Source organism: Plasmodium gonderi (genome assembly GCF_002157705.1).
Source record: "Plasmodium gonderi DNA, contig: Chr11, whole genome shotgun sequence".
NCBI lineage: Eukaryota > Apicomplexa > Aconoidasida > Haemosporida > Plasmodiidae > Plasmodium > Plasmodium gonderi.
In genome coordinates this window covers 519,110-640,472 of record NW_021628936.1, presented here as the reverse complement: position 1 = coordinate 640,472, position 121,363 = coordinate 519,110, and the positions used below count along the sequence as shown (strand labels likewise).

Genomic DNA, 121,363 nt, shown 5'->3' with positions numbered 1-121,363 from the left:
TTGTTCATTAGGTTAATTTTTAATACCAGACACCTTACTATTGCTTGACATCTTTGTGTTTCATTTTGTATGGTTTGTGTATAGTTTTAATTAAGGTAATTGCAGCTCTGTAAAAAGACCAGATATCTGTAACTCAGTATTTATAGTATTACAGATTTTTATCAGTGTTCATACATGTACCTCATTTTGTGGATGATTTGGACTTCATTATATTAGAAGCTAATATATATTACATTTATTACCACACATTTTATTATGTATTTGCTTTATGCTATATTGTTTAGCTTGCTTATAAATATGTTTTTTACAAAATTTTTTTATATTATAGCTTGAATCAGACAAAATAATTATGTTATGCTATACTATTCTTAATATAGTATACACTTTTCTTAAGTACACACTGTTACTCTACAACACTTTTTTCACAATGCATACTCGTTTTTACCTATTTGATTTATTTACAAATACGAAAATATGTTCAAATATATTGCAAATGTAGTGAGAACAAATGGCTCCATAGGTATATTAAGAAGTACTCGTCATGCATATATATTAAACACTCTAATTATGTACTAATATACAAAAAAATCATTGATTACTCCTTTTTACGAGATTAATCAGGAATTGCGTTATAATTTTCACCTCCTTTTTTTGTTTTTTGTGTGTGCATTTTTGTATGAACTTTATGTAACATCTAAATTTAATAATAAAATGTAACATTTAATTGTTTATTCGTTTTTTTTTTTTTTTTTTTCTTGTTTTTCTTCTTTTTTTCTGTTGTTGCTGCTGTTGTTTTTTTTTTTTGAATAAATGTTTAAACATTTTAATATGATTTCTATTTAGTATCAATGAAGAAAGAAGTTATGTTTCCTGCATCATATTGAACTTTTTGTGAAATTTTCACGTAACACGTACAAACATCGATTTGCCTGTTTTTATATATGCTTTTGATGCCGTAATTTACGTAATTATTCCTGTACAGTTTTTTAAAAAAAAAATATATAGTTCAGAACAAGAACGATGAAATACGTGTTGACTCAAACACATACACACACACGCACCTTAAAAGTGTTTTTTCTGTTATTGACAATTTTGTTACCAAAAAATGGATGTTTATACAAATAAACAATAAAAACAGAAATCTTGAAGAGAGCATTGTTGTAAAAAAATATAAAGGAGAAAGACAGATATACTTATTATCTGCTAAATTATGATGCGAAAAGAAAGGAAAAATATATTTATAACAACGCTTAATGTAGAATTAAATTTTACATGTATAGCAAGTTTTCTATTAATTCGTATGACAAAGAAATGGAATTGTAACATATACAACTTAAACGATTACACCTGAATGACAGATATCGATTAATAAAAAGTGTGGACAACTAATTATGTGCACATATCTGCACATTAACGCATGTGAAAAAAATAAAATAAAAAGAGGATGACGCGGTATATACATTCATGTTAGCACATATATTCTCATATACATAAGTACATGCGAATTTCATCAGTACAAGAGGTTTTGAGAAGGTTAAAACAGTAGAGAACGTGAGAGAATTTTCCTACTTTCTTTTCTGCAAACATTTTTTTCGTACTGATTCAAATACTTTCTTTAAATTTTATGACCAGTTATAAGGATGTGAAAAAATTATGAACGCTTTTCTTTTTTTTTTTTTTTTTTTTTTTTTTTTTTTTTTTTTCTTATAAATAATATTTTATAGCTTGTGTGCGAGAACATTTAAACACCTTTAAAATGGGCAAAAAAAAAAAAAAAAATAAAATAAAAAACTTAAAATTGTCTATTTACCTGATCAATGTTTAATATTTACAACAGTGGAAAAGTAAAAAAAAAAAAAAAATAAAATAAAGTAAATAATTAAATAAATAGTAAAATGAGAAAGCAATTTTTCAATGATAATACATGGACACATAAATATTTGCAGCAGTGTAAGGAAAATGATTTTCCCACTGTTTTTTTTTTTTTTTTTTTTTTCCTTTTCACTAAATATTTTCCTTTTGTAGAACAATCCACAAATCATGTTTGTTATAAAAATGTTGATTTAATGTTAAAATAATAAGAAGCAATTTTTGATAAAATTTTTTACAATTAAATAAAATTAAAGAAATATTGTTTGAATATTATATTTTCATTTTTTTTTTTTTTTTTTTTTTTTTTTTTTTTGTGCACATGTGTAGACCATTTGTGTGTATGTTTTTTCTACAAAAACAAAACTGTTGTTTCATCGCACAACAGAGCTAACAATTGAAATAAAAAAAAAAAAAATGATGTTTCTGATCTTCAAAATCGTTTAACTATTTATCTGCTTATTAAAAAAAAAAGACTTAGACATACATTTATCAATAACTTCAAATGTAGTATGTGTAGACTACAAAATGTAAGATGCATATGTGGACAATGTCATATATACCTACATAAGCATGAGTGTGTACACATACCTGATCACAAAAATGCTTGTACACTCATGTATACACAAACATTATCACATATGTAAATTCACGCGAAATGTATGAGCATATCATGGTGAATATTTAGGAATAAATTTTATACAAGCATTTCGCTTTTTTGTTTATAAACATACTCTTATCCTTTATTAATCACTTCCGAAATTAATTTGTATTTATGCCTATTCACGCGTATTCTGGTATATTCACTTTTTCCATTTTGTCTATCTTAATTATGAATTGTTCAATAATTTTATTTGTTTAACTCTTGTCTGAAAAGTAATTGGTAACTTTTACGTATCATACTTTTCCTTTTTTTTTTTCTTTTTTTTTTTTTTTCTAAACATTTATTAATATTTTTATCATATAATACTTGTTGTGTCTCTATAATGTTACCTAGTATGGTTAACATATAACCGATGTAATTGGACATTCCATTGTGCCATTCATTTATTTATATCTTTGTTTATTCTTTTATTTTTTTTTATTTTTTCATTCTTTTTTGTATTCAATTCCAATTATGTAAAATCAAAAGTGCACACTTTCTCCTATCCCATGCATTATTAAGCTTCTTGTTTAATTAAATGATTATTTCTCAAAGAATATTAACTCACACAATCATATGATTACGCACAGACGTACACGAATTGGTTGATTGATTACAAAAATACAGAGAACATAAATATGGATGAAGAGCGCATGCAACAGTACTACTTGGATAAAATTAAACAAAATATAAATCAAATTAAGAAATCGAAGAATATAAAATTGGCACCAATTGCCAATGAAAGCAATATCAGCACAAATAAGAAATACATTACAAATAATATAGATGGGCATGAATATAAGTCTAATGATACCAATGAATCATTTTTGAAAAATAAGATTAACAATGTCAGGATTGGTTTTGCTGACGATATAAGAAGGGAAAAAAAATTACCACGGAAACAAAATATAATTTACAATAACCATGATATTATAAAAGACAATTATTACGAAAATTATGTCAATATATATAAGAGTGAACTTCCAAAAAATGAAAATGTTTATCATTCATATGCATCAAATAGTGATAGACAAAATGATGCTATTAATGAAAACAATTTAAAGAGAGAAAATTTAAAATATTGTAAGGGAAAAGCTATTTTGCTTAATAATATAAATGCTTCAAATAAAGTTTTCATAGAAAAAAATGTTGACATCCAAGGTGGGGAAAACAATACACACTTTTCCTATAACTCCAGCCTTAATAACGCGAAACTGATAAATTATATAGAAAAAAACAAAATGGAAAATATTGTACATCCTGGAGAATCAAAAGACATGAACAAACTAAATATGCACGTAATTAATAACCAACATGGTGGAAACAAAAATAATTTTATTGGTTTTTCCAATGAAAGGATAAATAGGACTAATGGAATTTCTTTTTCAAACTGTATAAGTAGTATTAATAGTAAATCCTTGTGTGATAAAAATGAAAGTTCAAATTTTGTGAATCCACAAATGGTTTATGATTTGTGGGGGATGAACGAATCATGTGGACAGCGCCATCCCAGTGAACACGTTATTCGTACAAATTGTATTAAAAATAATTTAGTTCAAAAAATCAGAAATTACACAGGAAATATAACCAAATATGTTGTTATGAATGTAAATAATTCTTGGGACAGTTCCACCTGTAAAGGTATATTCCGCAAAATATCCCCAAAGAATAATATACAAAAGGAAGGAATTAACAGATATAATTCAAAAAATAAAGAATTTAAGAACACTATATGTTGTTTAGCTGGAATTAACAGTACGAATAACAGGAATATAACTGTATCAAATACTGGAGAAGCATTAAAAGGTGTTATGAACATTCATAAAAATAAAATAGATTTCAATTTACAAAAAAATGGTGTTATAGAAAAAAAAGAAAGATCAAAAAATTTCATGCAAGTCGTGTATAAGGAACCGATGGGAAGTTCACAAAGAAGATATTGTCACGAACATAGTAAAGCAAAATATGCGATACCTTCACATGACAGAGCCATTGCATTAAAGCAACAAATTTCAAATAATTATGGCAATATTAATGATACGATTCTTCATGAGACTGAACCCTTTCGATGTGCAGATAGATGCCTACCAAAGAATGGACATCGTTCCATCTCAAGCAAAACAAGCAGCTTCGCCACAGCACTTCAAGATCCACACTTATTTAATTCTAAAAAAGTTAAATCTCTTAGCGCAAATACAGTTTTTAAAAATAATTCATGCAGGGTTTATGAAAAAGAAAAGGTTGTAACATCAAATAGTTTGTTCGAAAAGAAGGACAGTTATAGTGCGAATATGTTTGTATCAGGAGGTAAGGTGGAAAAAAAAAACACATTAGAAAATAATAAATGTTTTTTAAATTCTTTTCAAGAAGTGAAGAAGAATAAAAACGATTTTATGACTCAAAAATGTAATGACGGAAGGACCAACCATGAAATGTACAATAATATAGGTCCAACAGAATGTGTTAATTTTCCACTTCAAGGATTAAGCATATATAAGAAAAAAAATGATGATAGTCAAAATGAACATTACGAAAGTGATAAAACAAGGATAAATAACTTAAACATAACCAAGAAACTGCATAATGAAAATGAAATTTCGAATGAAGAATTAGGAAGATATGGTATAAAAGATGAAAATCTGAACTTGGTACAAATTGATCGAAAAATTCACAAAATAAAAGATGACAATTGTGTAGAAAAAATAAATGTTAGAAAAGATTTTTCTTTTAACGATTTAGAAGAAAATTGGGGCTATAAGAAAAAGTTAAAACTGAATGAAATAGATATATTTCCCACACATGCTAATATTGTTAATGAGAACAAAACAAAATATGAAAAGGGTGAAAGACAGGACAAGCAGACAATTAAAAGTGGTGAATATGGAAATGTAACAAATCAAAGTACGTGTCTTTATAATGAATCGAACGAGAAATCCTCAGAAAATATGTGCAATCATTTGATTAATAAAAGAAAGATAGGTTGTGTAGTGAAGGGGGGGAATAATGTTACTATGGTAGAAGATACAAGGATGAATAAGAAGGATATAAAGGAGGATTCAGAAAATGTAATTACTGAAACTATGAAAAACCAAGGATTATATACAGACTATGAAGAAGAATTTTGTAGAAACAAGAGTAAAACCATGTCTGATGAAAAAGTGACAAGTGAGCCGGATTCTACCTTGTTAGAAAATTCTAAACATGAAGAAGTGTATGTTAAAGAATGCCATGAGGAATATAATTCAGAGGGTAAATTTAAGTACATTAAAGATGATAACATAAGTATGGAAGAAAAAAAAAAATTAGAAAAGGAATTAGATTTGTATTTTAAAAAAGAGGGATTGTTAAGAACATTGTCTAATTCGTTGAGTCGAGATTCTGAAAGTAACGAAAAAGATATTCTTTATTTTAGTAAAGGAATGAAAAACAATTTGGATACATATCCTAATAACAGAAAATCATCTAATACAGAATATTCCCAATTGGAGAATTATGAAATGTCTTCCAGTAGTGTAGACATATTTGACGATAAGAAGATAAAAGAAGTTTTTGATGAGGTGTCTATAAATAGAAGCAGAAAAAGTAGTTTTTGCATAGGTAGGGATCAATATGATGGTATAAAAAATGAAAATATGGATCTAAGAAGAGCCTTCCTGGAAGGATACGTAAATGATTTTGCTAGTGCACACAGTGGAAGCGACTCAAACATTATTTGTGCAAGTGGTACAGATGGATTTAGTATGAACAACAATGATATTCCTATTGAAAAAAGGAAAAAAAGAGGGGAAAAGAACCCCAGTAGTTTAGAGAACCTTTTATGTAAAAATAAAAATTTATTATTTATGGATATGTTAAAAATCATGAAGGAGAAAGGAATGAAAAGAAGAGAGAATGATTTGAAGGATAATTTAGAAAACAAATTAAATTTTATAATGCTTCCTAGTTCGGAAAAGGAGAGAAATTTAATAGATAAAATTATTTATTGTTTAGATCCATCTTATGTGAACAATACGATTGATGAAAATGATAAATGGAGACAAAAGCTGAAATATATGCAAGAGAAATTTTTTGAATGTATATTATGCGTATCTTACCCCACACACTTATGGAATGATCAAATATTTGATATTTATTTGAAATCTTTAAATTTAAATTCCTTGTTTGATGATACTTTTATAAAATATGAAAATGATCTACATATAAATTTATTTCATCCTGAAGAGAAAATTTTTTCAGATGGAGGAAACATTGGAGAGGGAGGATTTGGAGTTGTTACAAAAATGAGATTTTTAAACTATCCTCAATATTATGCTATAAAAAAAATATCAAAAGATCATATATTAAAATCGCAAGCATCTGGGCAAGCTTATTTAGAAGCAAAATATCATTCTGTTTTAAGTCATGTAAATATAATTAAAATGTATGGATGTATGCAAGATGATGATTTTATTTATCATGTATTGGAATTTTGTTCTAAAGGGAGTATTTATTCTATATCAAAAAATTATAGAAAAAGAATAATTCCTGATGAATTAGCATATAAATATTTCTGTCATGTAGTTAATGGATTATATTATTTAAATCAAATGGGGATATTTCATCGGGACATCAAAATGGAAAATGTTTTGGTAGATCACAAAGACAATGCAAAATTATCAGACTTTGGTTTATCTGCAATGATTTTAGGAACGAAAAGTCATTCATCCTTATGTGGAACTCTGGTATATTTCTCTCCAGAAATAGCTAGTGGATCTGGATATGACTGGAGATCAGACATTTGGTCTTTAGGCGTTTTATTATATGAAATGTTAGTTGGAGATGTTCCTTTTGATGGTACAAAAACACAAATTATGGAATCTATATTTTCATGTAATTTGAAATTTCCGGATTTTGTGAATCCATTAGCAATAAATTTGATAAAGAAAGCATTAGTGGTAGATGTAAATAAGCGGATAAAATTATGTGATATATCATCGGATCCATGGATGCAAGAAATGTGGAAATTGATGTTTCAAAAAGGGTTAGATAGAAATGTAGATTCCTGTTACAGTAAGGACCAAAGCAAGGATTTTAATTTTATAGATTCTATGATAAAGACTCAGTGTTTTTTAAAAAGTAGCCTAAATGCGTCAATGAATTATAATATGAGAGGGGAGGGAAATAAATTGGATAAACAAGACAAAAGAAAAGAAACGGAAAAAGACGATGCATTGGTTTTAGAAACGCAGAAAAAATTAGCAGAATATTTAAATGTTGAGAATTTTTATTTGAACGAAGAAAATATGTCAAGTTATGATGATCTCAGTTGTCCACAATCTGAGGATTCATTTTCCGAATTAAGTGTTTCCGCCTCTGCTACAAAGAATGAACCATTTGACAAGATTGACATTAAGGATGATATGTCTTCTATGAATGAACAAAAGTTTGAAATTGATCTTGTAGAAGGATCTTACCAAAGTGAACCATCACCCTTGCGTGAAGAAGAAGAGGTGGGAGTAAATTCACCAAAATTTTATAAAGAGGATGACCATGTAAGAAATCATCAAATGGGATATGAATCCGGCATCTTAACAGGAAAGTGTGGTCAGAATCGATTAGAATACTCTGATAGTTCTATAAGCAATGAGACATCAAGTGCCTATTTTGATGCTGAAAATGTGTTAGAGAATACGAACGATACTGTTGCGGAAATTAATTCAGAAAAGACATATTTTAAAACAAACATCAGTTCTTACGGTTCCATCATGGGCAATAACAAAAGTAATAAGAATGAAGAAAATTTGGAGACATACAAATGGAAGATAAGAGGTGATGAGCCAATCGATTCAGAAGTTGATAAAATAGTTTTCTCAAAAGAAAAACTGTGTGAAGCAATTAATCAGAATGATGACATCTGTGTTGTACCGCAGGATGATGAAGAAAACGGAGAAATGGAATCAGAAAGAGACTGTTCCAAAGAAGAAACTTATATTGAAAAAAATTTAAATGAAGGAAATAACTCTGAATCAAAGCATAAACAGACATTTAAAGAAAAATATGCAGTAAAATCTGAAGCAAAATCTGAAGCGAAATATGAAGCGAAATATGAAGCAAAATATGCGGCAAAATCTGAAGCAAAATATGCAGCAAAATCTGAAGCAAAATCTGAAGCAAAAACACAGAGGGGGGAAGGCAAAATCGAGGAGAAAGTAACAAAAAGGTTGTGCGACATGGAATCGGAAAATATGACCTCAAAAGGTTCTTACAATAACGGGAATTTGTATAGAAGCAATTCGACAATACAAATGCAATCGTTTTCTGACAATTTGATAAATGATAATGAAATATCATCAGAATTGGAAAACATAAGAAGTAGCAAGGAATATTTTGAAAGGCTTGAGACGGCAGCAGATAGAAAGGAAGAAAAAGGGGAGATATGTCATAGAAGTGTAGAGAAAATTTCTAAGAAACTGAATTGTAAAGAGGAAAATAATCCAATAATGAACGATTGCTTGAGCATGAAAAATAGCCAAGTTAGAAAGGTTCCTTTTATTAATGAGAAAAAGAAGAAAAGCGAAGTAGAAGATATTAACGCACCCACATATAGAAATGTTAGGTCGAGTTATAAATCCGAGAAAACTAGCAAACTAGACCAAATGTATATACCAATTTGTGTAGTTAAAAAAAACATAAATGAATCAGCAAATGAAGATAAGTGTACGAAAATAAATCTGCAAGTGAAGGATATCTGCGTGGCGAATAATAACAAGGAATATGTAAACGTAAAAGAATCAAATGCTGATATGGAAGAAATTGATGTCGAGAAGAAACAGAACACAGATTTGTCCACAAAAACAGTGGAATATGAAAAGAGATGGAAAAGTGAAAATATGGAGAGGAATAACAGTGATGATGTTCTACATATTAGTGATACTAAAGCTAAATCTAAAATAAGCAGCAATAAGAAAGAAGATGAAAAGAAGTTTCAAATAAAAAATAATCCATGTGAAGAAGTACCCATGGGAGAGCCAGGAAAGAAAAATTTAGTAAAACCTAAGAATAGTTTAGAAAAGACGTTACAAAATGTTAAGGAAAAAAGGAAGATTTATGAAAAGAAAAAAGAGGAATCATTTATTGGAAAGAGAGTAGAAAAACTTTTAGAAAAAACATCTATAGGAAAATTATGTAAAAAAGAGCCTTTGATTAAAGGAAGTGCTTCATTAAATGGAAAGAAATACCCAACCCGTAGTATAGAAAGAATGAATAATAAAAAGCGATGCTCTAAGGATAACAGACATAATAACATTATCGATTTAGAAGGTGGTAGCTTGTACGATAAGTATATAGAAAAAATAAACAAATTGTATCTCAGTATAAAAAATAAAAAATATATATATAATTCTGAATATATGAAAAATGTAACAAATGATGAAGATACTGTGTTGAGTACAAAAGATAAGGAAGAAGAAAAAGAACAAAAAGATAACGAGGATGATAAAATGTTAGGAAGAGGTTCTAAAATTGACAATGATAATTTTATTGATATTGAGCACAAATTTAATCGAATGAATGAAATGAAAAAAAATACGACTTTTCATCTGAATGAGTACGCGGGGACAAAAATGGATGATAGAATGGTTATGACAAAGTCTTCTCATTTAAGCAGTTCTTCTAACGAATCTTGGAATAACAAATTGACAACAAACAAGAAAACATTGAACAGCAGAAATATATTCAATGTAGGAAAAACTGATTATGCAAATTTGTATGATGAAAATATGCTAGATGAAAAATCGTTGGATGATAAATTGGCTAACATAGAAAAGGATGTGTTAAGTGAAGAGAAAATTTCCCTTTCTTCACATAAGGAAAAGGAGGGGAAATCATTTGTGGAATTGAAGAAAGAAATCATAAAGGACAATGTATCGAATGTCAAAACGAGGTTTACACCTGATTTTGTAACGCCTGATAAGAAAATATTTAATTCCAGTGATACAGAGTGTGAAAGTAACGAAAGTAGTGACAGCAATAAGGAAATTATCCATGATAGTGATAATAGTGGTATTGAAAGTAATAATGGACATCGCAGTTTTGATAATCAAGGGAACGCTTTCATGAATAAAAATAAGAAATGTATTTGGAATTGCAACAGACAAGATGCATTTAGTTCGTCTAACTCAGATTGTGAACGTGATAGTGGCTTTTACAGGAGGTACAAAAAAATCAGGACGATTAATTTGGACAACTCCAACTTGTTAAAACGAACAGGAGAAATTTTTAAGGATATACAGGATAGACAAGATAGTTTGATTAGTAGATATACAGATGATGATTACTCTGAGGACAAGGAACAAGATAAGGAATATACAGCTATCACTCAAGATGCTGATGAGGGAAGAAGGTATGTGTATGATAATAATAGGAAAAACCTAGGAATGATACAGAAAAATAGAAAAAATGAAGAAGTTGTTGGTAAATCAATTTCTTTTAATAATAAAGTAACCTTCATGGCTTTGCAAAATTATAACGATAATGAAAACACTCCCATAGTAAATTTATCTAGTGAGGAGTGGAAAGAAAATCGAGAAGATACCAATTTTGTTGAATCGCAAAGAAGAAGAGTACCAGATGAAATACCTGATTTAGAGTTAATATCAAAGATTCGAAATAAAAAAAATAATATAAACATTTTAAGGCAAGAGAAAAAAGAAAAATATGCATCTAATTTATGCAACAAAAGGGTTGATAAAATATCCAACGAGGGAAATTTGAGCAAAAGGTGTATGAACAGAAGTTTATCAGAAATTGGTTTTGTCTCAAAATCAAGTGGAAAAGGACATATTGTGGAACAAAATGATTTTTTAAAAAAAAACACATTCAAAGTGGATAATATGAGAGAAGTATCACATAACAGTAAAAGTACCATAAGAAGGGTTAGTAGTAACCAGTTTAAATGCAAGAGTGGATCGACTTTTATAAGCAAGAGAAGTAACTCCTTAAAAAATAACTCCGCTATAAAGCGATATTCACTTGAAAAGGAAATTATTCATCATGCGAGCAGGAGTAATGTCCATACGGAAATATCTAAAAGGTGCTTAGAAAGGAGTAGCAGTAGTAAGGAACGTATGCTGCATAAATTAGACACTTCCAATAGGGTTTCTTCAAATAGTGCTGCTTCAAATAGGGGTACTCCAAGCAGGGCTGCTTCAAATAGTGCTGCTTCAAATAATGGGAAAGATAAGGAAACGAAAAAATTGATCTCAGTTGATGGTCAAGAGGGAATAATACATCACATGGAAAAAATGAAGAAACAAAAATTGCTTAATTTGCAAAAAGATAGAAATAAAAAAGAACTAAATGTAATTTCAAATAAGAGGATGATGAATACTAGTCGTTTTTTATTAAATAATCTCAAGGAAGGAGAAGAATCTTCTGTAGAAAAGAGGGGAAAAGCATATAATGGCGTGAAAACTGAAAAAAAAAAAAACGGAATTGATCGATTGAGAAATATGAACAAATCCTGTGTGAATGAAAGAGTTAATAGGAGCGTTGAAAGATTATGTAGCTCATATTTAAGCAAAAAAGGGAAGTGTGACAAGAGAAATGGTTTAGAAAGTTGTATTACTGAAAAGAAGTTTAAAGAGAAGGTGGGAATGACAAATGTATTTGATGCGACGAATAAAAATGGTAGAGTCAAAGAGGACATTAATTCAACAAATAAAGATTTATTAAATACATTAACCATCTCAATGGAAACGATAGATGATCAAACAAATCTCCCCTTGCAAGATAAGACGAGAAACAATGCTTACTCTTTGCAAAGTAATAAAAAAATGATAATCGGAACTAATTTAAAAAACTCAAAGGTAAAACTATACCTTAAAAATAAAATAGAAAAGGTAAAAAAAGAAAATGAATACACATCATTAATTGCAGCATATAATGATGAGAACCATGAACAACTGGCTATATCTAATTCTACTAGAAAGGAGCATGATTCCATCGTGGGGACTAAAAATGAGCAAATTAATGAAAGAAAAAAAAAAAAAATTTCAGGAATTAGAAATGAAGCAAGAAGATCAATAAGTGAAATCCCATTCAGCTCTTTTGTTAATCATTCTTTCGAGCATGATCAAGGTAAGGAATTAATACTGCATAAAAGTGCCCTTAAGGATTGTCATATAACAAATGGTGAAAAGGACAAAAGTTATAGACTTAGTAAAAATTGTCAAAATAACCAATCAAGTGGTTTATTTAGATGTAGAAGCGAAACTTTACGAAATTACAACTCCAGGAACATTGCTGATAGTCATTTATTGCACTCTGATAGGATAATTAAAAAATCATTCGATGATAAAGCGAAAACGGAGTCGCAAACAGAGGAAAATGCAAAGGAAAGAACATCGAAAAGTGGTATCATGAAATGCAACACACATGTGAGAAAAAGTAGCAACATTGACAAAACTAATGATGGTAGCAAGAAAAATAAAATTAACAAAAATATTTATTCACACAGAAATATGAACTTCTCGAATGTTAAGAGCAAGATAAACACAAATATTTGTAAGAAACCCTCAAATGGTACAGAATATGTTTCAAGTTATGAGAAAACATGTGGAAATGTGGAGTCTACTAAAAATGACAAAAGAGTAAAAAATGAAAAGTGGTGTAAAAAATCAAACCCTACTTTAGAAAAAGAGAGAAAAAACAAGTATATTAGCTCTTCTCCACTAGCATGTGAGAGAATAAAGAAGAAGAGTAGTTTGACTAGCTCTTTCGATTTGGACCAAAAATATATGCGTACAAGCAAGAGACACAATTCTGTGCAGGTAGATGTAAGTTGTTCTAACTCTAGACACATTAGTAATATGAAAGAAAACAACATCCTTCAGAAAGACCAATGTAAACCTATTAAAAGATCAGAAAGTACATTATTTAACACAAATTATGAAGAAGAATTACAAAATAAGTTGATAATTTTAAATAAGAAAAGTCTTTATGTAGATGATATTCATCAAACGAAGGATTATGAGAAGGATACAGTAAGGAAATGTATCAGGAAGTGTTCTAACAACCTCTCTAACATGTCTTGTAGGAATAGTAAAAAACATGACAAAGGAGGATCCGGATTCAATGAAGAATACACGAACTATGTGGATATCACGAACAGGATTGTCCCTTTCAATAATACAAGAAATAACAAAGGAAAAAAGTGCAATATAGGTGCTTTTATGAACATATGTAAGAATGATTCAAATTATGTTAATGAAAAAGATACCATAGAAGAGGAGCGTAAGAAGCGGGGTGGTTTACTACAACACTTTGAATTAGCCAAAAATGGTGAGAAAATTGTAAAAGAACCCATGAACAAGTATTGTATGATGATGGAGAAAAAAGTGAAAAGAATGAATGGCAAATGTTCAGAATCATTTGATGATGATATTGATGTTATTGAGGATCACATTATGAATAACACCTCTTTCAATAAATTAGGTTCTGCTATCTTTAGTTCAGACAAGGAAGAAACGATGTATAACAAAACTGATATTCCAAATATGATGCATATGACAAGGGGTGATGATAAGATTAACTTAAAGGATAGATACCTTCCAATAGGATGTGTACCCCAAGTCAGAAATATATCAAGATTTGGAAGAATAGCAAAAACATGCGGTTTAAACTCAAATAGTAGCGTAAACCAAGCAAAGGATTCTTTTAAACGAAATATTACATGTGGAAATTGGGCAGTTATGCAATGTATAAAATCAGGAGTAACAAATGCAAAATTTATAAATACAACAAAAGCTAATGGATCTATGACTTATGAGAAAAACAGAAACGAGATGCCTAATGTGACCAAAGGTAAAGCACATATAAATGTTTATGTATGTGGCCAGAAAAGCAGCAATAGTAAGAACCTTGAGAAGAAGAGCCAGAGTATGTGCCTACAGGGAATTCAGAAAAGTGCACAAGTGAGTTCCAGTTGTAGTGTCAGCCCCAGTAGTGGAGTAAATTCAACAAACTTTGCTCTATGCCTCCCACGTACTCTTAGTTCTGGACTAAAAAAAGAAATACAAAAGAAGAACAAATGGAATTATACTTCTGCATGCACCATCTCGAATCGAAATGAAAGTAATCTGCAAGGAGCAAATTGTACACAAGAGGGAAAAGTAGGAAAAAATAATAATAAGGAAGGTGAAGAGGAGAGGGGAAAGAAGGCTAAAAAACTCATAATCATGAATAAGAACATGTTATTAAGAGATAATAATATAAAGAAGAGAAGTACATCTAACTGTAATTCTCCAGAATTGAGAACAAACACGTATAATACAAATGATGAAAAAAAATTAATTTCAAAAATAAGTCCTAGTAGTATAGAAAAAAATTATAACTATTTCAATGAAACAATAGTAGATGATGACAAGTTAAGAATACCACATAATGAATACTATGAGAAAAGTATGCTTTTTAGTAAATCCAATGTGGACATATCAGATAATGAACGGATGTTTGTCAAAGGTGCATCTAATTGTGTTCATATGGATGCAATAAAAAGAAAGAATAATATATACTTATTACCTAACACAGAAAATTTTTGTGATAATCATCAGACCGGTTGCTTCTTATACAACAATTTTTTGGAAAAAAAGGAATTAAAAAGTGGAAATAATGGTAGTCCTTCTAATTATAGAAATGTTAATTCAAGTAGTGAAATTAAAAATAAGCCATTGCATATACATCAACAAAGAAAAGGAAAAAGTAAGTCCACGAAAATGATGCTACGTAAAAATAGTCCTGACAAGACATTGTTCCAATGTAATAATAATGGAATAAATGTAGTTATTAAAAAAGCTAAAAAGGTAGATGCCATGGATTATAGTAATATGGATCTCAATGAAATACAGATGACTGTTAATGAACATAGGAGGAACTTGCTGCAGTCTGCTTCTGCTCCGGTCAAACGGAACAGTACCGTGAAAATGCACTTAGACGTGAAGACAAATTAAGTGTTAGTTGTTCCTCTTCAAGCCAAATTGTACGCATGCATGTGCATTTACTTTTGAATGTGTCTATGCTTGTGTATACGTATGTGTTTACTTTTGTATGTATACCTTTTTCTTCTCTTTTATTTTTCTCTTTTTTTCTTCTCTTTTTTTCTTCTCTTTTTTTCTGCCCTTTCTTTCTTCCCCCTTTTTGTTCCCCCTTTTTTTTGGTAACACTCTTAATTTTCACACAGCTTCACTGAAAAATAACCCACAGAAAACAGCTGTTTGTGTACATCTTGTGACAACACATCAAAGTTCAGCCATATAACTCTGTTTTTGGAAGCCCTAGATATAGGCTTGGAAAATTATGATGTCAACCCAATTTGCATTACATAGTGTATCTACTAAACTATTTATTTGTTTTATTTTTATTTCTTACATTTTTGTTATTTTTTCATGAATTGTCGATTCAGGTACCTTTCCTATGAAAAGTACCATTTTGCAAAAATGCACAATGATTCATAAATTGCTTAAAATATGTATACGATGATGTTGTGAGATATCTTTTGAAATATTTGACACATAAGAGAATGAAACTTTTTAATAATTGTAAATTAAAAAATATAAAAAAAAAAAAAAGCAGTGTGCAAATTCAGCTACGAATGAATTGCCATTAACGAATGTATTTAAGGGGTAAAAATAAAATGGTAGCAACGATTTTCTGTTTTAACTTTTTATTATTACCTTACATGTAGTCTACGGAGATTTGCATAATGAGAAATAATTAATTTGCATTGAACATTCGATTAACTTGAATTAGTTGTCATTCTTTGTTTTCTTCTTTGACCCCAACCCTACCATGTGTCTCCAAGTATTTTGCTTACATTACCACTGCTTTTGTTTGCTTCATATTAGACACATTAATTTTAAGAAAGTGAAATCACAATAAGTTAACACTTTGTTGTTAAAGATAGTTTGCAAGAATGGAAAAAGAAACATGGAACGGGGGGTTTACATGTATGCTATACAGCATGGTATAACGAATACCGTACACATGGTGTAGGATATATATACATACATGTGTGTGTATAAATATATAAAGCTTTATAACTAATTCATGATGGAGAGCATTATTTACGATAATGGAAAAAGTCTTGTTCACATTTATTGCGAGTCAAACTTGTTCAAATGTGATAAAGTCGGGTTTGTCATATTTAAAAATTCATAAGATGGTTGGAATATGCAATATCGAGCACGAAAAGACTAAACACGCGTAGTAGCATATGAGTACGAATATTATTATATGCACATTTGCAATCAATCAGTTTTATACACATAAAAAAACTTACACACAAAGTGAGTATGTGTATCATGGGTGTGTAGTATCCAAACACGCGCACGCATGCATGCATACATACATACATACATCCATACATTCATAATTATATATACACAGACATGCGCTTACACATGGAAACACATGCTGTAGGGCCATTTACAATCTGATTATTAACAAATATATTTAGCAAGAATCTCCCATTCCATTAAGTGGAAAAAAATAGCTGCCCCATTAATTTTATTTTTTAATTTTTTTTATTTATTTTTTTTTTTCAATTACTGTCTTTGAAGTAGGCATGTTCAAGGGCCTGTTTTGCAGTGATTCTCTGATTTGGATCAAGTTTCAGCATTTTCGAAAGCAAATCAATTCCAGTATCATCTAATCCTTTTAACTAGAAAGAAAAACAAAGGGGGTAATTATTATTTTGTCGTATGAAATGTACATTATGTAACAATATATGTGCAATATATAAGGGATGCAAATGGAAAAGCAACAAGTTCTAATGTGTTGCGTAACAACAGCGTAGTGAATCCAAATTGACATATAAGGAGAGAAAATGAAGGAGAGAAAAATATTCATTCGTAAGGGTATATAATTGATATGTGCTATTTTCCATGTGCGCTTATCCATATGGACATCTCTCTATAAATGTTGGTATTACAAATGTTTCCCATGGCAATGGCTCATAAACCATAAAATTCGGGTCATATTTTGGCAGTTCAGTTACATTTGGCCAAGTCTGCGAATTGGGGGTTCCCAGAATTTTGAATATTCTCATTAGCTGATCTGTTTCAGACACCCCTGGGAATAATGGTCTGCCATTTACCATTTCGGCAAATATACATCCGACGCTCCACATATCAATTGGAGTGGAATATTTCTTTGAACCCATTAAAACGTCCGGTGCTCTATACCACAATGTTACAACTTCATGAGTATATTTTCTCACTGGTATTCCAAAGGCTCTGAGGTGACAGATGCAAATTAGTGGTACGCGCACAGGTATATATAAGTGTAGGCAAAAAAGCATATTATGTGTGTGGCAGATACAGCATGCACATGTGAATACGTATCACATACAAGTGTGCTTGTGTGGGAAAGAGCAAGAAGATGAGAACAGAAATGACGAAAAAGACTAAAAGGATGTAAAAAAAAAAAAAAAAAAATGCGTGGGAATTACCTGGCTAATCCAAAATCTGCGATTTTCAATTCTCCTTCTCTATTTATTAATAAATTTTGCGGTTTTAAGTCACGGTGTAAAACTCTATGTTCATGACAATAGGCTATTCCATTTAGCAATTGAAGTAAAAATGACTTTGCCGTTACTGATTCGAGTCCTCCTGGGAATAAAATTTTTCCAAGGTTAAGAAGAAACTCTTTTTTCTCGACAAGGGTATATTAATATACAAAAATACACATTTACACACATGACTATTTACATGTCTCATAATTGTATGGTATGAGCCATTTTGGGTGTTCCATTAACACATGTGAATAATACCACCATAATACATATATCCACACATAACACTCAAATATATACATGCCAAAAAAAAATAGATATGTAAATAGAATGTAAAACATGAACAAACAAGAGATTTTGCAATATGCTTTCTATCATTTTTCACCATCGCATACGTCTAGAAGTTTTTTAAGGTCTTGATCAAGATGCTCGAAAACTAGTATTAATCTTTTTTTTGTGTGTATTACATCATATAACTTTACTATGTTTGAATGTTTTAATTCCTTTAAAATGCTAATTTCTCGAATCGCTGCATGGAAAATGGAAAAGTGCAACGCTTAAACATGTATATGTTTAAATTAAATAAAAATGTGGGCAATTATTAATATATGCTTACATATATATACACATATTACTTAAAGCGAAATTGTCCTTGAATACAACAATAGTATTAAAACTCAGGCATTTTTGACAACGTCTTTTTGCACATTAATTATATACATTACATACACATGTGTTTAATTTGAAATAAATCCCCAATGGGGGCCACATATTTGTGATCATGAGTTTGCTAACCAGTTGACGGAATACCTTCATCCTCTTTTTCTAGTCTTATTTTTTTTAAAGCAAATGTTTCACCATAATTGTTTTGTGCTTTGTAAACTACACCATATGTACCTTCTCCAATTTTTTCTAATCCATGGTATTTTTCCATTTTTTTTTTTTTTTTCTTTTTTTTTCAAGTAAAAATCACAAATAATGTGCTTTTACTTTTTTAAACCCAGTACTCACACCTTATCATCACAATAAATATTGGTGAACAAGTACATTTTTGGAAAAAAAAAAATATGCCCTTAATATAGCCTAATGTAAAATATCTACAGCGAAAATGCAAAAAAATTAAAACAAGCCAAATATTTTCCTAAAATTTTTTTATTTTAAGCCATTGTAATTTTATTTTTATTTTTTTTTTTTTTTCTACATTAGGCAATAATTTTTTCCCAGAACATGAAATAAAAAAAAAAAAAAAAAAAAAATGTAAAGCTATTTGCACACATTGCATAAGTAGGAAGAAGATTCATCTGTATAATATACACATGAAAATATATAATGGGCATAAGGGTTATATATATTTTTTCTTTGTTAATTGCCTTTTTTTGATTCGTATTGCCTAGATATCTTAAAATTCGTTTATTTTTAAGGATATATTTGCTAGCCATATAAGGTGTGCTCTTAAACTTGTCAATAAAAATTATGAACAGTTCATACAAGTAATTTTCCTTTTACAAGTTTTTACTAGCGCTGTTTAACAATAGTTATTGTTATTTATTCATGATACGTTAAATGTATATGCATATATGTAATTTTATAAGGATGTTTCTCATGACAACGAGATGTTATAAATTTTTTCTGAATGTATGTATATTAACATAGGCGAAAACCGAAAAAGGAAAATATAATATATGTAAAGCGTAATATATAATATATAGTGTGTAATGTATAATGCACAATACGTAACATGAAATTGTCTGAAAACCTCTTATTATGGTATAAAATCTCAAAAATAAAAAAGCTTAATATGCGTAAAATGTTTATTTCTTTGCTGGGTTTTTAGCAGATACAGCTCCAGGTTCTTTCTTCTCTACTGCTTTGATAATACCAACAGCAATTGTTTGTCTCATATCTCTAATAGCAAATCTTCCCAAAGGTGGATATTCTGTAAATGTTTCAACAACCATAGGCTTCTTTGGTTCTAAGCTAACTAAGGCAGAATCTCCAGATTTGATAGATTTGGGATTTTCTTCAACAACCTTTCCGGAACGTTTATCAATTTTCGAATCGATATTTAAAAATTTGCAAGATATGTGAGCAGTGTGACAATCTAAAACAGGACTGTATCCGTTTTTGATTTCACCTGGGTGGTTCAGTATAATAACCTGTGCTGTAAATTTGGAACATCCTTTTGCTGGCTCATTCTTTGTATCTGATGCAACATATCCTCTTTTAATTTCCTTCACTGAAACGTTCTTCACATTGAAACCGATATTGTCACCTGGTCTGGCTTCTTCCAACACTTCCTTGTGCATTTCAACAGATTTACATTCAGAAACAACAGCTGATGGTGCAAAATTCAAAACCATACCTGCTTTCAAAATACCTGTTTCAACTCTTCCTACTGGGACAGTACCGATACCTCCAATTTTGTACACACCTTGAAGAGGTATTCTTAATGGCTTGTCATATGGCCTCTTGGGAGGTTCCATAGTATCCAAAGCTTCAATCAGCGTTCTTCCCTTATACCATGGGGTTTTGTCAGATTTCTCAATGAGGTTATCTCCTTCAAAACCGGATATGGGTATAAAATCAACCTTATCAGCTTGGTACCCAACCTTCTTCAAGTAATCTCTAACTTCCTTTTTAATTTCTTCATATCTATCTTCTGAGTACTTAACTGTGTCCATCTTATTAACACCAACAACAATTTGTTTAACTCCTAAGGTAAAGGCTAGTAAGGCATGTTCCTTCGTTTGACCTTCCTTTGAGAACGCACCTTCAAAACCACCAACTTCTGCTGGTACAACCAACAAGGCTACATCAGCTTGTGATGTACCCGTAATCATATTTTTTATAAAATCTTTATGACCTGGTGCATCAATAACTGTGAAGAAGTATCTTGGGGTTTCAAATTTCCATAAGGCAATATCAATAGTGATACCTCTTTCTCTTTCTGCCTTAAGTTTATCCAAAACCCATGCGTACTTAAAACTACCTTTACCCATTTCAGCTGATTCCTTTTCAAACTTTTCAATGGTTCTCCTATCAATTCCTCCTAATTTGTAAATAATGTGACCAGTTGTTGTCGACTTGCCACTATCGACATGGCCAATAACCACCAAGTTAATATGAGTTTTCTCCTTTCCCATTTTAAATATACTTTACTTTTTCTTAAAAAGATTGTATCTATGTGCAATTAGTATATATGCACGTGGATATAATAAAACACTTGTGGTGTATAATAAATATGAAATGAATTTAAAAAAATATTAAAATGTTGCTAACGCGAAGCGTGAAAAAAGGTACTTTTTTTTTTTCTTTTTTTTTTTGTTTTAAAGTTTTTATTCTTTTGTACGTAGCTCGTTCCATGCGATATAAAAAAATAAAGAAAAAAAAAAATGTTGTTACGAATAAAATAATTTTAACACTGTAATAAAAATTATGACCAAGTCAAATAAAAGGTGATTAAAAAAAATAATTAAATAAAAATAAAACAAAAGGGAACACCAGCAAATAGTGACCAATAGATATGTGAAATATTTTTTTCGTTTATTTTTTTTTATTTAAAGCAGCATATTGTATACATTTAATATTATATTATCTTGAAATGATATATGTTCATGGTGATTTGAATTATGCAGTTAACTCGGAACCATGTGGCAATTTCTCCCCATAAATCTTTTTTGTAATAAAAGAAATATCCACTGGTGTTAAGAGGGGTGGGGATTAAGAAATTAGTGCTCATCTTATAAGCCTGTAAAAAATGGCATTTGTTATGTTTGCACTTATGGAAATGTTCAAAATGGTTTAGTTAGAGAAAAAATGGGCCTCAATGGAGAGATATTTCATCTATACAAGATAATAAAACAAATTGTTTTTTGTCGTTTTTTGCTAGTTACCAAATGTTTTGTTTATTCTTTGACATTCGTGCACATGTACCCCCAAACGTATGTATTCCTTTGAGAAGTTTAAAGATGCCTATGTAATTATATACTCATGTGGTGACAGCATTTTTTACACCCCACATTCATAATTTCATAAATAGAATTTTCGCACGAACATGTGGATGTATAGTGATGCAGCACACTTGTTATTTTTTTTTGGTGCTTAATAATTTTTCCACATTTTATTTTATTGTACACAAATAACAATTAGCACATTTTGAATAAAATAAGAAAATTTTAAATTGCTTTTTATTTTGATGCTCAAAAAGTACAGAAAATTTTTTTTTATTAACATGTACGCATTAAAAAATAAAATGAAAAAAACATGAACACACAAATTAGCACAATAGTTACAAATATAACAAAACACATAAATAAATTACCCCTTTTTTGACTGTTTTGAAAAAGAAAAAAACACTTTTTAAATACATATTTTGTAAATTTTTATAAAGTATTAATCAAATTAAAAGTATATATACATAATAATACAATACATACATTTTTTTTTTTTTTTCTTCACTTAAATATTATTTAAAATGGGAAAGGAGAAAACTCATATTAACTTGGTGGTTATTGGCCATGTCGATAGTGGCAAGTCGACAACAACTGGTCACATTATTTACAAATTAGGAGGAATTGATAGGAGAACCATTGAAAAGTTTGAAAAGGAATCAGCTGAAATGGGTAAAGGTAGTTTTAAGTACGCATGGGTTTTGGATAAACTTAAGGCAGAAAGAGAAAGAGGTATCACTATTGATATTGCCTTATGGAAATTTGAAACCCCAAGATACTTCTTCACAGTTATTGATGCACCAGGTCATAAAGATTTTATAAAAAATATGATTACGGGTACATCACAAGCTGATGTAGCCTTGTTGGTTGTACCAGCAGAAGTTGGTGGTTTTGAAGGTGCGTTCTCAAAGGAAGGTCAAACGAAGGAACATGCCTTACTAGCCTTTACCTTAGGAGTTAAACAAATTGTTGTTGGTGTTAATAAGATGGACACAGTTAAGTACTCAGAAGATAGATATGAAGAAATTAAAAAGGAAGTTAGAGATTACTTGAAGAAGGTTGGGTACCAAGCTGATAAGGTTGATTTTATACCCATATCCGGTTTTGAAGGAGATAACCTCATTGAGAAATCTGACAAAACCCCATGGTATAAGGGAAGAACGCTGATTGAAGCTTTGGATACTATGGAACCTCCCAAGAGGCCATATGACAAGCCATTAAGAATACCTCTTCAAGGTGTGTACAAAATTGGAGGTATCGGTACTGTCCCAGTAGGAAGAGTTGAAACAGGTATTTTGAAAGCAGGTATGGTTTTGAATTTTGCACCATCAGCTGTTGTTTCTGAATGTAAATCTGTTGAAATGCACAAGGAAGTGTTGGAAGAAGCCAGACCAGGTGACAATATCGGTTTCAATGTGAAGAACGTTTCAGTGAAGGAAATTAAAAGAGGATATGTTGCATCAGATACAAAGAATGAGCCAGCAAAAGGATGTTCCAAATTTACAGCACAGGTTATTATACTGAACCACCCAGGTGAAATCAAAAACGGATACAGTCCTGTTTTAGATTGTCACACTGCTCACATATCTTGCAAATTTTTAAATATCGATTCGAAAATTGATAAACGTTCCGGAAAGGTTGTTGAAGAAAATCCCAAATCTATCAAATCTGGAGATTCTGCCTTAGTTAGCTTAGAACCAAAGAAGCCTATGGTTGTTGAAACATTTACAGAATATCCACCTTTGGGAAGATTTGCTATTAGAGATATGAGACAAACAATTGCTGTTGGTATTATCAAAGCAGTAGAGAAGAAAGAACCTGGAGCTGTATCTGCTAAAAACCCAGCAAAGAAATAAGTCTTATGCTCTTTGTAACATATTCTGTATATACATGTTACATACATATATGCTTATTTACATATATTTTACATGGAATTTTTTTATATTTGTTCTGTTTATACGTTTGTACAAATAGATAAAATATTAGAGTTACAGGAATTATATGTAAAATATTAAAAAAAAAAGGAAAAGAAAAAGAAAAAAACCAAATTACATAAAATTGGCTTTTTTTTTTACATTATTTATATTTTTATATTGGATATATAATAGAAAAATATTAAATGAAATCAAAGATATTAATAAGCAGTGTTAATTTTACTTTTTCTTTAATAAAGGAATTTTACATATATATATGCATATATATACGAACTTAAAATTAATATATAGAGATAATAAATAAATTGAGGTTAATAAAGTGTGTACCACATGAAAAAATTTGAGAAAGCCATACACTAGCATATTTTATTACCCTTTTAAATGTGCAAAGGATTGTAATGCTATTGTGCGAAAAGTATAAAATTTGGTTGTTTCTATATATTCCCTATGGGTTGATATATGTGCGTAAAAAATTATTAAGTAAAAAAAAAAAAAAAAAAAAAAAAATTTATTAAAAATGGAAAAGGCATAGTTTCAACAGTAAGAACTTATGTATGGATGTGTGAAAATCACTGTTTGAACAACTCTAACTCCTTTTGTTTCTTACAAATTGTGTATGGGATAAATAATAATTTACATAAACTATACATTATAAGTGTGCAGTAGAATGTGTCATATCTCTCTTTTGTTATGTGTACTTATGGAAAAACAAAATTTGGTGTAGTCAAATTTTAAGAATTTATCTGGAACATTTGAAAATTCTTCTACATATTTATTTTTTTTATCAAAACTTCTGTTGGTAAAATTGTGTGAGCGTTGAATCGCAAGCACAAAAAATATGTAAGGGTTAAAAGGATAAAAAAAGATTAAATAAAAAGATCCCTAACAGCTCTTGTGAAAACACTCCTAGGATTTTTGTGACTCCATGAAAAAAAATGAGCCTTCAGAAGTTTTAACAGATTAAAGCAATTGTGAACAAATTCAGATGATGCATTTACATTTTGTGTAAAACCTTGCCAGTTCATGTATTGTACACCTTTTTTTTTTTTTTTTTTTTTTTTTTCTTTTTTTTACTTTTTTGATCACACAAAATTTGAAACATATCTGTAATAGCGAAATAAAACACAAGATATCAAAATATGAAATTAACATTTTCACTTTTGAACCTTGTTATAATAAATGCAAATGTGATTGTAGAATCTAAGGGTTCCATTCAGTCTTTCTTAATAAAAAAGATAAATCATCAAATAGTTTTATTATATCATAAAAGAAATAAACTATGTTTTATTTTAAAAAATAAAAAAGGAAAATTTTGTAAATATAAGGGTAAAAAATGTAAAGCAAAAAAAAACAAAATTCTCAAGGGGGAGGATGTTAATAATCCTTGTGTTCATCCCAGATTAAGGTTTGCCCCAAGTCCAACTGGATTTTTACATATAGGAGGATGTAGAACTTTTTTATATAATTACATTTTAGCTAAACAATTAAACGGATCACTAATTCTCCGAATGGAAGACACAGATGCGAGCAGAAACACACAGAGTTCATTCTATGAAATAATTAAAGACTTAAGGTAGTATATATAAAAACGTTGTTTTCTCTACTATCTTCATATTGTGTAGAAGACTAACACCTGCTGCATGTGCTGCTCAACAGTTACGTGCTCCTACATATACATATGTATATATATCTATATGTTTTTCAAAATAGTATCCACATTAGAGAGAGACACAGAGAGAAATAGATGGGGGAGGAGGGGCCCATATATCAACTCTCGTTCTATGACAGACAAGACTTACCTGATTATTTTATATGCCTAAACTGATTTAGACCCACACAAAGCCTCATACGCCCAAAATAAAACACATAATACCTCATTTTGATTTTTGCACTTTCGACATGATAACACAGATGGCTAAATTTAAGCTGGGATGAAGGCCCAGATATTGGAGGGGCATACGGACCGTACAAGCAGTCGGAGAAAATTGAACTTTACAAGTATGGATTGTGATAAAAAAAAAAAAAAAAAAAAAAGGAAATAAATAAGTACGTGTGTATATAGTTATATATACATGCAGATATAGATATATTTTTAAATCCATACATATGCTGGGGTATTATGTAGCCCATGTTTGCATGCAGGAAACTGTTCTATTCCTGACTGAAGAATTTTCTATGGATACTCGAATTTTACGCTTGAATTTGTTTTACAGAAAAATAGCCCATGATTTGATTGAAGAAGGAAAAGCCTATTTTTGCTTTTGTTCGAAAGAAGAACTAAATGAAAAGAAGGAGATGGTACAGCAGGAGACACAGCAGAGAAGCAACATTCAGTCCCCCAATGCATAATTGATTGAAAAAAAAAAAAAAATAAAAAATAAAAAAGAGCAACAGAAACAGATGTAGCAACATTCCATTTTTGCTTTCCTTTTCTTGCACTGCTTCAGGCCAAAAGGACAAGAACAAAGTATGCGTATGATAGAACATGCCGAAACTTGATTAATCAGAAGGTTCAGGAATTTATCTTAGAAAAAAAGTCATACACTATACGATTCAAATCTCCAATTGGCAGAAAAATTATATTGAAGGACATATTAAAAAATGAAATTGTGGATACAGTGAACGAGGATTTTATTATACTTAGAAGTGATTATTCACCCACATATAATTTTGCAGCATCAGTGGATGATTATTTAATGAAGATATCTCATGTTATAAGGGGTGTAGAGCACATCTCAAACACATTTAAGTGAGATGGAGGAACATTATATATGCATGTGCAGAAGGTGTGTGTTATGTGCATGATCAGCATTTGACCTTTGCACAATCGTGTACATACCAACAGTACATGAAAAAAAAAAAAAAAAAAAAAAGGGGCAGCTTCGAATGTTACACGTGCTGAGCGATAAAGATGATTTCACATGTAGCATGTACATGTATTATCTGCACCTCTACCCACAAACGATAAAACTGAGCACCTAAATAATCCCTTCATTTAAACGCTGTTTTAACCACTATAGACAAATTTTAGTTCTGGAGGCTCTGAATGCTCAAATCCCCATGTATGCTCACGTCCCTGTGTTAACAACTGTGGAAAAAAAAAAAATTAGTAAACGGAACAATGAGTGTTTAATACGGAATTTAAGGTACTTAAACATGTAAATATGTGCATATATATGTATGTCTACATATGTATATATATACGCAAACATACATGTAATTTTTTTTTTTTTTGTTTGTTTCATTTTTTTAGAGATGAAGGTTTTAATCCAGATTGCATAATTAATTATATAGGAACCCTTGGATGGGGTAGTGCCTCTAGAAGGTTAGACATTTAGCAGTAAGGATTAGGGACGAGCACACACAGGTTGACATACACACTCACTCGCGTTCGTACTTATGCATATGTGCTGTTCACACATGTAGGAAAGCATACAACCTGTTTACATATTGTGTGTTTCTCGTCCTGAACACATCGATACTGCACAACTGAAGCACACATTTTCCACTCCCCCTAACACGCTTCACCCATGTAGGGAATTTTACACCCTGGATGAACTAATAGGCACGTTTGATTTACACGCACTTAACAAATCTGCACTTGTATTTGACATAAAAAAGTTAAAATGGATGAATAAAAAATACATGTTGAATCAAGACTTGGAAACTTATGTAAAACGAGCACAGGAGTTTTTAATTGGCAAACAAGTGTTAATAAAAGGGGGAATGGAATTTATAAAACTTTGTATTAGTTCCTTTAAAGACGATGTACATAATTATGAGGAGCTGAAAGAGTATATAATAGGAGTGATTTCATATGACCATTTGAATCATCAGTTAGATAAAAATAATGAACTTTTAAAAAAGATAACTGTATTTTTATGTAATTTATGGGATGAAAATAAGAATAGTAAGAAATGCTTTGAAACTTTCATGGCAGAAAATTTCGATGAATTAATACAAGGTCTTATGAAAGATATCAACATAAGGAAAAATGAAATTTTATTAAAAGTCCGTTATTTATTAACCTTTCAAAATAAGGGTGTTCCATTTGTACATCTGTTTAAATTATGGGCATTAGCAACAAAAAATAAAGTTCCAAATTATGTTCCTTTAAAGGATAGGATTCAATACTTGAGAGGTGTATTTGGTGTATGAATGTATTTTTCGTGCTTACTACCTTTTCTCTCAGTCTCTTTCTTTTTTTCTTCATCGAAATTGGCATAATCAACATTGTGATTATATTCTCCTTATGTAATCGTTTCTCATTTTATATGAACATTATTTTTTTTTTATGTTTTTCTATTTTTATATTCTTATCCATTCTTTTGGCATGTACCATACATGGAGGATGATTATATATTGCTGCCCCCCCTTGTTTCATAAAAAAGAGGAGAAAAACTGACAACATGAAGTATGTTGATTTGAATGCATATATGAATAAGTGTATGAACAAATGCACTTATGTGTTTATGTATACGTTTGCATATAGAAAAGTAGTATACTATTCTAACACCGTGCTGTCCACACGGTCTCTCTTTTTACCAAATTTGAAAGATAATTTTTCATTCTTAGAAAAAACTGTGATATGAAAGGAAGTAGGTTACCTTTTTTTTTTTTTTTTCTTTTTATGATAAAATTTGTGAAATTGTGAATGTAGTATGCCAACGTCGCACATATACACACTTCTCCTATTTTTTTTTTTTTTTTTTTTTTTTTTTTTTTCTCCACTTTGATGCCTAATTTTAGAATTTTTTTTTTTTTTTTTTTTTTTGTTTTAATTAAAAGAGGGAGACATTTTATTATGGTGTGTTTTTTTCCCCCTTTAGCATTATAGACATAGTTATGCTATTTACTTATCTACTCATTCATTTTTCTTCTTTTTAAATTGTTAATACATTGAAAATAGGTGCTGAGAAAATGTTTTCTCTACTTTATGCTTTGAAACCTTCAAAGAAATGCTTCTTTTTCTTTTTTTCAATACGTGTCTCTAAAATTGCATGAAGGCAGTGTTTGTGTAAAATCTTTGAAAAGGGAGTTTTTTTTTTCTCTCTCAGATTTCTACTACTTTTGATTCCCTTTCTTGTTCTTTATTTTACCTTCTATGTGTTTTTTCCTCGTTTCTACCTCTACCCTATGTTCGTTTATTCATGTTCTAAATCAATTGTAATCTACAATATTATTCAAATTAGTGCAGAATACATCAATTACTTGGTCCCTCCCATCACTTTCAATCACTTTCAATCGCTTACAATCACTGTCATTCACTTGGACTCATTTGCACTCACTACTCATATAGTGAAAGCGTAAAATGGAAGAGGGGGAGGGGAAGAAATACTCGTCCAAATTTGAGATAAAGGGGATTTGTATGACAAGCGAGAATTGTGAAAAAATTTGCAAGATATGCTTAAAAGCAATTCGAGAAAATAAACTTGAAAAAGATATAGCAAGTCAAATAAAAACCAAGTGTGAAAATGATGAAATGTTAAATAAGGAAAATTTAACTGATGAAACAAGTTATTTAAACCTGATAGACAATTTAAAGAATGAAAACATTGGATCGTGGCAATGCATTGTTGGGAAAAATTTTGCATTTTCTATAAATTACCAATTTAACTGTATGATATATTTTCAGCATAAAACCACGAAATTGACCATTTTAATATACAAATCGGTGTGAACTCCTAAAGTCTATGTGTATATGTACATATGGGGAATTTTATATATATTTTTATGTATGCATAAGTCCATATAGTTGCAAGTACGTGCCTTTTTTTTTTTTTTTTTTTTTTTTTTGTGTTTCAACTTCTTTTACTATTTTTCACCATATTTCACCATTTTTCATTACATTTTACTATTTTCACCTTATTTCACCATTTTTCATTACATTTTACTATTTTCACCTTATTTCACCATTTTTCATTACATTTTACCATTTTCACCTTATTTCACAATTTTTCATTACATTTTACCATTTTCACCTTATTTCACAATTTTTCATTACATTTTACCATTTTCACCTTATTTCACAATTTTTCATTACATTTTACCATTTTCACCTTATTTCACAATTTTTCATTACATTTTACCATTTTCACCCTATTTCACCATTTTTGATTATTTTTTTCCACCCCCTTTTATGCATACACGAATGTATGCATTAGTGCAACACAAAAGGTGTTGACATTTCGACCCATAAAAATTAGGGGATCAGATTTAATTTCCCCTGCCTGAACCGGAATTACTTTTTCGAAAAATTTATCTGAACATGATCCCATATGGCAGGACACATGAGGTTTGAATCCTCCATTACTTAGTGTATAACGCACACGTATCGGCCAAGTTCACGAATGTACGTGTGTGTATGTACTGAGTAGAAATTAATTTGTTTTAAGAACTTTGCATAAAAATATATATAAATTTTGCATGTGTTCAAATAAACATGCGTATATTTTGGGAATACACGAATATGAACCCAAATACACTCAGGTATGGAAGAGATGCATGCATTAGCCACTATGCGAAGGGGGATGCAAAATTAGGTTTCAAATTTTAGTTATAGCATTTAGAATGAATATAATAAAAATTTTGCACAAAAAGAGGTTTTTCCGACACAGGGACGGGATTTGTTGACTGATGACGCAAATTTAACCAAATAAAAACTTTTCGTTTTCTTGAAAAAGAAAAAATCAGAAAATCATAAAGGGGTAAAGAAAACGTGCACTGTGGAAGATGCAAAGAAGGATAGGAGTGAAAAAAAAAAAAAAAAAAAAAAAAAATAGCAATACAAAATAAACCTAATAAACCAATAAACACATATAAAAAGTATCAAATATAACGAATGTTCTATACCTTATCAACACAGCACTTTTTCATCTTGCGTCGGGTCCTTTAGAACATGTATATATACATATATATATATATATATATATGTACGCATATGAATTAACCTGTTCCTGAAGCTCTGAAATATGCTTTTAGCCAATGCATAACAATAGGCTGTTAATCTTTAATTCTATTCTACACCGCTCTTCATCAAACTTCATATACAGTTACAATCAACACGCACATAAGTCTATTTCATCCAATTGGGAGATCATTATATAGGGGTAAAAAACATATACTAGGGAGTTTCACGCATGGTTATGAATGCGTGCATATACACACATTACACCTTAAACATTAGTATGTGCAAAAAAGAAAAAAAAATAAAATAAAAAATAAAAAAAAATATAAATGTATGCAAATATACAGAATAATCTTACCTTTTTGTTTCTTTACATATAGCTTTTCTTAACTCACCAATGTGTGCTCCTAGTTTTTTTTTTTTTTTTTTTTTTTTTTTTTTTTTTGTTTTATGATTTTTTTAAAAGTTACACTGTGTGAAATAACCTTATTTTGCAGATAAGAAAGTTTGGTTTTTTTTTTTTTTTTTTTTTTTTTTTCGCATTTGCACACCAAGCTTTTTTCGCCTTTTGTTGTTTTTATTTTATTTTATTATTTAATAATTTTTATTTTTTACTATTTCACACCGAATTGTTCATGCGTTGCTACTTTTTTATTATTTTATGTATTTATTTTTTCCCCCGTTCCAACGAATTTGTTAATTACTCGTTTACCATTGTATCTGTTTAAAGAAAAAGGCAAAAGAAAAAAAAAAAAAAAAACGTTGAGTAACTTAAAACAACAGAGAGAAGACAACAAAGGAATGAAATAAAAGCACAATTAAACTGATTCGACACATAGATTGATATTGATCATACATATTTAAAGGTAGCATTAAAATGTCGATAAATCGTGTAAAATTGAAGCATTTTTATTGCGAACATTTTGAGGATGATATAGGTGCATCAAGCACAACAGAAGAGAAAAAAAAAGACATGAAAAGGAAAAAAAAAAATATCAAAAAAGAAGCAAATAATTCAAGAAAGAATAGAATACTCGTATTATCCAAAGGATTGAACATAAAAAATGTAAGTAAACTGAATGATTCTATCCAATCAAATGACGAAACAACAGTAAGGACAAGGAATAGGCTACGAAAAAAAATAATAACAGATAGCAGTTGTGATGAAGAAAATAGAAAACGTGATACGTTTGAGGATTACGGTGTACGTGATAACAGTAATGAAAATACAAAGAAGAAATTTACATGTTTCAGACAGCAAAATAAGTGTGAGGAACCATGTGTAGACACCAAAGTGAGGAGAAATTCTGGACGAAACAAGGTAATTGATACTACAGATGAAAGCAAAAACAGTGATGAATTAAGTACTTCGGAAGTTGGAGAGGTCTTTCCCCCTGCAGAGAATAGAAAGCAAGGGACTGTGTTAAGCATTTGCTCACGTATGAGCAGGGGTGAAGAAGCGATAAGGAAATCCCCAATTGGTAAGAGCGACGATTATGAAGATAGTACAGACAATGGTAATGCAGGTGGGAAAGGTATATACTGTGAGAGGAATGGAAAAAAGAATGAAATGGAAGAAGAAGGAGTTACTAATAAATTGCAAATGGAGTGTGACCTGAGCGTGGAAAGAAACAAAAGTAAACAGAGTGAACACACAAATGACAAAGTGTATTCTAGCCTTTTTAGCGAAAATGATTCGGAGGAAACTTCCGTTCAAGAAAATCAACGCGATGATTGCGTGTTCAGTATTGACGATGCAGAGGATGAGGGAAATGATGAAAGTATGAGTTATGGCAAAGTAAACAAAAAGAAAGAGAGGAATAAAAAAAATGGCGTGTCTAAAATTAAGAAAAAATGTAGTAAAAATTCTGGTGCACACAGTTTAGAAAACTCTTATAATGAAAATTCGTGCGATAATTATGACCATTCAAGTTTTTACGTAAATGATTATGGGAATTCAGCTGGTGAGACAAATTTATCATACGAAAGTGGAAATGAAAATTACAACCAATTTGACGAGTATGCTTTGCATTTGAAAATATTTAATGAACAAAATTTTGGTAATGATATGTTTCAATTTAATTCTATAAGCGTTAAAAAATCCATTAGATTGTACATTGAATTTACTGCTCTGTCTCTTTTATCCCCCAGTTTAAAATATGATGCAAATTATTTCAAAGCTTCAGAAAGTGTACAGAATATCGAACAGTCTCTTAAGGTAAAATATTCAAGTATTCACAAAGAATTTGATAAAAAAAATTCGCTTGAGGAGTACTACAATAACTCAGATGAATCTGTAAGAGTACGCAAGAAAAAAGAGAAAAAAAAAAAAAATTTGAAAAAATTGTGCCATCTTGTCAATGATAGTGAAGTTAGTTATGAGAAAAACAACAGATATAATAAAAAATGGGACTCGAATAAATATTCCGTAATTAGTGATGAGAAAAGGAAAAAGGAAAAGAAAAAAAAATACATTCTTACTGATAGCAGTAGTACTACTACTCAGACATCCGATGTGAAAGCCTCAAGTGCTATGAGTGCAGATGATCAACGGGATGTCCATTCGAAGAGGAAATTTTCCGAAAATCCCAGTAGCGCGGGGGATGTTGAAAAGGAGAAACAAGGAGGGAGAGAAGGAGATGAGGATGAAGAAGAGGGAGAAGAAGAAGAAGACGAAGAAGAGGAAGAAGAAGACGAAGAAGAGGAAGAAGAAGATGAAGAAGAGGAAGAAGAAGATGAAGAAGAGGAAGACGAAGAAGACGATGAAGACGAAGAAGAAGACGAATATGAAGATGACGATGACATGATCGTTTGCGATAAAGAGGGGAAGGGGAAGAAGAAAAGATCCTCCAAACAAGTGAAGGATAGTGTAATGTACAAGCTTCTAAACAGAGACATGGTAAAAATATACGAGTTTGTAAAGAAGGAAGAGAATTTTAGTAATTACGATTTTTTAAAAATGATTTGTAAAATTAGTAAAAACAAACCAAGTAATTACTATGATCGATGTGTTCAGAAGATAGAAAAAAAAATTTTGTCCAAGAGAGATCAATTTGAATCTCATCCATTCGAAACAAATTTTAAAAACATTTTAAAGAATTATGCAAATATATTTATATATTATTTGGAGTATAACAAAAATCATTGTTGTTGTTGCAATAGAAAATTAAGTTATGCTTGTCCAGTTTTTTTCATTAAACCCTTTTACAATTCATCTGATTTATGGAATAATAGTTTTTTCAATTTTATGAAAGTAAATCATTTTGAGTGGCTGGGAAAAGAAAATTTTCCTATTTTTAAAAATCCACTTGAAAAATGGAATAAGAGAAATGAAGATGAACGTAAAATGAAAAACATTAAGCAATCAAATAAATTGTTCATAAGAACTCAAAATGAAAAGAAGAGAAAAAATATGCTTCGGCATTCTAACAAGAATCATGTAGATAATCATTCAATTGTAATGAATGAAGAATATATTGTTAATTACTTAAAACAAAATGAAGAAATGAACACCTTTCGATATATAGGAAATATAGATGAAAAGCGATTAAAAAGAAAGAAAAAAGGTTTTAAATTTAATAATTTTGAATGTCATGTTAAGTCTAATGAATGTAAAGAAAGTAATTTGAATAGTATTATGAAAAATATATGTGAACATTTTTCTAATTTATCAGAAAATTATATAGAAAAAGACATTTTAGTTTTGCATCTTGGTTCCTATTGCGTTTCTACAGTGTACTACTGGCATGTGTTTCATCATTATAAATTTTTTTTTACAAAATTTATTTATTTGCGCTTGCTAGACCTTCACAAGAAGAGCAAATACTTGTTTCGAGAACCTCTGTTACTGGCTTATGTCTTATCCAAAAAATTAAACAATGACTTGTATCGCGATTTCAAAATTCTCATGAACATTGACATTTCGCAAATTCAGCATAAGTTAAATGAGTGTGACTTGTTTGTCAGGTGAACCTATCCCATAGGATTATGGGGACTTACTCTTTCTTAATTATGTCTTTGTATAACAAAATTTTGAAAAAGACAAAAATAAATCCATTATATGCTCCTGTCTGTATAGTAGTTTATACTCACCTCATATATTTCCATTTTCCTCCCACGCAAAACATTTTACATGGGAAGGATGTGGGGGGGGGGGGTACAAAATAAAATTGGGAACTCATAAAAACATATAGCTTTTGCCATGTGTGTCTGCCATTATAATAAGCCTTTCTGGCCAAGTTCATGATACCCATACGTGGTAATATCAGAATATATCCTCCCGCTGCGAGATGATTATATCTGAATGTAGGTAAACCACTGTGAGAAATTGCAAATTTGCCATATTATTTTTTCCCCTTTTACGGGAACATTTTCCCATTTTGCTTTTCCAATAAACACTGCACACTATGTGGCTATTTAAAAAAAAAAAAAAAAAAAAAAAAAAAAAATGGGACTCTTTAAAACACTTATATTCGCTTTAATCCATAATGTTACAAAATTTTCTCCACAAATGTTTTATTTTTATTTTTCATCTAACCGATAGGTATCTACATATATATATGTATCTGCATACATGTCTTCGTTTTTTTTTTTTTTTTTTTTTTTTTTTTTTTTTTTTTTTGTCGCAAAAAGAAAAATTAATAAATGAACTTTTTTCCAAATTTTGAAATATTGATGTTCCTTCCTTCGAGGGAATTTACGCCTCAACAAAAAAATAACAAAGTGGAGTGCCTACTTAATTTTCAAGCTGGCATTTTTTGAAGTGGCACACATTTAGAGTGCGCCACAATGTAATCATAGAGATACATACACACATATACATATAAATAGATATAGATATATATATAAATGTGCAAATACGAATTACGTACTCGTACTCTCATATTCGCATGTGGGAGTGGGAAAACAAAATAAAAAAAAAATAATTAAAAACCTGGAAAAGAACAAGAGAAAAATTCATAAATCAGTGCATAAGTAGTTTTATGAATAAAATGGGGAATTATAAGAATTAATACCACAACCTTGAAGAGGCAATTGAAAAAAGCTGCGCCTTTTTTTTTTTTTTTTTTTTCCCCAGCAGTAAGATATACAACTTTGCTGCTAAGGTTATTTTATTTTTTTTCTCGTTTAAATATTAATTTACTATTTTGTATGGAATTATTTAGTTCGATTTAAAAGTTGAATTTTTTTTTTTTTTTTTTTATATATTTTCTTTTCAAATATTTAGGGACTGAAAAAGTGGTGACATTGCAGGAGTTAAGAAAAGCTCATTCAGCTTTGTGCACCAATTATATAATCAAGTTGCAGAAGCTACATTTTGCCATGCAATTATGTATAAGAAAATGACGTATTTTTGTCCATACATCTGTCTTATAAACATGCCTTATAAGAACGCTAGGAAAGAAAATAGAAAAGGGTGTAATATAAATTAATGCAACATTTTAAAACTCGGACAAATTATCTTATAAGGAACAATTCAATATATACTCCTTTGAAAGGAGGTTGAGGAGGCGCATACATCTCTCCTAAATGAACAAAGCAAAAGCATATATATAAGAGATACGCACATGTTCAATAGAACACCAATACGCTGGAATGAAATAAAAATTAAGGGAACCCGTGAAAGGTCCCTAAAAAATAAGAGGATTGGACAAACGTTTTGGAGAGGAGAAGAGAAGAACCATGCTTAGCTATTCAATAAGGGGAACGAGAAGATATATAAAATAAAAAAAAAAAAAAAAAAAAAAAAAAAGGGATATTCCAAACAAGTATCCACTTATATGTTTCTCTATTTACCCCTACCCAATTACTAAACTTTTGAAAAAAAAAAAAAAAAAATTTTTACATCAACATGGGAACCTTCAATTTTGGAAAGTACAACGGAAAGACCTTTGAGGAAGTGTTCGAAAAGCACAAATCATATGTGACATGGGTTAAAAATCTGGAAAATCCATCTGGATCTCTAATACAATTTAAGAACTATGTCATAGAAAGGGAGAAGGCAGAACCTGGACAGCAAAACAGCAAATGTTCAGGAAATAATTTTTACAACATAGAAGAGAATCCACATAATAGTAGAACTTATAGCAATAATAGATACAGTAAGGGAGGTAAAAGTTCCAATTATTATGGGTATTATGAAAAGGGAGATGCAGGGCACACACCGAGAAATAGAAGATCGCTGGGTGAGAACTCCAGTGCTGTATTTAAAGATGAAGGGAAGAGTGGGGGTAGCAACGAAAAGGATGTAAATAGTGAGTTTACAACAAAATTTGTGAACACAATGAATAGTAAAGAATACAAGAATTATGAACAAAATATTATGAACGATATAAGTAACAGTTATAACAACAATGAAAAGGGTGAAAAAATTGAATTTGATATAATCGTAGCGTTTGAAATATTCAGTGATGATACATTCAAAATAGTGCAAAGAGATAATAACAGCAGTGGTGGTAGAAAATTTGCAAATTTTAAAAATTTTGTCCCCAAAGAACTTTTTAAAATATTATCCGAATTTAATCCAACTTTAAAAAAAACAAATAACTATTCTTGTATTACCTTTGAAGCTGACAAGTATGAATATGTTTTATCCAATTTAAAGGAAAGATGTACCATTTTAGGAGGTATTCAAAGCATTCCTAACTTTTTATTAAAATGTTTTAAAAATTATAGCCGATTTTCTGAACCGCAAAAAGTTTCTGACATCACTGCAAACATTTTGACAAGTACATTGTGTCCATACACGAAAAAAAATTATGAAAAATTGGATATCTTAGTAGGTGAAAAATTAAGTGCAGAATTAAAAAATTTTCAAAGAGAAGGAGTATATTTTGGTTTAAAAAAAAATGGGAGATTACTAATCGGTGATGAAATGGGGTTGGGAAAAACATTACAAGCATTAGCATTGATGGCATTTTATCAAGAAGATTGGCCATTTATTGTGGTCTGTCCATCTTCCATCAGATTTCAATGGAAAGATCAGGCATTAAGGTGGTTATCTCATTTATTATCCGAAGATCAAATATGCGTTGTAAAGAGTGGCAAAGCAGACATACCTCGAAATTGTAAAATGATTATCATTTCGTATGAACTAATAACTAAAAATGATAAATATCAAAATAAGTATAAATCCATTGTTTGTGATGAATCGCATTATTTAAAAAATTCATTTTCTAAAAGAACCAAAGCAATAACACCAATTATTAGAAATGCTAAAAGATGTGTGCTCCTGTCAGGTACCCCTGCATTAAATAGACCTTCAGAATTGTATGAACAAGTATCTAGTATTATTCCAAACTTATTTAATTATCATGAATTTTGTGAAAGATACTGCTTTAAGGATAAAAATATATACACAAGAAAAATCGAATATGTTGGATGTAAACACACTGAAGAGTTACATCTATTTTTGACAAATACTATCATGATAAGACGATTAAAAAAGGATGTATTAAAAGAACTCCCAGAAAAATTGAGATCCAAAATTCCAGTGGAAATACCACCCAAAGAATTAGGAGAAATTCTTACCTATTACAGAAAATTAGAAACTAAAAAAAGCTTAAACATTTCTGACAATTTTGATGATATAGATATATCAAGCATGGGTAACAACTCATATCAATATGACACTTCCATGAGCGAAAGTGGTAATAGAGGAGATGATGAAAATATATCGATTTCCCACCTGTTTAAAATGACAGGATATGCAAAAGTCAAAGCTATAAAAGAATATATCACATACTTAATCGATGCGGACATTAAGTTTCTTTTATTTTGTCATCACAAATTAGTAATGGATGAAATTGATGCTTTTTTGAGAGAAAAAAAAACCGTGTTTATACGAGTAGATGGATTAACTCCTATTGAAAAGAGAGAAGTTTATATTAAAAGTTTTCAAAATGATGACAATGTAAAAATTGCATTATTGTCATTAACGGCATGTGGAATAGGATTAAATTTAACTGCTGCAAACACTGTTGTTTTTGGAGAGTTATATTGGGTTCCTGGACAAATAATACAAGCAGAAGATCGCGCACACAGAATTGGTACAACTCATGAAATTGTCAACATTCATTATTTAATTGCACAAAATACAATTGATGAAGTTGTGTGGAAAATTATTAACAAAAAATGGAACACCTTAACTACTGCTTTGAACGGTATGGAAGATTCACTAAATGTTAAAGAAGTAAACAAATTCGATAAATTTATGATAGATTTAACGAATGATCCTAATAAATCATATCCCACCTCCTTAGTTACAACTCCAAAAGTTAAGAGAAAATCATATGAACATAAGTCATTTGAAAGCACCAGTACTAATAGTAAAAAGGACAGAGATATAAGAGATTTCTTCAAATCAGCTGACAAATCTGCGGGAAAAAATGACTTTCCAGATTCAACGAAAAAGAGATCAAATAATACACCTACGAATGAATACTCTTCTAGTAGCACATCTCCATGTTTGATGCAGAAGCGACACAAGGCGGAAAGTTCCTTTGGAAGAGGAGGGGTTGACGATGCGTGGTGAGAAGTCGTGGTGAAGTTTTTGTGAAGGAGAAAAAGTGTCCGTATGTACGTATGCAGGTATGCCCTTCGATGGATCCGTGTGTACTGAATGATATTTTTTTTTTTCGTAATTCATACAAGGTGGTTTATGACAAATTAATTATCACCTTTAAATGCAACACCATATACTTAGTAAAGAGTTTTTTTTTTTTTTTTTTTTTTTTTTTAACCGCCTTCTCCAAATTCCAAGTGTTGGTGTTCGAAATGGTGGGAAATGACAATTATCACAAGAAATGCGATAGATTAGTCCCCATATGGGCGCTGTGAATTATATAATAAATTAAAAAAAAAAAAAATAAATAAAAAAAGCATACATAATACATTTCCCCTTGTTATGGCATCAACTATTTTTAAGTGAAAAAAGAAAAAAAGTGCAACACATGTGTTAAGATGTACACCCACCTTTAATGAAAAGAGTGTGTGCTCCAAAAAAATATATTCCTTTTTAAATTACTCCAAAATGATTATTTTTTTTCTTTTTTTTTCTTGTAAAAATTATCCCATTTTAAAAATTATTTTTAAAAGATTGCTCTATGTTTACTCTTCTGTGTTGTGTCATCTATTCGTTTCATGTATTGATAGATATATATTACAGTTATGCCAAGCATGTATACAAGTGTTTATGTTTCTACATGCCTTTTTTTTTTTTTTTTTGTTTTTTAGTGTAAATTATTGCAAAAAATACAGTTTATTCCCCTTTGTTTATGTTACTTTTTTTAAAAATGCATATGTGAAGAAGCGCGACCATTCTTTAAAAACACTCATGCAAGTATATATATACATACATATATGTGCATACGAATTTGCGAGGCTTAATGCGGCCCTCGCCATCTAAATAAACGCCTCTCCCAGGTGTCCACTTTTATATATGCTAAAAAAAAGACATTGGCTACTTATTTTTTGCTTATCTGAATTTTCTTTACACACATATATGTTTATTCCATATATTATAATGCCAAAATTTAACTTTTTCCCGAAAGTAAATTTTTTAGCTTATATTAAAAAAATTAAAATAAAGTACAACCCCTGTGCTGCGTACAATGACAACTGTCGAAATTTAATTTATCACATTGAAACGCAGCAGAAAAAAGACAAGTTCCTGGATTTGGAATACAAATTGGAGTTGATCGAGTTATAAGGAAAAGAAAATAAATAAAAACATGAGCAAAAACATGAGCAAAAACATGAGCAAAAAAATAAGCAAAAAAATAAGCAAAAAAATAAGCAAAAAAATAAGCAAAAAAATAAGCAAAAAAATAAGCAAAAAAACAAAATGAAACATTAAATGATGCTAGTGGATACTTGCTTTCCCCATACAACACACTTTGCAAATTCATGACAAATTCGCATTTTTCTTATTTAATGTATCACATCCCATTGTAACTCACGCATTTTGGAATTAATTTTACCTGTTCCTTTTACGTCAATACAGTTATAATGAAGAGCCTCTAATAGAAATAGAAATGCAGAATTCCAAAGTTTTCAAGTATATTGCTCTCTTTTTTTTTTTGCAATTTTTTAAGGGGCGCTTTGGTCATATATATATATATATTTTTCTGTGTATACGTTTGTCTAGTCTTTTATTTTTTTAACGGCTTTTTTTAAAACTAAATTTGTCTTTTTTTTTTTTTTTTTTTTTCTTTTTTGTGATATGTTATACATTAATTACTATTGATTTTGGAAGACCCACGATCAGAGGTCCTCATAGGAATTTCCTTTTTGATGTCTCTCCATAGATTGCATCACCATTATAACAGCAACAAATTATATTTCACAACTATAGGTTTAATCCTGAGAATTACGATTTGCCAGAAATACAACGAGTACTTGACGAAGATCAGCAGCAGTGTAAAAGACAGAAAGCAAAAAGAAAAAAAAAAAAAAAATGCATAAGTGTTTACGCATTTTATGAAAAATATATGCCTATATGTGTAAATATACAAATGCATAAATGTTATATACATATATATATATATATATATATATATATATATATATATACTATCTCGTTTGTGTATGCTTATTTTGCTGCCGTAAGCGATTTTTCCAAATGACAAAAATAGCAATAATACTGCTACAACAATGCTGACGCATTTTTTTTTTTTTTTTTTCTTCGATAGTGCACAAGAACTTTATGAAGACAAATTTGTTAGAGAATAATGAAAAATCCTTTTAAATTAACAAGAATATACCATCTTTGTGATTTATATTATTTGTTTGTATGTTTATATTGTGTAATGAATTGGGAGGGGTGTATATAATATTACAAAATTGAAAAATGAATTGTCAAGGAAAAAAAAAAAAAAAAAAAAAAAAAATAGCAAAAATAACCATCTGCTATAAATTGTCAATAATCTGAAGAAATGGCGAATGAGAAATGATTAGCATACAAAATGTGCACTTGCAAAATTGGCAACTCTTTTTTGCAAAGTTTGCAAAAGAGAATGTGCGTGTGTCTTTAACAACCTCCCTCACGTGCTCATATGCCAACATGTGAAATGGAAATTTATATTAAAAAGGAGGAAAATAAAATTTGAAGAATAATCTGAAGAATTCAAAAAACAAAAAATTTTAAATTGAAAAATGAGTAAACTCTAATTAAAAAATTACAAATTGTGTTTTTACAAAACTAAATGAAAGACTGTCATGTCTCCACTATCAATTATAAAAAAAATACATATACACATATTCTTTAAAAAAAATAAGAGAAACAAATGACATTTTTTTGTATAGAATAAAAAATTTAACTACACAAAATAAAAAATTATCCAAGCATTTTGTTATTTCGCAAAATGTACTCATCTACGAATTGCTCCTTGCAATTTCAGTTTTGAGCTCTTATATAATTGATAAAATTATTTTGCTTGACAATTGAGAACTGTTCAAATTGTGTTGTATCTTAAGTAAGATAATTTAAATCCATGCATACCATTCATACACATAAAAACTAAATGATACAAAACTGGTTCATATACATAAAAAAGGCACAATGATATATTGTCATATATATAGACAAAGAGCTGAAAATGTTTCTTTCCTCTTAAGAATTGTCACTCAACCTGTATATTTGTTAAAAACTTGATAAAAAAAATAATGTTTTCAAATAAGAAATTGATATTCGACCAACTTGTTTGTATTTCTTGGAGGAGCACAGTTGTGGTGTTCCTTAAGTTTTTCGCTTTCGTTTTCAATAGCTTTTTCCCGTGTGTCTGAGGGGAGGGGGGGAAGTATAAAAATGTATACATATATATATATATATATATATAAATATATATGTAAGTTCCTGAGTAAGCATTATGTAACTATATGCGAATGTACACATCTCAGCGGAACTGTTATCTCCATAACGCGTACACGCATGTGACATCCTCTACAGTAGTGCTCTTCACTACGGATGGAATGCCTCTGTCTTACTTTTAAAAACACGAATATGTACGCTTGAATCAAATCGATGTTGTCGTTCGTCTTGACGTGATAAATGAAGAAGTTCATCATGTTTTCCAACTAAATGAAAGGAGGAAAAGGTATACACGCACATGAATGTATGTATATATATATATTTACAAATGTACATAAACATATATCTGTGAACATTCTGCACATGAAAAGAATACGGGAAAATAATTAACCTCCTCCTTGGTGCTCAGGCATAATATGTTGAAATGCACACCGGATGGGGATAATTCCTTCAGGTAGTTCAGGACGTCTGATGGAGACAAGGACGGAAAAACCCAAAAAAAAAAAAAAAATTTAATAAATATGTGGATAAAATGGAGACACATACAAATGATTTCGTGTATACAATGCGAGGCTTAATGCTGATGGTACCCCCTTTCTTTGTGAAACTTTTTTTTATTTTTCCTTCTAGTTTCTATTTATTTTTCCTTCTAGTTTCTATTTATTTTTCCTTCTAGTTTCTATTTATTTTTCCTTCTAGTTTCTATTTATTTTTCCTTCTAGTTTCTATTTATTTTTCCTTCTAGTTTCTATTTATTTTTCTTTCTAATTTTTATCATTTTTTACTTACTAATGTAGGACTCCTCGTTTTTGGCAAGTATTTCCTGCAATTTTGACGTGGGCATTTGGATTTTATCCAACTTGGTAATATGCCTACTTTTTGACTTGTTCCCTTTGGAGATTAATTTGTTTCCCGATTTGGCATTCGATTTGGCATTCGATTTGGCATCCGATTTGGCATCCGATTTCGTATCCGCATCTGCTTCGACATCCAACTGATCAGTAACCGTTTGGACCGTTTCATCCCCTTCGTATTCCCTCTCTTCCGACTCCTCTTGATCGGGGTACCCCCCCTCCACCCCTTTGGAAATATTTTGTAAGAATTCCCTTTCCTTATCATCTGCATATTCTATATTTTTGTCGAGCTTAGCACTCAGGAAGAAGGGAATTTCTTCATTTTTTTTTACATTTTCTTGAACTGTACAATTTTCTTTTATTTTATCTAAAAATATGATATATGCAATTTTTGATATACTATATCCTGACAGAGTCATCAAATTCTTGTTAATTTGTTTTTCGCTGGATTTATACGTTTCCATTAATTGTAGGGAATTGTGCCTTTCCTTAATTTTGGCCTCTGAATCGTTCTTGTTTTTGGTTTCTTCTACCGTGGATGATAATACGTCGATACTATTCGAATAACAGTCATCCATACCGATCACTTTCCCAAGAGTGGCATCATTGTATGTCTTATTATCTTCTGCATCGGGTAACGGTTCCATCAGATTTGCACGAAAATAATGATAATCATTAACTACGTAATTGTTATTATTAAACAAATTTTTATTGGTAAATGAATAGAGGAAGTTTTTCGTGTTTTTATGGGCTGTGTATAAATAAATATCATTGTATATCATAGAAATTATATCATTATTGAATAATAAGTAATCAATAAAAGTATTTGATATTATTTCATATATTAATAATGTATTATTACTTAATGCGAATAAAATTAAGCGATTATCTGCACTAAATGTAACATTGGTAACTGAGTGGGAAAATTGAAATTTTCTCGTTATACACTTTTGCTCAATATCTATAATTATTGTGTGATTATTTGACAAACTCGCAACGGTTAAAATGTTAAAATGGTAAACAGAGACAATATTAATTTCATCATTATTTTTATCATTTTTAATTTTTCTATTTATTATATATTCATTTTTAATATTGTACGAGTACGTTAACTCACTTGTGTATATATTCCAAACCCTTAAACATGTATCTTCTTTACAACTGGAAGCAGACAAGAAGTTACATATTCCATAGAGATGCAGTTTTAATATATCACCATTCAGATGTGCCTTCGATTTGATGGAGTATTTATTTAATTTATAACTATTTCTATATGTTGTTGATTGCATGTTAAATGAATGGATTTCTCCATCATTGTAACCAATAATACCAATATGCCCACAAGTAGATATCAATACACTGGTTGCACATTTTTTTTTTTTTTTTTTTTCTCCCTCTCTTCCTGCTTCTCCTTCTTCTGCGGAATGTTCATAAGGATTATACTCATCAAAAATTTTGTATTCTTCTTTTTTCAATTCATTTGTACCTTCCTCCTGTATGTGATTCGTCAAATCGTGTATCCAATTGAACATGCCATCACTCACACCGTTTCTTTCCTTTTCTCCAGCATTATGTAATGCTTCTTTCTCGGTGTCTTTCCTCCTTCCATCTTTTTTCATATGACCCTTGGGAATTTTATTCATAATGTCAAAAGGTAGCGATAAATATACGTTGTCTATAATCTTTTTATAGGAAGATGCTAAATACACCCGATCCGAATCTTTCACACACACGAGAATATTATTCCAATCGTAATGCCTATTTTGGTTTATATCAAAATCAATAATGGTTTTATTTATCAAGCTAATTTTCTTGTGCCATGAAAAATCTTTATTTTGTTCTGGACAATGTGGATTTAGAATGTATAAATTTCCTTCCCTTTGATTTACATCATTTGCTGACACCACAATTTTAAACTTTTCATCATTCAAATATTTTATATTATTAATAATACCAACACAACTGTTTCTTTTTTTTATTATATCTAAAGTGAATGTATGTTTATGCAAATTTAGTAAATTTACTTTGTTGTCCCTTTTTCCTACTGTGTATATGTAATCCCCTTGTGGAGCTATCAAAATGGTCTTTACACAATCGTGTATATTTCTTAAAATAAAATAGTTACTACTTTTTGTATCTATCATAATAATTTTCCCCATTTCTGTACCTACTAAAATTACAGGCACATTTTCATCATTATAAGTATAGTTATAAAATTGAACACAACTTACCTTATCATCATTCATATGTATATTTTTTGCATATACAAATTTGTCACTTTCAGTATTAATTATGTAAAGTTCATTTGTTGATGTTACAATACACAATTCATCCTTTTTCGATGTTAATATCATTATGTTTATATATTTTTCTTTGCTTAAGTTAATACTATTTAATGAGATATACTCATGAATTATTTTCTCCTTATTTATATTGTAAAGATATATTTTATTATCATTCGTTAGTATAATCACTTTATTTATGTATCCTGGTGGGTGTACTATGCTACAAATTTCGATTTCTGAGTCATCGTCAAATAATGAAATGCATTTGAATAAGTGACTTTCTCTATCCCTTATGGTATCATTCCCTTGAGGGGATTCTCCTGTTCCTCTCTTTTTTCTACTTGTACAATCATCCGCATTTTTACTCACTCTATATCCGTCACATATGTTGTCTTTGTCACTCTTCTTACCGTTTGTGTTATTCCCTTCATATGTATCCTTCTGCTCTCTTCCCTTCCCCGTTTTCTTCACACCCCCACCTTCATCGACCATTTCACTCGACATTTCATTGAGCACTTCATCAAGTACTTTTTTTTTTCTTTTTTTTTCCCCCTCTTCTTCTTCCTCGTCTTCTTCCTCTTCCTGCTCACTACCCGAGTTGCTCAAAAAGCCATCTCTTCCATAGACCTCCTTACGAACATCATTCCAAATTACTATTTCCTTTTTGCTATAACTAAGTAAGTAATCATAAACCGTCAAGATGTTGAGAATACAATGTTTGCTGTCACCCAAAGAAAATATCTTTTTTCCACCAGACTCATTCACCTTGTATATTTTTTTATTAAAAACAACATAAACATATCCATTTGCACAATATAAATTTTTTATATCTTCTGTATAATATTCGGATGTATATGCTTTTCTAAGTTTATGTGGATCAAGTACGTAAAATGCATTTTTAGCACTTGTAATGATAAAGGGTTGTATTCCTTTCATCGATAGACACATTATTCCATTGTGAACAACTAGACCAATGGTACCATTGGCTATGAATAAGTTACTTTGTTTATGAACTTTCCTTCCGTTCCATTGATGTTTGTTTGTATTCTCCTCGCCTTTGCTTTGATCATCTTCTTCCTCATTTTTCAAAATACTTCCATTTGCAGGATCAGCTTTAACGAGTATTTCTTCTCCTGCATTTAGAACTTTATTTCCTTGCTTCTTTCTTCTGTTATTATTAAAGAATTCATTTTTTATGTATATTTTATTAATTTCTCTCTTGTTGAATTCTGTGACTTTGTACTTATTCAGTATACTTATAGACTTTTCTTTGCATTCCTCCTTATTTCCATTTTCACCCTCTTCGTGATGTGAGTTCGCTTGGTTACATTTATCTGAGGAAAACACATCACTAAGTTTTAAGGGAATGCGGCTGGGTTTCTCCTCTACGCCCATTTTGCCTTCTTCCCCTCAACCGATTCCCAATTTATATTTACTAATTCGTCCTGTGAAAAAAAGTAAAACAGTAAAAGGCAACACGAGCAAATTGGAGGTGTAATAGGCAAAAAAATGGAAAAAAAAAATAAACCAACAAGTGGGCACTTAATCCGTTAAGCTGTTAAGCCGTTAAGCTGTTAAGCGGTTAAGCTGTTAAGCGGTTAAGCTGTTAAGCGGTTAAGCAGTTACGCAGTTAAGCGATTAAGCAGTTGATCATCTGAACAAGTGAACAAATGGATGTAGGAACAAAACGGTCGGCAGTGGTTGCGAAGGGATCCACTTTCCGCTGGACTAATCACAAATCACCGTCGTTCGTGTGGACGATTGTTGCAAACAAAAATTGCAAATGTAGAGTTCCCCCACCCCCCTTTTGATTCAAAAAGTAAATAAACGCTTCAAACCATTTCAACTTTGTTTCTACACGGACACTTGGTGACGAGTTAAAGCTCGAGAAAAAAAAAAAAAAAAAAAAGTTTCCCTTCTCTATGATGTATTTTTATATACAAATATAAAGGGTATTACGCGGGAAATGAGAACTGGTTTTAGCAGTTAATTTGTAGGATTCATTTTTTTTTTTTTTATTATGGCTATCTATATATATGTATGTATCTAAAGTAACAAATACTACAATTAAATTATAAAACATTTAAAAAAAAAAAAAAGTACAAGTCGGTAAAAGTTAAGTCTCGCAGTATTTTTACTATGCCTCCCGGGATGGATACCAATATGTAGAAAAAGAAAAAAAAAGAAAAAAAAAAAATACATACACGCATGCGTAAATATATATATGGGCATATTTAAGTATCAACATATATACATATGTATATATATTCATACGAGCATTTATATAATATAGCCCCACCCACTGTCGACAACGAGAGAACGATGCGATAAAGAGTATATATGCGCGATGTCCCATTGGGTCAGTGGAGTATGGAACAGCTTGTTTCTCATTGTACGCAAAAAAAAAAAAAAAAAAAAAAAAAAAAAAAAGTATGAAGAGAAAAAAAATAAAAACAAAAGTGTAGGGATGGTGTGAAGATTGGCTTGCTATTATTAGATATTTCTGTGTTTTATATTTCTTGTGTGAATGTGGCTAAATTTTTGATGTAAATTTATTGTTACTTTTTATGACATTTTTTTTTTCATTTTTTTAGCACATGCCTTTATCTTTTTTTTTTTTTTTTTTTTACTTTATTTTTTTTATTTTATTTCTACACCCATGTGTTTCGTCATAAATTATGAGCCTTGTTTTAGTTGAAAAAAAGAAAAAGAAAAAAAATAAATACATAACTGAGAAATGTTTTATCCTTTCGTTAACTCATTCGTTTGATACTTTTTTTTGACTATTTCGTTTTTTTTTTTTTTTTTCGAGAAAAAAAGCTGTGTAAATTTAGTCTTAACTCATTTTGAGCTACCAGAACATCCATATAGAAGGGCATAGAGTAATACTTAGGACTCGAACTGGATTCAGATTAGGGACACATACATAAGAGAATAAACTCCCCAATAACTCACACCATACAAGTGAAAAAAATGGCCGAAGTTGCAAGTAATTATAATTCATGCAAAATATTCATTTATAGAAAAAAATTTTCTACATATGAGAGAGATGATACGTTGAATTTTTTCCATTGTACCTTTTAGTATGCCTACTTTTATATATATATATATATATATATATATATATATATATATATATATATATATATATATATATATGTGTATCCTCAAATGAGCAAAAATAATACGGGTTTTATTACGCTGATTTTTTCACGCTTATTTATTTATTATTATTTTATTTTACTTTTTTTTTTTTTTTTTTTTTCTGTGTGTGTCTGAAATATTTACCATTTATGCAAATTAAAACTGGCACATTTTGTATTACTACCACGTTGACAATATCTCTATCTCTTTTTTTTTTTAATTCCCATTATAATTAAAAATAATTTTTTTTTTTTTTTTTTCAAAGCCCCATTGTGTACACGAATCCATAATTTTCGTGCACAATTAAATATTTGCACTTTATTTTCCAACGTTTTTTGTATATTATTGGAAATGTGTATGTATTACCACATGTACACTTATTCACACATTTTTGTGAGCAATATGACAAGAGTGTGCTTTATGTGCATACACCCCCATGTTTCATCCACTCAAATTTCATCCAACCCAACGGAACATTCACAAATTTTTAATTTTATATTGTTTTATTTTATTTTTTATTTTCCCCACCCATGTCGCAGAAAATAAGAATACAGAAAACCTGAATAGAAATGAAAAGCAAAGTGATGTGAGGCAGATGAACATTTTGGCTGCCAAGGCAGTTGTAGATGTCACGAGAACGAGCTTGGGCCCCAAGGGAATGGACAAAATGGTTCGTGTGTATTATCACTTTTAATTATTCTTCATTCTGCAGCACTGTTTTGGAATAACACAGTTTAGTAGTTGTTCTTTTGTTTGTTCGATTCTTTATGCATGCTTATTCGCGTCTTTGCATCTTTGCTTCTTTGCATCTTTGCTTCTTTGCATCTTTGCATCTTTGTTTCGTTACTTCATTTCTTGTGTGTGCTTATGACTGCTCCAGTGTGAATATCTTGTCAACTGCTGCACCCCACTCCCCATACACACGCACACGTTTGTTCTTTCAGATTGAAGATGGAAAAGGAGGAGTAATCATTACGAACGATGGTGCAACGATTCTAAAAGAAATGGCCGTGGCACATCCAACTGCAAAAATGATTGTGGAGTTGAGCAAAGCACAAGACGTAGAAGCAGGGGATGGAACAACTTCAGTTGTGGTAATGTGTGGATCGCTTTTAAATGTATGCAAATCGTTGTTAGATAAGAATATTCACTGTCAGAAGATTTCTGAAAGTTTTTTTGAGGCATCAATGAAAAGTGAAGAAATATTAAGAAATATGTCTATCCCAATAGATTTAAATGATAAAAATATGTTAATACAGAATGCAATAACATCTTTAAATTCGAAAGTTGTGTCTCATAATTCTTCACTTCTAGCCCCAATAGCTGTAGATGTGATATTAAAAATTACAGATATTAATAAAGATAGAAATGTTGACTTGAACAATATAAGAATTGTAAAAAAATTGGGTGGTACCATTGAAGATACAGAAATTGTTGATGGGTTAATATTTACAAGCAATAAAATAAGTAAAAGAGCACATGGAATTAAAAATTTATCTCAGGCTAAAATTGGATTAATACAATTTTGCTTGTCATTACCCAAAACTGATATGGATAACACAGTTGTTGTGAAGGATTATAACAGTATGGATAGATTACTAAGGGAAGAGAGAGTAATAATTGCAAAGATGATTAAAAAAATTGCGTCAACTGGTTGTAATTTATTGTTAATACAGAAAAGTATATTACGGGATGCTGTAAATGATTTAGCGCTTGATTTTTTAGCGAAATCCAAAATTATGGTTATCAAAGACATAGAGAGAGAAGACATTGAATTTATTTCAAAAACCTGTAATTGTATTCCTGTAGCTAGTTTGGATTATTTTACACCTGATAAATTAGGTTATGCTGAAAATGTTGTAACAGAATCTATTGGATATGGTGAAATTGTGAAAATAACTGGTGTAGAATCAAAGAATACCATATCGGTTCTCATAAGAGCGTCAAACAATCTTATGCTAGATGAAGCAGAAAGATCATTACATGATGCACTATGTGTTGTTCGAAGTTTAATTAAAGAAAAAGCAATATTACCAGGTGGTGCAGCACCAGAAATGGAACTGTCACAAAAATTGTATCAATGGGCAAATACGCTTAAAGGGTCTAAACAAATTTGTGTTAAAGCATTTTCAGATGCATTAGAATTAATTCCTTACACATTGGCTGAAAACGCTGGTTTATCACCACTACACATTGTTACAGAATTGAGAAATAAACATGCAGAGGGCCATAAGTACTATGGAATCAACATACGAACCGGAACCATATCAAACATGATTGATGAAAATGTCATACAACCATTGCTAGTCACATCGACGGCGATCAAATTAGCCACCGAGACTGTCATGATGATTCTAAAAATTGATGATACTGTAATTTGTAGATAAGTGCATATAAGAATCGAACCTTCTTGAGGAGAAACCTCCACACAGATATGCACGTACACACATATGGGAAAACTTATTTTAAAACCTACCCTAAAACACACAAATAGGGAAAAAAGCATTTATCCCATTTTATTGAAAATGCAAAACCGTGTGCGATTGATCTCAGTCCCATAATACACGTGTGTGAGCCTTTTTAGTTACAAAAACAGGGCTTTATATTCAAAAACAGAAAAATGAAAAGATGGTATAAAACAAATGTTCAGCATCAGCATGAACAAACGGTTTGCAATGCATAGAACATGCCCATGTGCAGTATGAAAACGCACAAAGGAGAAGCAATTTTATACTACTCTTGTGGGCAACACACACACACACAAAGGTATATGTATATATATGAACGTACAATTATTATGCATATTTACATTTGTGTATGCATGAACTTCATAATAAAATCATTGTATACATGCTTCCCTAGATGCTTGTCACGTCGCACGATTTTTTACACATATATATACATGTTAGTATTTTGCCCTTCTTTTTTTTTTTTTTTTTTTTTTTTTTTTGCAACACTTTTTTCCCCTTTTCGCAATGTGTGCACCATTAAAACTATGAATTATTTTATTTTGAACCTTTTATTATGGGTTTACATGCCATAAAAAAATACTTCAAAAAACGCTTCAAAAAAATGTTAAATATACAATTATTTCAATCTTTCTTTATGCATCGTTACAAAGAAAATGGGAAAGTTTTACTCTTCCTACGGTCGAAAAAAAAAAAAAAAGAATAGTATTAGGAACATGCTCTACAGTATATTAAAATGAGGGTTTCATTATTGTTCAATAATACTTGCTATTAACTTAACTCATTATGTAATGGCGGATATTAATGCGAAATCCTGTGTTTCTACATCAGAAGAAGGGCATAAGCAAATGAAGAATCACAACTAACTTAAAGGTGGTAGGGAAAAAACCCACATCCAGATCTACAAGTACATATATAATTACACATACATATATCACCTTCCTCAGATGAAAATAATGCACCTTATCCCCCTTAGCTGTTGGCTGTAGTGTGGCAATATGGCTATATTTTTTTTATCAAAAATAATGAATTTCATTTGGTACTTAAGAGTAAATCCGTTTATATAAAAAAGCAACTTTTTCTATCTTATTAAAACTTCCCTTATTTTACGTTTTGCCAAAACTATCTTCTTACCTTATAATTTAACAGAAAAGAGAGAAAAAGAAAATAGAAAAAAAAAAAAAAAAGTACATAATTTTATTCAGTTTGGCAATTTAAGCACTTAACAATTTGATAACAAAACCTATTTTTGTAATCCCAGTTTTTTTCATCTTGGTACTTTTTTAAAATGGAAAACATCAAGTTGGGTAAATATATATATACAATATGTATTTTTCTTCTTTTTTTTCATTTCGAATCACCTTGTTTCATAATTGAGCATGTAGATGTACATGCATATGTACACATTTTTTGCATGCATCTTTTTTTTTTTCCAAGCAACTTTGACAATTATGAATCCATCATTCACACTTCTAAAAATGTGAACATCTTTTAGTGAGTCTTATGTACATTCTTCTAATTTTCACAAATCTTTCCCATGTATTTTTTTTTTTTTTTTTTTTTTCTTATATCAAGGGTTTATTGGCCTAGGGAAGATGGGATCTGCTTTAGCCCATGGTATAGCCAAGTCTAAGATTATTCAGGAGAAGAATATTTACTACCATTCACCATCGAAAAAAAATACGCCCTTGAATTACTTAAGGTCCAATATAGAGGTACGAGATATAGACATTTATCATGTATGTTACATAATTTATCTTATCAACCTAGTGTCTAAATATTCTCATAGCACCACGTTTTCACGCTTTAAAAAAAAAAAAAAATTACTTTTCAGCTTGCCCAAGTGTGTGACATAATTGTTTGTGCTGTAAAGCCAGACCTTGCAAATGAAGTACTATCTGATATTAAGGTAAAAAAGGGGAAAAAAAAAAAAAAAAAAAAAAACACAATATGTACGTTCTTTGGAAAATATAAGGACAACCACTCGTTTGTATTAAACCTAGGAATACATTTTCATATATACTCAATTATATATATATATATGTATATTTAAAATTTCTCCTTTTCATATTTGAAGGGATATCTAAAGTCCAAGTTGCTTATTTCCATTTGTGGAGGGTTAAATATAGAATCGCTAAAACAGGTACGAGGAAATGAAAAAAAAAGAAACAATGCAACTTTTTTTATAAAAAAATATAAGTACTTTTCAATGCACAAAAAATGATATTATTATATTATGAATTCATGTATGCACACTCTTATAACGAATAGTGGAACCCCATGTATTTATGTTTGATATATTTTCACTCAGATGGTAGGTTCAGAGATCAAAATTGTGAGAATCATGCCAAATACCCCGTGTTTGATTGGACAAGGTGCATTCATTTTTTGTGCAAACAGTTGTGTAAACGATACGGATAAAAAATATGTAATAGATCTTTTTAATTCATGTGGGATTATTCACGAAATAAAGGAAAAGGATATGGATATAGGCACAGCGATATCTGGATGTGGACCTGCATATGTTTTTTTATTTATTGAAAGTTTAATTGATGCAGGTGTAAAAAATGGGCTAAATAGAGATTTAGCAAAAAAATTGGTTTTACAAACAATAAGTGGATCAACGCAGATGGTTCTCTCATCAGACATACCCATTCAACAGCTTAAGGATGACATATGTTCACCAGGTGGGATTACAGCAGTAGGATTGTTTACCCTCGAGAAACACGGTTTCAAATATGGAGGTAAGGGTTGCCTCCTCCATGCCCTATGTGAAGTACACATATGTCAAACAAGAGATAAAACACAATTGATGTACATGAACGATGTATATATATAATAATGGGTATGAACACCCTGATGTGTGCATTTCCTTTCTTTGACACCAACACCTTATGTTTTTTCCATCCACCCCTAACCTCTATGCAGTAATGGATGCAGTAGATAGTGCGTGCCAAAAGTCCAAGTCAATGCACTGAACGAAAGTTAATTTTTACAATTTACTCAATATTCTCCACAAATAAGCACCTTTATACACAGCATATATTTTAATCACTTTTTATAATAACAAAAAAAAAAAAAATGTTCATTTGGTTTAAGATTGAATTAATAGACACAAACAAACAAACAAAAAACAAACAAGGGGACAAAAAAAAAAAAAAAAAAAGAAATTTCCCCCCCATTGGGACTAGTGTATATACATTTTGAGAAACAAAAAAGAAAAAGGAAATGAAGCAAAACTAAACGAATGAGTGTGTATAAGTATAACACGGAATATCATAGTGGAATATCATATAGAACAATTTAGTGTAATGCAGCATAAATTAAGGGAAGCGAGAGAAAGAAAAAAAAAAAAGAAAAGCTTAGCTAAATGAAGGAAAATAAAAAAAAAAAAAAAAATATACATAGGTTTAAGTATGCATGAAAATGTACATATAAATGCATATTAACATGTATATATGATGTAGTGTGGTACACTCTGCACACGAAACAACGTGGAGAATCTCGCATGTGCACGCGCACATCCTATTGATGAATGAACTCCCTTTATATCTGTCGGTTACATCCATTTTTGTAAGGAACTTTTTTATGTGTTTTCTTTAAAAAATATATTTCTTAGTACTTGTATTATATTGTGCTTTTTCCCATCAGATGATTCTGTACTCATAGACTTAAAAAATTCATAGTTTATATGATTCATATTCATACCATTTTTGAAAGATCTTTTTTTATTTATCTCTGATTTGTCATCGATACTTGAAATATTTTTTCCCTCATATTTTAACAATATCTCACGTATGGAATCTTGTCCTGTACGTTCAGAATAGTAATTTTCATTTTTGTCGTAATTTATGTCTTTCTTACTGAGTGCAAAATTTTGATGCTTGTTCTTGAAACCCAAATTAGAATGATTCAATGACCCTTTAGTTTTAAGAGAACTATCAGCATACACATCCTCATCGGATGATGCGTCGTTCATAAGGTTTGTATAAGTTTTTTTGTCGTTCTCATTACTACTTGTTTCTGATTTATTTCTTGGAATTTCTTCATTCCTTTGTGAATTACTTGAAATATTTTCACAAGACATGTGAATATTTTCCCCCTGCTCATTCGTATGTGCTGCAGGAGCTGCAGTATTTCCTCCTGCTCCTTCAGACGTAGGCATTTTACATGGAATAATTTTTTCTATGTTAATGTCATAATTTTTCTTACTTATTAATTCTTCATCAGATGAACAATACTCATCCGTGTGAAAATATAAATTTTTTTTTAAAAGAATAAAATAAATTTCATTTAATAAAACACGAATACCTGTGTTCGGTACTACATTAACATAGTTATTTTTTTCCTTTTTTTTTGATATATTAAATAAATTATTTTTGTGCATATTTTCTAGTTTTTTCAAAAATTTATTATTATTATAAAACAGATTTGTGAAATAGTTGAAGAATCCATTCGAGGTACTTCTACTACTATCCGTATTGCTATTCTTATTTATAATATCTAATATTTCTTCAATGTTGTTTAGATCCAGTTTAACATCTTCGTTCATGAAGTTAAAGTTGAAGTTTCTATATGGATTCGAGCCACGATCTTCTGTATGTGTTTGATGAGATTCCTTCTTTTCTGTATTCATATGATTCGAGGAGGTGTGAATATTTTCTCTCCTCTGTTCTGAATTTAAGAAATCCTTGTTATTTGTACTCCCATTAGTATCATTGCGAACGTTATTAGAAGTTGTGAAATTATCTGCATTTTCAGCTGTGGCAGGATTTATTACAATGTTTTCCTTTTCACTACCAGGTGAAGTTGATTCCTCAAGGGAACCACTCTTAAGGTTAGTAGAAGAAAAGAAAAATGATTTTTCTCCTCTATCCAAGTGTGTTTTATGATTTGGAAAAAGGAAGTTGGAAAATTTTGACTTGAACTTATCTAAGTAGGATTGATTCCATATTTTTTTTTGTCTATTCTGATATTCCTTCACATCTGAAGGATCTTCTAAAATGTCGATTAGTTTAATTAATTTCTCCTGGTTGTACTTGTGATCTTGGAAATATCTTTTTCCAATTTGCTTCATTTTGTTAATAATTTCAGGTGAAGTTTCATCTAATTTTATGTTATTTATAAAACAATTAAATCTAAAATATTTATTTTTATCAAGTAAATTATTACAAATATCATGTGTCAATTCTGTGTTTGTAATTGAGTAGACAATTTGCTTAAGTAAAACATCCCATCGTAAAAATGTATCATAAGTTTTGTTATCATTCAACTCGTTTATATTTTTTGGTTTAAATTTACCTGTCCCTACACTTACAATACAATCAATATAGTCATTCAAGTTTATTGCCTTATTTTTTTCATCTAGTACTGTTTGTTTATCTTTTGAAAAATAATGCTTTAATTTGTATAAAAGTGTATTTTTTTGATTATTTAAGTAGTTATAAAAAATGAGTTTCATTTCATTTAAACTTAATAAAGTAGGATTATTAAAACATATTGCACCATCTGCGTATATGTTATTATCAAAAGAAAAAAAATTAAAAAATCCTGGAGCGGCTGTAGTACACCTCAATACATATTTTACAAAAATGTTATAAAAGCTTTTGTAAATACTTACGTTGTTTATGTTCTGATTTATGTACACTGTGTTCGTTTGTATTTTTTCTCTCCAGGAGGCTTTCTCCTCTTCTAGAACGCCCTTCGGCTTGTCCTTCAGCTCATCTTCTAAATCACCATTTGAGAAATCATTAAGCGTGTGTGTACCTCCTCTGTCGTGGACCATTTCATCATCTTCCTCATCACCAATCGAATCATAATTCGTAGATATAAGGGCATCCAATCCGTTTGTCCCTTTGTTACCTTTTATAATGTTCAAATTACTATTATAATTTTTTAATATTACCGGTTGCAATGGTGTGACATTCATCTGAGTAGACACAGTAAAAACATAGGGCGTGAAAAAATCTGCATTATAGTGAAACATTTTTATATTTTTAAAAAATGAGTTCAAAATGTTACTCAAAATGTTAGAGTCATAATAGGAATGTTTTAATAAATATCTAGTGTTCCTCACAGCATACATGTCCTTTTGAAATATTTTATTAATTAACAAATTATACAAAAATTCAATTTCATTTAAGTGTGCCTTTTCAAGGCCAATTAAAATAGATATTATAGCCCCTGTACTTGTTCCACATATTATATCAAAATATTCAAATATATTTTTTTTTAAATGACTATTTATACATTTTAATATTTCTATTGATAATAATCCTCTTATTCCTCCTCCATCCAAACATAAAATTCTTAATTTCCTTTTCTTTTTCCTTTTCAATGTTATTACTAGGTTTCGAAATTTATCCATGCTTATATGTTCCTTGCTATTCAGGTTGTATAAATACATTCTCTTCTTCCTGTTTTTTCTATCCACTATATCGTTCGTGTTACCATTTTCATAGTTCAATGGAATGGCATCTTGTTGTTTCTTTCCATTTGAAGATTCAAAACTCTTCTGATGGCTTTTTCCCCTCTGATTAACTTCTCCCTCTTTGCTAGAAAGGCGCTGAAATTCTTTTGTTGACTTACACGTTGAATAATTATTCATTGACATTGACTCATTTTTTACTCCATTGATACTATTCCCACCTTTTTTCTCCTCAAGAATTTTTTGTTCTACTGATGGATTATTCCAGTGTGCAGTAGAGACAAAACCGTTGCATCTTCCGGGCACCTGATCTCTTGAGGTAATTTCCTCCAGGATATGTTTCATAATGTACCTTTTGGTATTAATAAAATATTTGGAAAATGTGTGAATAGCATGATGAATAAAACTTTTTTGATTTTCATTTTCCTTCATCAAATAATCATGTGCTTTTTTTTCTCTATCTGTAAAAATGATATCATTATATAAATCGAACATGTTTACCCCTAGAGCCTTTAGCAAGATATTTGTTTTTCGAATAATAATTAAGTCCTTATACTCACATATGAAATGTCTGTTGTATATATTATTTAATTTTTTTTTAAAAATTTTATTATCAAGCAAAAATCGTTCTTTTTTTTCATCTGATATGTAATAGGAGTTTTGATTTTTGTACTTATTTTCAAAAAAGAGGGATAACGATTTTAAGCATTCGATTAATTCACCCCATTTTTGCAATTCTTTAATAAAACTTCCTACTTTTATATCTTGCAAATATTTTGATATATTTCTATACACAAACATATAATTTTCGTTGCTCTTTCTACTTTTTAATCTATTAATATAAAAGTCTTGTTGAAAAGACAGTATATACAATATCCTAAGTATTAGCGTTATGTTAGATCTATTTAAATCATTTTTCAAATTTTTTGATAATATTTTTATAATTTTATTCATATTCTCTTTTTTCATAATAGTATAATAATATAAATTATATATTACTGAGTTTTTATTTTCTACTAAAATTTCGTACAACAATTTTAACAACTTATTTGTAAAATAAGAATTCAAATCTATGTATTTAAACAAACACTCGATGTAATTCTCTACCAGTGCAAAGTTTAGGTATGGGTTACTAATATTAATAGCACTCTTTCCTTTATCTACATTATTATCATCATTGCTTACTTTAGAACTTTTTAGCAAATCTAGATTAAAATGAATAAAACCTGTAAGAACATAACCTTCTGCATTTTCTCTTTTTTCACCTTCTTTATGCTTTATATATATTTGTTCTAATCCTTCCATCTGTCTACTGCTCTGTGCTTCTCTTGGTTCGCTTTTTCTGCAAAGGGAAAACTTCAAATCTTTGTTGTTTAGATACTTCTGTGCATTCAGGTAGTTGTGTAATCGGTTCATCTGTTCAGTCTTATTGCTGCTCGTGTACGTTTTTCCTGCGGGTTCTGTGCGAGAGGTTTCTATTGGAGGGAGATCTGTTGTTGAGACTTCTGATGCCATTTGAAAATTCTCATATATTCCTTCCTTCACCGAATCATTTCCTGTGTTCAATCTTATCGATCCGTCATCCTCAGTATGCATATTTTTTTTTATAAGTATTAGCAAGCCCATATTTAAAAAGTTGCTTTTATTTTCTGAAATATCGTTAGTAGTGCCCTCTGGTTTATTTTCAATATCTTTTATATTAACATTATAATCATTCAAAATTATATTAACTTTGTTTTCATCATACTTACTTTTATATTCATGTTTATCATCATGTTCATCGTTTTCTAAATCTTCCTCATAGTTTTGTTCTTCTATATCTTCCTCATCATCATTTTCTTCTTCTTCTTCTTCTCCTTCTTCTTCTTCTTCTTCTTTTACTTCTTCCTCTTCTTCCTCTTCTTCTTTCTCGTCCTCCTCTACCCCCTCCTCCTCCATGTCTCTCCTTTCTTCAGGCACATCTTCCCTTGAATTCATCTTATCATCTATACCACCATCCCTCCTTTCATGTTTGCTTTCTCTTATATGAAACTTTTTCCTGTTATTATTTTTCTCATACTTCAATATATCTACATCATCTTCTGCGTAATTTTCATAAACTTCGAAATAATTATTGCAGTTGTATTCTTCTCCTATACACTCGATTATGTTTTTTTTTTTTGTGTATCTATCTGTGCGTGGATGTAGATCATCTGTTCGATCTTGTAATCCATAACGCATTTTTCTCTTATAAACGACAACTCCATTTGCATTTTGGAATTGTACTAATATACTGGTTAATATATTATCCTTAGAGTTTTTGTTAAAATAAAAGGGGATAAAAAGGACATTGTCTTGACTGTTACTTACTGTTCTATTTACTTGATTCATTTCGTCACTTTGTATTTCCCCTTGCTTTAGTCTCGTGTTCATGTACCTTTCATTCCTTCCATGTGCTAGACCTTCTTTATAATAATCTCCTTTCTCATATGAGATTACCTTTATGTGCTGATCATCATCTGTGAAGGAGCTACTTTTTTGAGGATTTCCTTCTCCCTTGTTATTATGACTTCCCCAATTGTCAGCTTTTGCCGCTCCTACTTCGGTTGCATCTGCTTTGGCTGCATCTGCTTTTGCTCCTCCTGCTTTTACCGCTCCTGCTTTTGCTCCTCCTGCTTTTACCGCTCCTGCTTTTGTCGCATCTGCTTTTTTCACACCCGGCTCTGTCACATCCCTTTTGTTCTGTTTAATTGGGGGTTCACTCATGTCGGTTTGATATTTGCCAATATGAGGATTTTCATCATTCTGTCTGCTGCTGGAGTATTGATCATTATCTCCCATGGATTCTAATTCTTCCTTTGTAGAGGGATGATATCTGCTTTCATCCCTTTTATCGTAACAGAATTCATCTTTTGTATAGACCTCATTTGTAAGTATTGGTTCTTCTTCTCCAGCGTTATAACATTCATTGGACATATTATCTACCCTTACTTTTTCCTCCTTCAATTTTAGTAATATATGTTTCCCTAGAAGAACAATTTTATTTTTAATTTCTTCTATATCTTCACTTTTCATTTGGCTTTTCCCTTTTATCATTTTTGAATTTTTCCCATCAGATGTATTATCTGTGACTTGATTCTTTGTTACATCTGAATTATTTTTAAAAAGAGATATAAAATAGCTGAGAAAAGAGTTATCTTCTTTATATGTCTCATTGTTATTATAACTATTATTATTGTTGTCTTTTTCGTTCAATATATTCATAATAACATAAATCAAGGATATTTTGACATTTTTATGTGTAAAATCGTTAAGTATTATGCGATAAAATTTTTTATATTTAGTTAAATTCTTAAATATTAGCAATAGTTTATAAATTATTTGATAATCTATGTAATCATTTATATCATCATTTTTTTTCAATATTAAAAATCTTTCATTCAAAATGTATATAATTGTTCTTATGTGATTGCTACTGAATAGCAGATGCTCACATGTTTTGTCTTCGACAATTTTGTGTAAGAAGTTTATGTAATTAAGTTTCTCCTGCGTGTCTGTTACATGATTCAGTTTTTTGAAGAACAGGTCAAGTCCTGTGAAATTGTTAACAAGGTGTGGAAAGAAACGAATCTTCGTATAAATGCAAAAGCGCAGGGTGGATCCATATTGGGGTATGTAACGTGGTATTACATGATTGCACACAATTAAAGCTTGAAATATAATGCGTAGCATAATGTGTGATATATGCACAACACAAATGGTCTATTATGGGTATGATACTCAAAGAAACTTACCTATGTACTTATTCACGACATCGTTAAATACTTTAACCCTTTTTAGCTGACTTCTTTTTCTAAAAAATTTGATTTTTCGAAATTTTGTTAAACTCAATTTTTTTGAAATAGGAGTTATATACTTAAATATGTTTTTTTGCATTCTTAAGGATTTTGAAAACATAAGAATTGAGTAAATGCCATAAACCAAGAAAATATAAACATTTTTATTCATTTTATTTAACACTAGGAAAGGGTGGACAGACTAAGGGAAGGAGAAAAAGAATGTGGAGGGGAGGTAGGATTAGCCAACCGCGGATACAACTAGGAAAAACAGTAAGAGGACTACTAAAATGACAATGCAAAAGGGTGATGCGTGAGGAAGTGTAACAAAAAAAAAAAAAAAAAAGAAAAAAAAAAAAGAGGTACATGGAAAGAAAAAGAGAAGAAGAAAGGAAAAAACAGGGAAGTAAAACTGAGGAAAAAATGAAGAAAAGGAGAAGAACAAACTAGAAAATGAAAGAGAACTTTTCATAGTTCTTTTATGCCCCCTTGCTTATTACATAATGGAAAAATAATAAGCTAGCAATTTTTACTACATTATTGTCTCCTATGCCTGTTATATTTCTCCACCACACCACTTAGGTGATTATTTCTCTTCTTTCACAATATCTGTGTAAGGTATCTTTATATCATGTTTCGTTTTCCTTTCGCATTTTTTCCCTTTTTTCATTTTCTCTTGTTTTTAATTTCATTTTTTGTGCTCTATCTTATACTGATCATGACTTAGCATTTTTTTTTTCTTTTCTTGCACCACACATTATGTTTAAAGAATTTTCCCATTGTCACAATTTTATAGTGCAAAAAAAAAAAAAAAAAAAAAAAAAAAGCTTAAAAAATGTGCTAACCGGTTAAGTTGTATTAATGCTGCTTCGTCTGTTACTCCCCTGTGTTTTTATTTTTTTTATTTTTATATTTCTTTATATACAACTTCCTCAATTATGCCTTTTTTTTTTTTTTTTTTTTTTTTGTTATAATTTTTTCAAAAGAGCAAACTTCACATGCATCGATTTTGCAGATTACACTTTACATCAAGTCAGGAATGAAGATTTTGCAATACGACACTTGTCCCATGGAAATCCATACACATATGCATATGTACAGAAAATCACACACATGGGTATACAAGTTTTGCTTTTCTTTTGATTCATACAGTACAAACATACTTGTACACGAACGAAACACATAAAAGTTCAGCGTCAAACATTCCTTTACATCTATCAAAGGTCAACAAAGTAGCTGTACATATTCCTCCCCTCTTTTAATTTTAATTTAAAATGATCCTTAAAAATATGTGTTTTCACATTAGATCCATAGCCATTGCACCAGCTATGTGTTGGGATTGTCTCCCGGCGTAAGGATAATATGTGTATATACGTATATATATATATATATATAGGTTGTTACAAATGTTGATAAAATAAAAACAGATTGGTAGAATAATTGGAGGATACCAAAATAAAATTTTTTCAAATACGCAAAAACCGACTTCATGTGTAAAAAAAAAAAAAGAAAAAAAAATTATTTTTGAAAAAATTGGAAATTTGGAGGTCTGGTCAAATTTGCTACGAAATGGTATAAAGATTTTCACCCCGTGGGTTCTACAAAAAAGTATGTACATGATCATACAGATGGATGTACATACATACTTTAACAGATACATACTTAACAGATACATATTTAACAAATACATATTTAACACATACATGCGTAACATATACATATGTTACATGTGCGAGTATATTAAAAACAAAAATTGTGAATGTTGAAAAGAGTGTTCAAAATGTATTTTTGTTGTTGGGTTGATACAGCACATTTTGGTGCTCGTTGGAGACTGGATTTGCCAAATTAACATTCAGATATATCATCCTTACCGATTTATTTAGCTATATTGTTCACTTGATGTCTATAGATTTTTTCAGGTATGGATTTATTCCTCTTTTCTCTCCTGAATAATTGTTTTCATGAACCTTCATTTTGGCATGTTGGCCACTATACATCTTCATTTTTTTTAGATATTTTTGTTTGTTATGGACCCTTGCATTTCCATCAGTTGATTTTCTTTTTCTTACTAGACCTCTATTTAGTAAAATATTTTTATTTGGCATTCTTCTATCGTTAATTTCGTTTTCTTCATCAACTAGTTTTTTTCTTATTTCTCTATTTTTTTGATCTTTACGTGTTTTTTTTTCTTCCTTTTTCTTTTTTTTCATACTTAACATGTTTTTAATATTTTCATCATCAATTTCGTCGTGTAAATTTTTTCCACTAATATAGTGATTCGAGTTACTGTTGTATTCTTCCTTTTTATACATGTTGCCTTTATTTCTAACCTTTTCAAACTTCTTAAAAGAAACAAAATCATCATTCGCATCATTTTTTATTTTACTTTTTTTTATTTGTTTCATTGTATTAATGTTATTTCTAAACATTTTTGTTTCATCAAACTTGTTCTTCTTGTCCTCGTCATTTAATTCAGGTAGTTCCACAAACTTTAATAAATCATTTGACGTCATTCCTACGTTTTTTAAATTGCTCATGTTATTTTTCTTTTTACTTAATGATTTAATTTTTTTCTTCAAAATTTTCTCGTCAAAATTCATAAACTTTTCTTCCATTTTTTTAAAGTAATTTTCTTCTTCGATTTTTTCTGGTCTATTTGATACCATATCTTTTATTTCCTTTAAAAATATACTTCTCTCGTTTTTCAATTTTTCTCTTTTCTTTTTCTTCTCCTCCTTTTCCTTTTCCCGGATGTGGCTATCTGTGTATTCTGTTATAAGACTTTTGCTGATTTTGTATTTTTTGCTTTTCTCAGTGCCTTTATCCCCTTGGAATTTCCCTTCATCTTCTTCGTCATCTTCCAATTCGTCATCTTCTTCCAATTTTTCATCGTCTTCCAATTCTTCGTCATCTTCCAATTCGTCATCTTCTTCCAATTTTTCATCGTCTTCCAATTCTTCGTCGTCTTCCAATTCTTCGTCGTCTTCCAATTCTTCGTCGTCCTCCAATTCTTCGTCATCCTCCAATTCTTCAACATTTTCCTTCTCCATTTTGCTCCTATTCACTTTTTTGGAGGTAAATGCATCACACCCCTCAGGTTCATCTGCGTCTCCCAACTGCTTACTGGCCGACTTATTTAGTTGCTGAATTTTGAATTTAATTTTATTATCCAATTCATTAGTTTTGGCAATAAGTGTGTTCATATATATTAGTTTATCTAAGACAGGGTGGTTGTGTGTATAAATGTTCATAATTTTTAGAAATATGTAGTACGTAAGATATATAATGTATGTTAACATTGTTTCATTTTTCTTTTTAAGATAGAGCAATATGTTTTTATTGATGTCTGATGGATTGACATTATTTTCATTAATTTCTTTAAACTGAAATAGTCGTTTGTTTTCATTAATTTCGTTATACACTTTTTGGATACATAGAGACAATTCTTTTTGCAATATTTTATATTCTTCTTGCTCACTCAAAATAATTTGTTCAATTTCTTTGTTATCCTTAATTTCATTACTTATTTCTTTTTTTTTTACCTTTAAATCTGTGCTCATATCACTGATTAACTTTTTAATAATATTTTCTTTTTCTTCTGCCTTGTGTAATCCTTTGTCATCCATATTTTTTGATATATTATCCTTTCCATCGTTATATATATTATATAAATCAAAATCATTTTCATTTAAATTTTCCTTTTCCTTTCTATTGAGATATATGGCTTCTTTTATTCTTTCCTTACTGCCTTCTTCGTCATCACTTGATGAATTTTCACTTTCATATTGATAATAATTTTTTTTTTCTTTTTTCCATGGAACTTTAACAAATTCGTCTTCTGCTTTCTTCACACCTTGGTCTTTGTCAGTCCCAACTTCATCATCACTATCATCCTCCTTTTCTTCATCTACTCCTAACTTTTTTTTCCTCTTTTTCTTACTAGCAGATTTGGCGCTCACACCGAGATCAGACTTATCATCACGTTCATCACGTTCATCACTGTTATCACTTTCATCACGTTCATCACTATTATCACTTTCAATATGTTCATCACTATTATCACTTAATATATCATTGCTGGAGCTAAAATTTTCAATATCACTTCCATCTTCATCCTCAATTTCCAAATCTTCCGATTCGGAGTTCTCTACAAACTTTATTTTGCTTGTATCGACGGATACACGATTGTTTTTTTTTTTCATTTTTTTTTTTTTTTTTTTGGTAAAGCATATATTCAAAGGGATATTTTTGGACGCGGTGAGGCAGGAAAAAAAAAAAAAAAATAAATAAATAACCACTAAAGCGAAACCTTTCTCTAATCACGAACTCATAGCAGAGCAGGTGAGTTTTGTAAAGAAAATTTTAAATAAGGCGTTACAAAGTTGTTTCACTCAATAATAACGCTTATGCGTATGTAAATATGGATGTATATTTAAGAACGCATGGTTATAAGGATGCATGATTATAAGGAAGCATAATTATAAGGAAGCATACTTAATAATGTACGTTTTAAATGAAGCAAATGATCTTTATGTTTTCACCCCTTAAATCTTTTTTTTTATACGAGTTTTTTATTTTAATATTATTATATTTTTTTTTTTTCTTTTCCTGCCTTAATTTTATTTTTTCATATATTTTTGAATTTGAAAAATTATGAATTTTTTTCTCTATTTGTTTTGGAGCATTGCAATATAAGATTTGTTTTCACTACAGGAGATTCTACATAAATTGCAGAAAAGGCAGGATTAGTTTTGGTTGCACTTTTTATTTTTTTTTTATAATTCTTATATGGACATAGTTTAAAATAATTTCCTTTTTTTTTCTCCTATTTATATAATTCGGTATCTCATATTTCCCTTTAAACAGAAACAGCTTCATCGTCCTTTATAAGCTTAAATTCCCTTGTTGAATTAAGTCATAGGAAAAAATATCCCCCAACTTTGGTATATATATATATATATATATATATATATATATATATATATACATACGGACTTTGTATATATATGCTGAGTGCATATTGTGCAAATGTTGTGTTTTATTGGAAAAAAAAAAAAAATATATATATATAGGGATAAAAAGAACCTGAAAATGAAAAAAAATTTCCCGATCTACTAAATAGTTTCTTTATACCCTAAATGTGAATAAAATATCCCTTGAAAAAAAAAAAAAAAAAAATGATACGCATAATCAAAATGACACATTTAGCAGGAATGAAATGTGCTTTTCTTTTTCTGGAAATATAAATTACTAGAAAATGTGCTTATTTATTTAAGGGTTTTTCAAATTAACATAAAGGAATGGTGTGAAATTATTGCTATTATCGATTATCACATGGTTTTGCACAAAAAAAAAAAAAAAAAAAAAAATATGACAAAAAATTTTTAGCCGTATTTTGCCTATATTTTCTGCTACACCTGTTGACCACACCTTTTGGTTATGTTTTTTGTCATTTTTTGTCATTTTATGGGAGCATTTTTTTTTATTTCTCCTTTTGCGTCATTCTTAGTTTTTCCTAGAATGCTAGCAAGACTTTTGAGAGGACACCGTGTCAAACCCAGCCAACGTATTCGCACGTTACAGAGACCCAAGTAAATATGTCCGTGCTAACGTGAAAATTACTCAGTTACAGCACTTTTATTACAGCGCCTTTATTACACATTTTTCACAAAAAATCATGCGATAGGAACAGACGAAAGTTCAACAAGAGCATGAATGAATTAAAGGAGTTAAGCAGGAGAATAAAAGAAAACACGACCGTAAAAAATGAAGAAAATAAGAATGAGCCGGAAATAAAAAATTTATTCGAAAATTTCCTTAGTAACAACTCCATAAATTACCTGAGTTCTCTCATAAATAAAACGAACGCAAATGGTAAAACCAGTGAAAATGACAAAAAGGTAATTAGGTCAGAAGTTGAATACTTGGAAAACACATTTCCAAATGAAAAACGGCGAAGTAATAAGTTTAATGGGGATGATGAAGCAAGTTCCACACAGGATTATACAGAAAATAGGGAGAAGGATCTTATTGTGAAAGAAAAAAAAAAGAAAGAAAATTTAGAAAGTTCTACAGTGGAAAATAAAAGCATAGGACACATAAATGTAAAGAAAATTTTGCAGAATAAAAAGAATGTTGAATTTAAAGATTTAAATAAATTAATTAATAGCTTTAACGATGAAATAATGAGGAGAAGTAAAAATCTGGAAATATTTATTAACAAAAACAAAATAAAAAACGATTATAGTGATAAAATCTTAATGATAGACAATTTTAATAGAGAAATGCGAGTTATCGAAAACGGCTTCAGTGAAAAATATCCCCTATATGATTTGTATTTGACTAAAAAGAAAAAAAAAAAAAGTTATGACTCGCTAATATTTTTTAAAAATTTCTTTAAATGTTTAAAGAATTATATACATTTTGTAGATAAATCGGAAAAGAATTATAAAAAATTAAAAATATGGAAATCATTAGTTTATTTAAGAAATTGCAAGATGCACATTTTGTTATTAAAAGCCATATTTAAGTGTGTAAAAAAGGAGGAGGAGGAGAAGAAGAAGAAGGAGGTCAAGGCATTTCCAAAAGAAGAAAATGTGGACAACAAAAATGAGAAAGCAACAAATCCACAGTTTATCACAAAAGATGATATTTACTCGTATGGCAGATCTGGGTTAAAGAATATTACTCCATTGAATAAGCCAAATGAAAAGGAAAATTTTGAAGTCAAGGAGGAGCAGCAGGACAATAATACAAGCCGTAGTAGTAATAGCTCGGATAGCCATCTTGATACTAAGCTGATGGAAGATTTAAAAAATATATTTCAAATGAATTCATTAGAAGCAGTTGCAGATAACAAATTAACATTTGTGAAGGATATTAAAATGAAATATGACCACATTTTAAATAATTTAAAAAATATCATTCATACCATTTTCGAAAAAATGTTTGTCCTTAGCAACAGTATTAAAATATATAAATATGTGTATATTAATTCAAATGATATTTTTTTAAAAAATGAAAAAAATATTCACGAAGAAAAAATTTCCTATGCTATGTTTTGGCACTTTGCCTATATTTTAAAAATACACACTAGTTATTTGGAGAAAATAAAAAAACACCTATTTTCTAATTTCTTTAAATTGATAGTTTTATTTTACTGCATTGTGAAAAATATAAATGGTAAAGAAGTAATAAATAACCTCCATCAAATGAAACATATAAATTCTTTGACATATGAACATGTAAAGAAATTTGTTTCAAGTGTAGCACAAAAAACTCATGTTAATTTGTGCGCACAGAATTATTCTAAATTTTTTAGTCAGTTTAAAAGTTACCTTTTTAGTGAATCGAATGATTATGTCTACCTATTTCAAGGGAATAAGGAAATAAAAAACAATTCATTTTGTAACTTTGGATTAAGTGATTACATAATCGAACATGAAGAATACATTGTTATTGATATGGAAAACTTTTTCAGTAACATTTTTTTATTGCTTGAGAAAGATTATAAGATAAACACACGGAGGAATTTGTCCCATTGTGAGGAGTTATCCCTTTTGCAGAAAGAGTATATTGACCTGAACATGTCAGGAAGACAAAGTGTTGGCCAAAGTGGCGAAGAAAAGGGTAATGAAAAAAATATTATTCATGATTCTGACATAAAATGTGCTAAGAGTGAGGTAGGAAATAGTACTACTACAGATGAGATGGAAAAACAAGGAAAAGAAAGTGAAGGCACAAACATTTTTTCTACACTATCTCGCTGTTTATTTGAATTCCACACTTTAACAGAATTGTTATTTGTGATGAATAAAATTGAGAAGACCAATAATGGCGAAACGGGAAAAATGGGAAAAAAAAAAACATGTCCAAAAACCTCATTCGACATTGAAATTGAAGAAAAAGGAAACACAGACGAATTGATAAGCATATTTAACTTCTACTTTAATAATAAACAAAAGGAAGAAAGTGGTGACGATGCTTATTTTGTAAAGTATGTACTAGACGGTAATGATAATGAAAAACTGAATCATGTGAAGGATAAAATAAAAAGAAAATATGAACATGTAATGAGAGAAGGGAATGTAGATCAACTGCGATATTGTGGAAGCATTTTCTCCCACTATATGATAAACAAAGAATTGAACGAAAATGTATTTACATTTTTTCATAAAATAAATATGAAGAGAAATAATTTAAGGGAAATTTTTGATGTATACTATATGTATCGATGGAAAAAGGAGGAAAAAAAATTCGATCAGCTTGTTCAAAAAATTTTTCAGAAAAATTTTTTTTACTATCTTAACCAGATTAATACCATTTTAAGTGATATATTCCTTTTTAAACAGGAGGAGGGATATATACTGATAAATGAAAACATGGATGATTATATATGTAATGCCTTTTTTGATAAATATAATAATTATAATTTGATAAATGTGGGAGAAGTAAATTATCATTCGATTTTGAGTTTTATTGAAGAAGCACAGATTGAATTGAGAAAATGTGTGCAGCAGAAGGCCGAGAAAATAATTGCAGAGAAAAATATTCACAGTAAGGGTGTGACAGGTGGTACCGGAGGTGTAGACATGGAAAAGGGATACATATTCAGTACTGGAAAATATATGACTGAGGAAACCGGTGATAACAATGTGAGTGTGGAATCAAAAGTGAAATTGAAAGCAAAATCGACACAGAGGAATATTTGTTCGTCCAATTTTATTAAGCATACTGTTTTTTGTAAAAAGGAAGAACATAGCAAAAGGGATGAAGAAGGAGAGAAGGGTGAAAAGGGTGAGAAAGTTGAACAAGATAAACACACTGAGAAAGAAAAGGAAAGAAATGTGGTATCTGTTCCAGACAAAACAATCATCAGCATAAGCGTAAAACAGGAAAGTATAGACTGCTTAAGAATTCATAAAAATTTGTTGTACATTGTTTTTACAATTTATCGCATAGCACATTTTTCCTATTATGTTTTATTTAAAATTAAAGGAGAGGAAGGATGGAACCATACAACAAATGAGGTTTATGGGATGAGAGATGAAAAAAATGAAAGGGCAGAAACGAAGGAATCGAGGGAACCAAAGGAAAAGAAAAAATCAAATGAAAAGAAGGAAAAAATTAAACAGACCATTGGAATTAATACTATACTATTCTGCTACAAAATTGTTAAATATATTTATAACACATTTTTAAGTTATTCATTTTTTATATTTCGATTTTCTTGCTTTCCGAATGTGATAAATGCAAGTGAATTTTTGTTAACACTGATTAATGATAATATATTTTTAAAAAAGGTTTTGCAAAACATTAATTGTGTATTTTTACATTATAAGGATTTATTTAATATTCCCATATGTGAAGATGACATTATTGTATTTAAAAATTTACATGTGAAAAAGAACAGTTGGTGTGGAACAGGAGACAACGAAAGCAAATATAAAAATTGCACTCATATGAATAATATGAACATTGGCCAGCTTTTCAAAGGGGGAGATAAAGTCAATTGGGATGAAAGGCACATAAATGGAATGTGCAAAAAGTACCAGAACAACAGTGATGTTGTAAAGAAGGAGCAAAAGAGGAGTGATAATAGTGACAATAGTGATATCAGTGATATTGGTAACTCTGGTGACATTGGTGATATTGGTAACTTTGGTGACGTTGGTAATATTGGTCACATTTGTGATAATAATGGCGATAGTTCAAAATGCATGAAGGTACACGAAAAGGAATGTTGTAAAGAAAGGCGAAGTAACAAAAAAAAAAAAAAAAAATTCATGCAGACGAAAAAACATCAAGTTTTATGTATAAACAAAATAAGCATATTGAAGAAGATTTATTTATATATCGACAAATTTCAGATTAATTTGAATTTTTTTAAAAATATGTTTATCAAAATTTATAAGGACAAAATTAAGAACCTTCTCCAAAAAGATATCATTTTTATGGATGAACAATTTTTAATTAACACTTCAAAAATAGTTAACTTAATTTTTGAAATTTTTCAAATACAAGACTTATCAAAAATTGTCCATACAAATATTACCTTGTGTTTGATAGATTATTTTTTTTTCCTTATCAATACTCAAGTTTATAATTTTGTTACGAATAAAAGGAGAATTGATAATAATGAGAGACTCCTCCTGTATGACAAGTTGTCATTTGCACAAAATAGCCTTGTCTTTGTTTTGCGTGCTTATGGAGGTACGTGCACTTTTGTGTGTTCGTTTTATTATATTGTGTCTTGGATGGAACTTTTGCATTTTTTTTTTTTTTTTTATGTATCTGAGTGTTGAATGCACGATTTTGTCCTCTGGTTCAACATGTAGATATTTTAATAACAATGTAAGGATACACATTTGTCTCACGAAATTTTTTTTTCTTTTTTTTTTTTTTTCATCTGTTTTTCCTTCCTCAATTTTCTGAACGCAGAAAACGCCCGAGAAACGGAGAGAAATCATACCACACAAGATGAAAATTATTTCTTAAAAATAACGGACCAGTTGCCCTTCAATTTGATAAATTTGAAGAAAAATAAAATGTTGTTTTTACTCCTTTTTTGTAAGATTAAATACATTTTAAATTCTAAAAAGGGAATATTGGAAATGCATGATCCGCAGATTATTCAGTTGTTATTGTCGAACAACCCCTACGTGTATGATGATGAAAATTATGATGCCATACTTAATGAATTTAAATGAATCCTTTGCACAACCTTTTTGGGTGATCATTTTGAGGAATAAAAAAAAAAAAAAAAAATTCATCACATTTCGATTGACAGTGCGATTTTTCTTTTTTTTTAAGTGTATAAAAATGACACATTCGGTTGCTTCAGCGGGATTAGCAGCTTGAGTTGTTTCATTTTTTTTTTTTTTTTTAACATAACATCCATATTTCTACCTGACCCACTTTTAACTTTCTTTTCACACTACTTTTTGTTTGCATATGCATTAAAATGTGTGTGTATTTTCGTTGCGGACATTTTATAGTATTTTTTTTATTTTTTTCTTACTTCACCAGTGATTTGTGACAATATATTTTTGGGCATAACTCTACTGAGTACATATGTATATATATATGTATGCAAATTTATGCATATATATACACATTTTTCTTTTTTTCACGCCAACATTTTGTAACCATTTTCCCTTTTGTGTGTCTCTTATCCTTATACCAAATGGATGAGATATGATGAACAGCTCGTAAAGTTCCCACACCTTTGCGCTGCATGGTTGTGTATATGTATTGGTATAGTTTTTATATTTCACTTGAGTGTGTGTTAATAAAATTTTCATTTGAAATGATATGCAAAACAGTTGTTAATGGTATAAAAAAAAAAAAAAAAAAGATGAGAAAATTGTATTGTACGAAGGAGCAAAAAAAAAAAAAAAAAATGGCTTGAAAAAAAAGGTGGGGTATATAAGTGCCATATATATACAAAGAAGCATAGTCATGTGTGTGCAGAAATTGGACGATTACTAATTTTTGTCAAAGAGAATTATTAGAAAAGAAAAGAAAAAGCCACATAAAAATCCCAAGACATGATTGAAGTGACTTACATTTTCTAGAAACAATGAGGAAATGAATGAATAAAAAAAATTATAAAGAAAGTTCGTATTAATGATGTAATTATTTTTAAAGTAGAAAAATATAATATATATCATATGCATCCCGTAAAGAGAATATATACAGGAACTACTTCCACATATAATTTTATTATTTTTATTTAAAAGTATATTATTTTCATTGGAATAATTTTTTAAAATTAAATTTTTAAAAAATATTTTTTCCTTCTTTTCTCTCAAGTAGCATATGTACGATATGATATTTGATAAGGTACCAGACAGTAGAAATACAACTAATATTTGACTATTTGTGTAAACATTTGAAATTAATTTATATATAGATATTAGTGAGCTCATATTAAAATATAAATGTAAAATATTTTTATGAATAAATAAAGAAGTAAAAAATGTTTTAAAATTTTTTGTTTTGTAAATATCATAATAATTACATTTATATTTTTCTGCTTTCTGCTCTTCCTTTACTTCTAACAAATTTCCTTTATGAAAATAAATTTTTTTTTCTTCATCCTTATCAATTCTGTTTAAATAAAGATAGAGACCAACATTAATAGCTATAATTAATCTGTCTAATTTACATTTATTAAATAAATAACTGAAACAGAGGAAATTATTTTGAAGCGTCTTTTTTATTTGCTCCTGTTGGAATATATCTTCCATAAAGTCTCCTATTCTTGTCGTTTTAATGTTATTCCATATATCTGAAACATGTCTCTTAAAGGAGTATATTTTTTTTATTCCTTTTTTTTTCTTTAACTGATAATCGGAGTAATAATGCTGTAAAGAAATATGTTTATGGATTATGAGCTCTCGATTTGTTCGCTTGTAGTTCAGGTTGTTGTACACAAATGCGTTTCCTCTGGTAAAAAGATACGTTACTATTACGAAGAAGATTAAAAGGTTCATCCTTTTTAGTGATTATATTCCTACTCATTTTCTGTCAAGTGTATTTTACCCTTTCTGCTTTGCGGGATATGAATGGTTGATACAATTAGACCATATACTCTGATGCACTATTTCTGTTTTCTCGCTTCAAACATGCAAAGTGTTTTTGCATGTCTTTTAGCACAGTCCGCTCAAGTGCCTTTTAAATAAAACATAGGTGTACACCCAATGGATTCGACAACTGGAAATTCCCTCAGTTTTTCTTCTTAGATTTTTTTTTTCCAGCTTATTAAAAGGTGCTAGGATAAATGAGAACAAACGTTAGCACATTCTTGCAATTCTGCAGTTCGGCAATTTAGCTACTCTTCAATTTAGTTACACTGCTATTTGGCAATTTTGTATATGCGGATGGATGGAGGTGGCAATTTGGGATGAACAAGAACTTATGATTGAAAAATATACTTATTCAAACGCTCAATGGAATCCATTACCAGTTCTAAGGATTGTTTCCGTGTGTCTCTTCGTGCATATGTTGGGAAATAGTTATCATTGATGGGAGCTGATCCTTTCTAATTTGCGAATTAGTGCAAAGATTAGAAAGGAACGATCATGTTGTGGTAAACATGTAAATACACAAATGAACGAGCAAACAAATGTACAAAATATCAATGTCGTAAAATTCGACAGGTGTAAGGGAGAAGGACAAAGATATAACATCCCTATAGCTGTACATGTAGATACTTACATCCACGTATACACATGTGTGTATAATACCTGTGCAATGTTTGGTTATTTGTTAATCTTTAAGTGTAAAGGGGGAAGTAAAAAAAAAAATAAAATAAAAATAAAATTGTATAAATTTTAGCATAGTTCACACTTTAATTTTGCAAGGAATGCAATTTTAAAATGTTACCATTTTCTCGAAGGAGAAAAAAAAAAAAAAAAAAAAAAAAAAAAGGAAAATTAAAGAAAATATCAATGTTATAAATACATGCTAAATAATAACATAGTCATTTAAATACGCACATAAAGTACCAACTTTGGGGGGTAAATGTGACATATTTGTGCGTAAATAAAAGGGAAGTATTTATTTTCCTATGATCGTAAAAATATTTTTGTTGGAAATATGGTAAAATTAAATTCGTTTTTTTATTTTTTTATTTTTTTATTTTATTTTATTTTTTTGCCTACACTTTTTAATATTCACCTTTGTAAAGGGCAGCAAAATGTTTACTTACTATTTTTTTTTTTATTAATTTATTTTATTCTAAAAGGAATGGAGAAACTGAAAGAAAATAACACAACTGAGAAAAGATAAAAAAAAAAAAAAAAAAAAAAACAAATCAAAACAGCAAAAAACATAGCACAGAACTGAACACGAAGCGGCACACTAAGTGAAACACAAAAGGAAAGAACAAACAAAAGGACAAAACAATTACAGAGAAAAACATTCCTTTCCCTTAATGATAAAAGTCTGTTCGATGACGTTCAAAATTCATCCCTATTGTTACACATTTTTTCCCAAATTATTTTATGTCTAAATGGTGCACGGAATAGTTAATTCTTTTGAACTGCAAAAAGAGTTATATATACACGCTCTGTTATATTCGAAATAAAAGGCTATTTTCTTTTCTTTTCCTTTTTTTTTTTTTTTTTTTTTGTTTCACTCTCTTTCCTTTGTTTGCGATTTCGAGTGAAGGGTAATAATGTTGGTATTCATCAATCACAAACAGCGCCGTTTAAAAAATTTTACAAATAATGAATAGTTATACATTTGGGGAGAGTTATGCAATGTGTACATATGTGTGTATCTGCATGATGTCTGTTATGTATGCTTAAAACCACTCAATCATTAAAAAAAGGGTTGAATGAACGGAAAAATCTTCTACAAATGCTTAACAAGTCGATTTTTTTTTTTCTTTTTTTTTACACTATTACACACGTACTTGTACAGGTACATATATATATGTGTGCATATTTTTACCGATTCTCAGATGGATGAGCGTAAGGGTATGGATATGGACAAGCTCAGCGAACTTTTTAGTGGTACCGTTGGATTGATGAAAAATGCGCTTCAAGGTTTAGCTCAGAGGTAAGGGAAAAAGCATGCAGGACGGAGATAGGTGTCCTAAGTGATTTGACTCATATATACATATATACATGACAATATATAAAACAGTCTACGTATGTTTATGTTGGATATTATAAAAATGCCATATTAGCAAAATACAGAATTGTTCTTCCATTAATTATTCCGTTCGATGTTCTTTTTTTTATATGTTCATTACTTGTTATATATACGTGCATTGTTTGTGTGAATAAATAAAACGTTATTATATTTGTGAAAATTTTCAAATAAGAAAGTTTGAGAACTTAACCTCTCCTCCCCCCCCCAAAAAAAAAAACGTTTCTGCTTGTTCGTATATAGAAATTCCACCATTTATAATATTCTACACATAAGTGATAATATGCAAAACAAGGGTGATTATGAGGAACTCTTACCAAATGAAATGAAGTTTAACAAAGAGCAAATAATAGTAAGAAAAAAAAAAAAAGAAAAAAAGTAGCGTTTAATGAGATCAAATGCATAGATATGAGGAACAGTGTATTCTATGTTTATAGTTTATTTATTTATTTATACATATTTGAAACAAACCCATTTATGTATTTGTTTGCATGATGATGTTGTTACATGTTATACCCTCTGCGGTAATATATGTTAATAGGACTAATTATGTTGTAGTAGTATAAATCACACGAAGTAGTACAAAGCGCACACTAATGAACAAGTCTATCAATCCAGAAACATATAAACTCTATTTTAGTAAAAATTTGAGATATATTATGTTATTCACTCTCGCTACATATGTATATATATATATATATATATATTTTTTTTTTTTCTGTAGAAATGGGTACTAGGGGCAATCTTCTTGTATATGCTCGTTACAATTTTGTCGTATATTTTCGTTAACTACATTTTGTTCTACGCTGTAATATTTATTATCGTAGCTGTTGCAATTAAGTTTTATTTTTACTACCAGCAAAATGATGACACCCCACTATTACAGCAAACGAATTACCATCACTTCGAAGCCCATAGCATTTAGTTTATCCCATTGCAATTGTCAGAATAAATACTACTCTTTTAAAAAGGAATAATATATACATATATATGCACATACACATATACGCACATGTAAAGTGTGGCATATATAGTAGAATAAGGAAGCTAACTGGTTACAACGATTTTCAAAAGTTCATGGAGAAAAATAAAAATGTAAAAAGCCATAAGTTTACAAAAAAAAAAAAAAAAAAAAAAAAAAAAAAAAAAAAAAAAAAAAAAAACTAGGAAGAACAAAGTGGACTGTAAAAAATACGCTTTGATATTTTTAATTTTTCAGGATTTTTTAAGTTATCTTTTATATATTCTCTTCTCATACAACCCCTTAGCATGTATTTTTTGTTTTTTCACTCTTTACATTTTTCCTATTTGTAATGAAAAAGTTGAATACATATATTTTTTTTTTTTTTTTTTTTATACTAACCTATTTTTACCCCTAAAATAAGGACTTTTACTATTTAATATTTCTTTTTCTTTTTTTTTAACACATTTTTTGCGCTTCAAAAATTGTTTTTAATATAAGGAGAAGTTTACCATTTTACTTGTTCCATATCTATCGAACCATTTTTAAAGAATAAAAAAAAAAAAAAAATATATATATTTGCCTTGTCATGTAGGACTTGGACCTGTTGGTTGTGTAATTTTGGAGGCATGCAATAACTTGAATTGTCACATGTAGGAATAATACAATGCCATAGGATTTTGTGTACATTAGATAATACACATATAGAATTATAATATATGTGCCACTTTAATCCTCTTTATTTTTAATGGATAAATGCACAAATGTTAGAACTAGTTTTAGCATCATTCTGAGAAAAAAAAAAAAAAATTTCCTCACTTGAAGGAACTTTTTTTTTGAGCTCTTTGGCACTATTACTACCATAACGATAACCCATTCTACCATCCCCCGTGTTGCTATTGACCACATCGAACCGAACCACTTAACTGTTTTTGCATCACTGTCAATGGAAACAGACATAAATAACGAGACAAGAGACGCAATTAAGGAAGATGGGGAAGATGAGGGAAAAAATCCATTGGATGATACCATCGAAGTTCGATCCATGTGCATAAATTGTGAACAAGAAGGAACAAACAAAATAGTAAAATTACAAATTCCATATTTTAAAAATATATTAATACATTCATTTGAATGCGAATTTTGTAATTATAAAAACAATGTCATCCAAGATTTAAATACTATAAAAGAAAAAGGAATAAAAATAATATTTAAAATATCAAAACGTGAACATATGGATAGACAACTGGTCAAGTCTGAATATGGAGTATTAAGAATTCCACAAATTGATTTTGAAATTCCAAAAGAAACACAAAAGGGGTCAATTAATACAATAGAGGGATTCTTACAAACTGCTTTAAGTAATCTTAGTGAATATCTCAGGAATTTGAAGCAAATGTACAATGAGGTAAATGGATTAACTAAAGATGTACCTGCTCAGATCGTAGAAGAAGAAGCAAATCAAGTTCAACATGGGGAAAATAGTCAAAATAATGCATCTGTAGGGATACAAAATATGGAAACTGCTTCTGATGACCAAGGAGCTAAAAAAAAGGAAGAAATTGAATCAATGAATGAGTATAGAAGGGACAGAAACGAAATTGGAAAAGGAGAATATTCTAATAACGCGAATGAAGAACAAAGTAATCAACAAATGACGATCGAAAATTACATAAAATTAATCGAAACAACAGTTCAAAATTTATCCATTTATGTAGTATCGAAGGAATTACCATTTACCATCGAAATTGTAGACCCCTCTGGACTAAGCTCATTGGAACATTACGATGAAGATATTAAAAGTAACACAGTAAAAGTGGAATATTATGAACGAAATAAACAGGAGTTAAATGAAATGGGTTTTTATGAAGAAGACTTTGAGGATAAAATGAAAGAGAGAAATTTAAATCCAAATGGAAATGAAGAAAAACAAGAGGATATTGACGGAAGAAAAAAATTTAAGAAAGAAAATTACGATTTTATTAAAAAATATGTTTATATGAATGGTGGTACAAATAACAATGATGAGAGGAATAATACGAATGGGGGAAATACTGCTATCCGGTACAAAAACATAAGCGAAGAGGAAGAGGACAAATTAATAGAATCATTTGCATCTAACTGCCCATGCTGCAATTACATGGGTGCAAACAATTTCTGTGAAATTAATATACCTGGTTTTAAAAAATGTTTAATTATGTCTTACGTATGTACAAACTGCAACTTCAAAACTAGCGAAATTAAAAGTAGCGGTGAGATAAATCCCAAGGGAAAGAAAATTACTCTCACTGTAAAAAGTAAAAGTGATTTAAATCGATTTGTAATTAAGTCAGAAATGGCTTCTATTCATATTCCCATCGTTGATCTTATATCGGATTATGGAACTCTAGGAGGTTCTCTCACAACAATCGAAGGATTGATTCTAAAAATAATCGAATCTTTGGAGGATAAATTTAAATTTTTACTAGGTGACTCTAGCACAAACATGTACAATTATGATAATAAGAATGATAATACAACCGAAGGGATGCAAACGAAAGGGAAAACGAATGGAAATCTTCTTCATAATAACGAAATAAGTAGTGATGAATCCATTACAAATAAAGTAAAAACCTTAATTGCTAATTTGTATAAATTATGCAAAACGAATGAATTATGCCCATTTGATATTATCATTGACGATATTGCATCCAACAGTTATATATCAAGTGACAATATTGGACACGATGATAATTTAAAAGAAGAAGAATATGAAAGGACATTTGAACAAAATGATATGTTAGGAATCACATCAATGATCACAGAGAATTATTGAAAATGGTAAAAAAGGTAAGAAGAAAAAAAAAAAAAAAAAAAAAAAAAAAGACCTCATTTTTGTTCCCCATCTTTGTATTATTTCCCGGCTTCCCATTCATTTCAAGCTTATTAGAAAAGAGGTTAAGAATTTGTAAATTTTTAAATAATTAAGATATGGCCAAATAAAACAACACAATTGATGCAATGAATAAAAGTTTGCACTCTATATATTTATTCATTCGTTGAAGCGTTTTTCTTTTGGGGAAATAAATCTCCATGTCATCTCTCCAAAAAAAAAGAAAAATTCTTACAACGGATGTGATAAAAAATTTACACGCATGTTTTTACATTTGACAAAATCTTCATTTTGGAAGCAAAAAAAAAAAAAAATATATATATATATACTTTACCGATGTTACACATTTTATAAATTTTAAAAAATAAGAGTTGCTCAAAGAGTTTGTGAAAAATAGTACATGTTTGTTTTCCCCTATTTTGTGAAATTAAAAATTCACATACTTATTTATATAAAAAAAAAATATATATAATTTTGATTTCCCTTTTTCATTTCGCACCATTAAATTCACATTGGCCACTTTATTTAATCATACACCTTCTATAAAAAATAATCGAATCATAGCTTATTTAAAAAGGAAAAAAAAAAAAAAAAAACACATCATCTTGAAAGAGGATCCTTATATATTTTTAGGATAATTTATGATTTTATTTTTGTATTAATGAGATTTATAAATCCATTATTGTGCTGTCGCCTACAACCATGTTTAACGTGTATATAACCATCTCCATGTAAATATATGAGCATACCCCACTCACGCTTAATGATTATTTCTATATTGAACAATGTAACTCGAACTACGAATCAGTGATGGGTGTAAAGGGATAATATGTGTTTTTTTTTTTTTTTTCTTTTTTTGTTCCCATAAATTTTTTTCCTAACTTTTATACTTCTTTAAATCAATAAAATTCACATGAATTCACATTACATGTTTGAGAAAAACATAGCAATTTTGCATGTTAGAAGTCAGTAAATTTGGAAGGAGACTGATTAAGCACATACAACTATCGTAATGTAAACAAATAGACAATGGGCCTACTATCGTCTTGACATGTTATATCACATGCCCTTATGCATATGTATATATGCAAGAAGCTGTTTCCAGAATATTTATAGTGTTACTTCATTAGTTTTGTTAATTTGAAAACATTAGTTTCATGTTTTGATATCTCGCACATGAGCGATATTTATAGTTACACATCCAAAATGTGCAATCAAGGTTGAAAAGTAAATAGGTTATATGTTCTTCACTTTGTCAAATCTATTTCAGTACGTGTATAATTTGACACTTAAGATTTACATGTTTTGGGTAACGTTTACAAACACAATGGAAAAAGGAAAAGAAAAAAAAAAAAAAAAAAAAAAATTTGAACAAGAAATAATAGTGTATATGCCTAATTTTTATTTATTTATTTTATTTATTTTTTTTTTTTTCATTTTTAATCATGTGTGCGTGTATTTATTCAGGTATATCCACTACATTCTTATCATCACAAAAAAGTAAAAAAAAAAAAAAAAAAAGAAAGCAGGAAGGTCCTAAGAACGCATTCGACACTCATATGAACGTGCATACATGCTTACACACGTGCACATATATATTTGCACATTTATAAATTTTGCATATTTACATTTATGCTTGTGCACATGTTTATTTTCCTCGTTTTACTATTTATCTATTCCTTCCACGCTTTATTTACTGACTTGAAATTTTTAAAAAAAATTGCAAAAATATTGTTTATATATTTATTTCCTTACTCAAACGCATGCCATTATTTGTCATTCCATTTCCATTTCATAAGTAGAAGTTTATGTGAACTAGTAAATTTTCTCAAGATAGCTCTGAAAAAAATTCATATTTATATTAAAATTTATATAAACACATTTAGAAACAATCTACATGTTTTGATAGAATATTATTAAAAACATAATTTGTCGAAAAATGTAGAAAATATACTTTTTTTTATTAATTATGATGAGACCCATTTGTATATTTCGTGTTGTTTCATTGTAATTTCTCCTTTATTTGTCTTATATCATAATTAGTTCTATCTTTTTTCTGTCTTGTTTAGCTAATTAGATCGTTCTTTTGTCTGTCTTGTTCAGACAATTGTTTCGTTCTTTTGCATTTCTTATCTAGGTATAATTAATGTGTACTTTTCATTGTTTTGTTTGGATAATTGTTTTGTAATTTTTTTGCTGACCATTCCGTGTGCCCATTTTGTACTTTTTTACTGATCTATTCGTATACTTATTTTGCATTTCTTTCCTAACCTATTCGTGTAATTATTTTGCATTTTTTTCCTGATCTATTTTGTAATTATTTTGCTTTTTTTTCCCAATCTATTTGTGTGCTTATTTTGCATTTTTTCCTGACTTGTTCATGCAACTGGTTCAATTTTTTTTTTTTTTTTTTTTTTTTTTTTTTTTTTTTGTTGTTACACCAATAACCTTTCGACTCACCCTATCAAATTAAATACCATTTTACGAAACTTTACAAAAAAAATGAAGATGTCAGTAACCCTTCGTCAACATTTTTGGAAGACAAAGTTGTGTCCGCTTCATATGGAAAATAGGTGCAAGGAAGGAAATAATTGTGACTATGCTCATTCTATTGAAGATTTGAGATCTATTCCAGATTTGAAAAGAACCAAGTTATGTTATAAGTTGTTAAAAGGTGAAAAATGTTTTAATAAAAAATGTAATTATGCTCATAACCAAGAGGAATTAAAATCTGCGCAGAATTTGTTTGCGTATAAATCTTCTATGTGCAAATTTGTAGCCAATAAAACGTGTTTAAATGGGTCAACATGTCGTTTTGCCCATACTATTGATGAATTAAGAGTGCCAAGAATCCCAGAAATTTTGTTAGAAAAAAATAATTTAGAAGTTGAAGGAGAAAATGACTCAATAGCTTGCGTAAGTGGTAGAAATATTATAAATGAATTAAATAATAATGGAGATTGCATAAACAAAGAAAATGCAGAAAGTGTTGGAAGCATGCATAGGAGTACTAATGAGAGGACCGATAGTAGTATTAATGAAAGCAAAGAAAACATTACGCAAAAATTTACGAAAAATTTTGATTTGATTCTCAATAACTTCCAATCAATGCAAATTACACAAAATGAACACAGGTATAACAACACTAATTATTTGAAAAACTATAGTACAAACAGTGGTTTTCATCGGAACACAAATAATAGGGAAAATAATCATAAAGATGAAAAGAAAAGAAAGGACAAAAATAGAAATAAAGAAAAGCAATTAAAATCCAAATTGAAAAAATTTAATTATGTAAAAAATTATGAACATAACCTCGCTAATTATGATGCAGTTCCAAATAGTTACGCTTCGTCTTCTAATAAAATGAAAAGTGTAGACGAGAGATATAAATTTTATGACAGCAACACGACGATATCATCAAGTTTGAACTGCGCGAAGGTAGAGAAAAACGAACAAATGAATGATCAAGCCTATGTAGGTAAGACATTTGAAAAAGTTGATTTGAATGAATATTATGGAAAAACAGAGGAATGTATTAGAAGATGTTCCAAAGAGAAAAGTGCAAAGGGGAATGCAGATGAGTGTGTAAAAGGAAGCGAAAATCAAGAAAGAGAAGGAGAAGGATGCGTAGAACTGAGCTATAACAAGAATCGTTGTAATGAGAATGGTGGTAACTACAAGCACGGGCAAGTTCGTACAAATGAATCTAACAAAAATAAAAGTAAAAAAAGAAATGATACCAAGAATTATAATGTGCAGAAAAATGCCCCCACGTGCGATATAATAAATGGGAAAGCAGGAAATGGATATATGGCACATGGCAATACAGGAAATTGCCATATGTCAAATGACAATGCAACAAGTGGTAACACAGAAAATAGTAATGTGCCATACCCCACGAATAACAAATATATGATGAATGGCCAAGAAAACCAAATAAATTATACTGACTACAATTACAATAATTATGTAAACCCCTTAATATACAACAAAGTGATGCAAATGAAATTCAACGCATTTAATCCATATATTAATTATAACCAAGTAAATAATAGTGCATGCAAATATGATGGTGCCATCATGTCTAATCATTATCAGCATTTTATGAAACCGAATGAATATTTCATGTACGATCATCAAACGAATATACAACATATGACCCCAAATTATTATGCTAATTATTTGTATTTTTATGCAAATCCGTATAACTATGATCATTGTGCAAGGACAAATAAAATGAAAAATGCAGATAATTCTGTTGGAGAAAAGTTCATCTCTACTGGGAATCAGAAACAGAGTGTTCCTAAAAAAGCTACTCACTTGATGGAATTTAACAAAAGCAATGACAGGAATGGAAATGAAGAAAATCAAGGTGATAAAACTTTCGATAAAGAACATAACTATTGGGGAACATATGAGGAGGAGCTAGATACCTCTGAGGAAGTGTCAGATGAGGATGACGAGAGCTGTGATGAATTCGTAGGTGGTAGGGACAACGATGGACCCGAAATCAGCAGAGAAGAAAGGGTGAACGTTACAGATGAGACAGAAAATGGGATAGAAAATGGGGTAAAAAATGGGATAGAAAATGAGGTAGAAAATAAGGTAGAAAATGAGGTAGAAAATGGGACAGAAAATGAGATAGAAAATGAGAAAGAAAATGAGGCAGAAAATGAGATAGAAAATGAGACAGGAATTGATCCAAAGAGTGAACAACTAGAAAAATCTACCCATCACACACAAAGTAGGGATGGAAACACAAACACGGATTTGACAAAGGCAGGAAAAATAAAAAAGAATAAGGAGCACATAAAACAATGTAGCGTATCAGAATTGAGAGGAAAAAATGAGCACACGAAAGAAAATATGAACATATGCATAAAAAAAAGTTATCATGGAAATGCAAACAACAACAATGCAGTGATAGAAACAAGCGAACGGAATAAATTTCGAAATGGTAATTTAAATGATGAACGAGTGAAACATACAAAGTCAAACATGAAACATAAGAAAAACAAAATGTCCAATTTTGTTCCCCTAAACAATAATGAGAACAAGAATTATAACAGAAACATTTGTCTGAGCAATGAGGAAACTGTGTATAATACAAAGAGAAATGATAACAATATCGAAAACATAAAGCAGGGTACAGGTGGAACTTTTGGGAATAGTACAAATGCCAAGAGTACGAAAAATGCACAATTGCAATTTAATGCGCATGCGAATCCTTCTTCCGTGTATAGCTATATACTGAATGCAAGCAATACAGAAAATACAAATTGTGAAAAAAGATTTATGAAGCCATCATCAACTCCTATGGATCTATATCTTAACAACCAATATCACATGAATCAACTAGCCAATGAACACATGATGTACAACTTAAACAATAGAAACTATGGTTATTATTACTGCCCCTACGTCCCCTCGGATGCCTATAACGATGAAGTTTATTTGAACTAGCTCTTCATGTGATGACCACCACGTGTTGTAATGTCCAGGTAACAGTGGGGTGGCATTGGTGATGACAGCGTCCCATTTGTTGTAACTATTCTTTGGTTATCACAGTTATGTGTGAGAGACAAATGCTGTGCTAGTTTTTCCACAAGTTTGCTAAATGGGTATAAGTTATGTACACCTAAAGGACACAAATAAAGTAGTACAATTGCGGACACGACGGAACACGTATATGTGCATATATATATATATATATATATATATATATATATATGTATATATGAATATATATGTATATGCGAAGGCAATGCTTCGCGAATCATAGACATGATTCTTAAAGCTTGTCCATCCAAATGTTTGTCAATTTTATAAACTATTCGAGAGTTACACTATTATGTGATATATCATAAGAATGCTAAGCTTTTTTTTTTTTTTTTTTTTTTTTTTCTATTCAAATTGATAACTGAAAAGGGGGGAAATTTTAAATTCCATTTTAATCTGTTTAATTTGATATGTCATATACATTAGGTGGAAAAAATATTCCATACTTTCACAATTTTATTTTATTTTTTTTCTTTTTTGTCTTTCATTAAGGCTGTAAATATATTAAATGAGTGAGTGTGTGTTATAAGCGTTACATGGTTCCAGGAATTTTTTTTTTTTTTTTTGGCAGTAGAAAACTTTTTTAAAAAAGGGAGAAAAGAAAAAAATATATCTAAATCTTCTATACATTTTGCACAAATATATTTAGGGTAAATGTTTTGAAAAAAAAAAAGAAAAAATAATTTAAAAAAAGTGAAGTTCTTCATATTATGAATGAATTAAAAAATAAGAGTAGCACATTTTTTGTAACAAAAGGAAATTTTAAAACAAATATAATTATATCATAAACATACATATAATCCGTATATCTACACACCTGCAACATACACATATTTATTCATACATATGCAGCGCAGAAAAAAAACTTGTATTTATTTGGTGTTAAATAGTCATTCATATATACACAATGTATAACGTTTGCATATATGATTACATATATACAAACGAACACATGTAGTTGCGTATACACGATATCAATTTCCTGGGGCACGTACATAAACTTCCTATATTTCTTCTCTCATTCTTTTTGACATGGTTTTAACACTTTTATATGGTTGTGAATGGGGGAAAAAAAAAAAAAAAAAAAAAAAAAAAACATAAATAATAGTAATAAATAAATAAAAAAAAAGGTAAATTACAAAATATGTGAATAAAAATGGAAAAAAAAAAAAAAAAAAAAAAAAAAATTGGGTGGGATAGGACAGGATAGGGTGTGTATATATACTCATGAAAATGGTAAATAAAAAATCTTGATTTCGTATATACATATACTTCTTCGTAATTTGCACAGTTTTCACTTTTTACATCAATATAAAAGTGTTATATTGTATTATATTATATACCATTTTGTGTAAGCACAATCATATTGGTATACAATATGCTATGTGTAGGCTTGTGTTAGTTATGTGCTGGTTTATGTCAGTACAATTTTTACCTTTTCTTTTGTGTCTATACTTGTCTGCTAAATAGTTAATATTGATGTATTTAAATTAATAACAAGCGTGGATTCATTAAAAATGTAACTTGTCTGACTGGAATGACTTTTTTTTTTTTTTTTTTTTCTTCCTTTCTGCTGACGAGCACTGTTCGCCAAGCAATGTTTTATCTTGATACTATTACTTTATTTTTACTATTTTATTTTTGCTGCTTTATTTTTGCTGCTTTATTTTTACTATATATTTTTTTTTTTTATCCTCCTCCCGTTCACAAAAAATATAGTAAATTCATCTGTCTTGCCATGATACGTATACCCCGATCACATCGCTTAGTACAAGTCTTTTTTGGAAACAATACTCTTAATTTTGTTGTGTATTTTTTTATTCGATTTTTCAAAAAAAAACATATTTGCTAAATTCTTTGGGATTTTATTTTGTATCAAATCACATACTTTCTTATCTACAAGTGCGTAATTTTTTTCAATGAATTTAAAATATATATATCCAGCTCCTTGAAAGGTATCACTATATAACCAAAAAAAAAACATCAATTTCATTTCTGAATAAAATGGTATATAGTTCATGATGTGCGCTAATAAAATTGTTTCCAAGTAGCAGTATAATGAATATATAATCCAATAGGTTAAAAAGTGAATATACTGAACAAATTCGTCATTTGGTTTATCTTTTTTATTTATTAACAAATTATATGTTTTAACTGCTGGACATATTACCGATACGATTAAATTTATCAAGTGCATAATTTTCTTTGGAAATAAATGCAATCCCATTTTGCTTAAAATTATAATTTACAAATTAAAAAAAAAAAAAAAAAAAAAAAATTGACGCGGGGTATAAGTTTGGAGAAGACACACCCAGTAATACAACGTAGGCGATATGAGATTGCTTCAAAATTTAATCAAGGGTCTCTAGTACCAAACGTATATAGGTAAATATGGTAAAAATACTTTTTTTACTTGTGATATATGCTTTCTCTAACTATTTCTGTGTGACTGCATAACAAATGTGGTTACCTGAAAATATACTAGTTTTGAAACTGCAGGAAGGTTAAAAGTACTAGGGGAAAATAAGGGGAAAAAAAAAAAAATTCATAAAAAGGTATGAGTTCAGCTAATATATCATCAGGATTAGGAAATAAAAAAAATATGTGCGTCAGAATTGAATGAAAAATGGAGATATGAATAAAGAAATTTTCAATTAACAAGAAATAAATGGCGGTAAGGATAATGAATATAAATGGAATAATCAAACAGTAGAAAGGGAAATTATAAACTTTTAATTTTTCATGCACAAAATTGACGAGGTATGGTATTTTATTATACAAAAATGAGAAAGTGGCACAACATGAGGCGAGTGTAGTTGAGAGGGCACAGTTAAAATATTATGAATTTTATTGTGTGAAAAAAAAAAAAAAAAAAAAAAAAATACCCGAACGAGCTAAATAATGAATACATACAATTGGTACAATATATTATAAAATGGTGCTACTAAAAAATAAAAAATTGTCGAGCAATCATTTTAGCTGATAAACGCTATGGTTCAGGTATTTTCTATTCATAAAGATACGCATGCATAATTGTGTGTTTAGGTAGGAATATAACGTATATGATATATTTGCATACATCTGAATATATAAAAACACGCATAAATAATACAAGCGTATGCCATGAAAAGGAGCATACAATACGTGACACTTGGAAAAAATGTGCATACACCTGTGCAAATTCAGGTCATCGATATGATCATTTATTCATTTCACTCAAAAAAATCCTCCCCTTCGCGGTCAATCCAAATGGGATAAGAATACACAAAGGAGAAAGTAAATGATCAGGTAAACGTTTTTATGTAACGACTATGCAAAAGGGAGTGCAAATGGGAGGCAAACGGGAATGAAAAAGAGAAGGCAAATGGGAAGGCAAATGGGAAGGCAAATGGGAAGGCAAATGGGAAGGCAAATGGGAAGGCAAATGGGAAGGCAAATGGGAAGGCAAATGGGAAGGCAAATGGGAAGGCAAATGGGAAGGCAAATGGGAAGGCAAATGGGAAGGCAAATGGGAATGCAAATGAGAATGTAAAAGGGAATGAACGTGTGGGTGATAATAGGCAGGAAAGCAAACATACGAACTCTGGCGTGTACTTGTTTTGGTGCTCATAATATGTCATATTAATTCGCTTTCCTAAGTGCGCAGGCAAATGCTTGTTTTCATATATAAGCATTTGTAAAGGTGATAATTTTTTTTTTGAACTTACCTTGAAAAACCTAACTCGTTAAATGTTTGGAAGAAGCAGGAGGTAGTTTTAAATTTTTGCGTTCTTCTGAAAATTCAAATAATTAAAGGGACTTGTTCCCCAATATTATACAAAACGATAAACGTTTAAGTTCATGTTACATATATAATTTCTAAAAATGTATTCTTACAAAAATGTTGATATGAATTGTATGTTCTGGTTTTCATATGATAAATAACAATAGTTAAAAAGTAATTCATGAATTAACGTGTTTTATTTGTTAAAAATTGTTCACATGCTTTATATTTGGCATATTTATAATTATTCTTGAACTGTGATTTTCTCAGTCATACTTGTATGCACTAAAATATTTCATAATAAAAAATATATTATTATGTATATTTTTTTTTCATCTTCTGGAATGGTAAAATATTTTGGTGCTCCTTAATTTTCTAATAGAAAAAAAAAAAAAAAATTTAGTTAGCAACTCAGCTTAACTTTTAATTTTGTCATTGCAAGTTTTTTTTTTTTTTTTCGGACGAATGGCAAAGATTTTATATTAAAAAAAATTAAAAATAATTTTTTTTAATTTTTTTTTTTTTTGAGGTTCATTTGCTTTAATTATTCTTTTATGTTCTTTTTATTTTGTCCATTTTCATTACTTTGTTTTGGTCCAATTTTTAATAATGTAAAAGAAGGCAGAAGGGGGGGCACATTTTCTTTGGTGATAAAAAGTATCATGTTTTTTATGCATATACATATTATGCTTGAATGATTAAAGGACTGTGTATTTATAATGCGTATTTTTGTATTATTTATTTATTTATTTTTTTTTCCTCTGTACGAGCAGTTTAAGTATAACATGCATTGTACTTGTAACTTATGTATAATTAGCAATCTATCTGCTCTTTAATTAATTATGATGGGAGATGGGCAAATTAATATAATATTTATAACTCGCCCACTTTGCATTTTGTTTGTCACATAATAATGCTAGATTTATATTAATAGTAAATATCGTATTCATATATATGTCCATTATGTACATGTAATTTGAACATGTTTTCCCCATCATGAAATACACGTAACAACCACAGAAGCATGTTTTTTTTCAACAAGACTAATAAAATGATACGCTTTTTTATATTGTTTTTATATAAATGTACGTATGTACATAAGAATACACACAAACGCATATATATATATATATATAATTATGTGACATGTAAATATTTACCTTGCCATTTCGTGCGCTCCATTTGATTATTATGAAAAAAATCTTAATAAGATGAGCCGTATTAATATCAGAAGCAGTGCGTTATGGTTTTCATTTTAAAGCAAAAAAAATGCGAAGAATGACCAATCATTCTTTTGTTTGTCCATTAATGTTCCCATATTTAATCTGATTTTGGAAAAACTCCCAGAAAAAAAAGAAAAACAAAGAAACAAGCAAAAAAATATCAAAAGAGAATTCAAAAGAATGTTTTTTTTATTTTAATGCTTCAATTTATTACTTCCATATTGCTGGCATATTTCTTTACATGTCTATTTCGAATAATGTGTTATCCTCTTACCAGTATGCTGTTCAGCAGATCATTGGTTTGATGGATAATATAATTTTTAAGATATATAAAGGTAACTTCATACACTTTCCTTCTGCTAAACTAGAAATAGGAAGGTACATATTTGATCAGAGGGTGATAACGACATTACGTCATATTTAATATTTGTTATGCCAGTTGTGTAGTTGTATAGTTATTATTAACCAAAGCTGTGTGTCAACACCCATATAAATGCTTTCTAAATGCGATAATCGTTATGCAAATGAAGCAATAGTTTTTTTTTTTTTTTTTCTCCCATTATCAACATTTTGTCAGTTTATTTGTTTTGTGCATGTTGATCAAGATGTTATCACACTACAATAATGTAAATATCTTTACATAATATAATACCACCCACTCAAGTGTGTATTATACAGTTGCATGTACAGCACTGAATAGGACTTTATCATATAGTATAAATATAAGAAAAAGTGTGCAAACTTTTAAGCCTACTAAAATGGAATGAAAATCATTTAGCATATTACTGAAGGAAGGTTATCGTGGAGAAAAAAAGCATGCATGAAGAGTTAGCACTATTATTCCTAATTTTATCAGTCTCTATCATATTGTACTTGCTAATATATGCCACTTTTAAAAAGGTTGTACATAAAAAATGAAGTTACTGTTTTGGAGTGTCTATGTAAAAACAAATATACGAAGCATGTAAGATGTCAGATACTAACTGTTCGTTACGTTATTCCCAACATATATTATTTAAGACATGCGTATTTGGAAGTAATCCTGTAAATTTAAAGGTTATGCCCATCGTCAAATGTACAATGTGTTCGTGAAATGTAATTTTGAGCTGATCCATTGTAGTTTTTTCTATTCAGTAAACATTGGGTGAATATATCTCCTATTTGTCCAATTCCGATATAATATGTTATAGTTCATTATCATTTTTATGCGTTTTCATAGTACCTTAAATAAATAAAAAAAGAATTCTGTGACTATTTCGACACACTTTTCATATTTTTTTATTTTTACAATTCTATTATTTATGATAAGGGGTGAAAAGTCAATAAGGGTAAAACGAATGAAGAAGAGAACTTTTTATTTTTTTAGAAAAAAAAGAAATTATGTTGATAACATCTGTTCAATTTCATAAGTTCCCTAATTTTGTGTTATTTTTAATACCAAATATGGGTGTTTTTTTTTTTTTTTTTTTTTTCTGATGTTGTATATAATATGTTGTGTAAAACTGAGAGCGGAGGAAAAAATTGAAAAACATATTCCTAGAATCAACATACAATTTTATTAATTTTCTACACGCAATAATTAACCCTTATGCGAACTTTGGGAAATATGCACCTGCAAGTAAAATAGAAATGTCATTTTTTTCTTCTCTTAATTGGAACGATAAACAAAAAAAAAAAAAAAAAAAAAAGGGAAAAAGAACTGAAGCGGTTGCTTATTAATATGAATAAATTTATGAATTACTTATTTATTTATTTATTTTATTCTTATTTTTTTTGTTTTTAATACTTAAGGGATGACTATGAATTTCCATTATTTCCCATCTATGCCTTTTTTTTTAAAAAAGTTGTCTACAAGTGTGTTGCAGCGAAATGGAAAAATTATTCAGATTTACGTTTCACATTCGCGTCATATCTGACTAAAAAAATTATGCGATGGCCTCCATCCGAATTGAAAAGTTAGAACAAAACGTTAATATGCGCATTAAATCCGATATTTTGACACTTTACGGGAACCATAAAAATTTGTTTATTTTTTTAAAAAAACATCAGCCGACACACAAAAATAATAAAACATAATAGTATAAATACAAAAAAAAGGGACAATGTATAAAATTGTTTTATAAAATGCTCCGCCATATACAAAAATTATAATTTTTTTTTTTTTTTTTGCTCGTTTTGGTATGCAGTATTTAAGTATATATATGGAGAGATATATACATTTTAAAAAAATTTTATTTTTCTCACGCTTAAGTAAGAACTATTACATAACGCGTTATGGAATCTTTGCCATCAACAAAATATGTATATACTATTTTTTGCTCAAAAGAAGAAATCGAGTTTTCAATTCATTGGGATATGAAAAGATAAAAAAGGGAAAGAAATTGACTATATAAGATTATATATGTGTGATGAAAATTATAAAGCCAAAGAAAGAATAAAAATTAATGTTCTTTTTTTTTTTTTTTTAAAATTTATATATTGTGCCCATATTTTGAGGATATACTTTACTTACATAATTTTGAATCAACCAGCTAAGTGCACTTGTACCCCTAGGTCCCTCTCCACAGGTACGTAAAAAAAAAAAAAAAAAAAAAAAAATGCACATAAGCAAAAAAGCAACAAAGAAAGAAAAATTATATAAATCATAAGAACTCCAAATAATGCTACTCTTTCGCATATCATCTGGTTGTAAGAAGTGCAACTGGGAGTAATAGCAATCCGAAGGCGTCACATTTCTGAAATATTCAAATCAGCACTACTGCCAAAGGCGTTTATGAAAATAAGTCACATATAAGTACTCGCGTACATAACATATATAATATTACATACATTACATATGTACTTGGGCGAATAAATATAATATGCACTACTACCTATTATAATAGGGGGCATTACTAGTTTTTACCCGATACCCTTCCCCATCACTTTTGATGGAATCCACTTTTTATGTACATATATAATATATACCAATTTACTACAGCTATTGTATGTACATATAATTGCCAACATGTACAGAAAAGAAAAAAAGAAGTAAAAAAATATATTGATAATATTTTTCCTCGTACTCAAAAGAAAGTGGATAATATTTTAGAAGATACAAAAAATTTATAAAAAAAAATGATGATGAAAAATAAGAAAGAACATATATAGTATATATGTATATATGTATGTTTGTATGTATGTTTACATGTACATTATACAATTTGGTTTAGTTCATTAATTCTTCCATAAATTACAAAAGAAATATATCCCCGCGCAGCACAAAGAATTTAATTTCTTAAAAGAAATACCGTTAAGAAAAAGAAAAAACAGAAAAAAAAAGGTGTGAACATTTCATGAGCAAAAAGGAGAATCAAGTAAGGCTTTTTTAGATAAATATATTCATTATAATAAAACCTTAACCAACCATTTTTCAAACCATTAAGGTAAGAACACAAAATGTGTTTAAAAACAACACCTCTGTGAAATGTTATATACATTTTTATATACTTATGTAAATATATAGCTACGAATATACAATATTTTACAGTGCAATATAGCTTCCAACCATCAGCTGTACGTAAATGCCTAAACATATGTTGTAATAAACACATGAACCATAAGTGCTTAGAATGTTTATATTTTCACATTATACACATGTATACTAAATGTACATATAATTTCGAATGAAAACGGAATTATCCTAGCATTTTTGTTTATATGGAGAATAATTTTTTGAAGTAAATAAATCAAAGTTGTGTTTTGCTTTTTCTGTTGCCTTTTTTTTTTTTTTTTTTAATGGATTTATAATGTTAATTTGAGAGATGAACATATGGGGACATATTGCATCCCATGAACATATTAGATACATAAATTCGTTAACCTTATAAACGTGATTTTGGTGAAAATTTTGCATTATGCATGGAGAAACTTTTGATATAAGAGTTTAAAAGGGTATATAGTAACTTATACACGTCACATATACTCGTACTTATTTTATTTTATTTTATTTTTTTTATAGATAAACACAATGGGTCGCATGTACGGTAAGGGAAAAGGTATATCAAGCTCAACCATTCCATATAAAAGGAAACAACCAAGTTGGTTGAAACAGAAGCCGTCAGAAATTGAAGACGCGATAATTAAATTAGCAAAGAAAGGACAAACTCCATCTCAAATTGGTGCAACTTTAAGAGATAATTATGGAATACCTCAAGTGAAAGCTGTTACAGGAAATAAAATCCTTAGAATATTAAGAGCCCATGGTGTTGCCACAACGATTCCTGAAGATTTATATTTTTTAATTAAAAAGGCTGTGTCCATGAGAAAGCACCTTGAAAAAAATAAAAAGGATAAGGATTGCAAATTCCGATTAATTTTAACCGAATCGAAAATTCATAGAATCTCGAGATACTATAAAAGAAAAAAGTTGTTACCATCTAACTGGAAATATCAGTCCAGCACAGCTAGTGCACTGATTGCATAGACCTAGATTTACAGGACGTGTAAAAAGTGTATCGTCTGACGCGTGTGCACGTATGTGTATAAGAACGAGTAAAAATTAGAAAAAATTTGTGAAAATTAAAAAAAATTAAAAAAAAAATTAGTAAAAAAGGATAAATGGATGAAAGCGAATACATATAGGCACAAATATACATTTTGCACACACATGTCATCTGTGTACGAACAGTAAAGTATTTAACGAGCTTCCTACCCCTCTATCATTTTTAATGTGTATTTAAAACTTCAGCAAAACTCCTATTCAATTTTTTAATAAAAAAAAAATAAAAACCCTTTTATTTTACTTTATTTTTTTTTTTTTTTTTTTTTTTTTGCTATCCATAAAATGTATTGGTTTTAAAAAGTTGAAATGGGGAAAAATAAAGAAAAAAAAAAGCAAAAATTAGTATAATTTTTTTAGCCATGGGTTAATGCTTGTATAAACAATAAGTATACCTATGCAAACCTTATACATATATACATTTAAACAGCAAAAAATAAAAGAAAAAGAATATTTATATTCAAATATTGTCTTACAAAAAAAGCCTATTAAAATGATTGCCAAGAGCAAATTATTCTTAGCACATATGGATACATCATTACAAATAGTTTGAATTGAAACAATGACATAAAATTGGGAATATTAAAAAAATAATAATAATAAGTAAATAATAATAAAAGCTGTTCGCTCGTTGGTTCGTTCTTTTTTTTTTTTTTTTTTTTTTCCAAGCTAGCCATTTTTCGCAATCTGAATAACATCTTCATCAGCTAATTTGTGATCTGATTTAAAAAAAAAAAAAAAAAAAAAACAAGTAAATATACACACGTTTGTGCATGGTTACATAAATGCACATATACATGAAGAACCTTTCGAGGCACTGTATATACAAATAAAAAACAATGCTTGAAAATGTATGTAAACTAATTTCTGACATACGTAAATCAACTCTCTGGGGATTGTGCTTCGTGCTTCTTCCCCAAACAAGTGCAAATTTAAAATCCTTAATCATGTCCTATAAAATAAATGTATAACATTGATAAATATCAATGTTATCACGCTACTAAGAAGGTAAATGAGTACAAGACGTAGTTACAATTATTGATTTTGCAGAATTTTACTTTATGAATTTGATTAAGCACAGCTTCTACAGTTTGACTACCTACAGAAATGGAAAAAAAAAAAAAAAAAAAAAAAAAAAAAAATGAAATTTGGCGTTTAAAAATATGAGTAGAATAAACATAGGTCAAAAAGGACTTGATCATTAGGAAAAAGTCTTCAATCGTTGAATCGTAAAAAAAGAAAAGGAGAAAAAAATAATATAACTTTTTCCATCGTTTAGGGGCAGGTTTCTACATTTTTCAATATGATCTTTCCCCACGATTTTTTATATATTTTTTTTTTCTTTTAGATTCCTTGTCTTTGTCTCTTACCCCTCTGTCTAGTTAACGTGATAGGATTCGTAAAGTCAGGTTTTTCCTTGCGAACTTTGGTATACACGCGAATAATTTCCAATTTTTGAAATATATATTCTTTCAAAACATCCAAGTTCCATGACTTGCTGCTGCTTATCACAACAGTATTTTCGCTACGATGAAAAGTTGTGTCAAATGTGCACATGAAAACGGATTAATATAGGAGCTACATTTTGTTTACACACAATAATATGGAAACTTATATGGACATATATATATATATATATATACCTATGTAAGTAATATAAGAATACATGTATGTAAATCGCTATATATGAAAGAACGAAAGATATATTCTTTCCTCTTACCCTGAAGCAATGTTGTTAATTTCCTCCAAAGGAAGCATATCAATTTTGTTGTACACATAAATGCACTTTATGTATTTTCTGTTTCCCTCAATAATGTCAATGAGATCATCAACCTAAGTATTTAAAAAAAGAAAAAAAAAAGAAAAAAAAAATTGTATGAAAATGAAAAATGAAAAAGAGTATTTAAATTACGAATTGTTAGCACATTGTGTGCAATTTCTACATTTTCATTTCTTACCGTTGCATCTTCATTAAATAACAAGTTGCAATTGTGTATTTTATACTGATGAAGTATGCTCATTATAAGTTTATTATCCAACTGAAAAATATATTCAAAGACGATGCAGCGAGTGGAATAATTATAATGGAGGTTCAACATATTTACATACGTATACATATCACCAAATTTCCTAGTAACCATGTTTACGAATAGACAAGGTGAAATGACAGAGGACCTAATATTCAAGGTGCTTACCTTGGTTAATGGGACCGTGCTATTTATGACAACACCTCCGGTCTTCTTTCTTGTTAATGTGATCTATAAAAATTAAAATGTACATATATATATATATATATATATACATAACATTAATGAAGAATTAATCGAGAAATTTGTAATAATGTCTTCGAATAAGTTAGGTTTTTAGAAGAAACATATTGTAGCATAACATATAAATACTATAAATCATTTCTTGCTTTTTATTTTTTTTTTTCTCCGCTTTATTTTCATGCATACCCTTTGAGGCTCTTGATTTATTCGTATGCCCACTGTTTTAAGTTCACTAAAAAAAGGGTAACAAATAATTTTAATTTGCCCTTAGGTATGTCATATGCTATACTTAAGTAAGATTTCGAAAAAAAAAAAAAAAAAAAAATTACTTTTCTAATTTTATTTTTTGACTATTATCCCTTGTTGCGTCTAGAATCATCATAATCATGTCACACGACTTTGCAACAGCTATTACCTATAAACAGTAAGGACAAGAAAACAAACTTGTCAATGACGTTATGATATAGTATTTTTCCATTTTCCATAAATAGAGATGTATATATATATAATATATACATATATATTTTATTTTTTCGCACTTGTCTCCCCCTTCCACGCCCTTCTGAAGCCCCTTGAATGATCCCAGGTAAATCAAGAAGCTGAATTTTTGAGTCTTTGTAGCTTATTATTCCTACAGAGAAACATACGCAGTCATGATTATAATAATAGGAGTGTGTGACATTCTAATACAGACTATGAATAAGCTGATATATCAGCAGCTATGCTCTCCTAATCTAAGCTGATAGTTGAGGGAATCGTACCTGGCTTGCACGTTAAGGTGGTAAATTCATAGTCAGCTATCTCTGACGTTGTATTGGTTATTTTTGATAAAAGTGTAGATTTTCCCACTGAGGGAAACCCGATTAAGCATATTCTTGCATCGCCTTGTCTAAGAATTGCAAAAAGGATAGCGAGGGACACATATGAATATTAATTACGCCTTTTTTTACTCATTTGTTTAATCACTTGTTTATTCATTTGTTTATTCATTTGTTTACTTATTTATTATGTTCTTTTTTTTTTTATTATTTTTTATATTTTCTTTTCATGTCATTTTAACCGTTGTACATCGAATCCCTCCCCTTTCTTTCCTCCCTTTGGAGCTTCAAGAAGCTGTGACCTAAGGATATAAAAAAGTGTTAATGAAAAATATATACATCAAATTGTTGCATCGGCTTAATCCAGTGGAGAGAAAAATATGGTTATAACACAACCACAAGGAGGAGTATTGCACGGGTTCGTATTCATGGCAAAGTAAATTAAGGAACGGGAGTGTCTTAAGATATTGTAACATAAATGTGAATACCCATTGGACCCATTTATATGTACGTTCATGTAATATACCGGTATTTGGCTAATTTAGCTTTTAGTTGACCTAAGTGATACTAAAATAAAAAAAAAAAAAAAGGGCATACAATTTAGGACATAGAAAAGTCTTCGATTGGTACTTCAAAGGGGTTATAGGGACAATGAAAGGGAGTATACAAAACGAGGGAAAAAGAAAGAAGTGAGGAATACATAAGGTATACATAGACAAAAAATACATTACCTCAGTTGCCTTGTTCTTTTGGGTTCTGGCCATCTCGGCCTCTATCTCTTTAATTTTCTTTAAAAATAAAAAAAAAATAAAATAAAAAAAAGGTAATAAAAAATAATGTAGCCATTACATTATGTCCATAGTTATAAATATATAAAAATGAATAGAGAAAAATAGCTCAGTTTTATGCCTACCTCTAGAATTCCCATTTTGATAGATATAAATATGTTGCTTTTAAGCTCCCAAAGTATTTTGTAAAATTATATATATGAAACGTAACCAAGACGGTAAAATAGTATAAAAAGGTTAACTGGTAATACTTAATTATTACTACCTTTATTTGTAAATAAGTTTACATTAAAAATGCAAAAAAAGGAAGAAAAAAAAAAAAATAAAATAATAAAAAAAAACTCAAAAACGGAAAAATTGTTATTTTTATTTTATAAGAGAAAGGATGTCGTAATAAACCTTTTTACTTTAATTCTCAAGTGATAATCCCTTCAAATGTTGAAGGAGTAGGCCTTTTCTTTGCACATTTGACTTGTGTCGTGAAAATGAAACCTTTTAATACTGAATTTTTTAAATATTTTAATTTTTGCACAAGTTCTTTTTATTAATTCGCAATAAGTAATTTTATGGTTAGGTAAAATTTTTCGATGATATGTGAATAATGCATGGGAGATGGTGGGGAAGGTAGGTATGTAAAAATATGCTACGTGAACTTGTAGAAGTACGGGTAAATAAATAATATATATAACCTGTGTACATATTGCATATGTGTTGTGTATCCAGTTTACTGGTGTGTGAAGCTACATAAATGCAAGGCGAACAAAATCAGAAGAACTAAAACACGGCACTATTTCATTCTTGATAATTTAAAAATTGTAAGAAATTTTATGTATGAGAGGAAAAGAGCAGGTATATGGTATGAAAAAAAAAAAAAAAAAAAATATTCGGGGATTCCATATGAATGTACATAATTTTGTTTATTTTTTTCTTTTCCTGTTTTTCTTTATTCGTTTTTCTTTTCATTTCTTTTTTTCCTCCCTTTTTTTTCTAATCCATACTTTTGCCTTGGTAGCATGAAAATAGCTATGCCTTCTTCTAACGTAACAACTAGGTGGCCGTGCTATGCATAAGTAAATACGTCTTCATGCACAATAAATGTGTTGGCTGTTTTTTTTGAAAAAAGTAATCCTTTCTCCTTTTTCCTTAATAAAGAGTTGCAATATATTTTTTTATTTTTTCTAAAAAAATTGTTCAAAATTCACAGGAGCATAAAAAATTTCTCTGCTCTTTATCATGCATAACTACTATATAGCTACTCAACAAGGGGGTGGTGGATATGGATATAATCTCTCTATTCGTCCAGATATGTCTTCCTTGAGAGAACAGATGAATGTATAATTTTGGTGTACGTATAAATGTTATATTGCACCGAGCTACCCCAATACAGAGCGTGCTTGAATGTTTGAATCTGTGCATATATGTACATATTAACACAAGCGAGGGGTGGAAATTAAGATGTAGTTTGAAGTGTTGATTCATCGTCATTGATCAGCCATCTGCAGAGTATTTGCTTATCGCGGCAAACCATTGCTTTGTCAAGAATTCAATTTCGTCATCTGGGTGGTCGTTAAGTTCCGAAAATAACTGATATAAATCTGTAACTGAAAATAATAATTCCTTATATCCAATAGTTTCATAAATATATTTCAGTGTTAATAATATGGACAAGGTAACATTGTAACTTGTGTTGTTATTTTCATTTTTTAATGAAAGTCTCATAGTCATAATTTGAATTTTTTCAGGTTCATTAATATATAAGGAATATAGTTCAACGAGAATTAATTTTAAAATGTCTAAAAGTGTAATAGAGGCAATTTTCATGTCTAATTTTTCGCTATGCCATATGACACCTTCGTTAATTGTATTTTTAAAATCATCATTTATATGTATTCTTGGTAGATATGCAAATAAATCAAAACAATTTATGACATGATCGAAACAGGTTTGATAATATATGGGGGTAAAATTTTTTTGGTTTTTTTTTTCATTTTTTAAAATTTCATAAAGACATAATAGTGTACAGTAACCTAGATCAAACCAATACCATTTGTTTTTTAAAATAAATTTTTTAACCTTCCTTCTTTTCGTTCCTCCATTGCTGGTGTTATATTCGATGTCATAATTTTTATTATCTTGGTCAGATGCATTGTTGACAGTCTCTTCTTCATCTGCTTCTTCCACTACTTCTCCAACTTTTCCCATTCCTCTTCTATCCACATCAGTAGAACCGAATTTGCAACAACTTGTATGACATGAAATGAGCGTAAATTTGATATTGTTCAAGAGGTCAAACAGATATTTGTTCTTTTCATTTAGTACAGATCCAAAATTCTGATACAGTCTGTAGAGGTAGAGAAAATATATTCTCCTCTCATACACTACTTGGTAGTTATGCAATAGGTTTGTCGAGTTGGATTCAACATTCTTTTCATGCTCAAATGATTCAACTAGTTGATCAAAGAGATTTCCCAAAGATGACATTTTCAATTTGGTTGAGGTGTAAACTAAGGATGTCACAATATTTTGTTCTTCTATTCTTAAATCTACAGATAGTTGATTTTCTGAATTATTTACAATGGGATGATATTTCGCTGAATCAGAATTGGCATTGTAACAAAAGAAAATTTCCCCGTCTAATTTTGATATCTTTTCACCATATTTCTCAAACAGCATAGTAATATAATTTCGACAATTTTTAACATAGGATTTTAAAATGCAGAGTAAAAGTTTTAACTCTAAATGGAATCTTCCTTTCTTTGTACTTGTACTAGCAAGAGTAGTGTTTTGAAAAATGACTAAATGTTGATAAACAAATAGAGAATGATTCAAAACGACAGATTCATTGTATCCATGTATTGTACATATATCAATAACGTTTAGATAATTTTTTTTAAAATATCTGACTACATATTTTAAACAAAGTTCTACGTGGTTATTTGAAAATATAAAAAATAAATGATATATGTTTAATTTTTTTAAAGGATTCGTAATAATTTTACTGATATGCTTAAGTTTATTATCTTTGATTAAATTGTAAAAATTATTTTTTAAAATATTTTTTTCATTAATTACAATATATTTATTATTTTTTAAAAATAAAACTCGAAATAACTGAATCACGTGTTTTTTTGTGAATAGCGGGAAATTAATTAGTATCGATGATATGCATTTCAGTATTGTATTAAATGGGTAAATATCAAGGAAGAAAATACGACTTAAATCCTTCAACTTGTTTATATACTTTATGTGACGAATTTGATGCATCTGAAATTGTGTATTTCTAACTACATTACTAATTTCTTTGTTGCCTGTCTCTTTACTTACATGATTAACATCAATGGTGCAATATAAATCAATCGAATCTGCATCAGACAGATAGGTTTCTTTGTATGTTAAAATCTCATTAACACAATTAATGTTACGTCCATCCAAAGACATGCTCGTTTCTAGCCGTTCCACACCTTTATTCAACCTACCTATGTGTTGGTCACTATATTTTCTGTATTCATCGTTTATCATATCCATTTCATTGTATAATGTTTTTTTCCTTTTCATCTTTTCAACAATTTCATCCCTTTTAGAAGTAGCATTAACTTTATGACTACCACCTCCTCTGCTTTGGAATTTTTTCTCGTTAAGGGCAATGAGTTCTTCATTTTCATGAGTGAGCTGCATTTCATTCGTTAATTCTGTATCAACAAAGGCTTCATCATTCCATCTACTATTTCTTTCATCTTGTACAATTTTGTAACATTGTTGAAGTAGTGTCTTCAAAATTTCGTTAATCTTTGATATGATAGAAATTTTTGTAGAATTATCCACATATATTTTGTATAATGCTTTATTAAACATGTTATATATGTACATTTCACTCAAAGGTCCGATGTTTTTTTCATTTTTTTTATTATATAGAAAATACATAATAGCATCAAAAATATGTTTTGTATCAATTCCATTATTTAGTTTCTGATTAATAAATACTATAATTTCTTTAAATAGGTTTGGTGATTTTGTATAATTTAGAAATAACAGTTTATTTATTAAATACTCGTAAAAGTTAAAAAGTTGTTTGTTCATAATGTTTCTGATTTCATTTTCATCATATATTTCGTTTCTTAAAAGATCATTAAAAATATCTAAAAGAAAATGTTTATCATTTTGCATGACATTCTCATTGAGATTCCTATCCATGTTATTTAATTTTTCCTTACATTTCAAGTATGTTTTATATCCTTCTTCAAATTTCATGTAATCCTTAAGCTTATTTAGATGATGCAAGAATTTGCACAGAAACAGATTTTCAAAGTGCTGCTCACTGGGTTTGATTATTTTTGAACTTTTCGAAATGTTTCCCGAGTTCATCAGAGTCATTGATTTCTCCATAGGAACCACCTGGGAGACATCATGAAGAACCATTTTGAAATTATTCAAAACGTACGACCATATAAATGTATCCGTGTTTCTAAATGAGAATTTTTTAAACAAGATATTCAGTTTTTTATTAAGTGCTTTGTCTCGAGCAAAACAAAAACAGAGTATAAAATTTTGAAGTGTCATAATGTATACAAAATATGATATTGACTTTATTGTGTTTTTGTTAAGTGTGTTAATTATTGATATGAGAGAAATTATTTTGAGGCACAGATTCTGATTATTTTTTACTTTTTTTAAATGTGGTTTGAGATATTTCAGTTTGGACAATATATATTCTGGATAAATTCTATTAAGATCTACTTCAGATTCTTTCAGCTGAAAGTTTTGAATCCCATCAGAGATACAGTTTTGGTTTGTGGAATGATTCCCCATAGAGGATACAAGAGTTACGAAAAATTTATGTTGTGTATCCTGTTCTACTAGTTCATCTTTCTCTAAATCATGAGGACATAAGTACAATGATAGAAGTAGCAACAAATGGTTACTGATACAATAATCTATGTCATTTGTAAAGTAGACATAACAAATTTCTAACAAATAATTTTTACAAGCATACAACTTTTCTAATTTTATTTTTATGATTAAATTTATAAGGCAGATTGCTATAACATAAGAAGTATAATTTTTGTTAAAGACGAAAATTAAATTATTGGTTATAACTGTGAAATGCTCTATATTTATTTCATTCTTAAACATATGATTAATAAATGTGCATATGTATGCAAATGTGTGTAATTGATAATGCATATCCATGTCATCATCTATTTCATTTAACTGTAACTTTAATGCACCATTCCTAAAATCTACACCTTTGTTAAGAACCTGTGAAATTCTATTCTGTTCTTTCAATTCACATTCGATAGTAACTTCTTTTACTTTTTCCATCTCTTTACCTTGGCCCTTCTTTGTGGACGCATCCGATACAGATGATAATACACAGGACGATTCTAAATTGTCTATTTTGTTCTTATGCGAGATAATTACATCATTACTGGGATCATTATTTTGTAGAATCAAGTCAACGTCTGACCGATTTACTTTCTCCTGGTTAATGGTGACATTATTTCCACTTTTTGTTAAAGCATTTTTTTTTCTAAAATTTACATAAAGCAATATTTTCCTTTTAATCATTTTATCCAAAATTGAAGCTAGGGGCTTCAAATGGGAAGTTATATCTTCACGAAAATAAAAAACATTTTTTTCAAAAAAGGTGATAATTTCGAATAGGAAATTATTTTTAATTAGAGAAAAATGGTGTGCTACTAGTTGTGGTATTTCATATAAAAGGATACATATATTAGTTATGTATTTTATTAATTTTAAAAACATAATTTCATTTATTTGTGCATAACTGGAAATTTTTTTAAATATTCTTATATGACTTTCAACAAATTCTGTATACAACACGTCTACGTGTGCACTGCCACTATCATTGTCTATATTATTACGTTCGTTTTGATCAATCTTATCTGATAAAATATTTACAATTTTAACAATTGTCATGTGATTTATAAAGAGGCCTTTTTTTTCCCTCCTTCCGCTTACCATTTGTTCATCGATGAATAGTAATATTTTGCTTCTCTCTTTTATGCTCCTTACACTCTTACACATGAGTAAAATTGAATGATAATCATGATGAGATTTATTTGAAAATAATTTTTTAAATAACATCAAATTAGCTATATCTATTTTTTCTATGTATAACTGTAAATTTTTATTAAATAAACAACTAGTGGAAAAGTTTTTAATACATAATAACTGAACAGTTAAACAAGTGTCTTTATAATTTATTATATGCTGAATTATCGATTCACATAAGGATTTTATTTCTACTTCTTTATTAAAATATGAATTCTCAAACAGATTTTCATGATATTTAAAAAATCCTTTTAAATTTTGAAAAAAAGCCTTGTCCCTTTTTTCCCCTTCTTCGTTCAATATATTTTTATATTTAATTTTTTTTACTTTTTTCTTACTACCTAATTCTTTCAAATCTGGATTACCTCTAATAACAAAATTTTGAGAATTCACTTTTTTAAGTAGTTTTTCTGACACGTAATCTTCCTCCTTCTCTTGGAGTGATGATGTGTGACTGTCAACCATGTTCTCTGGATTCATATCGTTCTTATAGATTGTTTTGCCTTTATCAATAGTATTTCTCACGCCATTCGAATCACCATTGCTTCCATTAATTGTAAATTCTGTATTACCTTCTCTGGTGTAGTTTTTGTCTTTTTGTTTGTTTTCACTTCTCCCTTTCCCTCTTCCTAATCTTCCCCTTTTGTCCTTGGCATTTTCCAAAACATTTACATAAAAATCAACCAAGTGAAGGAAGAGAAATAATTTTTTTTTTTCCACTGATGCATCACCTTTAGAGGCTAATAAGAACTTATATATCTTTGTAATTTTGTAGGGATACGAATTTCTTTGCATAATTCTTCTCAGAAAGGCTCCTATAACAGTAACATTCCAAAATTCTCCATGTATACAATTCTTATGATAAAAGTTATGAAAGTTTGATAAAAGTAAATCAAAAAATGGTCTACTTAGATAGGCAAAAATAAACAAATAATATTTCCTTTCTTCATAATAAGTATAATTAATTTTAAGTTTATTTGACTTTTTATGCTTTATAAAAAGGTGTCTAAGGGTGTATTCATCAAATGGGATTACTTTTTCCTGGTTTTTTGTGCTATCCTCCAGAGTGTTAACATTTTTAGTATCACATTCTGTATTATTCTCATTGTTTAGTGCATTATTTGTATCGCTTATATTTCCTTGGAGAGAGGAATTCTTTGTTTCATTAGGATCAGCATCCTGACCTTTGTCCAATAAATGAAAAATACCCTCATATTTCTTTCCTTCGCTTTTTTCAAATAATTTATTTATAACAAAATAATCAATAACAAAATTTTCATGATGACATTTTCTTTTTGTTTCGTTAAGCATGGATGCATAACGGTATGAATTTGATATATTTGGAAATATAATCAGCATAATGGATAACATAAATGATTGATAATATGATGTAACATTTATATTTTTAAATATATTTAATTTCATTCTAAATAATTCAACAATAATTGTCTCACAAATATTTTTATCTTTTATATACTTTTTAACCTTTTCTATTTTAAATATGCAAAAGAATAGGTCTAATGTCTTCAGCAAAAACTTTATATATGCATCGCTCAAAAAAAATGTGTTTAAATATTTACAATAAAGGAAAAATGTCAAAGATGAATCTAATTTACTAAATTGTAATATCATGTTTTGAATTGATTCTTCTATATTGTTGTAAATTCCGCTAATCAATTCATTCTTCACGGATTTAATATCCTCCAAATAATTGAATATGTATTTTATAACCCTTAAAAGAAATGTCTTTACGTTTTTTTTTCTGTGCGAAATAGCATCCATCACATTACCATCCTCTGTCATATCTATACATAAGCAGTTGTCTATGTTCACTTTTGAAGATAAGTGGTGCACAATTCTACACAAAATGAGCGGTCTAAATGGTGTGCTGTGCTTTATTACATTATTAATACTTTCAGAAGAAAACTGTTTCATTTGCATTTGGAAAAACTCCTCAAATTTGTAGCACTGGAAATTTTTCAATTTAGATAAATGAATTAAAAACATTTCTATTAATTTAAGACTATTCGATAAAATATTTCGAGAAAAGAAAGAATTGTTTGGATACATGTGGTTGTTAGTTAAGTAGTCATAAATAATAAAAAAAAAAGAAAAATTGACATTGATAAATTTTTTAAAAAATTTATCTGTTCTCAATTTTGTTTTATTTTTAATTTCCAATTTCTGCAATTTTATTATAAACAATTTCATATAAAACTTCAGAAATATTTTGTTTCTTTCATTATCTATTTCACAAAAATTTTGGTATTTTAATTCTGTGAATGCATCAAATAATATCCGATACAAAAATTTTCTCGATGGAAAAAAATATAATAACTCTTTTTCGTACTTTTTTAGGTAGTCGATGAACTGAATTTTATTTTGTTTCAATTGATATAATACTCTTGCATAAAGACATTCTATATTTCTCTTTGATTTGGAAAAATTCATTCCTTTTTTTATTGTTCCTACGGAGAATTCTTCGTGTGATCCTTCTCCCTTCCTATAGCAGATTCTGCCATTACCCAAAATTATTTTTTCGTATTCATCCATTTTGCTCCTCTCGGCCGTCTCAGTCAATTCAGCCAATTCAGCCAACTCAGCCAACTCAGCTGTGTTAGATATGCGTATCACATCCACCTGATGTACTCTCCCATTCTGAGTACTCTCTTTTCTGTTCTTCATTCGGGGTCGGTTATCATACATATACTTAATGGCTTTGACTGAGCATTCAATCACTTCTGAATCATTCAAATTCACCTTGTTCTGAATAAGGGAGTTAAAAATGGTGATTTGATCAATCTTGGTATTAAGCATGTTAATCAATTTTAGCAAACGCTCATCTATTTTGCTGTATAATTCAAAGAGAATTATTTTTTTTTTAAAAAGTTGATTATTTTCTTCTAGAAAAAATTTAACAATTTCGTAGTAGTGTGCCTTCTGTATTACAGCAGTAGTGCTAGATACATTGCTGGGGGATAATTTTTCAAGAATTGTTTCTATTGCTTTAATCACTTGTAACGATTCTGTGTTTCTTTTCAATTTTTCACTGCTTAAAACTTCTACATCTAATTCATTTTCCCTTGACTTAATTAAAAAAATATAAAATGATATCAAATTTATGATTACAATTATGTTAAATATATAATTTTGTTTACTTTGAGAGGTACAGATAAAAATCTTCTCTATGAGGAACCAATTTAGTTTTAACGCATAACTTTTTGCTAATACAATTTTTATTAAATTATCAGTAATTTCGTACACATTATTAAGTTTATAAAGAAGGCTCATAAAATTTTGTAGTGTCTCTCCATTTTGTATAATTTCATTTATTTTATTATGAAAACAATTTTTTTTATTTTCTTTTACAAAGTTGATTATACAATGAATAACCTTTTCGTTTACTTCGTCTTCTGATATAGCTCTAGTGTTTGGAAGTGTCCTGTTTCTTGTTAATTCATCTTTAGTAAAATTGAAGAAAGATATTTTATTTCCATTTTTAGAAATTATATTTAACAAAATAATTAGACATTTCATAAAATTGGAATATGGATACATGTTATTTATGGTGATGCTTGCTTCTTCTTCTACTATTGAAAAAAAATCTTTATCAAAAAAGGTAAAAATTTTAATTTTTAAAAATTCGAAATTGAATTCTTTCTTACATTTATCAATGGCATATTCAAATATTTTCAAAATCTTTTCTAAAAATTCTGCACAATAATAAATTTGAAAAATAGACATATATTCAAATACATTTTGGTTCACTGAATTGTGATTTTCTCCTCCTTTTCTTTGTTCAGATTTTATCATATCAAAGGAATTCTTACATTTTTGTATTAGAGTCAAAAATATGTTGCAATAAAATTCAATAAATTGGGCTGGAATATCGATGTAGCTATTAACAATATCTTCTGTAACTGATATGAAGAAGTGTATGTACGAAATGGGTTCTGCATTTACACTCTCTGGCATTGCTACTTTTGCATTATTGAATATCAGATTTGTTGTCGTGAAACCATAACTATATATCAATCCAGATACATACTCGAAAAGGATTTTATATATCGATATGTTCCTCTTTATGTGTTGAATAAAAATGGATTTGTCAACATTTTTTAACCTATCGTGCTTGTAATTATTTATGAAAAAGAAAGGAGAATCTTTTTCTATATAAAGAATCTCTAAGATATTTCTCAGATGAGCTAAAAACAGGTTTGGTAAAATGCACAATAAAATATCCTGACTACATTTTACATTTATCTCGTATTTATATATTAAAAATTCGATTAAAATTTTTACTTCTTTTCTGTTTGAATAAATGGAACATAATTTTAGAAATGATTTTATTTCTTTCAAAATTATATTTTCTTCTTCTTGTGTCAAAAATTCTCTGTGTTTCAAATATACTTCGGTATCCAATTGGTGGTCCATTTCAGTATAAATGTTGAGCATGTTTTGAATTTCCCCACCATTCTGGATCTTATTATGCTGAATTTTCTTTTCTTGTACTTCTTCTCCTTGGTTATAAAAACTATGAAAAACATCATTTTCCTCTAGACAGAATAATTTTTCAAAGTTCTTGAAGGATTTGTTTATATCTACTAACTTGTTCAGACAACTTCTAACGGATTCGATATGGGCAGGAGACACAATGATGTTTCTATATACATTCCTAAATAAGTTGTATTTGCTTCTCGTTAACTTATCTATATTTTTATCTTCAAATATTTGGACCTGCTTCTGCACACGCAGGTCATTCAGCTGTTTGCTTAGCATGTTCAATAATACGTCTTCCAAAGAATGTAGATTTCGATAACAAAAAAGTATTTAACACTATCTCAATGCTTTTACTAATACAATAAAAAAAAAAAAAAAAAAAAAAAAATACCTTATTAATAAACAGATTCTAATAGTCTCACTTATACGTTGTGTAATCCTCATAACCAAGCGGAAACAACCATAGAAACATTTATAATTGAAATATTTGTATATCGATATGTGGGGTATGAACATGAGTGTCCCTTTGCAATATGTTTATTTTTATGAATTGTAATTCTCATTTCAGCCTTAATTTAATAAGTCGATTTATAAAAATTAACTAGTGTATTTATAGAACAATGTGCGAGGATTTCCACTGTTTAAATGGTTCAGTGAGGTTTCACATGATACCAATTGGAGAAGTATCCTCCCCCCTCCCCTTTGGTTAACATTCGTAGGTCATAATTATGTAAAACCAATTTCAATTTGAATGTTTTCCAAATTGTCAATTTTTCTACGTTTATATTATTTCATTTATTTATTTTTATTTTTTTCTGGTCCTTCAAAATTTGTCAACAAGTTGATGATTCAGATTTATGCAAGTATTGCTTCGGGTTGGTACGCCCAAGTAAAAATGTTGTTCTTGGCGTAAAAAACAAGAAAAACACGAAGTGGGAAAATTTGCAAAACTGGCAATTTCTACGTATCATTAAACGTAGCTGTTGCAGGTGAACAAAATATTTAAAAATAAAAAAATGCATTCCCCTTCAAACTGCATATATATATGGCATCCTAAAATTGGTGATAGATATATGTCCTTCTTCCACTATAATTGCGTAATGCATTTTTTTGTTTATGTTTAAAATTTTCGAAAAAATAAAAACAAAATAAAAGAGCTACGAAAAGGGGAATGCAACGTGGTTTTATGTGCTCATTGGTTTTTTCATGGTTCCTTATTTTAATTTCCACAAGGGAGAAACAAAAATGCAATATAATTTTGTTTTATTCTCTTAATTCAGTTCAGAAGGGGGAATAATGAAAAAAAAAAAAAAAAAAAAAAAAAAAAAAAAGGCTATAACAACACGATGTATAGTTGCAAATTGGAAATTTTAATATTGGATTCGAAGGCAGTGTGATGGCGTTCCCGATAAGTTTTTACGACTATTTTTTTTTCGATGAATTTACCACTATTTTTTTTTTTTTTTCTCACCCTGAATTTAAGTTCAATTTAGGGAACAACGAATGGAAAACACAAAAAAAAAAAAAAATAAATAACTTGCATTCTAAATAAGGTAAAATAGGAAATATTTCATTTGTAAAAAAATATATAACATATTTTTATTTTTTGCCTTCTTCATTTTGTGTATATGCATATATATAGATACAGAATGAAGAGTGGGAGGGGGTAAGAGAAAAAAAAAAGAAAAAAAAAAAACATAAAGCCAAACTAAAAGATAAACAAATTAACATTAACAAGGGACATTTGTAATTTACGAATTTTTAGCAAAATTGAGGTTAACGATTTGAGAAAAATAACAAATGTCCAAATGGAAAAAAATGTGAAAGGGCTTTAATCGTATTGAAGTAATTTTCCTCTAAACAGGACTCAAACCTAGATTGCGTTCTTTTTTGAAGTTCCGCCAAATTTGACTTGAAAAAATTTGACTGTCATATTTTTGAATTTTTCATTATGGCATTTTTAAGAAGGCCTATTTTTAGCTTCCCATTTCTACGCCTAATGACAATTTAGCGTAACCCCAATTGTACATATATATATATTATATATATGTGCATATTACATGTTACACTTTAATTCATGGTTATTTGGAAACATACTCAGGGATGATTCTCCTTGCGTACACTCGTATGCAAGTGTTAATGTTACAGAAAAAACAAAGAATGTGATAACTTACAAAATTTATTAATATATATAAAGCAATTTGAGAAAGGTAATCGGTAGAAACATATTACGACGGGGTGGAGAAAGAAAAAAAAAAAAAAAAAAAAAAGTTACAAAATAAAACAATGGTAACAATTTACGCATGTTGTGTCGCTGCGTACAATATATATACATGTAAATGCTGTCACTTGAAAAAGAGTTCTTCAATAAAACGACGGAATAGATGAAGTAATAAAAATAGTTAACTTGGTGTAGAACTATTTGTATATACATATACATATATATATTTTCAGTGCACACACCAATGGATATATATATTGCAAAATTTAAAAAAGAGTAATCGTTTGACAGCTCTGCTAAGCACAAGGAGTTATATTATTATTATTTTTTTTTTATTAATGGATACGTATGTATGTACATATCTCACGCTGGATGATGCAATAATGTATGAGTTGAAATTGCACGTGCGATAAAACTTCTCTATAATTTTTACACTTTTAGAACATGACACTACAAGGATTCCAGGTAATTCCTACACTGTACAAGTTGGTAATCATTCTGAAGCATGTTGAGTATTATACGCGTTAGTTCACAGTCATACTGAATCGCATGAATTAGGTGTGAAAAGTGGGAAAAATTACTCTCACTTCGTAAAATACCAATAATAATTAAATGAATATCCTCATTGTAAAATAAATTATTCGTCTTATAGTATAAAAAGGCTTCTATAGTTATGTGTTTGTTTTCAAAAAATGGGTTATACCCAATTGATACGACCGTTTTGTAAATTTTTTTTTTTAACATTGATATGCCAAAATAGATACCAGGCATAATATCAGTTGATATTACATTGGAATATGCAATATTAGCGGTTGGTATGTTTAAATATTTACTACCTCTTCCAAATCCCTTTACCACTTTTCCATGCATGTATAAATATTTTTTGAAAATATAAAAAATTCGCCAGGACAAAACATCTTCAGTTAAATTACAGTTACGCACAAATGGATATACAACATCGTTATATTTATTCGAAACATAGTCGGAAGTAATTGAATTAATATTATCATTTTCTATTAGCACATCCCAGTTGATATCATCGCAACTTGTTGTCATGAATGGATTTTTTTTTCCTCCTACTACTTTAAAATATCCTTCTTTTTTTGCCGAATTTATAAAACATGCTCTGTTACTAAATATGAAAACATTACTATCAGAATTTATAAAAATTTTCAATTTCTCAAATTCGTCAATTACCGTAGAACAATTTTTAAAATTCTTTGTAATTTTAAAATATTTGAATAACAAATCTGTTAATTTTTTATTTGAACTATAAAATACAAAAAAAAAATTTTTTTTTTTTAAAAATGTTAAAAAATTGTATACTCCTACGTGTAATTTAGACAATACAATAATTCTATACATATTTTCGAGCTCTTTCCAATAATCTCCCTTGTCGTTCTTTTTTTTTTTTTTTCTCTCTATAATATTTTCCATATGCATTAGATTGTCAAAGCTTTTTACTTTTACACTTGTATTACTGTAATTTATTAAAAACTGCTTAGGAGTTGAGCACACTGGCGAGGAGTTGCTATATCGGTACGTACTCCCTTGCGATTCATCGAATGATTCATCATACGGATCCTCCAAACATCCTTCCTCTCCAATATTTTCATGTCCTTCCATGTCGATCCAGTGGATGGAGGTCTGGTTAGTGATGCTGTTGTTATTCCTGTCTAAATTATTACTGCACAGATGATTGCCATTTATATCTCCCTCGTCGTTAATGACCCCTTTATCCATTTGAGAAAGTATTGTTCCACCATTTTTCGAACTTATACTAAATTCAGATGCACACGCAAATCTTACCGTATTCTGCATATTACTTAACGATTCTAAAGTTGACCTTGCATTTATTTCTTTGTTTTTTATGCTCAAAAAACAGAGTTTAGATTCAGCTACATTGTCCATGTTGACGTAGTTTTTATCTTCTATCATGTTATGCAAGAACTGGCTAATATCCTCCCCATTACTTCCGTTTTTCTGAACCTTCTCTTCCGGATTACAACATTCCCCATTAGCTTGTTCCTCATTTTTTCCTATGTGTAATTTCATAGGAATTTCCGTTTCCTCCCATCTTTCTTCTTTCTGTCTTTTTTGAAATATTCCATTTCCTTGGGTTGTTTCGTTCGTTTCGTCACATTTCGATCCGTTCATATTGTCATTCTCACTTTTTATTTTTCCATTATGATAGCACGTTCTTATTGTTTTGCTCTGCACCATTAGATGGTGATATTTTATTAAAATGTCATGTAGGTGTGCAAAAATATTCAAATTCCTATGCATATTATTAAGGAATATATTGAGCATAAAAATACAGATAATTTTTTTCCTCTTTTTGATATTCCAATCGTTACTTGCTTCATCTGATGAATCATCTTTTTCACTAAGTAGATTGTTGCATATATTTTGTATATATGTAGTTATTGTGCTCTTGTAATTTATTATGTAATAATCTGTATCTATAAATGCAATTCTTTTCTTCCTCTCTTCTATCCCCATCTTTACACGCAATTGGCTGAGATAAATATTACTCGTTATTAGCTGCAATGGATGAAATTCTGGCAGATGCCATTAACGAATGTTCGTGCGTTGTTATGTCGTGTGTCTATATGTTTCTAAATCGTTGTATTATCTCTTTTTTTTTTTTTTTTTTTTTTCTTTCTTTTTTGGCTTTTCTGTTGTTTTCTTTTCCTTTTGCATTTCAACTTGGAATTCTTTTACGCCCCCCCCCGTCACCTTGTTTGGCCTAAATTATAATGTTTCCTATTGTCCAATTCAGGGGAAGAAAAAACACAAATCTTTTTTCCTTTCCTTTAAAAGTATTAGAAAAAATTGAAAGAACAAAAAAGAAAATCTTTGCTTTTTTAAATATTGATAATAAGTGAGAGAAAAATCTACAAACCTAATGTTATTACATGTATGTTGGGGATGTTCATAGGGGAACTGTTCTTGGTTTGATATTTCGTTTTTCCCCAAGTAATACCCACCGTTTGGCATATTTCGTTTATGAGCAACATTTCATTGTGCTCCTTTAATGATGTACCCTCTAAGAAGTTCTGTTTTCTTGTATTTTTTATAGCAATCTATGTGCGTAATCTATCTTTTATGAAGATATCTATGTATGTGCTCGTTGCACAAATTTTTATATCGCATATATGAAATAACTTACATTTTATGCCTTTTTTTTTTTTTTTTTTTTTTTTTTTTTTTTCATTCTTTTTTACAAACCTTTTAAAAAAAATAAAACAATTTTTTATGTTTTTTTTTCTTCGAAAAATGGTTTTTTTTTTTTTTTTTTTTTTTTTTTTTTTTTTTTTTTTTTAATAAATTTTTATTTTAAAAAAAAAAAAAAAAAAAAAAGAAAAAAAAAAAAGAAAAAAAAAAAAGCATGTTTTACAAATTACAGAATAAAACATAAAAAATGTAATATAATAAATGGAAAGTAAGAAATGAAATATGAGAAATAAAATATAAGCCATTAAATGCTTGTTCTTCTGTCCAATAAATTTTTCTAATTCAATTTCATATTATATCTTTTTAAAATATGTTGTTATGTCAGCATATATATTTTTATTTTCCCCAATTTTTTCACGACCCCTATTTACTTGTGCTTTTTTTTTCATCTTGCTTAGTTGCTTTTCTTCAACGTCGTAATTGTATTCTTTCTTGTCTTCTTCGCATAAATCAAATAAGGATTCTTTTAATAAGGAGGGAGAGTTTTCAGATAGATGTAATGAAATGGTGAAACTTGGACGTAAATTTTGGAGTGCAAAAAAAAAGAGAAACCAAAAAGATGCTATTCATATTTGAGAATGAAAATTACATTTTCCATCAACTACACTCTTTCTATTTTTTGCTAAATATTTAAAATGTACATGCTAAAAAAAAAAAAAAAAAAAAAAAAAAAAAAAAAAAAAAAAAAAAATTTAAATAACCAAAAAGGATTGGGTGGGGGAAAAAAAAAAAAAAAAAAAAAAAAAAAAAAAAAGAGAAGAAAAAAGAAAAAATACTAGCTTATCACTTTTCAATTTTTATATTTTTACATTTTTTCGCTTTTGGAGGTCAAAAAAAAAAAAAAAACAAAAAGATGCTATTCATATTTGAGAATGAAAATTACATTTTCCATCAACTACACTCTTTCTATTTTTTGCTAAATATTTAAAATGTACATGCTAAAAAAAAAAAAAAAAAAAAAAAAAAAAAAAAGAAAAGAAATATATATTCGATTATCCTCTTACCGTCATTTTCTTCTTCCTCAACGAAAAATGCACTTGTGCTTTGATCCTTCAGTAGATATAAGCAATCTATACACAATATAAAGTGGGAAAAAACAAAAGAAGAAAAAACATTTGGCATAATGTCTGATATACATGTATATATAGAACATGTAAAAAGTTCGTGATAATTTGAAATTGTAAAATCTGCATGTTGGTTCAACTAAATGTTACAAAAATGCATTTTCTTTTAAAACCTTCAAGAAATTTATATTTTATGCCTTCTCTTTTTATGCACCATACTGAAAGAGTGGGTGTGAAGGTGATGTGTGAACATAGGTTTAAGCACATATATGTTTACATGATTATGTATATGCTTATGTGTACACGCATTGGTGCAAGCCAATCATGAATAAGTGGTACATAGCATCTCACGCAAGCGCTCATGCATGCAGTTGCAAAATTGAGAAAAAAATGCATCCTTATAAATTAAATAGAATGAAAAACTTTTTCGTTTTTAACTTATATCAAGCGATGTTACATATCTTGAGGTATTCTTTTCATTTTTATATTCAATGGTTTTGTTCATTAGTTCAATTAAGAACATTATCTGTGGAAAGGTTATAAGGTGTGTATGCAGAATAAGCATAAGTGCCTGAAAAATTCAAAGTGTGTAAAACAAGCATTTGCTTAAGTATTTTATTTGTTTATGTGTGTTTCTTTTGGGATATTTCATCTAACCATAGCCTTTTGGAGAACATTAGTGGCCTCATTGTTTATCTGAAAAAAGAAAGAAAAAAAAAAAGATAAAACACGTATATGAGATCTGAATAGTGTTGAAGTTTTATTTATTAAAGAAAGAAATCATCCATAACTACGGAGTCGTTCACATATTCAATCATCTACATGATTTTTATACCTTTCTGCAGTTGCTATTTAAATGCATAATCTTCTGGATTTTTACAAGTGGAAATTTAGATGTACTATTTAGATAGCTGTAATGTGTATGAGATAGAATAAATAAAAAAAAAAAAAAAAAAAACTCCTTTTTAGAATACGTTACATATTCTATACTTTTGTATAATTTGAAAAATATATACATCAATAATGAGATGAGATGGAGTAAAAAAAAAAGAAAAAAAAATAGCAATTGTTTCTTTTTCTCTAACATATCTCCTAATGCGTCTGCATTTCCAGATTTTTGCTAAGTAATTAAGTGGGAGAAATTATCATGAAATTGGTACAACTGGTGACTCGTGTAATATATTAATTCGTTTTTTTTTTTTCTTTTTTTTGGTGGGGTTTGTTTTCATGTCGAATGAGTTATCACACTTTGTGAAGATGACATGATGCCATAACACCATGTGTCCATTTTCACCATGTCTTCTTGGTTGTATTTATTTTACCCATTCTAGAAGTTCTTCGTTATATTTTATTTTCAGAAGTTGTGACTGCTCATCATAGAACTATGGTGAATAAAAGAATATGGTATGAAATGTATGTAGACTATAAGGATATTTTATTATTATTATTTTTTTTACAAGTTTTTTTTTTTATAACTCATTTGTGTAATTAACCTTCCTCTCCTCCTCAGGTAAGTTTTTCCATTTGTTGCTCAGTTCCTTTTGAATATCTGTTATTCTAATCTTTATAAGGCGGAAGAAAAAAAAAAAAAAAAAAAAAAAAAAAAAATGTACAAATATGAGCAAAAATGGGAGTGAAATTCCCTAATGGATCTATGGAGATTGATATGGATACCCAGAATCATTGAATACTCGTTCGTGTAACTTCATTCACATGTCAAGATTTTTATTCCTTATAATTGTTCATAATATGCCATTTTTACCGTTGCCTTGTTTTCAGACTTCTCCAGTAGAAGGTGCCTTACGTTTTCCCGTTCAGCATTACAAAATATTAAATATGATGAAGGTGGTATTTTAGGCTTTTTCCTAAACGTTCGGGGGGGGGGGGGGGGGTGTAAAATGAAGGTGAGCATTAATCGTTGCAAATATGTGAACAGAATGAAAGTTCTTTAATATGCCTTGTGGTTGGAGAATGCAGGAATGAATTATTCAAAATAACTGTATTTATTAGTTGTAGTATGATTTCGTTATATATTTATACTTTTTCTTGCTATTATTAATTTTTTTTTTTTTTTTAAATATTTGGTATTATTTTCGCTGAGAATTTATAATACCTGTCCATTTTTTCTTTTATTATTTATTATTTTTTTTTCCCCTCCCCTTCCCTTAAAGTGTACGATATTGAAGAAGTAATCTATTTTTTGTGATAATTGCACACCTAACTACACATAATGTTTTTCCGAATGTGTAATTTTAAATGGGTTAACTTTTTTTTTTTTTTTTTTTTTCTCTTCTTCCTTTTTGGAAGAATGATATTTGAGAAATTGTGTTATTTGAGGAATGCCCTTCCTCCGTTGCCTAAAAGCAAGATGGGAAATTTTGAGAAATTGCAAAAAAGAATTAAAAATGTGAAAATAAAATGCATGTGAAAAGATAGCATTAGGGAGAACTCGAAACAGAAAGAATTGGGGATCTACTTTAATTATCCTTTTTTTTTTTCCCCCACCCATTTTTCCTAATTGTTCGTTGTTTAGAGAGAGTACTTTTTATTTTTTATTTTATTTTTTTATTTTCCTGCGCTGTAAATTTATAAATGTTATATTTATGCGCAAAAATAACTACTGCGATTAGGAAAAAAAAAATATTTCTCAATTACAAGGATTGTGCATTTTGTGCCTGTGCATTTTTATTTTTTAATTTTTTTTTATTTCTCTTCCAGTTTTTTTTTTTTTTTTTTTTTTTTTTTTTTCGTTTTTTTTGAGAATCTTTTCTTAGACTAATGAATTACAGCATTTTTTCAAAAATAATTTTTCAATAAGGCATGGAATTATGCTTATTATAAATCTCCATTAAATCCATAATCCCCAGGAAGGGATTTCAAGTATCTACAACACACACGATGCTGTTATTTTATTGTACGTTTTTGTAAGATAAGTTGACAGTTCACTAGGTACTACTTTTACCACTTGGTTATTTTTCCCACCTTTTAAAAAGAGAGTCTTCCCCCCTACCCACCCCCAAACAAACATATAAAAAATAAAAGTATGCAAGGATTTAGATTTTTGAACAGAAAAAATGACCAGCGTATACACAAATGTTTCTACAAATGTAATGCAAATAACCGGATTACAAAAATAGTAAGGGAAGTATACCTGAGAAATGACATAAGTTGTGGAATAGAAAAATGCAATATATGTGAAAACAAAGAAAAAAAAAAGTTCCTAGATGGAGATAGAAACATTCTTATATTAGATATAAATTCGATAATAAAATATATAGACTTCCTATACGAATGTAACATAGACAATATATTAATCCCACTGACAATATATGAACATGTAAAAACATTTAATAAAATATTACATAAAAAATTACGTGAATTGTGTTATGAGACAGAAGAAAGTATACCTAATAGTACCAAAAGGTATAGCATTTTTGCAAATAAATTTTGTAAATTTACATATGTAGATGATAATATTGATAAAAATACAAAACAAATACAAGAAATTATAAAAATTGTTATATGGCTAAAGCATCATAATCAGAATCTTAATTTAACTGTTATAACTAATAATATGTTTTTAAAAGATGATTGTTTAAAAAATGATATTTCCTGTTTTACCTTGTACGAACATGTGAAGGGGTTAAAAAGAGGAAATAAAAAAAAGGCTGCATATGGTGATGCCATAGATTTAAATATGTTGAAAATGTATTTCGAAGAAGACATCCAAATGGATGAGGAACATAAGAATCAGATGAACGTGGAAAATTCTCATCCCAATTGGAGTGATAATACGTACCCAGAAAATGAGAAAAAACGAATATTCGAGCCACATTTGGAAAAAAAAGAAATAATTCAAAAGTTGAGAGATAACCTTATAGTTAGAGGAGTTTTCCAAGTAATCTGCGTTAATAAAATGGCCACAGTAAAAATTACAGATACGGAAGAAGTTCTAATAAAGGGGTCCAAACGTATGAATAGAGCAATACACAATGATGTTGTAGCTGTGCAGGTTATTCAAGAAGGAGAAGATGACCTTTCGATGGACGAGGAGGATTACTTTGAGGAGTTAATAAGTCCAGAGGAGGAAGAGGAAGAGGAAGGGCAAATGAAAAAGAAGCTGGAAGGGGAAGAGCAAATGAAGGAGAAGCTAGAAAAGGAAGGGCAACTGGAAGAGAAGCTGAGCTTAAAGGAGCACGGCCCCTCAATTGAAAAAGGAGATAACCATAAATCCCCAAATAACAATGTAAGAAAAAATAAATTATACGGAAAAGTAGTAGGAATTATTAGCAGAGGAAGAAAAGAATATGGAGGAGTTATAAAATCCTACGACAAAGACAAAAGTGGACACATAAAAAAGATTTTATTTTTTAAAGCTTTCAATAGTAAAATACCATATATTATAATAAAAAGTAGTATGGAAGAAGAAATAAGGAATAAAAGAGTAATTGTAGTTATTGATAGGTGGGATTATAATTCTAAACATCCCTTAGGAAGATGCCTAAGTGTATTAGGTATATGTGATGATATCGAAGCAGAAACGAAGTTGATTTATAATGAATATAACATATCAACTAAGGAGTTCAGCGAAAGTGCTTATAAATGTTTACCACCAAATGATTGGATAATACCGGAAGAAGAATATATTAAGAGAAAAGATTTTAGGAATGTATTAACCTTTAGTATTGATCCACCAGGATGTGAAGATATTGATGATGCCTTATCAGTTCAGATGTTTGAAGAAAAGAAAATTATACAAGTTGGAGTGCACATAGCAGATGTATCATATTTTGTAAAACAGAATAGTGCTCTAGATTTAGAAGCCTCCAAGAGATGTACAACAGTTTATTTAATAAATCAGAGAGTTGAAATGTTGCCAAAATTGTTAACTACAGATTTGTGTTCATTGGTAGAAGGTCAAGATAGATTGACATATAGTTGCATCTTTACATTTGATGAGAACTATGAAATTCTGGATATCACTGTGAGTAAGTGTATTATTAACAGTAATAAATCTTTTTCTTATGAACAAGCGCAGAATCTGATTGATAACAAGAAGGATTCTACTCCTACGGCTGAATCGTTACGATTATTAAACAGTATTGCAAAGCATTTAAAAAAGAAATGGTTAAATGAAGGGGCATTAGAGTTAAGAGGCA

At 29.2% G+C, this 121,363-nt stretch overlaps 26 protein-coding genes across 26 annotated transcripts in view; 15 read left to right on the top strand and 11 right to left on the bottom strand.

The window, feature by feature from the left end:
- Positions 1 to 3,150: 3,150 nt before the first annotated feature.
- On the top strand, positions 3,151 to 15,498 carry PGO_111370 (protein kinase domain containing protein; the record flags this gene model as incomplete). Its single annotated transcript, XM_028688476.1, has 1 exon — positions 3,151 to 15,498. The coding sequence occupies one exon, from the start codon at positions 3,151 to 3,153 to the stop codon at positions 15,496 to 15,498; it is 12,348 nt and encodes a 4,115-aa protein (XP_028544277.1).
- Positions 15,499 to 17,087: 1,589 nt separating this feature from the next.
- PGO_111360 (protein kinase Crk2) lies at positions 17,088 to 18,993 on the bottom strand (the record flags this gene model as incomplete). Its single annotated transcript, XM_028688475.1, has 5 exons — positions 17,088 to 17,207; positions 17,478 to 17,781; positions 17,997 to 18,156; positions 18,445 to 18,588; positions 18,855 to 18,993. The coding sequence occupies 5 exons, from the start codon at positions 18,991 to 18,993 to the stop codon at positions 17,088 to 17,090; spliced, it is 867 nt and encodes a 288-aa protein (XP_028544276.1).
- An 877-nt stretch (positions 18,994 to 19,870) lies between these two features.
- On the bottom strand, positions 19,871 to 21,202 carry PGO_111350 (elongation factor 1-alpha; the record flags this gene model as incomplete). Its single annotated transcript, XM_028688474.1, has 1 exon — positions 19,871 to 21,202. One exon carries the CDS (start codon positions 21,200 to 21,202, stop codon positions 19,871 to 19,873), a length of 1,332 nt encoding a protein of 443 aa, XP_028544275.1.
- A 1,331-nt stretch (positions 21,203 to 22,533) lies between these two features.
- PGO_111340 (elongation factor 1-alpha) lies at positions 22,534 to 23,865 on the top strand (the record flags this gene model as incomplete). The annotated part of the gene is made up of 1 exon (XM_028688473.1): positions 22,534 to 23,865. The coding sequence occupies one exon, from the start codon at positions 22,534 to 22,536 to the stop codon at positions 23,863 to 23,865; it is 1,332 nt and encodes a 443-aa protein (XP_028544274.1).
- A 1,217-nt stretch (positions 23,866 to 25,082) lies between these two features.
- PGO_111330 (glutamate--tRNA ligase) lies at positions 25,083 to 28,101 on the top strand (the record flags this gene model as incomplete). The annotated part of the gene is made up of 7 exons (XM_028688472.1): positions 25,083 to 25,516; positions 25,855 to 25,941; positions 26,157 to 26,241; positions 26,391 to 26,692; positions 26,964 to 27,089; positions 27,197 to 27,268; positions 27,480 to 28,101. 7 exons carry the CDS (start codon positions 25,083 to 25,085, stop codon positions 28,099 to 28,101), a joined length of 1,728 nt encoding a protein of 575 aa, XP_028544273.1.
- A 1,153-nt stretch (positions 28,102 to 29,254) lies between these two features.
- PGO_111320 (hypothetical protein, conserved) lies at positions 29,255 to 29,623 on the top strand (the record flags this gene model as incomplete). The annotated part of the gene is made up of 1 exon (XM_028688471.1): positions 29,255 to 29,623. The coding sequence occupies one exon, from the start codon at positions 29,255 to 29,257 to the stop codon at positions 29,621 to 29,623; it is 369 nt and encodes a 122-aa protein (XP_028544272.1).
- Positions 29,624 to 31,727: 2,104 nt separating this feature from the next.
- On the top strand, positions 31,728 to 34,820 carry PGO_111310 (hypothetical protein, conserved; the record flags this gene model as incomplete). Its single annotated transcript, XM_028688470.1, has 1 exon — positions 31,728 to 34,820. One exon carries the CDS (start codon positions 31,728 to 31,730, stop codon positions 34,818 to 34,820), a length of 3,093 nt encoding a protein of 1,030 aa, XP_028544271.1.
- Positions 34,821 to 36,701: 1,881 nt separating this feature from the next.
- PGO_111300 (helicase) lies at positions 36,702 to 39,383 on the top strand (the record flags this gene model as incomplete). The annotated part of the gene is made up of 1 exon (XM_028688469.1): positions 36,702 to 39,383. One exon carries the CDS (start codon positions 36,702 to 36,704, stop codon positions 39,381 to 39,383), a length of 2,682 nt encoding a protein of 893 aa, XP_028544270.1.
- A 990-nt stretch (positions 39,384 to 40,373) lies between these two features.
- On the top strand, positions 40,374 to 41,597 carry PGO_111290 (hypothetical protein, conserved; the record flags this gene model as incomplete). The annotated part of the gene is made up of 4 exons (XM_028688468.1): positions 40,374 to 40,552; positions 40,854 to 40,907; positions 41,205 to 41,269; positions 41,542 to 41,597. 4 exons carry the CDS (start codon positions 40,374 to 40,376, stop codon positions 41,595 to 41,597), a joined length of 354 nt encoding a protein of 117 aa, XP_028544269.1.
- An 874-nt stretch (positions 41,598 to 42,471) lies between these two features.
- Positions 42,472 to 47,193, bottom strand: PGO_111280 (hypothetical protein, conserved; the record flags this gene model as incomplete). Its single annotated transcript, XM_028688467.1, has 4 exons — positions 42,472 to 42,630; positions 42,836 to 42,925; positions 43,051 to 43,127; positions 43,449 to 47,193. The coding sequence occupies 4 exons, from the start codon at positions 47,191 to 47,193 to the stop codon at positions 42,472 to 42,474; spliced, it is 4,071 nt and encodes a 1,356-aa protein (XP_028544268.1).
- Positions 47,194 to 48,771: 1,578 nt separating this feature from the next.
- On the top strand, positions 48,772 to 51,329 carry PGO_111270 (T-complex protein 1, delta subunit; the record flags this gene model as incomplete). The annotated part of the gene is made up of 3 exons (XM_028688466.1): positions 48,772 to 48,787; positions 49,482 to 49,612; positions 49,887 to 51,329. The coding sequence occupies 3 exons, from the start codon at positions 48,772 to 48,774 to the stop codon at positions 51,327 to 51,329; spliced, it is 1,590 nt and encodes a 529-aa protein (XP_028544267.1).
- A 1,369-nt stretch (positions 51,330 to 52,698) lies between these two features.
- Positions 52,699 to 54,388, top strand: PGO_111260 (pyrroline carboxylate reductase; the record flags this gene model as incomplete). Its single annotated transcript, XM_028688465.1, has 6 exons — positions 52,699 to 52,717; positions 52,986 to 53,125; positions 53,245 to 53,319; positions 53,488 to 53,553; positions 53,722 to 54,154; positions 54,339 to 54,388. 6 exons carry the CDS (start codon positions 52,699 to 52,701, stop codon positions 54,386 to 54,388), a joined length of 783 nt encoding a protein of 260 aa, XP_028544266.1.
- A 608-nt stretch (positions 54,389 to 54,996) lies between these two features.
- On the bottom strand, positions 54,997 to 61,824 carry PGO_111250 (hypothetical protein, conserved; the record flags this gene model as incomplete). Its single annotated transcript, XM_028688464.1, has 2 exons — positions 54,997 to 61,409; positions 61,611 to 61,824. The coding sequence occupies 2 exons, from the start codon at positions 61,822 to 61,824 to the stop codon at positions 54,997 to 54,999; spliced, it is 6,627 nt and encodes a 2,208-aa protein (XP_028544265.1).
- Positions 61,825 to 63,544: 1,720 nt separating this feature from the next.
- Positions 63,545 to 65,854, bottom strand: PGO_111240 (hypothetical protein, conserved; the record flags this gene model as incomplete). Its single annotated transcript, XM_028688463.1, has 1 exon — positions 63,545 to 65,854. The coding sequence occupies one exon, from the start codon at positions 65,852 to 65,854 to the stop codon at positions 63,545 to 63,547; it is 2,310 nt and encodes a 769-aa protein (XP_028544264.1).
- A 1,509-nt stretch (positions 65,855 to 67,363) lies between these two features.
- On the top strand, positions 67,364 to 72,361 carry PGO_111230 (hypothetical protein, conserved; the record flags this gene model as incomplete). The annotated part of the gene is made up of 2 exons (XM_028688462.1): positions 67,364 to 71,878; positions 72,113 to 72,361. 2 exons carry the CDS (start codon positions 67,364 to 67,366, stop codon positions 72,359 to 72,361), a joined length of 4,764 nt encoding a protein of 1,587 aa, XP_028544263.1.
- Positions 72,362 to 73,138: 777 nt separating this feature from the next.
- On the bottom strand, positions 73,139 to 74,149 carry PGO_111220 (rhomboid protease ROM7; the record flags this gene model as incomplete). Its single annotated transcript, XM_028688461.1, has 1 exon — positions 73,139 to 74,149. One exon carries the CDS (start codon positions 74,147 to 74,149, stop codon positions 73,139 to 73,141), a length of 1,011 nt encoding a protein of 336 aa, XP_028544262.1.
- Positions 74,150 to 76,122: 1,973 nt separating this feature from the next.
- On the top strand, positions 76,123 to 77,238 carry PGO_111210 (conserved Plasmodium protein, unknown function; the record flags this gene model as incomplete). The annotated part of the gene is made up of 3 exons (XM_028688460.1): positions 76,123 to 76,220; positions 76,557 to 76,665; positions 77,038 to 77,238. The coding sequence occupies 3 exons, from the start codon at positions 76,123 to 76,125 to the stop codon at positions 77,236 to 77,238; spliced, it is 408 nt and encodes a 135-aa protein (XP_028544261.1).
- A 982-nt stretch (positions 77,239 to 78,220) lies between these two features.
- Positions 78,221 to 80,089, top strand: PGO_111200 (zinc-finger domain containing protein; the record flags this gene model as incomplete). The annotated part of the gene is made up of 1 exon (XM_028688459.1): positions 78,221 to 80,089. One exon carries the CDS (start codon positions 78,221 to 78,223, stop codon positions 80,087 to 80,089), a length of 1,869 nt encoding a protein of 622 aa, XP_028544260.1.
- Positions 80,090 to 82,648: 2,559 nt separating this feature from the next.
- PGO_111190 (hypothetical protein, conserved) lies at positions 82,649 to 85,612 on the top strand (the record flags this gene model as incomplete). Its single annotated transcript, XM_028688458.1, has 1 exon — positions 82,649 to 85,612. One exon carries the CDS (start codon positions 82,649 to 82,651, stop codon positions 85,610 to 85,612), a length of 2,964 nt encoding a protein of 987 aa, XP_028544259.1.
- Positions 85,613 to 87,473: 1,861 nt separating this feature from the next.
- On the bottom strand, positions 87,474 to 87,935 carry PGO_111180 (hypothetical protein, conserved; the record flags this gene model as incomplete). The annotated part of the gene is made up of 1 exon (XM_028688457.1): positions 87,474 to 87,935. One exon carries the CDS (start codon positions 87,933 to 87,935, stop codon positions 87,474 to 87,476), a length of 462 nt encoding a protein of 153 aa, XP_028544258.1.
- Positions 87,936 to 94,703: 6,768 nt separating this feature from the next.
- Positions 94,704 to 95,159, top strand: PGO_111170 (40S ribosomal protein S15; the record flags this gene model as incomplete). The annotated part of the gene is made up of 1 exon (XM_028688456.1): positions 94,704 to 95,159. One exon carries the CDS (start codon positions 94,704 to 94,706, stop codon positions 95,157 to 95,159), a length of 456 nt encoding a protein of 151 aa, XP_028544257.1.
- A 744-nt stretch (positions 95,160 to 95,903) lies between these two features.
- PGO_111160 (GTP-binding protein) lies at positions 95,904 to 99,250 on the bottom strand (the record flags this gene model as incomplete). The annotated part of the gene is made up of 15 exons (XM_028688455.1): positions 95,904 to 95,953; positions 96,111 to 96,186; positions 96,293 to 96,333; positions 96,605 to 96,759; positions 96,955 to 97,067; positions 97,193 to 97,273; positions 97,430 to 97,492; positions 97,691 to 97,736; positions 97,834 to 97,919; positions 98,044 to 98,135; positions 98,266 to 98,393; positions 98,565 to 98,624; positions 98,849 to 98,889; positions 99,054 to 99,110; positions 99,236 to 99,250. 15 exons carry the CDS (start codon positions 99,248 to 99,250, stop codon positions 95,904 to 95,906), a joined length of 1,104 nt encoding a protein of 367 aa, XP_028544256.1.
- Positions 99,251 to 100,598: 1,348 nt separating this feature from the next.
- PGO_111150 (hypothetical protein) lies at positions 100,599 to 109,961 on the bottom strand (the record flags this gene model as incomplete). The annotated part of the gene is made up of 1 exon (XM_028688454.1): positions 100,599 to 109,961. One exon carries the CDS (start codon positions 109,959 to 109,961, stop codon positions 100,599 to 100,601), a length of 9,363 nt encoding a protein of 3,120 aa, XP_028544255.1.
- Positions 109,962 to 112,353: 2,392 nt separating this feature from the next.
- Positions 112,354 to 114,405, bottom strand: PGO_111140 (hypothetical protein, conserved; the record flags this gene model as incomplete). Its single annotated transcript, XM_028688453.1, has 1 exon — positions 112,354 to 114,405. One exon carries the CDS (start codon positions 114,403 to 114,405, stop codon positions 112,354 to 112,356), a length of 2,052 nt encoding a protein of 683 aa, XP_028544254.1.
- Positions 114,406 to 115,433: 1,028 nt separating this feature from the next.
- On the bottom strand, positions 115,434 to 118,325 carry PGO_111130 (high mobility group protein B4; the record flags this gene model as incomplete). Its single annotated transcript, XM_028688452.1, has 11 exons — positions 115,434 to 115,603; positions 116,145 to 116,210; positions 116,378 to 116,422; positions 116,643 to 116,730; positions 116,862 to 116,900; positions 117,040 to 117,115; positions 117,290 to 117,324; positions 117,527 to 117,586; positions 117,698 to 117,742; positions 117,967 to 118,069; positions 118,318 to 118,325. 11 exons carry the CDS (start codon positions 118,323 to 118,325, stop codon positions 115,434 to 115,436), a joined length of 735 nt encoding a protein of 244 aa, XP_028544253.1.
- Positions 118,326 to 119,247: 922 nt separating this feature from the next.
- Positions 119,248 to 121,363, top strand: part of PGO_111120 (exosome complex exonuclease RRP44) — a gene marked incomplete at both ends in the record, with an annotated part of 3,030 nt that continues 914 nt past the window's right edge. Inside the window, one exon of the mRNA XM_028688451.1 lies at positions 119,248 to 121,363. This exon is cut by the window's right edge and continues 914 nt beyond it. Within this exon, the coding sequence (XP_028544252.1) occupies positions 119,248 to 121,363 (2,116 nt within the window).